This window comes from Narcine bancroftii, chromosome 1, assembly GCF_036971445.1.
Source record: "Narcine bancroftii isolate sNarBan1 chromosome 1, sNarBan1.hap1, whole genome shotgun sequence".
Classification (NCBI taxonomy): domain Eukaryota; kingdom Metazoa; phylum Chordata; class Chondrichthyes; order Torpediniformes; family Narcinidae; genus Narcine; species Narcine bancroftii.
The window spans coordinates 11,706,649-11,850,827 of NC_091469.1; the positions used below are offsets into that span (position 1 = coordinate 11,706,649).

The following is a 144,179-nucleotide window of genomic DNA, read 5'->3' on the forward strand; positions in this document are numbered from 1 at the left end:
TTGTTGGGGTCTTTCATCTCCATCGGGCACACAAAACTCAAAACGGTCAACCAGTTTACCTATCTCGGCTGCACCATTTCATCAGATGCAAGGATCGACAATGAGATAGACAACAGACTCGCCAAGGCAAATAGCGCCTTTGGAAGACTACACAAAAGAGTCTGGAAAAACAACCAACTGAAAAACCTCACAAAGATAAGCGTATACAGAGCCGTTGTCATACCCACACTCCTGTTCGGCTCCGAATCATGGGTCCTCTACCGGCACCACCTACGGCTCCTAGAACGCTTCCACCAGCGTTGTCTCCGCTCCATCCTCAACATCCATTGGAGCACTCACACCCCTAACGTCGAGGTACTCGAGATGGCAGAGGTCGACAGCATCGAGTCCACGCTGCTGAAGATCCAGCTGCGCTGGATGGGTCACGTCTCCAGAATGGAGGACCATCGCCTTCCCAAGATCGTATTATATGGCGAGCTCTCCACTGGCCACCGTGACAGAGGTGCACCAAAGAAAAGGTACAAGGACTGCCTAAAGAAATCTCTTGGTGCCTGCCACATTGACCACCGCCAGTGGGCTGATAACGCCTCAAACCGTGCATCTTGGCGCCACACAGTTTGGCGGGCAGCAGCCTCCTTTGAAGAAGACCGCAGAGCCCACCTCACTGACAAAAGGCAAAGGAGGAAAAACCCAACACCCAACCCCAACCAACCAATTTTCCCTTGCAACCGCTGCAATCGTGTCTGCCTGTCCCGCATCGGACTGGTCAGCCACAAACGAGCCTGCAGCTGACGTGGACTTTTTACCCCCTCCATAAATCTTCGTCCGCGAAGCCAAGCCAAAGAAAGAAGAAGACAGGTGCATGGATAGGGAAGGTTAGAGGAATAGGGACTAAATGCAGCATCTCGGGTAGAGAACTTGGTCAATATAAGGTTGAGACGAAGGACCTGTTTCTGTGCTAAAAACTCTGTGACATGATCTGTGAAGACATGGTGGGCTGGGGTCTTGTGTTGTTCTATTTCCAATATTTTGGGTTTTTTTTACTGACAGCTCTGAGTCTTAAGTCTGGGGTTAAGCCTATCAAGCTAATTCTGAGTGGAGTTATGTGTTGCTCGTTGTGCAGCATCCCTCAAACGGGGAAGGTGAGACGGAACGACGAGCTGCCACAGTGGCAGAATGGGTCAGTCCTACCGGTCACATGATTCATCGGGTGTCACGTGACGCGGGACCGCCGTCACGAGTCACGTGCTGAGGCCGCTTTGTTGCGCTGTGCGGCCGGGCGGGCGGAACAGCGGTCGAGGGTGATGGAGAATCGGATCTGTTTTCCTGCTGCTTCTCACCCCCAGCGGCAGAATGGGTCAGTCCTACCGGTCACATGATTCATCGGGTGTCACGTGACGCGGGACCGCCGTCACGAGTCACGTGCTGAGGCCGCTTTGTTGCGCTGTGCGGCCGGGCGGGCGGAACAGCGGTCGAGGGTGATGGAGAATCGGATCTGTTTTCCTGCTGCTTCTCACCCCCAGCGGCAGAATGGGTCAGTCCTACCGGTCACATGATTCATCGGGTGTCACGTGACGCGGGACCGCCGTCACGAGTCACGTGCTGAGGCCGCTTTGTTGCGCTGTGCGGCCGGGCGGGCGGAACAGCGGTCGAGGGTGATGGAGAATCGGATCTGTTTTCCTGCTGCTTCTCACCCCCAGCGGGCTGAGGCGGGTGGAGGAAAACACAGGCTCGCCGGCGGGGTTTTCCAGAGTCAGGTCAGATCCGGTCCGGTTGTTAGAAGCAGCCCATTTCCTCCTAGCAACGCAGGGGCAGGGAAGAGGGGACGGGAAAGGGGAGGGGAGTAAAGGAAAGAGGGAGACCAAGGGGGGACGGGTGAGGATGAAACTAGAGAGTGGGGGGGGGGGTGAGAAGAGGGGATGGGGAGAGGGCAGGAGAGAGGTGAAAGGACAAGAAAGGTGGGGAAATAATTGAGGGCAGGGGACGTGTTATGTGAGGAAGATGCAACATTCCTTTTTCTCTTGAGTATTGCAATCAACTTGTGTTTCTGGCCTGGGTCACTATTCCATAGTGATCATAACAAAGTTTCATTTGGTTGCACAAACAATTGGATACCATCTCATAGTGGCAGGATTTGGAGTGCATTGCTGCACTAGAATCATCAGTTGGCCAGGGATATTATTAATGACCAATAACAAGCCTTGGGAGATATTTTGCTATTGAGCAATGTCTATTGTTAGTGCACTTTGATTGAAAGGGGTGGGGGGGGGGACATAAATATCAGATTCAGAACAGAATGAAAACCTGGTAAAATGCAAGAGGCCAAGGAAATTCAGAAAGGATGAGGGAGTAGCTGGGGAAAAAAATTGTGAAACAATATATTATTAGATCTGAGTAATAATTGTTCATTATTTTTGCTAAAGGAACTGTTGAGTTTAATCTGATGTCATAGAGTTAAAGTTTTCTTGCATGAAGAGCTTGTTTGGGTCAACTCACCAATACTGACCAACTTGTCGTATCTGAGCTACTCCGATTTGCTTATGCTTTTTTTTCCCCTCTGAACTCTCCTTGTCCATCAGTGTCCTCTGGCCATTCCATATTCCCACCATCCTTGGGTACATCTCAAATCTTTCCCCCCTCACCTTGGATCCATGCCTGGTAATTTTAAATTCCTCTACCCTGGGGGGAAAAAAGATGACAATTTACTTTCTATATTCATGAACCTGTCTAAATGCCTTCTAAATATTGCATTATATCTGTCTCTACTCCTTCATCTGGCACCACCTTCCATATGTTACAACTTGAGTCTTTTTAAAATCTTTTTTCTTGCACCATCAATCAATTTTAAATTCCCCAGCCTTGTGGGGAAAAAAACCAGTCCATTTACCTTAGATTTTATAGATCTCTAAGATCTCCCCCCAACCTATCAAACCTCTCCTTGTAACTTAAGTGAGCTGTCAAGTTGAGGATTTGCGATTTGCAGCATCAGTTTGATTGGTTGGGTAGCACGCAAAATGTTTTGGTTGGGGTAACAAGTGCTCAGTTTTGGGGTGTGGATCCATAGTTCCCTGAAAGTGACAACACAAGCAGATAGTGGTAAAGAGGTGGATGGCTTTCGTCAATTGGATCGCTGATTATAAACGTTAGCAAGTCATGCTGCAGCTGTATAAAACTTTGGTGAGATCACATTTGGCTTATTGTGTGCAGTTCTGGTTGCTGTATTTAGAGGAAGGTTGTGGAGGCTTTGGTGAGAATATAGAAGAGGTTCACTAGGATGTGGCCTGATTTGGAGAGTATCAGCTACCAGGAGAGGTTGAACAAACTTGAATTAATGTCCCTGGAGTGCCGGAGGTTGAGGCAAGGCCTGATACAAGATTGTAACATTATGAGAGGTGCTGATAGGGGAGATGGTCATAATCTTTATCCCAGGGTGGAAATGTTAAATGCAAGTGGGCATAGGTTTAAGGTGATGGGAAAAGTTTAAAGAAGACTCATGAGGTTTTTTGTATGCACCTGATTACTGGAATATGGAAAGAGGAGAAGTTATGTTTCAAAAGCATTTAGCTGACATGTGGACAGGGGATAGGAGGGTGTGAAGCATGTAGGCAGATGGGACTAGTTTAAATTGTCATCATGGTCAGTGCAGACGTGGTGGGCTGAAGGACATGACCCCCTCACTGCTATTCTCTGAGCCTGTGATGATGGTGCTCCCCTGTGCCTGGTGCCCTTGTGCTGAAGGTCATGGGTTTGTAATGATATTGGAGCAGTCCAGGTAAATCTCGTGCACTGCAGCTTCTGTACCAAATGGCTGAAGGAATTAACACATTGGATGCTTGGCAGATGTTGATCAAGCATTTTCCTGGATGCTGTCTAGGTTCTCAAGAGGAGACGCACAGTGTTGTGGCTGCAAATGATAAAAAGACTTTTGTGTGTCAGGAGAGCCATTCACTGCAGGGTATTCAGCTTCTGACTTGGTTTTGCAGCCTCTGTCTTTGTGTGGCTGGTCCACTGACTATCACATGCAAATGTTCAATTAACCTTCCTACTAAGTCAGAGGTTAGGTACTGAAGATGGTCATTAACTGCTGCTTTTCTGGCTGGCGCATGATTTTGAGTATCTCTTGCTTCCTCATTTGTTGAGGTGTTGTGATCATTTCCAGTCATCTGGGGATATTTCCACTTTTGGGATGAAGGTTCCTGATGTAGCTCAGAAAGAGGGTCAAAGCCTCAGGGAACTCTGAAGATGTCTTGGGGCTGCCATGGTTGATTTATGACCACAACTGCCTTCCTTTGTGTGGTGTGTGACTCCCAGTGACTTGGGGTTTTCCCTTTCATCCCATTTTTTTCCACAGGCAGAGGCTATGGAATGTGCTTCCAGGGGAAGTCGGAGAATATCTAATAACATTTAGACGACATTTACCTCAGCTATTTGACATCGCGTGTGGTCAAAGAAGCTTTGATGTTGGGGACGCTCATTCTCACCTTGCCTGAAATTCAGTGGGTTGAACCAAGCCTGTGGTGAGGTCTTGAGTGGAATGGGCTTGCTTCAATTCCAACTCGACCTTGAGCAGATTGAGTAAATACTGCTTGTTTGTAATAACTCCCATCAGTTCACAGCTGACAAAGAATAGACTAGTTGGTTTGTTAATGACTAGATTAGGTTTGTGAACAACATGTTTACATTTATACTTTAATACTTTTATACATTTATACTTTACATATATGCTTTAAGCCTTTATAGAACAATTGTGCATCTGAAAACTGCAAGCCTGTGATTCATAAGGGTCCAGCAGCTCAGGCTTTGGGGAAAAGTTTAAAGGAGACTCATGAGGTTTTTTATATGCACTTGATTACTGGAATATAACTTTGCATGTCACCAGTATCTGTTTTTTTTAAAAGAAACTTCTGCAAATGCACCTTTGTACGCATCCTGTTAACGTGTATCAATATGTGGGATGGGAACTGCTCCTCTCAAAATCACAAGAAGCTGCAGAGAATTGTGAATAAGGCCCACTCCCCCCTCATCTATTCTAACTTTCACATATTAAAATACTCATTCCACTCCATCCACACTCTTACTCTCTTCACACGCACGCACCCCCCCACCCCCCCATAAGGAAGATTCAAGGACTGTTTCTTTCCCACTGATATCAGACTCCTAAATGAAGCCTGTAATAGAAAAATTATGTTGCCTTTGCTCTCTATCTGTAACTTTGCACTTCTGTACTAAGGATGAGATGTATAACTAGTCTGCTAACAAAACTATCTTTATCACTGCATCTTGGTGCATGTAACAACTTGATTTGAACAGCTGGAGCGTGGGTCATCTGGTGCATTTGGGGTATTGCATGTTTTCATAGCATTTTGCAGTTATCAGTGCTCTTACCAATGTCTTATCATCACCAAGAGTGAAGTGAATCTACTGTGAATCAATCGATGTGATGTTGGGAATTTGTGAAGGAATAGAGATGATCTATTTGGCACATGTCCAAATGTGGTTCTGAGTTCGTTGGAGGGTTTTTTTTTTCAATCGTAGAGCGTGGAAACAGGCCCTTTGGCCCAAAAGGTCCCTCCCACACTAGTGTCACCTGACTTGTGTTTGGCTCATATCCCTCTAAAACAGCCATTCTTAACTTTTTTTGGCTGTGGCCCCCTTGAGTCTCTGCTCAAAGTTCATGTGCCCGATTTCTTCCTTGCTTCTTTCCTACCATTGTGTTTATAAAAAAAAAATCACATGAGAAGAAAAGAAAACCAGGCTTTTACTGAAATATTCAGTGGGGCTGTAGGATCCCTGTTGAGAATGACTGCCCTAAACCCATCCTATCCATGTATCCAACCAATGTTTTTTAAAAATTGCAATGGTACCACCTCAAATATCTCCTCTAACAGCCTGTTCTACACATTCACCACCTTCTGTGCAAATTTAAAGAAAAAAAAAAGACCCTCAGGTTCCTGTTAAATCTCTTCTTCCCCCCACCCCCCTCCTCTCACATTGTACTTCTGTCCACTGGTTATCAATTCCCCTACTCTGGGGGGGGGGGAGGGGGAAGACTCGATATATTTACTATTCCTTATGATTTTGTACTCCTCAGTGAGATCACCCCTCAACCTCCTGTGCTACAAGGAATAAAGCCCTCGCCTCCTCAACCTGTCCCTATAGCTCAGGCCTCTGATTCTTGGCAACATCCTCATAAATTTTCTTCGCACCTTCTACAGTTGATAAAATCTTTAATGTGGCACAGTGACCAAAACTGAACACAATATTCCAAATGGTGTCTCACCAACCTCTTGTACAACTGCAGCATGACCTCCCAACTTCTATACTCAATACTCTGACTGATGAAGGCCAATGTGCCGATAGCCTTTTTGGCCATCATACCACTTACAAGGTACTAAGTACCTATACTCTGAAATCTCTGCTCTACAACACTCCCCAGATCCCTATCATTCACTGTGTTGGTCCTACCCATGTTAGAACTCCCAAAATGCCACATCCCACTTTTCTCTGTATTAAATTCAATCAACCATTCCTCTCCCCATCTGTTCAACAGATCAAGATTCTGCTACAATAATCTTTAGTAATTGTTTTCATTTTTGACAATAGCAGAGACTTCTATATTTTTTGCAAATTTACTAATTGTTTTCATCTAAATAATTGATGTGGATGACAAACAGCAATGGGCCCAACACTGAACCCAATGGCACACCACTAGCCCCAGTCCAAAAACCTTTCACCATCACCCTCTGCTTTCTTCCATGAAGCCAGTGTTCTATCCATTCTGCTCTCATCTTGGATCCAATGTGACCTAACTGTCCAGAGCAGCCTACCCTGCAGAACCTTATTGGATGTCTTACTGAAATCCATACATACAATATCTATGACTCTGCTCTCATCAGTGTTCTTGGTCATGTCTTTTAAAAAAAACCCAACTAGATTTATGAGACATGACCTCATAGTTATAAAACCATGCTGACGATCCCAAATTAGCCCTTGTCCAACCAAATGTGTGTGCATCTTCTCCCTCACAATGTTGGGCTCGCTGGCCTGTAGTTCCCGAGATTTTCCCTGCAGCCCTCCTTTGTCAATCTCCAGTCTTTCGGCAATTCCCCTGTATTTAATGGTGACTTATAAATCTCAGCCAAGGCACCTGCAATTTCCTCTCTCTCCTTGTAGTGTCCTCCAATATATCAGATCAGGCCCAGGAGATTTGTCTAACTTCATTCACATGAGAATCTTCAGCATCTTCTCAATTGTTATCAGCTGTTTGTGAGCAGATGTGGGTCAACATTTGGTTTGATTGAGGCATTTCCTATGTTGTCTCTGGGACAACACTGCAAAGGTTCTTCGTTGGTACCTTTACCTTGGAGAATTGACTTCAGTGCAGTAGGCTGAGTAGCAGACTATTGCAGTGCAACACTGTTTGATTCTGGCTTATGTGATAGCCTGCTTCATGAATGGGTTTAACTGTCCTTTGATACTGATTTATAATGCCCACCACATCCTAGATCTATGATGGCGGTGTAGAGAGTGTGTGTCACAAGCAACAGGAGTTAATGAAGAAGACAGTGGAATGCGGCTGGAGGCTGGCTGAGGCCCAGCAGAGACTTTGCAACTTGGAGCTGCACAACTCTGAGTCTCTGGAGCAAGAACGAGCTAAAGCACAGACTGAATACTGGGAGCTGAAAAAGAAAGAAGATGAATGGAGGCAGAAGGAAGAAGAGCTGATCTGGAATGAGAGGATGAACTCATGGAACATTGATGCAGTCAGTAAAGAAGGATTTAATAAGGTACAGTATCATGTGACAGAGTTGTCAATGGGCAAATGCAGGCAGCAAGAGTTCAAACCCAGAGCATCCCACAACTGAACAAAGGTTATAAATAATATAGCTGGTAACAACGTCATCCCAATGGGACAGCAGAGTGAGTGTAGCGGTTAGTGTGATGTTATTACATCACCAGTGACCCGTGTTCGAATCCAGTGCTGTCTGTAATGAGTTTTTACATTCTCCCTGTGACGTTCATGGGCTTTTCCTGGGTGCTCCAGTTTTTTTCCCCCCTACCCTCCAAAGCATATGGTGTTGCAGGTTAATGGTGGCATGAGTCTCAATGGCCAGAATCAACTTCTAATGTGTCGTCAATAAAAGTTTTAAAAATGTAATGAAATTTTTGTGAAAGTCCAACTGGTTCTTTCTGGTGAGGGAAGCCTAATATTCTTGTCCTTTTGGTATTGTCTGCTGACCATATCATAAGGCATGAAAAGGTGTTTTCAACAGAGCAGCCCACATGCTTGCTATAATCGAGCAAAGACGAAGGGTGTATTGTTTGAGCTCATTCCAACCCTGACTTTTCATCAGAATGTTAACAGTCTTGGCAGGGAGCGTTGGGACAGAGCTGGAAATTACTCAACCTCATGCTGGTTTACTGGTTAGTTGGTTTTATTTGTCCCCACAGTTAACTTGCGTTCAACCAATTTACTTCCAACATTGTAAAGTTAGACCATGTTACCGTTTTGGTATTGGAAACATTGGACACGTACGCCTGCTTTAGTTATTCAAATTAATCTCTGTCTGAATCCTGAATAATAATTTGTATTTCCAGTGAAACCAAAGACAGAACCAGAAGACTTTGCCTGAAAATTCAGGGGAACAGATATGAGACTAATGAGAAGCAGTGAAAGCTGTTTCATTGGATGTATTTGAAGCACCGATTTCTGAAGAATAGGGCATTTTAGGGTTACGGAGAAAGGTATACCAGTACAGCTGAGTCCATGGCCAGACCAGCCACCATGATCTTCTTGTATGGTGGATCGGGCTTGATAGGCCAGATGACTATCTCCTTGTTTCTTGTAAAAACACAAAATGCTGGAGAAACTCAGCAGGTCAAACAGTGCCCTTAATGTAGCAAAGATAAAGATACATAGCCGATGTTTCGGGCTCAAGCCCTTCATCAAAGTATGAGAAAATGCTGGCAGGCATCCAAACAAAAGGGGGTGGTAAAAGCAGGCGATGATGGATGGAGAAAGGAGGGAGGAGACAGCAGCAGTAAGGGGGAGGAGTGATGGGTGGGTGGAAGCACTGGAAAGACGGGAAGGGGAAAGAAAAGGCAAGTAAGTTTAATGGAAAAGCAGGGAAATAAATGTTCATACCATCTGGCTAGAGAATGCCCAGACAGAAAATAAAGTGTTGTTCCTCCAATTTGCAGGTAGTCTGAGTGGGATAGTACACAAAGTCATGGACAGGTATGTGAGCTTGACTCGAAATTGAAATGGTTGGTCATTGGAAGGTCGCTGTGGTTGCAAAAGGAGAGAAGGTGCAGTGACCTCCTAGTAGCCAACCATTTCAATTGCCTTTTCCTGTCTTTCCAGTTCTTCCACCCACCCATCCATAGCTCTTCCCCCTCATTACTGCTGTCCCTCCTTCTCTCCCTCCTTTCTCCACCTATCATCTGCCTTTGCCTCCCTCCTTACCCCTGCCCCACTCTTTTGTTCAGACGCCTGCTGGCATTTTCTCATATTTTGATGGGCTCAAGTCCAAAACATCAGTTATGTATCGTCACCTTTGCTACATAAAGGACACTGTTTGACCTGCTGAGCTTTTCCAGCATTTTGTGCTTTTACTTCAACCACTGTGTCTACAGATTTTTGTGATTTGCATCTCCTGTTTCTTCTGTTATTATCTATCACTTTTGTTTTGGGCTGTTGTTTGGTTCTCAACCAAGAAGCTATGTCTTTTGCCATCACTACAGTGAAATTCCACCTGCAAATGATTAAAATACAAAGGAAAAACATTTTTTTCCCCATATCTGAGCTGTCAGTTGTGCACTCTTGAATGGGAAAGCAAAAACGGGGAAATGAAACTTTCAGCTGCTCTACTTCTTTAATGCTTTTTTAAAACAGAGTGTGATCAACAAAAGCATAACGTGTAAAGAACTGGAGGAAGATGAGTATGAAAAAAATGCGACATTTGCACAGAAATATGAACAACGGATCAGGCACTTTGGTACGTGGCAGATCTTTTAAAATTTAAAAAAAATTTTCACACTGTGAACCATATCAATCAAAATACATACAAACATTTCCCTCTTAAATATACACAGTGGCATTTTCTCCCCTTTTTTCCCCCTACCTTCCCTCCCCCCTTCCCACCTACCTCCAAACCCATTAAACGTTCTACATATACAATAAAACCATTAAACAATGTCATCACACAATGAAAATAAAGAAAATTGTGTCATCTACTTTTACACACAGGATCAAGTCATTTTGTCTTCTTATCATTTTAGAGGGTGGAAGTCCGAGGTATGTACGGTTCCCAAATTTGTTCAAATAATGTGACATCATTTTTTAAATTATATGTTATTTTTTTCCAATGGAATACATTTATTCATTTCTATGTACCATTGCTGTATTCTCAGACTCTTCCATTTTCCAAATTGACATTATACATTTTTTTTGCTGCAGCTAAGACTATCATAATAAATCTTTTCTGCGCTTCATGCAGTTTGAGGCCTAATTCTTTACTACTTATATTACTGAGAAGAAAGATCTCTGGATTTTTTGGTATGTTGCTTTTTGTGATTTTATTTAATACCTGATTTAGATCTTCCCAAAACTTTTTCACTTTCTCACATGCCCAAATTGCATGTACTGTTGTTCCCATTTCCTTCTTACAGTGAAAATATCTATCTGATAATGTTGGATCCCATTTTTTAACTTTTGGGGCATGATATATAACCTGTGTAACTTTTCCCATGTTTCATTTTTTATCTTTATGTTTAAATCTTTTTCCCACTTTTGTTTGGGTTTATAGCTTATTTCATCATTTTCCTTCTCTTGCAGCTTGATGTACATGTTATAAATTTTTTTATTATCATTGTTTCTGTAATCACATATTCAAAGCTGCTTCCTTCTGGTAATCTCAGTCTGTTTCCCAATTTATCCTTTAAGTAGGTTTTCAGTTGGTGGTATGCAAACATTGTTTCATGAGTTATTCCATATTTGTATTTCATTTGTTCAAATGTTAATAAATTATTTCCCAAAAAGCAATTTTCTATTCTTTTAATTCCTTTTCTCTCCCATTCTCTGAAGGAAAGGTTATCTATTGTAAAAGGGATTAGCTTATTTTGCGTCAATAATAATTTTGGTAGTTGGTAATTTGTTTTTTTCCTTTTTAAGTGAATCTTCTTTCATATATTGAGTAAATGACGCAGTACTGGTGAGCTTTTATATTGCACCAGCTTTTCATCCCACTTATAAAGTATATGTTCCGGTACCTTCTTCCCTATTTTATCTAGCTCTATCTTAGTCCAATCTGGTTTATCCCTTGTCTAATTAAAAATCTAATAAATACCTTTATAATAATTTTTAAAGTTTGGTAACTGCAAACCACCTTGGTTGTACCTCTCTGTTAATTTATCTAATGGTATCTTCGGTTTTCCTCCTTTCCATAAAAATTTCCTTATTACTCTCTTTAGTTCATTAAAGAATTTCTCTGTTAATGATTGAAATAAATATTGTTTCCTTGGGAGGACATTCATTTTAATGCAATTTACCTTCCCTATCAATGTTAGTGGCAATTCTTTCCAATGTTCTAAGTCTTCCTGCAATTTCTTTATTAATGGCTGATAATTTAATTTGTACAGGTGGTTTAAATTATTATCTAATCTAATACCTAGGTATCGGATTGCTTGTGTTTGCCATTTAAATGATGATTCTTTTTTAAATTCTGTATAATCCGCATTACTCATTGGCATCGCTTCACTTTTATTTGCATTGACCCCGATATTTCTCCATATTCCTTCAATTTCTTACGTAGTTCTTTTATTGATATTTCTGGTTCTGTTAAGTATACAATGTCATCTGCAAATAAATTGATTTTATACTCCTTTATTTTAATCCCTTTTATTGTCTGTTCTTATCAGTTCTGCCAGTGGTTCTATTGCTAAAGCAAACAGTGAGGGAGATGGTGGACATCTCTGCCTAGTTGACCTACTTAATTTAAATTGGTTCAATACATATCCATTTACTGTCACCTTCGCCAATGGTCCATTATATAATGCTTTAATCCAATTAATATATTTTTCTGGTAGATTGAACTTCTGTAATATTTTGAATAAATAATTCCATTCTACCCTGTCAGAGGCTTTTTCTGCATCTAAAGCAACAGCCAGTGGTGGCATCTTATTTCCTTGAACTGCATGAATTAAATTAATAAATTTACAGACATTATCCGCTGTTCGTCTTTTCTTAATAAATCCAGTTTGATCTTGTTTTACTATTTTTGGTACACAGTCGGCCAATCTGTTTGCTAATAATTTTGCTATTTTATAATCTGAATTAAGTAGAGATATTGGTCTATATGATGCTGGTGTTAATGGATCCTTCCCTGTCTTTGGTATTACTGTAATTATTGCTGTCTTACATGAATCTGGCAAGTTTTGTATTTCTTCTATCTGCTTCATTACTTCCAGGAGAGGAGGGATTAATAACTCTTTAAATGTTTTATAGAATTCTATTGGGAATCCATTCTCTCCAGGTGTTTTATTGTTCGGCAGCTTTTTTTAATATATCCTGTACTTCCTCTATTTCAAATGGTTTTATCAGCTTGTTTTGCTGCTCTTCTTGCAATTTCGGCAGTTCAATTTTTGCTAAAACTCTTCTATTTTATCATCTTTCCCCTCGTTCTCAGTTTGGTATAATTGTTCATAAAATTCCTTAAAGTTCTCATTAATCTCCATTGGATTATATGTAATTTGTTTGTCCATTTTCCTTGATGCCAATACAATTCTTTTAGCTTGTTCTATTTTAAGTTGCCAGGCTAATATTGTGTGTTTTTTCTCCTAGCTCATAATACTTTAGCTTTATTTTCATTATGTTCTTCTCCACCTTGTACGTTTGTAATGTTTCTTATTTTATTTTTTTGTCCGCCAATTTTCTTTTTGTTATATCGTCCTTTGTTGCTCGTTCTTTTTCTGTACTTACTATCTCCCTTTCCAACTGTTCTATTTCCTGATTGTAGTCCTTTTTCATCTTAGTTACATAACTTATTATCTGCCCTCTAATGAAGGCTTTCATTACATCCCATAATATAAATTTGTCTTTCACTGATTCCATGTTTATTTCAAAATCCGTTTTAATTTGGCATTCAATAAATTCTCAAAATTCCTGTCTTAAGTAGCATGGAGTTTAATCTCCATCTATATGTTCTTGGTGGGATGTCCTCCAGTTTTATTGCTAATAACAGGGGTGAGTGATCAGAGTGCAATCTAGCTTTATATTCAGTTTTCCCAACTCTTCCTTGAATATGGGCTGACAACAAAAATGCATCAATCCTTGAGTATGTTTTATGCCTACTCGAATAATATGAGTATTCCTTCTCCCTTGGGTGCTGCCTCCTCCATATATCCATAAGTTTCATTTCTTGCATTGATTTAACTATAAATTTGGCACCTTTTTTCTTTTTGCTAGTCTTTTGTCCAGTTTTATCCAACATTGGATCCAAATTAAGGTTAAAATCCCTCCTATCAATATATTTCCCATCTTCAAACAAAATATCTTGGATAAACTTTTGATCCTCTTCGTTAGGTGCATATAGATCAAATTCGAGAATTCTGAATATATCTGAAACTTTATCATTACATAACTCCCTGCTGGATCTATTATTTCCTCCTCTGTTTTGATTGGTACATTTTTATTTTAATTAATATAGCTACACCTCTGGCTTTTGAATTATATGATGCTGCTGCTACGTGCTCTACCCAGTCTCTCCTTAACTTATTATGTTCCCCTTCAGTTAGATGTGTTTCCTGCACAAATGTTATGTCTATTTTTTCTTTTTTCAGGAAATTTAATAGCCTTTTTCGTTTAATTTGGTTATGTATTCCATTAATATTTATAGTCATATAGTTCAACATGGCCATCTCATATTCTGTTTACACCTCATTTCCGCTTCCTCATTTTCCCCATTTTCATCTGTTTTCTCCTTTTGAACTCAATGTATGACAACACTTTTAAAACATAAAATACTTCAACTCTCACATCTAAAATTCCCTTAACCCCAAATGTACCCCCCCCCACCCCTCTTTCTGGGTTGCCCCTTATCCCTTGCCGGGCAACCACAACTTCCCTCTCCATTTGGATTGCGAACCCACTCGCAAGTGTCAACTGATTTCATAGTGACGGTTATTCTCTCCCACCCAAGCACCTTCAGAAAAGACCTTTATCTTCACATATAACAAAGTTCACCCCCTTTTTTTCCCCCTTACTTCCTTTCATCCCTTTTATTTCCCTTTTTCAGTTCTTACTTATATTATTTTTACATCTTTATATGTATTTTGCTGTCGTTCTTTGTTCTTGTTGCATCTCTTCATCTCTCCTTCTGTCCGGCAGGCGTTCTGCAAATTCTCCTGCTTTCTCTGGATCCGAGAACAGTCTGTTTTGCTCCCCCGGGATAAATATTTTAAGCACAGCTGGATATCTTAACATAAATTTATAACCTTTTTTTCCATAGGATCGATTTTGCTATATTAAACTCTTTCCTCTTTAAGAGTTCAAAACTTATGTCTGGGTAAAAAAAAATATTTTTTGACCCTTGTATTCCAATGGTCCAATGGTCTTCTCTAATTTTATTCCTTGCCCTCTCCAGTAAATTTTCTCTTGTCGTGTATCTCAGAAATTTTACTAAAACGGATCTTGGTTTTTGCTGTGTCTGTGGTTTCGGAGCCTGCCTGTCCCGCATCGGACTTGTCAGTCACCAACGAGCCTGCAGCAGACGTGGACATACCCCTCCGTAAATCTTCATCCGCGAAGCCAAGCCAAAGAAAAAGAAAAGAAAGGTTTTGGAGCTAGTGTTCTGTGTTCCCTTTCTATTTCCATTATTTCTGGCATTCCCAGGACCTTTGGGATCCATTCTTTTATAAATTCTTTCATATTTGTGCCTTCTTCATCTTCCACTATCTTTGTTGTTTCGCTTACTATAGTTTTCCATTATTTCCATCTTCTGAGCTAACAACTCTTGTGACTCTTTAACTTTTTTGTCACTATCTTCCAATTTTCTTCTTTAAGTCATTCACTTCCATTTCTACAGCCGTTTCTCGTTCTTCCACATTTTCTAATCTTTTCCCTATTTCTGTCATGACCAGCTCTAATCTATTCACTTTTTCTTCTGTACTTTTCATTTTTCTTTTCACTAAATTCTAATGTCAACCATTCTTTTAATGCTCTCATTTGTTCTTGAAAATGTTTTTATCTATATTCTGTCCATCTATTTTACCCTCTATTTCTCTGTGCGGAGCTTGGTCGTCGTCTTCTTTCTCTTCTCTTCTCTGTGTCTGCACCTGTGTTTGTGTCTTCTACTTCTCTTCCTTGTATCTGTGTCTCTTCTGACTTTCCTGTTGAGCTGTTTGCCTCACTTTGCTGGGCTTCTTCTTGCTTGGCTTCTTGCTCTTGGTCCTCTTCTTCTGGGCTAGTCATCTGTTGGGCCTCCTGTTGCTGTTCTTCTTTCCTATCACTCCCTTTCCTGTCCCTTTCCTCTTCCAGCTGAGAGCCCTGGTGTTGGGCATCCCTCAGCTGGTCGCGCTGTGTTTGCTCGCTCCTCAGCTGAGCTCCCCTCCCGTCGGAGTTCTCTTTTTCCTTAGTAAGCGCAGTTGCGTGCTTTTGTTTGGCTTAGAGAGCCATTTTTGCAGTCCAGCGGTCGGGAGTACACGACTCTGTGGGGTCGTCACCAACTTTGGGGAAAGGGCTCTCTTCTCCACGGTGGCTCCCTGTTTCTTCATGCAGGTAAGGCCTTCTCCGTTCTCTTCCAACGTCTTTTCTTTTTTTTCCCATTGATTTTACTTTTTCCTTCTTGGGTGCCATTTTCTTTCTTTTCTCCACAACTTTATCTTTTATTTGTTATGTTTTGTGTTTCTTTAACTTTTTTATTTTCTTCACTTTATTTCTTCTTTTCTGGAAAGGGCTGGTATTCTCCTACTGGCCACTACTCCATCAAGTGACTCCTCTGGTAAGTGACAGTTCTTTAGGACAAAACAAGGTGCCCTGTCGTATAATTGGGAAAACAGAAATGTTTCCTCGTCTGCAAATGCTGCGTAATCAGCTGAATGTTTCCTGCATATTCTCCTTTTATTTCTGGTTTCCAACATTTCTGGTGTTTAGATCTGACGAATGGAAATAACTTGTTTCTATATAAACTGACTGGTGTTGGGATGGAGCCTCTCCTGATCTGGGTGACATCGTATTCATCACACTGGAGAAACACTTGTAAAACAAACAGACTCCATGGCAATGAAAGCTTGTATAAACAGGGCAGCGAATGCACTGATGTCCAATTTGGGAACTGTTCCAGCCTCTCTTTAGATCTAGAGTTGAATTTGATGGACAGTGGTGTATGCAGATGCTACTCGCAGCAAATTCCTCAAGCCAATTCCCACTTGGAACTGGAAATATGCTGCCATTCTTTCACTGTTGGGTCTAAATCCTAGTAACCTCACTGAGTTGGTCCTTTCACTGAACCAGATCAAGGTGTAGCTGAGCAATGCCACCTTAAAGGAATTTCATCGTCAATGGAAAATATAACAGCTATCTTCAAACTTCAAAGTGAATCTGCTTCTGATTGTGTCACAATGTTGGAATGATGTTCTTTCTTCTATCCAGGCATGTTGAAGCGGTGGGTTGACAGTCAGCGGTACTTGTCTGACCACCCCTACCTTGTTTGTCAAGAGACTGCTAATTACTTGATAAAGTGGTGCTTTCGTTTAAAAGAGGAGGAGGTAAGTGGAAAGGGATTGATAATTTGGAACACAGTGTTTTGTTCTGGGCGATCTTTCCTTTCTTTCTCTGGGCTGCGTATTTTTGCCCAGATTCAGTTGTTCCTGGAAATAATCCTTACTGGATTTTTTAAAAAGCATAAAATACTGACAGCATTGAATGAAATCTGGGAATGGGGCAAATGTGACGGCATTGATGAAGAAACATAATAAGGATTTGGGGCTGATTGTTCCTGAAGAGTTGTCAACTGATGCTAGTTTTATTTGCATGTTGAACAATGGGTTTCAAAGGAGACATGCTTCCTGTTAATGAAAGGGAATTTAAAATGATGAATTGTGGAATAGTATCATTGTGTGAATTGGAAATCAGTCCAAAAACACTCTTACAGGAGGTTTTCTTGTCTGGTGAAGCACAACTTTTAATTGGCAGAGCTTGATGTGCAATTCTACCCATTTCTGCACCAAAACTACTTGGCATGTTCTCTGTTGCTATCAATTCTTATTTAATTTGCAGAAACAAGCACTGATGGAGCAGGTGGCGCACCAGGCTGTCGTTATGCAGTTCATTATAGAAATGGGTAGAAGCCTTGATCAAGATCCACGGGGCTGCTTCCGACAGTTTTTTGAAAAAGCAAAAGTAAGTTCATGACGTTACGCGAAGAAATAGAATTAGTTTTTGAGTTCCCATAAGGAATCAAGGTCCTTGTCATAAAGCTCAATCAAAGTATTGTGTATGTTTTTTCCAAAATTCAAGTTGTTGTCATATACCTAGATGTAGTGGTGGAAGTTCAAATTCCAGTTTGTTGTCTGATTGCATCATTACAACCCGGCGAAACTGTTCTTTGGTCAATGCTGCAGAACGATGCAAATGTACATACAGATGTTGCATGCATGCAGAAAATCGATACACAGTAATAAAATAAATATTGTTAATAAATTGTAGAGTCAGAGTTGTTTTAGCAGTCAATCACCAGTCTTGTTGTCCATGGGAAGAACCTGTTCCTCAGCCTGGTAGCTGTAGCTCTAATACTTCTGAGTCCTTTTTCCCAATGGGAGTAGCTGGAAGATACTGCATGCAGGGTAGTCAGGGTCGTCGCTGATTTTTGTGCCCTTTTTTTAAAAAAAAAGCGCAATCTTATCTATGGAGTGGGAGACCTCAGTGATCCTCTCTGCTGCTTCCTGTGGATTGACCTCCAATCTGATGGTCTACAGCAATTGACACTGATGCAGCTAGCCAAGAATCTCACGATAGAGCTCCTGTAGAAAGTTGACAGAGGTTGGCCCAAAGCCTTTACTGTCTCAGCCTTTTAAGAAAATGCTATGCACATTCCTGACAAGTGAGAAGATGTGTGTCCAAGATAGGTCACTTATTTAGTAGACTCTGAGGAACTTGGTGCTCTCAACTACTCAGCTTTTAATGTGCAGCAGAGAGTGGTTGTCCCTGAAGTCCACAATTCTTTCTCTCGTCTTGTTCAAGTAGAGACTCTGGTTGATATTCTCACACTATTTCATGAGATTTTCCACCTCTTCTCTGAAGTGACTCATTGATGTTGCTGCTGAGGAAAATTACTGTCTTGTCATCTGCAAACTTGATGACTTTGTTGGAGCTTGAGCTGGTGTTGCATTTGTGGGTCAGTAGTGGGTACAGGAGCAGGCTGAGCTTACAGCCCTGAGGTGTGCCAGTGCTCAGTGTTACGATGTTCAATGTTCTACCAACCTGGACAGACTGGTCTTTCTGTTAGGGAGTCCAGAATCCAGTTACAGAAAGGGGTGTTGAGTCCACTGAGGACCGCTTCTCCACCAACCTCTGGGGTATGATTCATTAGTTGTTGACCTAAAGTCAATGAACAGCAGCCCGGCATATGAGGAGTCGTTCACCCTGTGAGTCAGGAAGGAGAGGAGTCTAGGTTGTTTTGTGAACAGACTAGTCAACATCTCATAGTGCAACAAAGGGGACACTACAAAAGTGATCTGTTGGTTACACACGAGGCACAAGAACGTAACCAGGAATAGAAGTAGGCTCTTTGACCCATCTAGCCTGCTTCACCACAGGGCTGATCTGGCCTTCGACTCACCTCCATCTACCTACCTTTCTCCAGTTGTTTTTAATTCCCCCATTTTGCAAAAATCTGTTTTTTTCAAATACATTTCATGAGGGAGCCTTTGCTGCTTGAAGGTAAACAAGAAGATCTGCAGATGCTGGAGTCTATTGCAGTATGCAAAAACACCAGAGAAACTCAACAGGTCTCACAACATCCACAGGAAGTAAATGGCAGTCCACATTTTGGGCCTGACCTGTTCTCCTGAAGGGCTCAGTTGAGCCTGAAATGTTGATTGCCTTTTGCAACATGTGTCTGCTGCGTGATCTGCTGAGTATCTCCGGCACTTCTGTGTACTGCAACTTCTCCAGCATCCCTGGGCAGAGAATTCCACAGATTTACTACTCTGGGAGAAGCAATTCCTCCTCATCTCTGTCCTAATTGACTCTCCTGAATCTTGAGGCGATGTCCCCTTGTTGTAGAACTCATTCAACCCATCTAATCCCAGCACATCAGAGGCAAACCCCCCCCCATCATTAAGAAAATTGACATAAACACTGCCATTGGAGAGCAGCAGCAATCATCAAGGATCCACACCACCCAGGACATGCTTTGATCTCGCTGCTACCATCAGGAAAGGGGTCAGGGCAGTTGCTACACGTCCACGAAGTGACTCCTAAACAACAGACGCCATCACAGATTAATTTAAGGACTTTTACTTTGCACATTATTTATTACTGAATATCTTTTTCTGTATTGCACAGTTGGTTAACATTTGATTTATTTGCATTTCTCTCTTTTGTTTATTTCTTATTTTTGAGTACCATTTACAGTTCCCAATAAGTAGAAATTCTGCCTGGCCTGCAGGAAAAAATCTCTGGGTTTTGTGATGTTATGTGTGTATTCTGGCAATAAATTTGAGCTTCAATCATTACCAGTTTTGACATGCCTGTCAGACCTGTTCCATCTATAGCTGTTCTCTCGATTTAATTTATTTCCCCCCCACCCAACCCAATGCACTCCTACTACCCACCTAACTAGGGAAATTTATTGGAGCCAGTTAACTTAGCAGCATGTCATTGGGGTGTGAGGAGAAACTGGAACACTGAGGAAGCGCGCACAGTCACAAGGCGCTCGTGCATCTCTCACAGACGGCACTGGAGGTCAGGATTGATTCTACAACAGTTTGCTTTCATTGTATTTGGAACCTTTGACATTGAAACCCACAACCTTTCTATTTCATCCATGCTTGTTTACCACTAGAGCAAAACAGATGAAAACTAATCTACTGCTTAAAATGTTTGCTTACTCCATCACAAAAGATGCAATGTCTCGACAAACCATTCTGTTCCTTAATGAGAGCTGTACAAACCCTTTACAGTCCGAAGATTAGTTTTTAATTTTATATATTTAGCATGGTAACAGCCCTTCCAGGCCACATGTTCATGCTGCCCAAATAAACCAATTAATTTACAAACCCTGGATGAATGTTTTTTAATAATTTTTAATTTTTCACACTGTGAACCATATCAACCAAAATATATACAAACGTTTCTTATTAAAGTGGCATTTTCTCCCTTTTTTCCCCCTACCCTCCAAAACCAATAAATATTCAACATATTGAATACAATAAAACCATAAAACAGTCTTCACACAATGAAAAATAAACAAGAAAGATGTGTCATCTATTTTTACACACTGAATCAAGTAGTTTTGTCTTCTTATCATTTTAGGGGGTGGAGGTCCGAAGCAAGCCCTCTCTGTTATGTTGCATGTACGGTTCCCAAATTTGTTCAAATAATGACTTTATTTTTTAAATTATGTTTTTTTTTCCCAATGGAATACATTTATTCATTTCCATGTACCATTGCTGTATTCTCAGATTCTCTTCCATTTTCCAAGTTGACATTATACATTTTTTTGCTACTGCTAAGGCTATTCATAATAAATCTTTTTTGCACTTTATCCAATTTGAGGCCTAAGTCCTTACTACTTATGTTACTTAGAAGAAAGATCTCTGGATTTTTTGGTATGTTATTTTTAGTGATTTTATTTAATATCTGATTTACATCTTCCCAAAACATTTTCACTTTCGTACATGCCCAAATTGCATGTACTGTTGTTCCATTACCTTCTTACAGCAAAAACCTCTATCTGATAATGTTGGATCCCATTCCTTTAATTTTTATGGAGTGATATATAATCTGTGTAACCAATTATACTGTATCATGCGTAACCTTGTGTTTATTGCATTCTTCATAGTTCCAGAACACAACTTTTCCCATGCTCCATTTTTTAATCTTTGTGTTTAAATCCTTTTCCCACTTTTGTTAAGGTTTATAGATTATTTCATTATTTTCATTATCTTACAGCTCGTACATGATCGTTATAAATCTTTTAATTATCATTGTATCTGTAATCACATATTCAAAGCTGCTTCCTTCTGGTAATCTCAGTCTGTTTCTCAATTTATCCTGTAAATAAGCTTTCGGTTGATGATATGCAAACATTGTACCATGAGTTATTCCATATTTGTACTTCAACTGTTCAAATGTTAATAAATTATTTCCCAAAAAACAATTTTCTATTTTTTTAATTCCTTTTCTCTCCCATTTTCTAAAGGAAAGGTTATCTATTGTAAAAGGGGTTAATGGGTTTTGTGTCAATAACAATTTTGGTATTTGGTAATTCGTTTTTTTTCCTTTCTAAGTGGATCTTCTTCCATATATTAAGTAAATGATGCAATACTGGTGAGCTTTTATATTGTACCAGCTTTTCATCCCACTTATAAAGTATATGTTCCATTACCTTCTCCCCTATTTTATCTAGCTCTATCTTAGACCAGTCTGGTTTTTCCCTTGTCTGGAAAAAGTTTGATAAATACCTTAATTGTGCGGCTCTATAATAATTTTTCAAGTTTGGTAACTGCAAACCACCTTGGTTATAACTCTCTGTTAATTTATCTAACGCTACCCTCGGTTTACCCCCTTTCCACAAGAATTTCCTTATTATTCTCTTTAGTTCATTAAAGAATTTCTCTGTTAAGGGAATTGGCAATAATTGAAGTAAGTATTGTATCCTTGGGAAAACATTCATTTTAATGCAATTTACCCTCCTTATCAACGTTAGCAGTAATTCTTTCCAATGTTTTAAGTCTTTCTGCAATTTCTTTATTAGTGGCTAATAATTTAGTTTGAACAAATGGCTTAAGTTATACCTAGGTATCGGATTGTTTGTGTTTGCCATTTAAATGGTGATTCTTTTTAAAATTCTGTATAATCCGCGTTACTCATTGGCATGACTTCACTTTTATTTGCGTTGATCTTGTACCCCGATATTTCTCCATACTCCAATTTCTTATGTAATTCTTTTATTGACATTTCTGGTTCTGTTAGGTATACTATGATGTAATCTGCAAATAAGCTGATTTTATACTCCTTTATTTTCATCCCTTTATTTTCTGTTCTTATCAGTTCTGCCAATGCTAAGGTGAATAATGAGGGGGATAATGGACATCCCTGTCTATTTGACCTACTTAATTTAAATTGGCTCGATGCAAATCAATTTACTATTACCTTTGCCAACGGTCCATTGTACAATGCTATAATCCAATTATTATTGCTATATATCCAATTATGTTCAATATATTTTTCTGGTAGATGAACCTCTGTAATACTTTAAATAAATAGTTCCACTCTACTCCATCAAAGGCTTTCTGCATCTAAAGCAACAGCTACTCCTGGTTTCTTATTTCCTTGAACTGCATGATCATTGCAGTTTGATCTTGTTTTACTATTTTTGGTACACAATCGGCCAATCTGTTTGCTAATAATTTTGCTATTATAATCTGAATTAAGTAGCGATATTGGTCAATATGATCCTGGTGTTAATGGATCCTTCCCTGTCTTTAGTATTACTATAATTATTGCTGTCTTACATGAATCTGGCAAGTTTTGTGTTTCTTCTATATGGTTCATTACTTCCAGGAGAGGAGGAATTAATAACTCTTTAAATGTTTTATAGAATTCTATTGGGAATCCATCTTCTCCAGGTATTTTAATATATCCTGTACCTTTATTTCAAATGGTCTTATCAGTTCCTCTTCTTGCAATTTTGGGAGTTCAATTTTTGCTAAAACTTCTATTTTATCATCTTTTCCCCTCGTTCTCAGTTTGGTATAATTGTTCATAAAATTCCTTAAAGTTCTCATTAATCTCCATTGGATTATATGTAATTTGTTTGTCCATTTTCCTTGATGCCAATACAGTTCTTTTAGCTTGTTCTGTGTTAAGTTGCCAGGCTAATATTTTGTTTTTTCTCCCAGTTCGTAATACTTTAGCTTTATTTTCATTATGTTCTTCTCCACCTTGTACGTTTGTAATGTTTCGTATTTTATTTTTTGTCCGTCAATTCTCTTTTTTGTTATATCATCCCTTTTTCTATTTCTTTTTCTGTACTTACTATCTCCCTTTCCAACTGCTCTGTTTCCTAATTGTAGTCCTTTTTCATCTTAGTTACATAACTTATTATCTGCCCTCTAATGAAGGCTTTCATTGTGTCCCATAATATAAATTTGTCTTTCATTGATTGCGTTTATTTCAAAATCTGTTTTAGTTTGTTCAATAAACTCTAAATTCCTGCCTTTTAAGTAGCATGGAGTTTAAACTCCATCTATATGTTCTTGGTGGGATGTCTTCCAGTTCTATTGCTAATAACAGGGGTGAATGATCAGATAGTAGTCTAGCTTTATACTCAGTATTCCTAACTCTCCTCTGAATATGGGCTGACAACAAAAACATATCAATCCTTGAGTATGTTTAATACCTACTCGAATAATATGAATATTCCTTCTCTCTTGGGTGCTAACTCCTCCATATATCCATAAGTTTAATTTCCTGCATTGATTTAACCATAAATTTGGCTACTTTATTCTTTTTGCTTGTCTTTTGTTCAGTTTTATCCAACATTGGAGCCAAATTAAGGTTAAAGTCCCCTCCTATCAACATATTTCCTTGTGTATCTACAATCTTTTAAAAAAAATCCTGCATAAACTTTTGAACCTCATCATTTGGTGCATATATATTGAGCAAATTCCAAAATTTTGAGTATATTTGACACTTTATCATTACATACCTCCCTGCTGGATCTATTATTTCCTTCTCTATTTTGATTGGTACATTTTTATTAATTAATATGGCGACACCTCTAGCTTTTGAATTATATGATGCTGCCGCTACGTGTCCTACCCAGTCCCTCTTTAATTTGTTTTGTCCCACTTCAGTTAGATGCATTTCCTGCACAAATGCTATATCTATTTTTCTTTTTTTCAGTAAATTTAATAGGCTCTTCCTTTTAATTTGGTTTTGTATTCCATTAATGTTTATAGTCATATAGTTCAACATGGTAATCTTGTATCTTGTTTACACCTCATTTCTGCTTCCTCACCACCTTCATTCCCCTTTTTCCCATTATCATCTGTTTTCCCTTTTTAAACTCAATGTATGGCAAACACATTTAAAACCATACAATACTCCATCAATTTCCACATCCAATATTACCTTAACCCCAAATGCCTCCCCCCCCCCCCCACCCTCTAAGTTGCCCCTTATCCCTTGGTGGGCAACCACAACTGCCCTTTCCATTTGGATTGAGATCTTGTTCGCAAGCATCAACTGATTTCGCAGTGACAGTTATTCTCTTTCCCAACCCCCCCCAGGAAACACTTTTTTATACATATAACAAAGCTCTCCCTTTTCTCCCCTTCCTTCCTTCCCTCCTCTTTTCCCTCTGTCGTGCCCAGGACCTTCGGGATCCATTCTTTTATAAATTCCTTCATGTCTGTGCCTTCTTCACCCTCCTTCAGGCCCACTATTTTTATGTTGTTTCACCTACTATAATTTTCCAACATATCAATTTTCTGAGATAACAACTCTTGTGTCTCTTTAATTTTTTTGTCACTTTCTTCCAATTTTCCTCTTAAATCGTTGACTTCCATTTCTACAGCCGTTTCTCGTTCTTCCACATTTTCTACTCTTTTCCCAATTTCTGTCTTGACTAGTTCCAATCTTTGCATTTTATCTTCTGTTTTTTTTCATTTTTCTTTTAATTGCACTAAATTCTAATGACAACCATTTGTTCTCATTTGTTCTTCAAAAAAAGCTTTATCTATATTCTGTCCATCTGTTTACGAATGGTTTTTCATTGAGGAAACCAGAGCAAATCCATACAGTTACGGGGAGAGTGTACACATTCCTTACAAACAGTGCCAGATTTGAATCTGGGTAATTGGTCCTGCAATAGTATTAAACTATTAAAGCTAACTTTTTTTTTGTTTCTTGTCCTGTACAAAGATAGCTGATGAGGGATACATGGAAGCTTTTAATACTGAACTAGAAGCATTTATCCAGCGGGTCCGAGAATTTGCAGATGGAGAAACTCCAGAGGTTGTGACACAGAAAGCATCTCTGCACCAGTCTCACTCATCTGCTTGTGGTCAATATCCTGTGGAGGTGTTTGAATCTTTGCCGCAGGCAAGTACTCTACTGTGAGGAGAATTGTCTTGGAGTTGCTTCATTTTATCAATCTGTGTGTGTATTAATGTGCTATTAAACAGACTGTGTATCTGGGGTGGCAGCCATGTGCAGACTTGTGATCCACCTTTAACTTTATTCCTACTTTTCTTCCTAGCTGCCTCATTTCCTGTATTCCTGCAGCATTGGATAAATACCTGGCCCAAAGAAAAACTACCAGGCCTTCAGCTTCTGCAGCTGTGTCCACAGCTTCAAATGCACACCCAGCTGCATTTTAAATCCATTGAAGTGCATCCATCTCTCCTACCCTTTTCAGTCTGAGACCCTGGCCAACCAAATTTGAGGTTAAGTAAAATAAAACATTCCCTTAGTAAAAGAAGTCCGCAGATGCTAGAAAACTGGAGCAACGCAAAGTGCTGAAGGATCTCAGCAGGTCAAGGCAGCATCTTTGGAAAGCGGTGGATGAAATGTTGACTGACTGTTGATTTCTGTGAATGTTGTCTCACCTGCTGAATTCCTCCGGCACTTTGTGCCTCTAAAACATCTCTATATTCATTCTTTCTCCTGTTGATTAAAGCCTCTAGCTTCTTGGATATTAACCTTGGGCTTGAGCAAACTTGACTTTCCTAGCCCTCATTCGTGTTTCAGATCTCCTTCAAGCTGCATTAGAATTTCCCAACCACTGCACCTCTGAAGCCTCTGCTTCTCGATCTAATTTTTGTGAAATTCCAGATCCCATGAAGTGTGGCCTAACCAAAATTTAACAGTTCTTTGTAGACTTGTACCCTCAGGTTTATCTTTGTTTCCATACCATTTATTCTCCCAGTTTATTTGCTTTGTAATTAATTAACCACATTTCTACATTGAACTTGATTTGTCACATTTGTATGTCTTGAAGGTTTTGATTCACTTGTTGCCCATCCCTAATTCTCTCTGGTAGTAGTGAGACATTAATGGTGCATCGGACTGTTTCACATGATGAAAAGTCAGTCATATTGCTGATGATCTTTTGCATCCAAATAGGCATACCAGGAAAGGTGGGAGCTCTCCTTCCCTGAAGGATACGTGTGTTCACAAGGATTATGCTCACTGTGACCCATGCCAGTTTATATATACCCTAGTTGCCTTTATGGAATTGAAACTTGGAAACTACCTTCCAGTCACCCAAGTACCCAAAATCCTTTGTCTTCCCCTCCTGAATTCTAATTGCTACCCTTTTATGGCTTTTACTAGCCTGTCAAGTCGGCCAAAATTGGTCTTCATCACCACCACCACTGTAGTCACTTCACCTTATTCAGTGCTCAGATGCTTCCTGCAACATTCTTGCTGGTGCAGCAGTTTTGTCTAATGACAGTTCCATGTCCAGTAGAAAAGAATGCTTCTCCCCAGCCTTTGGCAAAGGGAATTGTAGAATGAGCTCTTGGTCTCCTTTATAATGAGTTCTGTCTGCCTTCCAGGAGCTCAAATGGTATTTCCAGTTGCAAGATGCCCACATTCTCCAGAATGTGCTTAGCAACATGGACCCACAGGTATGTTTTGTTATGTCTCTCCCTTTATAACTTCTGACCAAGTTTTAAAAGGTCCTCTTCATTTTTTTTTACTCTGTCTCATCCCACCCCACGCCCCCCACACCGAGCTACTCTCGGTTCTTTGTCTGGAAACCTGTGGGGCAGAGGCAGCAACAGGCCTTCCACGTGGACCTCTGGGTAGATCTATTGCTTCCCAGGGTGGAAAGCTCTGCCCTTTTCCATTTGTGAACAATAGGGCAAACAGAGTTGTAAAAAAATGAAGAGTTTTCAACAGTCTTCAGTCAGCGGTGTCAGGTGGGTGATCTTGGTCTTCCCCTGTGGTTCTTTCTGTTACAGAAATTTTCTGTAAACAGCTTAGACTATATTTATTCCAGGGAATAAATTCCACAAAATGACAGATCCCTGGGTGAAAGAATAATGGGATCTGGTCACATCCTGCACTCATGCTAAGGACCAATTCTCTAGAACTACCTGTACCTCTTGTGATCCCAGTATGGATGTTCACACATCTAGGACAGAAAATATTTAATATTTTATATACTATTCACAAAAAAGTGATTTACCAATTCTGGCCTGCTGTCAGTAAAAATAATGGGAAGTGTGGCTGAGGTACTGTCGAACACCAGAATAAACACTCTCAACAATGCTGAACTGGATTCTGCCAGGATGTTGTCTGATCTTTAACAAAATAGTTGAATTCCAGTTGTAAGGTGAAAGTATCTGCATTTGAAAATGCCAAGAGTTGTCTGATAACAAAGAGCCTTTGATGTCAGTAGAAATGAAGGGGGTGGGTGAGGGGAGAGACGTGCCAGCACAAGGAATATGCTTATGGAGGTTTTGGCTCCAAAGCATTTTGCAGATATTCTCCAGGACATTGTCCACCTTGAGGTGCTGCGTCAGTGATCTCTTGTCATAAGGACAGAAGCAAGAATATTTGCAGATTATAATGCTCAGTCTCATTTAATATTCAAGCTTGGATCACTGACTGTCAAGCATGTCTCGCAGAAGATGATTTGACAATCAACATATTGCTGTGTGTTACCAGTTCTGCATGGTAAATACCATGGTTGAGCAGAAACTAGACAACTTTATATTATTGCCTACAAGGCTATGTCAGAGGCTGAGTATTCTGTGGAAAGTAGCATCTGTCCCAACTCCCTAAATTCTCCCTCCAACCAAGCTGTACACTTTTGATTGACTTGTTCTGCTTGCCTGGCTGAGTGCAGCTTCAGTGACACCTGAAACTTTACCCAGGCCAGAACAAGGTTACACACTAAAATTGTATCCTGCATATCCTAAACATTTCAACCCTCCAGCACAAGAACAAATCTACAGATTGCTCACCAATTTGCCAGAGTTGATTCAGCAGCATTTCCCAAGTCTTGGACTCTTATCCTTGGATAACAAGCATGTGATGGAGATCACTGAGATGAGAGATAACATCTACAAATTTCCTTCCAATTTGTACACACATCCTGACTTGAAAATAACACCCCTGTTGTTGCATTAAAGTATTTCCTAACATAAATTTGGGGTACGTTTTTCAATGGCCCTTGTAGACAGTAGCCTTGCATGCAATTCCCATATCCCATGGATCAATCAAAATAAAATTCCATTTGCTAATCATGGTGTAAAATGGAACTGCATTGTAAAAGTAAGAATATGCCTAATTTAATTCACTCCCAGCACTGGCACCTAGTTAATCAAAGTACAGCCATTTTATCTGCATTTTGTTTGGGGAAGGGGGAAGGAATTGTGTATTCCAGGTATTCACTAAACTTTAATAGATGGCAATGGGTAATTTTGTGTGCATCCCAAGGTTGATGTGAAATGTCTGCAACAAGTTAAAAGGCACAAGGCTTTGAATAACAGGCTGGAGAACCAATATTTTAAATCAAGCTGATGTCACTGCATGCCTTGTCCATAAGTTTTAATGGCATTCTGGTTGAGGACCTTTTCAAATCAAGCCAATCCTGGCTGCGGGCCCCAGATGCTTTGTAACTTGATTCTGTTGTATAGAATGTGTGACTGAATTTGTTTCAAGTGGTCTGTATTTTGTAATTATTTTCCTTGCATTTATGTAATATCTTTCACATCTTGGCAATGTTTTAAAGTGATTCAATACATTGCGCAATCTAGCCTCTAATTTATGCATGGCAAAATCCTCCAGACTACCGTAACTTTTCTATTTCTTGCCTATAGTTGAAAAAGAATTGGTGTCCTGGAAATTGAGACTGGTATGCTCTATGGATAATTCATACTAGCTCTTTTTATGTCACAGTGAACAGGCAAAACCTCTATTTGATTCTGTATCCCAAAGTTATTTACGTAACAAAGTCGACATAGGCCAGTATGGCAAAATGTTTTAATTCAGTACTTTTTTTTTAAAAGACAAGCAAACCATTTTGTTTGTTCATTTCCCATTTAAAGCTGTTGGGATTTTGGGACCTGGTTGGTCAAAAAATAATTTTCATGGTGAGAAAACTGCCTCTTTGAAAGTTTGATTGCATAAACAATCATTTCCACTTGTTATTCTTGCAGTTTACATTATCTCCCACTAGGCTAATGTCAACAATGCTTTTGTATCATCATTAAACTTTTGCGTCTATTTCTTCTTCAGGTTGCTGAACAATACTTGCAGCACTGCATAGATGCAGGCCTAAGGAACTACAGTACTCAAGAAGCCAAAGAGGAAAGAATCGAAGAACCTAGAATGGACATATCATAAATGTTTAGCAATAATATGATCTATTAGAAATCTTCATAAAACATTTTCATGGCAGTGAAAGAAAATTCGACTATTTTTGTATGTAACTGTAACTTGCCTGTTCGAATGCTGCACTTTATATTCGTCAGGAGTGTTCAGAAGGGGTGGGGAGGGGGCAAAAAGAAAAAAGAATTAACGTTTTATTGAAACTCAATCTGCTAGTGGTATTAATTGAGTGCTTGAGTGTCTTGATGCTGGCTGTTCCAAATACAGTGCAAGATTTCAAGATTTGTGGAATGATCATCTCTCCTCCCCACCCCCCCCCCCCCCCCCCCCCAAAAGTTCCGATGATGATGTTGACTGGGATTGTCTGCTGGATAATCAGTTGGATTCCACGGTAAATGTTTTTTTTCTTCCATTACAGTGATTAGGTTTTTTGTGGGTGTCAAGTTCCTGACAACTAAGTCGGGAGCAGCCCTAGAGGAAATGTGTACTTCATATGTGTTTTAAGATCCAAGGGAATGGTGCCTTGACTTTTGCTGCAAGCTGCACCTTGAGCATTATCTGATTTTTTTTTTCTTATTCTCTGCCTGTACTAACCCTTCAATAATGATGGTGGAAAATTTACCTGTAATTTGAACCTTGAACTGGAAATGTACAAAATGAAAATTCTGTAAGAAACAAGATGGCACTTTCCAAGCAAATCCAGAAATAAGGACTCCCCTCCAGTCCCTGCATTTGTTTTTGAGTTTATAAAAGGATTTTTATTCGGGGAATGATGTTCCAGCTTTTGAAGTTCTAAAGTGATGTTCTGCTGTTATGTAAAAGGTGCAACAGAATTTTGTCTATTCACTGCTCTGTGGAAATAAGAGGGGATAGAGAACAAACTACAGTTGAGGAAGTCCAGGAGGCAGATTGTTCTGTGACAAATGGAAGATGATGCAGACTGATTCTGTTAAGTAGTGAGAGTCAACCTAATTACACATTTAAAATTAGCTGCACTGTTTTTAAAAATAAAAAAAAACAGCTGTCTGCCTCTGGCCAAAGACATCTGGATCACAGAAACAGAAATGAGTCTCTTGCAGTTTTGGGAAGGCATAGTGTACTCTGACTGGTTTCCAGTGCAATGAATCTATCTCATTCTTTGAACTTAATGCAAAGGAGGCTTGTATGACTCTGGCTGCTGAAGCTGGGGTGATGCATGAGAAACACTTTTTGTATTCTTGTGAATGTCCTAGTATTTGTGAAGAAAGAGAGAGTGAATGAATAGATGGTGGTTAACTATACAAGTTATAACTGATACAGTGAGACTCGCACATGGCATAATGCTAATAGGCTGTGTATACTCCCACTGTGAGCGCGAATCAGTAGAAGAGGTGCCATGATGTGGTTCTAGAGTAAACTTCATTGTAAATTGCCCACGGACTTCATAGTTTCAAACAATCTATACTTTCCTGAGGCTTCATTCAATTCTCACTTTAATCACCTTTATCATAGAACTGTTGGTGGATTTTATTTTTGCAAGTATGTTTACAAATCTGTATGCGAGCTGCAAAATGAAAATGTGGACCTTTGAGTCAGAATACTGAACAGTCCATTCTTGCACTGATTTATTTACTATGCTTTTTAAAGAGAAAATTAGTTGCTTGCTATGAATAAACTTGAAAATAAGGAATAGTTGTAGTAGGGCCCTTCATTCTAACTGGATCTGACACCGAATTTTGATAGAGATCTAAAAAACCAGGGAAAAGATTTTGGTATTTAAATTAGATTGATGTGCAGTTTATTTTCTACCTTGTCGTTGGCACAAAGGTACAAGTAATCCAGAATTGTTTAGAATAATTGATACACCATCTGCCATTTTGTATTTTTTGCCACCATTTTGTAACTGTTCGCCCAACACCTTTACAGTGCCAATAACCCAGCTTCGAACCTGGCACTGTCTCTGAGGAGTTTTCCTGTGAGTTTCCTCCCATATTTCAGGGTTAGTAGGTTTATGGTCATATGGGTGTATTTGGGCAATGCTGGCTCATGGCCTTACCCCTGCTGTATCTCAAAATGAAAGCACTAAAAATGAAAGCAATTCAGTGAATCAAATTGGGAAAAGTTCACTTCATTTCATAGCCCTATATACTTGAAATTGACGCCTCATCCCTTTTCAGGTAGCTTTGTCGACTTTATTTACCCATGCTTGCCTTTTGATCTAATTATCTCCAAATAGTCTTCCAGAAATTCCCAAGATGCTCCCTTTTCCTCTGACTTGCATTGACAGTGGTCTTCTGTCAGTGAGTCACAATGCATTTGAACTCCAATCACATGTTTTAGCAGGGAGGGACATTTGCTCCAATCCACAAAGGCAGCATCCAAATGTGTGCATCTTGTCTCACTCCACCATTTGCCCCACAGCCCTAGAATATTTAAAGCCTTACCATGTTGTTGCTATACAGATGATGTGTCACTTTTGCTTCGATTTACAGCCCGTCAACTTTTTCTTTACTGGGCACTTTCTCAACCTGCACAGCCAAACTCAATGATTTAAATGTGTATCTGAAGATCTGTTCCTATTCCATTTTTAGGAATGATCTCCGGTCATTGTTACCTCTTTATTCTTCCTGCACTTTTGTGCAATTTTTTTTGTTGAATTCCAACAAACTATTGTAGAGGCATTAGGAATTATCTTCCAAGAATCAATAAAATCTGTCGTGGCTCTGGAGGACCAGAAAATTGCAAAGGTCACTCTGCTATTTAAAAAGGGAGGGAGGGAACAAATAGAAAATTATAGACCTGTTGGCCTAACTTTGGTGGTTGGGAAGTTGTTGGTTGATTGTTATGGAGTACCTGGAAATGCATGACAAGATAGGCCAAAGTCTGCATGGTTTCCTTGAGGGGGGAAAAACTTGCCTGACAAAACTACTGAAATGTTATATATTGGGGCTTTCATTTTAAGCAGCCTCGTGCAACACCTTTTCAAAGGCCATTTGAAACCCCATGGATTTATAGGAAAGATGCTAGCATTGGTAGAGCATTGGCTAATTGGCAAGGGAAAAAAGGTATCCTATTCTAATTGGCTACTGATGACCAGTGGTGTACTGCAGGGGTCAGCATTACCAGTGGTGTACTGCAGGGGTCAGCATTACCAGTGGTGTACTGCAGGGGTCAGCATTACCAGTGGTGTACTGCAGGGGTCAGCATTACCAGTGGTGTACTGCAGGGGTCAGCATTACCAGTGGTGTACTGCAGGGGTCAGCATTACCAGTGGTGTACTGCAGGGGTCAGCATTACCAGTGGTGTACTGCAGGGGTCAGCATTACCAGTGGTGTACTGCAGGGGTCAGCATTACCAGTGGTGTACTGCAGGGGTCAGCATTACCAGTGGTGTACTGCAGGGGTCAGCATTACCAGTGGTGTACTGCAGGGGTCAGCATTACCAGTGGTGTACTGCAGGGGTCAGCATTACCAGTGGTGTACTGCAGGGGTCAGCATTACCAGTGGTGTACTGCAGGGGTCAGCATTACCAGTGGTGTACTGCAGGGGTCAGCATTACCAGTGGTGTACTGCAGGGGTCAGCATTACCAGTGGTGTACTGCAGGGGTCAGCATTACCAGTGGTGTACTGCAGGGGTCAGCATTACCAGTGGTGTACTGCAGGGGTCAGCATTACCAGTGGTGTACTGCAGGGGTCAGCATTACCAGTGGTGTACTGCAGGGGTCAGCATTACCAGTGGTGTACTGCAGGGGTCAGCATTACCAGTGGTGTACTGCAGGGGTCAGCATTACCAGTGGTGTACTGCAGGGGTCAGCATTACCAGTGGTGTACTGCAGGGGTCAGCATTGGGGCCACTTTTTCAGAATTGTTATGAAATTTGGTGTTTTGTGATTGCATCATTAGTGCAAATATTCATAACCATTTTGCAACGTTATATAAATTTTAAAAAGTAAATAGTGCACGAAAAGTAAGGCAGTGTCTTTGGTTCACTAATTACTCAGGAATCTAAGGGCAGCGGGGAAGAAGCTGTCCTTGTGCCGCTGAGTGCTCGTCTTTAGGCTCCTGTACCTTTTTCCCGATGGTAGAGTGAAGAGGGTGTGGCCTGGATGGTGGGGGTCTTTGATTTAGAGGCTGCTTTTTTTAAAGACACTACCTCATGTAGATCTCCTCAATGGAGTGAAGTCTGGTGCCTGTAAGTCAGACTGAGTTAACAACCCTCTGGAGTTTATTCTTGTCCTGAGATTTGGTGTTTCCGTACCAGGCAGTGATGCAACCAGCCAGAATGCTCTCCATGGTACACCCGTAGAAGTTTTCAGTGATGTACTGAATCTCAGACACCTCACAAATATAGCTGCTGGTGAGCCTTCTTTGTGATTGCATCAACATGGAGGGTCCAGGGCAAATCTTCGGAAATGTTGACACCCAAGAATTTGAAGTTCTTGACCCTCTCCACTACTAAGCCTTCAATGAGGACAGGGTCGTGTTCTCCTTAGTCCACACCCCATGGTTTTGCTAACATTGAGCGCAAGGTTGTTGTGACACCATTCAACGAGCTGATCTATCTCCTGTACGCTTCCTCATTGTCATTTGTAATACCGCCAACAACTGTGGTGTCATTGGCAAACTTGTAGATAGCACTGGAATTGTGCCTGGCCACAGTTATGGGTGTATAATGAGTAGAGCAGTGGGATAAGCACGCATCCTTGGGATCTGCCTGTGTTGATAATCAGTGAGGAGGAGGAATTGTTTCCAATTTGTACTGACAATGAGAAAATGAGAGGCTTAGAGTTTTTTTTAAATCTTCTTGACCTGCACTGTGGGAATAATGATATTTAAGGCTGAGATGTAGACAATGAAGAGCAGCTGTATGTACGAAAAATGCTGTTTTTGAGGTGATCCAGAGCTGAGTGAAGAGCCAGCGATACTGCATCTGCTGTGGAGTGATTGTAACAATAGGCAAATTGCAGTGGTCTAGATTTTTGCTTAGGTATATGTTAATTCTGGCCATAACCAGCCTCCCAAAGTATTTAATCACAGTAGAAGTTAGTGCTACTGGGAGGTAGTTGTTGTATGTTAATGATTTTGATTGTAGAATAAATGGCTTTGTCACTAAGTTTGTAGATGTTACAAAGATGGGTGAAGGGGCAGTTAGTGAAGAGAAAACTAAGGCTGCATAGAGAGAAATAGGTTAGCAGAGAGGTGGCAAATGAAATACAATGTTGGAAAGTGTAGTGTCATGCACTTTGATAGAAGGAATGAAAGGGAGAAATTTCAAAATTCAGAGGTGGAAAGGGGCTTGGGAGTTTTCGTGCAGGATTCTCTAAAGGTTAACCTTGAGGTTGAGTTGGTGGTGAAGGCAAATGCAATTTTTCACATTCATATTTAAAGGAATAGGATACAAGAGCAGGGATGTGATGTTGAGGCTTTATAGGGAACTGGTGAGACCTTATAGAGTATGGAGTAGTTTTGGGTTCCTTGTTGAAGAAAGGATGTTCTGGCATTGGAGAGGATCCAGAGAAGATTTACAAGAATGATTCCTGGAATGAAGAGATTAGCATATGACAACTAGTTGATGACTCTTAGACTTTATTCTTTGGAGCTCAGAAGATTGATGGAGGACCTCAGAAGCATTTTGAATATTGAAGGGCCTGGACAGAGTAGATGTGGCGAAGTTGCTTCCCATAGAAGAGGGAGATGAGTACAAGAAGGGACAACTTCAGAATCCATTTGAAATAGATGTGGAGAAATTTCTTCAGCCAGAGTTGTAAACCTCTGGAATTTGCTACCATAGGCAGCTGTGGAGGCCTGGTCATTGGGTCTATTCAAGGCAGAGAGTGATATCTTAATAGTCAGGGTATCAAAGGTTACAGAAAGAAGGCAGGGGAGTGGGGCTGAGTGGGAGTATGGAGCAGTTCATGATGGAATGGTGTCAACTCAAGGGGCCAAATAGCCTACTTCTGCTCCTATATATTGTGATATGGAAACCTCTTAATTATTAGTTTGTTGGGAGTGTCCTGTCAGTCAAGTCCAAGTACAGACACACAAGTCAAATTTGCCACAAGTTGGAAAGCACACAACTCAATTTCCATTGTGCCTTCATTATATTTAATGAATGGCTTCCTTAACCTGGGGAAAATCTGTATCCGTCTTGAACAAGTTGCTTCTCTTGTAATCCAGGGCTGATCTGTACCAGACTCGAGGAAGTGCTGTCCTTTGCAATCCAGGGCAGATCTGTACAAGCCTTGGGTAACTATGCACACCCCTCCGAGGAGTACAAAGGCAAAATCCTTCCACTGCATCCTCCTCACTTACCCAATTTAACATCCTGCAACCTTTTTTCATGGACTCTAATCAGTTTGCTAAGCAGCATTCATGGTGTACATTTTGAAAGTGCATGTACACAATTATCCCTTTTTGCTGAAGTGTTGCAGAATTAATGTAATTTATCTTTAATCAATAGACCTGGCTTTCCTTAATATTCACGTATATAAGCAACTGCTAAATCTGATTTTATTTTATGTACCTAAATTTTCTGATAAGTTACACAGTGGCCTATAGTTGAAAACAGATGCAACATTTGTAATTTTCTGATTCATATGCCACAGACATTAGAAAAGTTATAGCCAGTTATTTATTTTTCCTGATTTTTTTTTTCCCCCCCAGAGTACAGCAAGCCTTAACTTTCCACAGTGTGGACCCAATATAAATTCATCTCTATTTTCAGCCACAGCCTTTTCAAACTCTTACCAGTTTACTGCACAATTGCTTGAAGAAAATATCTAGATACCATTTTGCAATTGCTGTCAGTCTTCCTCTGCAACACTTGCCTATATTTTTTTTATAACTTCCACTCTAAATTTCCTTCAATCAGCTTTCTTTATCCGCTTTACATTTGTGATGAAGGTTTATGCTTAATTTTCATACTGTGTGCCCTCGGCTTGACTCTAAGGCTTCCTGATGTCAATTATATCAAGTTTTGATAGTTGATATTCTAAGCATTATTGTTACAACTGACAACCTAAATTCTCTTCCTGTAAGAGGTGCTGGGCAACACTAATGGTGACTTTCTCTGCCTGTGGCAGGCAATTTTGTCATATTACATGTTCTGTACTATTATATGACAATAAATAAATCTTTTTAAATTTTTCATTTTTCACACTGTGAACCATATCAATCAAAATAAATACAAACGTTTCTCATTTAATATACACAGTGGCATTTTCTCCTTTTTTTTCCCTTCCCTCCCACCTTCCCACCCCCTCCAAGATCAATAAATATTCAACATATACAATAAAAGCATAAAACAATGTCTTCACACAATGAAAAATAAACAAGAAAAATGTGTCATCTGCTTTTACACACTGAATCAAATTGTTACGTCGTCTTATCATTTTAGGGGGTGGAGGTCCGAGGCAAGCCCTCCCTGTTATGTTCCATGTATGGTTCTCAAATTTGTTCAAATAATGTGACAAATAATATTTTTTCAATGGAATACATTTATTCATTTCCATGTACTATTGCTGTATTCTCAGGCTCACTTCCATTTTCCAAGTTAACATTATACACTTTTTTTGCTACTGCTAAGGCTATCATAATGAATCTTTTTTGCGCTTTATCCAATTTGAGGCCCAAGTCCTTACTACTTATGTTACTTAAAAGAAAGATCTCTGGATTTTTTTGGTATGTTATTTTCTGTGATTTTATTTAATATCTGATTTACATCTTCCCAAAACGTATTCATTTTCTTACATACCCAAATTGCATGTATTGTTCCCATTTCCTTTCTTGCAGCGAAAACATCTATCTGATAATGTTGGATCCCATTCTTTTAATTTTTGAGGCGTGATATATAACCTGTGTAATCAATTATACTGTACCTTGCGTAACCTTGTGTTTATTCTTCATAGTTGCAGAACATAACTTTTCCCATACTTTTTTTTTTGTCTTTGTTTAAATCCTTTTCCTACTTTTGTTTAGGTTTATAGTTTATTTCATTATTTTCCTTATCTTGCAGCTTAATGTACATGTTCATTATAAATCACTTAATTATCATTGTGTCTGCAATCACATATTCAAAGCTACTTCCTTCTGGTAATCTCAAGCTTTTTCCCAATTTATCCTTTAAATAAGCTTTCAGTTGGTGATATGCAAACATTGTACCATGAGTTATTCCATATTTGTACTTCAACTGTTCAAATGTAAATAAATTATTTCCCAAAAAAACATTTTTCTATTCTTTTGATTCCTTTTCTCTCCCATTCTCTAAAGGAAAGGTTATCTATTGTAAAAGGGATTAATGGGTTTTGTGTCAATAACAATTTTGGTATTTGGTAATTTGTTTTTATTTTCCTTTCTAAGTGGATCTTCTTCCATATATTAAGTAAATGATGCAGTACTGGTGATCTTTTATATTGCACCAGCTTTTCATCCCACTTATAAAGTATATGTTCTGGTATCTTCTCCCCTATTTTATCTAGTTCTATCTTAGTCGTCTGATTTTTTTCCCTTGTCTGGTAAAAGTTTGATAAATACCTTAATTGTGCGGCTCTATAATAATTTTTCAAGTTCGGTAACTGCAAACCACCTTTGTTATACCTCTCTGTTAATTTGTCTAACGCTATCCTCGGTTTACCCCTTTCCACAAGAATGTCCTTATTATTCTCTTTAGTTCATTAAAGAATTTCTCTTAAGGGAATATCCTTGGGAACACATTAATTTTAATGCAATTTACCCTATCAATGTTAGCGGTATTTCTTTCCAATGTTCTAAGTCTTCCTGCAATTTCTTTATTAGTGGCTGATAATTTAGTTTGTACAAGTGGCTTAAGTTATTATCTAACCTGATCTCTAGTATTGGATTGCTTGTGCTTGCCATTTAAATGGTGATTCTTTAGCAAAAATAATAAATAGCCAAGTCTTTTGTCCAGTTTTATCCAACATTGGATGCAAATTAAGGTTAAAATCCCCTCCTATCAATATATTTCCTTGTGTATCTGCAATCTTCAAAAAAATATCCTGCATTAACTTTTGAACCTCCTCATTAGGTGCATATATAGTGAGTAAATTCCAAGATTCTGAGTATATCTGACACTTTATCATTACATACCTCCCTGCTGGATCTATTATTTCATCTATTTTGATTGGTACATTTTTGTTAACTAATATGGCTACACCTCGAGCTTTTGAATTATATGGTACTGCCGCTACTCATCCTACCCAGTCTCTCTTTAATTTAATTTCCACTTCAGTTAGATGCATTTCCTGCACAAATGCTATATCTATTTTTTATTTTTTTTCAGTAAATTTAATAGCCTCTTCCTTTTAACTTGCTTATGTATTCCATTAATGTTTATAGTCATATAGTTCGCCATGGCCATCTTATATCTTGTTTACACCTTTCTGCTTCCTCACCACCTCCATCCCCCCCTTTTTAAACTCAATGTATGACAACACATTTAAAACATAAAATACTCCAACAAATCCCATACCCAATATTACCTTAACCCCAAATGCCCCCCCCTCTCTGAGTTGACCCTTATCCCTTGCTGGGCAACCACACTCCCCTTTACATTTGGATTGCTTTCTTGTTTGCAAGCGTCAAATGAATTCGCAGTGATGGTTATTCTCTACCCCCCCCAGAAAACTTTTTTAACACATAACAAAGCTCTCCCCTTTTCCCCCTTCCTTCCTTCCCCTCTCTTTTCCCTCTTTAGTTCTTTACATATACATTGTTTTTACATCTTTATATATACTTTATCACTGTTCTTCATTCTTATTACATCTCTTCATCTCTCCTATCCTGCAAACGCTCTGCAAATTCTTGTGCTACCTCCGGATCCGAGAATAGTTTGTTTTGCTCCACGGGTATAAATATTTTAAGCGTGGCTGGATGTCTTATCGTGAATTAATAACCTTTTTTCCATATAATCAATTTTGCTGTATTGAACTCTTTCCTCTTCTTTAAGAGTTTAAAAAATATATATTTTTGACCCTTGTATTCCAATGGTTTATTATCTTCTCTAACTTTATTCCCAGTATATTTTCTCATGTTGTATATCTTAAAAATTTTACTAAGTTGGATCTTGGTTTTTGATGTGTCTGCGGTTTCTGAGCTATTGCTCTGTGAGCCCTTTCTATTTCCATTTCTTCCTTCATTTCTGTCATTCCCAGGACCTTCGGGTTCCATCCTTTTATAAATTACTTCATGTCTGCGCCTTCTTCACCCTCCTTCAGGCCCACTATTTTTATGTTGTTTCACCTACTATAATTTTCCAAAATATCAATTTTCTAAGATAACAACTCTTATGTCTCTTTAATTTTTTTGTCACTTCAAATTTTCCTCTTAAGTCGTTTACTTCCATTTCTACAGCCCTTTCTCATTCTTCCACATTTTCTACTCTCTTCCCTATTTCTGTCATGATCTGTTCTAAACTTTGCATTTTATCTTCTGTTCTTTTCATTTTTTTAAAAAATTGCACTAAATTCTAATGACAACCATTCTTTTAATGCTCTCATTTGTTCTTCAGAAAAGGCTTTATCTATATTCTGTCCTTCTGTTTTACCTTCTATTTCTCTGAAGATCTTGGTCTTCTTCCTCTTCTGTGTCTGTACCTGTGTTTGTCTTCTTTTTTTTGTATCTGTGTCTCTTCTGATTCTCCTGATGAGTTGCTTGTATCACTTTGTCGGGCCTCTTCTTGCTGGGCCTCTTGTTGATCCACCCCTCTTGGGCTGCTCATCTATCGGGCCTCCTCCTACTGCTGCTCCTCTTGCCGTTCACCCTGTCTACTTTCTTTCTCGCCTGGTTCCTCACTCCCTCTCCTGCCGCCTTTCCTCATCTTCCAGCTGAGAGCCCTGGTGTCGGGCGTCCCTCAGCTGGTCGATTCGTTGTTGCCCACTCCTCGGCTGAGCCCCCCTCCCGTTGGTGTTTCCTTTTACCTTTGATTGCGCACTTTTGTTTGGCTCGGAGAGCCATTTTTGCAGTCCACTGGTGGGGGGTCGCGACTCCACGGGGCTGGCTCCAACCTCTGAGATCGGGCGCTCTTCACCACCACGGCTCCCTGTTCCTTCGTGCAGGTAAGGCCTTCTTTCTTTTCCATTGACTTCTTTTCTCCCCATTTTTACTTTTTCCTTCTTGGGTGCCATCTTCTTTCTCTTCTCTGCAACTTTATCTTTTCTTGGCTTTTTTTCTGGAGAGAGCTGGTTTTACACTACCAGCCACTACTCCATCACATGACTCCCACAATAAATAAATCTTGAATCTAAAGCTCAACACAATCCTTAGGTCAGCTTAATGTACTTTCTGTACTTTAGTTTGACTTCCAAGTTTGAAGTAGTGTCACAATCACATGCTGCAGCATTGTAATGTAGGAATAATAGCCTTTAATCAGTTTAAAAGCTATTGACCTTGGATGCTGTTGTCACCAGTAAAAATTGAAGAATGGTTGATGTGCATTAATAAATGAAAATACATCTGAAATATGTAAACAAAGATAAATTCCTTACATTTGCACAAAATAGACCAAAATAACTTTATTTTACATTTTATTCATTTTCTTATTGCACAATACATTTAATCTCAGCTTGATCATGGACCAAAAATAGTTACTTTAATTTTATTTCAGATCTTGAAATGATTTGCATGAAAAATTGAAATGTTAATCTAACAAACTAAGTTTCCTCCAGTAATAACGTAAAAATACCAGTTTCTCTTTGAAGTGTACTTGAGATTTTAACTTGTTTTGCTTTCTTGCACAAAATACAACTAACCTCTCATGAAGGGAAATTTATCTGATTTTTTTTTAGATCCTCAGGGTTCCCTACAAGGGAAATAGCAAGACTATTTCTTTGCAGTATATGGAAACTTCAGATCAAAAGGTAAGATTTTGGTGGATTCTCTATATTTGCCAAACTATTTGTTAATTGAATCCAGAATTGATGAGATTAAAGAGAAGATTAACCCATTTATATTTACTGTGAAAATCATTGAATTAATGTTGTACCTATACCAACCTGTCACCTGTCACACAGGGAACTGGGTGAATTTGCTCACAATGTACTCCCATAAACTGTAACTGAGATAGTAGTCAGTGACATGTGATCTTTAACAGCCACCAGAAAAGGCCAAGGAGGACGTGGTTCACTGTCTCTTCCGAAAGACAGTGCAGAACCTCCTGGCAGCTGGCACCACAACCCTGATATTTGCATTTACCTCTATAGGGGGTGAAAGATAACCTTTTGACTCGAGGCAAATATGTGTCCACACAGCCAGGTCTGAAACAGCAGCCAGTGTGCCTTAATGAATTCTTCCCAGGAATAATGTAACTGGATTTTTCTTAATATGTTCCCTCCACTCCTTTTAGCTTAGAAGAGTGTTTATCCAATTGATTAAAATATTATTCAATCCAGAGAAACACAAAGCAGCCAGGGTTCTGGATTTTTTTTTCCTCTCACGAACTATGCACAGCACAGACCGAACACAAAACTGGAAAAAAATATTTGTAAATATTTGACTGTTTAAAAACAGTCCTCAACCAGATAAGAGCCAAGCAGAGATGCTCAAATGAGGAACACTCAATAAGAAAACTTTGAACATCAAATGCACTACTGTATTTGTAAAATGTGCAAAATAAAATGAATCTGTATCCAACATTTGGAGAATTGAAGTTGATAAATGGAAATTTTTAACCCAATGTTGATTTAGAAAGGGCAGATCAAGTCTAGAATTACTGATTTTGGAAGAGACTAAAATAGGAAGTGGTTATGTTAAAAGTTCACTTCTAAAAGCATTTATGAAAATTAAACAGGTTGAGCTGCAAGAATGAGACAACAATTTACTATATTCATAAATAAAAGATTACAAAGCTTCAGCCTGAAGATTTGAGATGAAAGAAATGACACTTAAACAGTATAAATTACAAAGAACAGATTAAGATATTGGGTAAATCACAGCAGTGAGGCCAAAGGCAAATCCATTATCCAGGGTGACTAGAAAAATACTGAACAAGGTAGATTCTCAATTGTGAGAAAGTAGAAACAGTGATGGTTCAAGAAATCATAGAGCTCAGGAACAGACCCTTCGGCCAACTAACTGAACTGCCAGTGAAATGCTCATTTACACTTGCTACAATTATACCAATTCACTTTCCCACAGATTCTACCAGGACTTGGAATTCCATGTACACTTCATAACATCAACAGCTTGTATAAATATAAATCAAAACAGCTAATGGAATGCCTGACTTCTAATCTTGAGAAATAATGTAAACATGATACCAGATTTTTTTTTTAAAGTACTAGTGGGAACACACTAAGTTTTATACATAGTTCTGACCACCAAAACTGAAATGTATCAAACATTAGAGAGTACAGATCAGTTGCCAGAATGTTATCCAGATACAATTATGCCAAATTGCATATATTCCAGAAAGCAGGGATGTCCTCACTAGAACTCAGTTGCCTGAGCCGTGAGCTTGGTGGGAGGTAATCTAAAAATCAGAATCAATCTTTCTGGAGAGAAGACTGGAAAGACTTCAACGAGGAAGAATGGTGGAAGTGTGAAACTGCCTTTCCACTCACATGATCACTTGAGCCTTTTATTCATTTTTAAAAATATTCATTGCCTTTTGGCATTTTAAAAACCTTTTCTAACTTATTTTTCCCCCCAGATTGAATCCAAGGCCAGCAACTCTTGTGCTTCCCTCTCATGGCTGGTTGAAGTATTGCTAGAATTCTGAATTCCATGCAATGCTCTGTTTCCAGCCAAGGGTGTAAATGCCATTTATTGCATTTGAACCAGATAGGGGTTGTCCTTGCTTAAAAACAGTCCTCAACCAGACACTTGAATTATAGAAAAACAAAAGCTGCAGCGTCAGTGAACATTTCAGGTCAGAACTTTTTAAATCAAGACTGGTCTTTGAATCAGTCTCTCATCTCAGTTGACCACTTTGGGAAGGTCAGTGATAGAAAATGCTTAATTTTAGCTCTTCAAATACTCCACAAATGTGCCCCAATTGGGAGCTGCAAATGAGTCGAGCAACAGATGACTCATCGATTACTGAAGGCCTCCACTTAGGTTGCAATTTATCAAATGACATGCAATTGCTGAGAAGTACCACTTTGTACAACTCAGTACTACCAGTGCTTCCCTCCAGTTCACCAATGGCGGCATACTTCTCAAAGTGTATCTTTATAACATAAATTATTGGTCAGTGTGAAATAATTAACACTAGTATTATCAAATTTGTAAACAAAACCACTTTTAGCTTTAAATATTACTTTTTGTTGGTTTACTAATCAATGGTGAATGATATCTCAAACAATTTCCTAAAAATATTCCAGTAATAGTACTTAGAAAAATCTATATCAATTTTTTATCATTTTCACAATTTTTTTTTCTCCTTTCATTAATGTCACCATCAGCTCTGAGGTCATTTCATTGAAAGTTTGCCTTCCATCTTGCAGTCACCATCCTTGATTTAACAGAGGACTGGCAGCTTCTTGTTGAGGAAATTGTGCACGTGAGGCCAGATCTTGTTGGTTTCAGTGCCCGAGAAGACTAGCAGAATGCCTTGCTTTCTGTAAAAACAAAATCCTTTATTGCAGAACAGTTAATGGATCCTCCATGTATTATGTTTACAAAATACCTAAATATATAATTACTAAAGTCCATTTTTGTATTTAGACAGAAGAACAAACAATGGAGTTGCTCCTATATCTACAATGGGTCATTTGATGGAAAATTTTGTAGTTCACAGGAACAAAGTCATCTGTTTCTCATGTGGTTTTTCACTCAGTCACAGTCATGAACAATGGTGTTCAAGCCAGAATGTTCTGTCCAGTCAGGGCTGACACCAAGTGCCCTCCTGGACAATGATAAGGGTGGTTTATAATCCATGGCATTTGAAAGCCTGGAATCGCATGCTGCTTGGACAGATGAAAATTAGCTGGCAGGGTACCAAAAATTTGTGCCAACCAACTAACCAGGGTGTTCACAGACATTTTTCAATTTCTCATTGTTGCAATAGAGATCTCATACCAGTGCCTAAGAAGAGTAGGGTAAGCTGCTTCAAAGACTATCACCCAGTGGTACTTGCATCTTCTGTGTTGAGATTGGTCATGCCTAGAATTATCTTGCATCTATATAAAGATCTGGACCCATTGCTATTTGCCTCCTGTCACACTTGCTCCACAGCAGATGCAATATCACTAGCTCTTCACTCAGCACTGGATCACCTAGACAACAGCAACACATACAACAGGCTACTCTTCATCAACCACAGCTTAGCTTTCAACATGATTATACCCTCAGTGCTGGTCAACAAGTTCCAAAACCTGGGTCTCTGCAACTGGATCTTTGACATCCTTATGGGAAGACCACAATCAGTATGAATTGGAAACGTCTCCTCCTCGCTGATAATCAATACAGGTCCACTTCAAGGATGTGTGCTTAGCCCCTACTCTACTCACTATATGCTCATGATTATGGGGCATTAAAATGCCATCTACAAATTTACCAAAGACACCACTGTGGTCGGCAGAATTACAAGCAGCAATGAGGAAACTTATTGGAGGGAGAGAGATCAGTGAGTTGAGAAGTGCCACGACAACCTTGCACTCAGTTGGCAAAACCAAAGAGCTGATTGTGAACTTAAGAAAGGGGAAATGAGGAGTGAGCAGTGGAAAGGTTTAAGAACTCTTGATGTCATCACCTCTGAGGATCTGTCCTGGGGCCTCCATGTCAATGCAATCATGAAGGCAGCTAGTCAGCAGCTTAGGAGTTTGAAGAGATTTGGTATTCACCAAAGACTTGCAAATTTCTACAGTTGTACCATGGAGAGCATTCTAACTGGTTGCATCACTGTCTGGTATGGAGGTACCAATGCACAGGACAAGAAAAAACTAGAGTTGTGAACTCAGCCAGTGCCATCACAGGCATCAGTCTCCACTCCATCAAGGGCATCTACAAGAGGCAGTATTTAAGAAACCAGCCTCTATCCTAAAGGACCCTCACCACCCAGGCCATGCCCTCCTCACTCTGCTACCATCAGGGAGGTGGTACAGAAGCCTGAGATAAATACACAGCGGCACAAGGACAGCTTGTGCCCCTCTGCTATCAGATTTATGAATGGACAATGAACCACTACCACAGTTTTTCTTATTTTTGCACTAAATTATTTATTTTTAAATGTCATTTATAGCAATATTAGCACTAAAATACTGCTGCAAAACAAATATTTTGCCTTGTTCATCAATAAACCAGATGGATTCAAAAATAATAATTTGGTCATTTTTTTTATTCCAAGTTTAATTGTGTGAAATTAAACTGCCCAGCCATCATGATGCCTGGATCAGGCCTTTTGATGCTAGTACTGGAAACCCTCACCATTCAACATTGATAAATAAATTAACTAAATTAATTCTCCGGATGTATTAATCTTCTGATTGTACAGGTACAACCTGACAAAACAGTGTTCACCAGTCCTCAACGCAACATAGCAAACACATATACAAACGATGCATACACATAGTAGTTATATATAAATATTGAAATAAGATGCTACCGCACAGAAAACAGATTATTTGGCCGCTCTCGTCTGTGCCAACCATCATCTCGCTAGTTCCACTGACATGCTCCCATTCAATAACCCTCCAGACCTCTTCTATCCATGGATCTATCCAATTTATTCTTAAAAACACAAGATTGAATCTGCATTCACCACATCACATGGCAGCTCATTCCACACTCCCGTCACTCTCTGCGTGAAGTTACCCCTAGTGTTTCCCCCAAACATTTTCCCCTTTCAGCTTAAAAGTATGACCTCTCGTATTTATCTCCCCCAAACTAAGTGGAAAAAGCCTACTCGCATCCACTCTGTTTATTCCTCTCAGAATCTTGTAAACCTCTCAAATCTCCCCTCCTTCCTCTTCGCTCCAAGGAATAACGTCTTAACCTGTTTACTTTTATATTTTATAACTCAACTCCTGATTACCTGGCAATATCCTAGTAAACCTTCTCTGCACTCTTTCAATCTTATTATATCCTTCCTATAATTAGGGGCTGAACTGCACACAATATTTCCAAATTTGGCTTCACCAATGTCTTAAATAACTTCAACATCACATCCCAACTCAAAAGCTTTCTTTTCAACCCTGTCCACATGTGACATCTTCAGGGAACAATGTATCTGTATTCTCTGATCTCTTTGCTCCTCTACACTCCTCAGTGCCTTAACATTTATTGTATATCTCCTACCTTGGTTTGCCCTTCCAAAATGTATCACGTCACTTGTCTGCATTAATCTCCATCTGCCATTTTTTTTTGGTCCATTCTCAACAGTTGGTCCAGATCTCTCTGCAACTTTGAAAATCTTCATCACTGTCTACAACACCTCCTTTGTGTCATCAGCAAATTTGGTGATCCAATTTACTACATGATCATTGATACAGACAACAAAGGTCCCAGCACCAATCCTTGAGGCACACCACTAATCAGAGGCTTCCAGTCTGAGAAGCAATCATCCACTACCACTCTGTCTTCTCCCATTCAGCCAATTAGGAATCCATTTTACAATTTCTCCATGGATACCTAGTGTCGTAACCTTCTGAACTAACCTCCCACGTGGGACCTCATCATAGGCTTTACTAAAGTGCATGCAGACAACATCTACAGCCTTTCCTTCATCTACCTTCTTGTTTACCCTTGAAAAATTCTACAAGGATTTGTTAAACACGACCTACCACGCACAAAGCCATGCTGAGTGTCCTTAATTAGCCCATGACAGTCCAAATACCTTTATATCCCATCTCTCAGAACTCTTAATAATTTACCTACTACTGACTAATATAGGAATTTCAGGGGCTCAGACTGATGTATTCAAAATGTCCTTAGCCACATCAGGCTCACCGGCCTATAATTACCTGGTTTATTTTTGGTGCTCACGGGACAATGTGAGCTACCCTCCAATCCTCTGGCACCTCACCCGTGGCTAAGGACATTTTGAATACATCAGCCTGGGCCACTGAAATTTCTACTCTAGTCTCCCTCAAGGTCAGAGGAAATATCATATCTGGCCTGGGTGATTTATCTACCTTTATTCGCTGTAAGGCAGCAAGCACCTCTACCACCTTAATTTCCATCTGTTCCATGATTCTTCTATTTGTTTCCTTTCCTTCCTTATACACTATGCCAGTTTCCTGAGTAAATACTGATGCAAAAAAAATTGATCTCCCCCATTCTGTGAGGCCCACAAATAGTTGACCACTCTGATCATCTAGGGGACCAATTTTTTCCTTACTATCCTTTTTCTCTTATTTATAGAAACCCTTTAGGTTTAACCTTCACATTATCTTCCAGAACAACCTCGTCTTCGTTTTACCTTCCTGATTATTTTCTTGAGTATTTTCTTGCTTTTCCTGTATTCTTCAAGTACCTCATTAGCTCCTTGTTGCCTACACATCTCCCTCATTTTCTTAACCACATCACCAATATCCCTTGAAAACCAGGGTTCACTATGCCTGTAACTTTGTCTTTAATCCTAACAGGAACATGCGAACTCTGCACTGTCCTTGAAGGCCGGTCACTTAACACATCCTTTCTCATTTACACAAAATTTGCCTTCCTCCAATTTAGAATCCCAACACAAGGACCAGACTTATCCTTTTCCATAACTAACTTGAAGCTAATATTATGGTCACTAGACCCAAAATGTTCACTTACATATACATCTGTCACCTGACCTGTCCTGTTCCCTAATAGGAGATCAAGTACTGTGTCCTCTCTTGTTGGTATGATTTAGAAAACTTTCCTGAACATATTTGACAAACTCCAAGCCATCCAGTATGGGAGTCCCAGTCAATATTTGGGAAGTTGAAATCTCCCACTATCACAACATTCTGCTTCTTACATTGGTCTGCTATCTCTCTACAGATTTGCTCCTCAATTCTCTCTGAGTTCACACCTTTCCCAATCCTCAACTCCACCCTTATGGCTTCTGCAGACCTCCTCGGCGTCCTGACTGCACAGCCAAGATATTTTCCCTGACTAGCAATGCCACTCCTCCCCCTCTATCACATCTGAAGCAACGGAACCCCGAAACATTAAGATGCCAGTCCTGCCCCTCCTGCAACAAAGTCTCACTAATGGCAACAATATCATAATCCCAAATGTCAATCCATGTCTTAAGATTGTCAGCCTTTTTAATAATACTCCTTGCATAAAATAAATACACCTGAGAAAATTACTATCATGAACTAACCTTCTGATCTCTGTCATTAAATGCAGTCCTCGCATGACCTTTATCCTCCTTACTTGCTCTTGCATACTGGTTCCCCTCCCCCTGCAAATCTAATTTAAATTAATTGGGACAAGTCTAACAAACCTACCACAAGGATATTAATCCCCTTCCAGTTCAGATGAAATCTGTCCTGTCAGTATAGATTCCACCCTCCCTGGAACAGAGCCCAATGATCTAGAAACTTAAAGCCCTCCCTACTACACCATGTCTCCACCACATGTTAAGCTGTCTTATCTTCCTATTTCTGATCTCACCAGCACGTGGTATTGACATCACTATCTTGGAGGTCTTCTTCAACTTAGTGCCCCTAAACTCTCCTTGCAGGACCTCCTCACCCTCCCTACCCATTTCATTGGTCCCTATATGGGCCATGACATCTGGCTGATCACCCTCCCATCTAAGAAAATAAATAAATATTATTGTTAAAATTAATAATTGAGTCACAGCAGGTTTGTATGAACAGTTCAACAGTCATTCACCAATCTCAAGTGGTAGAAAGAAGCTGTTTTTCAGTCGAGTGGTGTTGGCTTTGATTCTCTTGTATTTCTTTCCTGTTGGGAGTAGCTGAAAGATGATGTGTGTGGGGTGGAAGGGGTTCTCACTAATTTTGGAAGACCTCTTTAGACAACTATTCTGAAAATCTCATCGATATGCTGGGGGGGGGAGGAGACCCCAGTGATCCTCTCTGCCACTCTTATGATCTTGCAGATTCATCTCCGATTTGATACTCTCCAGCAACTATAACCACACTGTGATGTAGCCAGCCAGGATGCCCTCAATAGAGCTCCTGCAGAAAGTTGACAGGAGGGTGGGTAATAGCCTTTGCCAGCATCAGTCTTCTCAGGAAGTGCAGTCGCTGTTGCACCTGCCCAACAAGTGAGATATTTTGATGTCCAGGACAGGTCACTTCTTAAGTGGACTCCAAGGAACTTGCTGCTCTCTAGTCAATCATCACCTTCATCTTGCCACATTGCGACTCAGGTTGTAATTCTCGCACCATTTCATGATATTTTCCACCCCTGTAGTGTGACTCCTTGCTGTGGCTGTTGAGGCCAATTACAGTCATGTCATCTACAAACATGATGACTATTGGAGATGGATCTGGCATTGCAGTCATGAGTCAGGAGCATGAACAAGAGTGGCTGAGCACAAAGTCCCAAGGTGTGCCAGTGATCAGTGTGATGGTGCTCGTCGCTCTGCTGCCAAATTTGGACAGACTGTGGTTTTTCCTTTAGCGAAGTCCAGAATCCAATTACAGAGAAAGGTATTGGGTCCCAGCAAGGACAGCTTCTCCACAAGCCTCTGGGATACGATCATATTAAATGCCAACCTGAAGTCGATGAACAGCAGCCTGGTGTATGAGGCATCATTCTCTAGGTGGGAACAGGACAGAGTGGAGGGGCATCAGTGGTACAGTTTCTCTGTAGGTGAATTGAAATGGATGCACCATCTCTGGGATGTTTACTTTGATGTGTTACATCACCAGTAGCTCAAAGCATTTCATAATGGTGGAGCTCAGTCCCACAGGACTGTCGTCATTGAGCCCTGTTGCTACTGCCCTCTTGGATACTGAGATAAATGGTGGCTGTCTTGAAATCTGTGGGGATAATGGACTGCTGCAATGATGTGTTGAAGACATCCATAAAGCCCTCAGTCAGTTGGTCTGCATAGTTCTTCAGTATCCAATTTGGAATTTGTCTAGTCCCCCTGCCTTGAGTGGGTTTACCTAAATAGAGTTCTCCTCACTTCGGCCACAGCTATGCAAGGGTCCCATTCATCGGGGGTGAGGGGTGAGGAGACAGACCTTTTTTTGGCATCAGCTTGTTCTTCTCGCTGAATATCTTCCATGCACGGTTCAGAGTGTTGGAAGGGAGGTATCGCTGTATAACTCACAAGGTTGTCTTGTGGTCTGTTATGGTCTTGATCCCTTACCACATGTGCCTCGTGCCACACAGCTGACTATGGATCTTCTATGCACACCCACACTTTGCCTTCCAGATTGCATGGGAGAATTCAGCCCTGGCTGATCTTAGTATTACAAGTTCTGAGAAAGTGCACAGACCTCAGTGACCAACCATGGTTTCTGGTTAGCCCTGGTGTGGAGCATTTGATCTCTGTGAGATCCTTGATTCACTTGCTGATGTAGTTGTCACTGAGCTAGAGTACTCCTTGATGTTTACATGACTGTTATAGGTGGCTGCCTACCTGAAAAAGCTGCAGTCTGTGGTCTCAAAACAGTCCTGTCATGCTGCTGTGGCCCCCTCCAGCCCCTCCCAACCACATCCTGTTCTCCCTCTGAACTGGCTTTGTTCATTTTGTCAGTGTTCTATGTGCCAGCATTAGCAGGACAAATATGTGATCTCAGTAACCAAGGTGGAGGTGAGAGGCGGCCTTGTTTTTCTCTGGGACGTGGTGTATACCCAATCTAGAGTGTTCTTTCCGGTGGCCAAGTGGACATCCTGTTGAATCAGCAGCAGGTTTCAGGTTAATTACTTGTATGGATTTAATTTACATTTAAATAATTTCCTAATTCCACACTCCACTCTATGCCAATTTCATTAATTGACCATTTGTCCCTTAATCACGGAATAGCTCGATCTTTAGCAACACCACCCCCACCCCCCCACCCCCATTCAGCCACAGCAGGCCATACAAGAAGTAATAGTTTTGGCACTGTCAGAATTATTTGTTCCCTTCACTGCTCCACCTTCTGCTTCCCAATGTGCACAACCTCTGAATAACCCCATTCTTTATCTTGTGAAAGATTGCTACCTTAAAACCATGACCTGAGCTTTTTTTTGTCAAATTTGCTGTTCGGTTATAAAACAGAATTTAAGGAATACAATTTGCTGTTAAAAATACTGTGTCTTGACTACCGGTAGTATTCCAAAACTGGCTGGGTTAGATCTTCATATGCCTGGAGTCTCGAGATCACCGTTTCTGGCTTGTCATCTTCGCGCTGAATCAGATGTTCTCCAGTGAGGTCGTCGATTCCCTTTGTTCAGATCAATTCAAAAAACAAAATCAGGGAATAGTTTGTGTTTCATCACCTCTCCCTCTAATGTCTCTGTTCATACAATAACTGCCACACTACCAGTGAGCCTTTCAAAGACTAGGAAACAATGTTTGTATCATGTTACAGGTACACAATCCTTTATCTGGAACCCTTGGGAGATAGCATGTTTCGAATTTCGGAAAGCCAGATTTAAGCCCATCCGAATTGTGCTGCCATATCCACCACCACCCCCTTCCGGTCGTGCTGTCGGTCTCTCCCCCCCCCACCTTGCCCGCCCAACTTGCGCTGCCGGTCTCTCGCCCACCCGACTTGCGCTGCCGGTCTCTCGCCCACCCGACTTGCGCTGCCGGTCTCTCGCCCACCCGACTTGCGCTGCCGGTCTCTCGCCCACCCGACTTGCGCTGCCGGTCTCTCGCCCACCCGACTTGCGCTACCGGTCTCTCCTCCTCACCCGTCCTACTCGTGCTGCCATCTCTCTCCCCACTTGCCAGTTTTTGGACCTTTCCAGATTTTCGATGTCTGGATAAAGGATTGTGTACCTGTATTACAAATCTACACATTGCAGTGGGTCCTAACATCAGCTGAGTATCACAATTCTATGGATCACTGCTACAATGAAAGAGTCCGGTCACTCCATTGTTCCTGTGCTGGCTTCTGATCGAGTAACAGATTTCTCTTTCTTCACATTTTTCTGATATTTTCCCCCATTGTAATTTTTGTGTAATTCTTTAATCTGCTTCCACTGTCCTTTCAGTCCATTCCACACAAGATGGACAGCCACCATCTCTTTCCCAGGGCAACAACAGCCAATACCAGAGGACATCTGTTTAAGGTGAATGGAGGAAAGTTCAGGGGAGATGTCGCAGGCAAGTCTTTTGTTTTTATATACACAGAGTGATGGATGCTTGAAATGCATTGCTGGGTGGTTGAGGCTGGTACAATGGTGACATTTAAAAGACCCTTACATAGGCACATAAATGTAAGAAAAATAGAGGACTATGAGTGTGAGATAGGGAGGGATTAGATTCTTCGATTACAAAAACCTCATAGAAACATCAATGCAAAACAGTCATTAACTCCATGCAATCTGGTTACTGTCCTTCATGTTGTCAGAAACACTTTTGCCTCAGTTACCTCAACAAGATTGTGGTTGGTCTTATTGCTCTATCCCAGTCCCTTTGTACACAAACGTTGGTCAATCAAAGCCTTCAAAAGCTCATTGACAACAGAGAAGCTTTACTCTTCATCTGAATTCTAAATAATTCATCATAAATTCACATTAAAAACTAAAGCTTGACATTTACCCCACAAGCTCAGATTGTACTTTGACCAGCATATTACAAAGGAGAAAAAAATTGACACAGAAAATTAAGTGGCATAGAAGAGTCACCAATAAAAAAATAAAAAGGCCCCAAGATGTTGAAAGTTCACGAGATTCCAACAAATTATTTTTAAAATATCTTGTGGGTCAGCAAAATAAGTAATGGGAATGATCATCTTGTAAATGAAAGCAAAAGGCATTAGTTTTGATTCAAGACCTAGATGTAACTCTTGCTCTTTTGGGATCAAGGTCAACATTTGAAAACCTCTTTTAATGTTGAAAAAAATACTTTGACCTTTCCTCTTCTGAAAGTGGACCAAAGGTTTTATTTGCCAGCTAAATATTCTCTGAGGAGAGTACTCTTGGACTGTAAATTAGCGGGAGTCAAAGAAAACACCAATGGATAATGATTCTCTAATTAAATAAGGTTGAGGAAATATTTTACAAACATGAAGACAGGCTTCATGGCAACCCCAAGATTGTGGATGGAAAACAAGTTTCCATGATACATTTGCGATATGTAAACGTGCGGAAGAAATCTCAACAGGTCACGCAGCATCCACAGCAAGTAAGGGTAATCAACATTTCGGGCCCGAGCACTTTGTCAAGATAGGAGCAAAAAACAGGTGCATGAATAAAATGGTGGGAGGAAGAAGCACAGGCCAGAGGTCATCGGTGAATATAGTGGGAAGGTGGAAGAGAAAAAAGGTGAGAAATGATGGGGGAGGGAGCTCTCTGATAGAAGAGGGAAGGGAAGGGAAGGAGGTGTGGAGCTGAAGGAAAGGAGACAGAGGAATTGGGAAATAACCTCTTACCTATTAGCCTCTGGTCCTCCCACTGACCCTCCCTCCCTCCCTCCCCCCAACCTTTTTTTTTTTATTTAGGTGCTTACCTGTTTTTGGCTCATGCCTTGACAAAGCGCTCAGGCCTGAAACATTGGTTACTCTGTTTCCGATAGATACTTATGACCTACTAAATTTCTCCAGCCCTTTTGTGCATTGCAATACAATCACAGCATCCGCAGACTTTCCTGGTTAACTCCATGATACATTTGTAATTCTTAAAATCAGATTTTGAATCCCATTCCCAGTTTTATTGGATACTTAACTGCTACTTTCGGAGGATTGAAGATCGTGTTGTACACTCTCCCACTGCCTGGGTGTATCCATCGAGATGTCAGACGTTCTTTGATTGTGTCAAAGGGGACATTCAACTTCATGACAGTGTCCAGCTGGTAAACTTTGTGCAATTCTTCTGCTTGCGGTCCCGTTCTGGGAAACCCTTAGAAATAACACAAGAGACAGACAATGCAGGAAATCTTGGTAAAACTTTCATAAGTCACAAAGATCCTCAGGTTTTCCTACATAATCTTTAAAAGGAGTTTAATTTTCTAAAACACGATAACCTGAACATGTATGGTATTTGGACAGAAAGCAAAAAAAGAAATTATACATTTTTTTTAAAGTGAGGTAACACTAGGGCAGTGGTTCTCAACCTTTTTTTTCCCCACTCACATACCATGTTAAGTAATCCCTTTCAAACCTCAGTGGTTAGTAAAGGATTACTTAAGGAGGTAGACGAGTGGGAGAAAAAAGGTTGAGAACCACTACACTAGGGGTTAGCTTCAAGTTCTTAACACTAAAGAACTATTACTAACAATCCTTCACACCCATTCCCTTGCAAGGATTCGATTCCTTTTTCCCCAGTTTCTCCATCTCTGCCACATTTGCTCCTAAGACAAGGTCTTCCAGTCCAGATCTTCTGAAATGTCCTCCTTCCACAAATGTGACTTCCCCCAACCACTATCTACACAGCCCTCACCTGCATCTCCTCCATTTCCTGCTCATCTGCCCTGGCCCTCTCTGCCCTCAGATGCAACAAACATAGGATACCCCTCCACAGCCAACATATAACTCCATAATTTCCACCACCTATAACATGATCCCACCAATCCTCCCCTTTCTGCCTTTCGTAGAGACTACCCTCTCCACAAGTCCCTCTTCCACTCATCCATTCCCAACAATTTCCCCCTTGCCACCTTCCCCTGCGGCCACATCAGTGACAGGGATCTCCCAGTGGCCAACCACTTTAGTTCCATTCACGCCTCATTCCCATGCTGACATGTCTGTCCATGCCCTTCCACTGTCCCACCAAGACTACCCATAAAGTGTAGGATTAACACTTGATTTTCCAACTGGGCACTCTCCAACTGGATGGCATTAGCATTGACTTCTCCAGTTTTATGCTAACCTATTCTCCGTTCTCCATCCCTTCCCTTTGTCTTTCCTCCAGCTCTCCATCCCTTCCCTTTCCATTTACCGCCACCCCCTCCCCCTGCTTGATGGTGTGCCCTCCCTCCATCAGCAGCTATTACCTCCTGCCTGTGGGACTGTGCTCCTTCCCATCCCTCCCCACCATTTTGTTCTGGCACCTGTCTACATTTTTTTTCCATACTTTGATGAATGGTTCAACCCTGAAACGTTGATGACGAAGCAAAGAGGAAGCTACATAAAGTACACTATTTGACCTGGTGAGTTTCTCCAGGTGTTGTTTTTATTACTAACACTTGTTATTTGAAATAATTGTACTCTTATTTAAAAGATGAACCAAACTAAAGGAAAGGTTTGTTTGCTATAACTCTAAGAATCAAGTCCAGAATCAAAATAATGTGTATTCAAGCTGAACAAAAATAAATATTCTTATTAAATTTACTTTCAGAAATGACATGGTTGCTAACAATTATTTTCTTGCCATGTTCAAGTGGAGTCCATTCAGATGCCCTCAAGTAGCATGAGGAAGCATCAGACAGTAGTCATTATTAAATGAGATGTAACTGCTTCCTCATGATGTCAAACTCGACCTCCTGGGTTAACTATCAATCAGAAACAACTCAACCAACCAAGAGCCCATCACAGACTGATGTTCCAAAACCCCTGTACCATCCATAAGACACATCAGGAGATAACAGAATGCTCTCCATTTCCTGCTCCAACAACACTCAGGAAAATTGCCGCATTCTATCAGAGGACCGTCCTTAAGTGGACTTAGATCAGTCTCTCAATGGCACAGCATGTCTGCAGCACTAATTAACCAAGGTCTTTTCAATGATCTGTTCCAAATTGTTAACTTCCAATGCCACCAAGTCACAACCTTTCTGTAGATACAAAGAAAATCTATTGTCCTGTTACTACATCAGAATCCTGGCTTGCAGCACTCAACCCTTGGGAGAGAGCCAGTTTAATGTATACATTTTTTTTCCAATTAATACACTTGTTAGTCATCAAATATACAATTTTACACTTGTGTCACACTGATAAAAACCAGTGCCTCAGCAAATAGCCGCATCTTACAGATTTCCAAGTACTAGACTTTTGCCCAGCATGCATTTTACGTGCACAGTAAGAACACTTTCTTGATGGACCTGTGCTTACCATCCAGCAGCCAATTGTATTGATCGATATTTTTCAATTCATGCAGTATTAACCGAGTGATCACATCATCTGGAACTAGGTTCCCTTCATCAATAAACGACTTGGCTAGTAATCCAACCTCTGGAACACAGCAAACGCTGAATTAATAGTTACAATTATTCAAGGCTAGCATGCATGCAAGCCTACATTAGAAGTGTGTGAATTTACAATATTTTGACATGATAGAGTCATTGTCAACTCTCTAGGCTAGCCATTCTCAACCATTTTTTTGGTGATGGCTCCCCCAGGTCTCTGCTCAAAGTTTATAGGGCCCCTGTGAAGCAGTCAAGACTTAGTTTCTTCTGTACTTCTCTCCTATTGACTATATAAAAAAATCCCACAAAAAGTACTGTATTTACATGAGAAGTGAAAAAAAAACAAGGCTTTTACTTAAATGTGCTGTGGGGGGGGGGGGGGGAGGTGGGGGAGTAGGTGGGGAGGCACAAGGGCCCAGTTGAGAATGGCTGCCCTAGGAGCCAACCTTCATATGTTAGTGCATGGTATTTAACATCTTCCAGCTAATCGTAAACCTTCAACTATTCTCTGACTGGTTTCAATTGTCCTGCTCCTCAGCTCGAGCCTACAGGCCCTGACCTTGATTCCACAAAGGTAGCTCACTGAAAGCCCTTTGGACCCATGTATGCTAAGAGGTGACTTCCAGTAAAGTTGTCTTTTTTTTAAATAAAAGAACGATTCCAATTACTTGGACCCAAGTTTACCGTCAGAGATTCCCAAGTGATGCCATCACTACCCTTTCTTCCTGACTCCTCCCCCCCCCCCCCCCCCCCCCCCCAACCTTTGGGAAAATGGATGGCAATGGCAATAAAGGGAACATTGAACTCTGTTGGTGATCCTAAAGGATTTGCTGTGTTGCAAGATTGTCAAACAGAATTGTTGTGGTGTACTGGTGGGGAAGAGAAAACAAACAGGACTGTCAAAATATCACCCCTATCACTCACACAGGACAAAGGCGCATTACAGCACAGGAGGTACATCTTGCCAAAGTCAATTAGACATATATTGTTGATTTTGTAATCAAATCTCTCTTCACAAACTAAATGCATTTTAAGTAGATCTTATCAAAGGTCCTCTGTTCCTAAGCCACACATTAAAAATAATCTATGGAGCTGCAGTGTAGCTCATAATGAGTCAGTGTTGCTGAACTTTGGTCCATGTTTTACTAAGGATTGTAAAAGTTATATGTCGGTTATCAGACTAGTAAAAGTAGACAAAGTAAAAACTCCTGTCCCAAATGCACAACTTCACCTGCACGTTAGTGTGACATCTATAATTCTTTCCATCACAGAAAACCATTCTATCCATGCCTTCCATCACTTAAGGCCATTCGGCCTAGCGTCTGTGTTGGCTCACAGAGGAATCCCATTCTCCCATTAATTGTTCCTTTAACCTATTCTTCTCACCCCCACCCCGAAGATTTGAACATCCACCTACACATGAAGAACGATTTACAGCAGCCAATTGAGCTACCAAAGCACACATCTTTGGGAGAACATGCAAACTCCACACTGACAGTGAATAAACTCAGTCCATTGGAACTGTGATGCTGTGGCTTTGCTAACAGTGCCCCTGTCCTGTGCTACATTCATTCCTACCTTTCTGCACATTTGAAAACGATAACGTTACACGATGGGTTCATGCCTGACTCCACTCAAAAAGAAACAAAAGTACCACTTCAGGGCAGCACTGTGAACATCCAACCCTCAGTGGGAGAGCTCTGGATCATACCTTTCACTGATGCAAATATCTCAGCTTGTTTCAGGTATAGCAGACAGTAATCCCGCCAACTAGATCCTGAGTAAGTTATCCTGTTCATTTACTTCTTTGATCTTCATGGACTTTGCATGCAAACTTACAGCCACTTTTGTTTTATTTTGCACCACCTGTTCTTGAGGATAGTTTGACCAAGATTCTTTTTATTGTTACATAATAACACAAAAGCTGTAATATACATGATACATTTCAATTTTTGCCTGCCACTATATAATAAGAGGAACAGATCCAAAAGATAGTCCCTTCAGAGAGACAGAGTGTCCATGGGTTCACCTCCAGCTACAGACTCTTGCTCAATCCATTGACAGCCTGAGCTCCAGATCCAAACCTCCTGTACGATCTGGAAGCCTTCAGTGACCAAGGCCCTTCAGAACCTCTTGTCGATGACGATACCACACAAAGTTCTCTTCTGTATGTGATAATTCAATGACACTGAACCCTGCTTTGCATTTGGGCCCTCACCAGCCTGATTTCCCACACTCCCATCTGAGGTGAAGAAACAGCATTGAAAGGCAATTGAGTCTCAATGTACCTTTTGATGTAATAATACATTAAAAATATAACATACATGATACAAGGGAGATGGGATTCATCAGCCTCATTCACACTGGCCCTATAAGATTCTGTACACTTGGAAAGAGATTTGATCTTTGGTATGGGATGAAAAGATTGATATTGGTGAAAAATTTTGAATTTGAAATCCTTAAAATTTTGGAGAATGAGAGGCGATTTTATTGAAGCACAGGATCCTGGTGAGATACAATGTTTCCACAAGTGGGAGCATCTCAAATGATTAAGGGATGGTCATTTCAAAGCAGGAACTTGTCACTGAGTGTGGTGAACCTCTGCAATTCTCTACCCCAGAGGGTTCTGGATCATTGCAATATTATTTATTTACACACAGAAGATGATGATTTCATCCATTAAAACCCGTGCTGCCTAATTACACCATTAACCTACAGATACGCATGTTTTGGCAGGTGGGAGGAAACAGGAACACCCAGAGGAAACTCACACAGGTCATGAAGAGAATGTACACACTCCTTACAGACAGCACCAGATTCGAACCCAGGTTCCTGGAGCTGTAATAGTGTTAAGCTAACCACTTCTCTAAGCATGCCACCCTACATTTTTAAAGAGGAAGTGGATAAATTCTTGAAAGTCTGGGGAATTGTGGTCTCTGGGGAACTGGCACCAGGCCTGGATTAACCATTAAGCAAAATAAGCACCAAGGGAAGGGGCAACCAAAGAGATTTTTCTAGCGCTGGATTTACCATGGTGCAGCTGAATTAGGGCCCCACATATTTTAACATTTATAAAATATATACAGTGACAGATTATGTTGTGTTTTTGGGACATAAATTACGGCAGATTTTTTTGTGTAGGTCACATACAAACACTTTAAAACAAATACTGGAGCTCTGCTAATGCTCGACATGTCGGCGCCAAGAGCCTTTGCAAAAGCTTTGGAGAGTGCCCAAGAGACTTCACTAATGGATTGTTGTTTACAAAAAGACAACAGATGAAAGAACTCGTCGGAGCCGCAGGCTGTTTGGAGTGGAACTTGCTTTCTCTCTGAGAGAGTGAGAGAGAATTTAGTTCTGCAGTTTTACAGTCAGCAGCAGCAGCTGGGACTGGAACAGGACAAGCTGGCAAGCTTGTGGAAAACCCCATTTGGAAGACAGGTTGTAAGTGCTTGTTCAGCCTGATCAATGCCCTTGTGGTTCATGCAAGAGGAGAGGACTGGCTGCTTAATGTTTCACTTGAAATAACAGAAACATAAAGAAACTCTATGGTGACCTGAAAGAAAGAGGTTATCATATGGAAAGCCCTGAGGGGGACAAGTTTCTTTGACAAGACGCTGAAGTGGCTGGTTTCAAGGAATCAGTTGTGGGTGTCCTGTGAACAACAAATCTCTCTCTGAAAACTAACAAGAACCTTCCTGAGTGGTAATCATTTATCTTTCAAGCACCAAAGCCTGATGAACACACATTACATACACGTGCACTTAGAATTAAAAGGGGGATAGGTTAGTTATGTTAATAGTAATAAGATAAAGTTTGATTCGGTTTTCATGTTTAAAGATAATTAAAAGCAACTTTTGTTTAAGTAACCATTTGCCTTGGCTGAAAGAAAACTGAATGTTTAATCTATTATTTAACATTCAGCCAGGGGGTGGCCATTCCAAAGGAGGACATGGTCATAGGTTACTATATATACACATATGCATTGGTTGTTTTTGCAACATGTCGTCCATTGGAATGGTCACTCTACATTCAGCACTTATTGAGTCTTCAGCCCCTTTCACACTTGCCAGTGATCCCAAGAATCAAATGCGAATCGGCCCTTAAAGTGGCAAGTGTGAAAGCAAAATCTGCTCAACGCCAGCGTCAGATGACATCATCTCACTCCGGGGATTGCCGGCCTTGACCCCCTAGTACGTTGAGATCAGGCAAGTGTGAAACTGGGAGCAACTTTGCAGGCACTACACTTGCAGGTAGAACAGACCAAACGCCGGGGATAAACCCTCGCAGCTGTGAAAGCGTTCAGTGTCCCATTTAGGAGGGTTCTAGTATGAGAGGCCAAACCCCCATTCCTATCCTGGGACAGTGAACAGCCGACTTACTGGGTTGTAAGTGTGAAAGGATTTTTAATGTCTTGTCAGTTAGACAATGGAAGGGGCAAGGGGGAGCCATTGTTGGGCTGTGCTTAGAGCATCAGTTGACCTTAATCTGGCCCTGACTTGCACAAAAGAGGTGATGAGGCCTGAAGCAGGTTTAATGGGCCAGGTGCCTGCTCTTGCTCCTTTTCCTGTCTCTTGACATGAGCGATCACGTTTGGGAAGAACAGATAACTTTGAAACTGTGCATTTCAAACTTGACTCACATTTTCTTTTTGTATGACACTATTCATCAGACGACGAGAGAATGATTTTTTAATCCTTATTCAACACTAAACAAATCAACTGACATTATCTAACAATTCTGATGCAGAAATTAATATTTTAAACAATTCTTAACATGACAGCAGTGAAATTTCACGCAAGAGGGGCCTGTTCCATGCTGTAGTACTTGCCATCACTGGCATTCAACATCGGAGATTTCAAAGGAATGTTCTGCATCATAGAGATGTGGAGGCATAAATATGACACAAAACAGAGTGGTCAATGCTTGTTCTGCTCAAAGTCATAAACAACCTGAGAGTAGATTAAATCACGTCGCTACCACCAACTGTAACTGCATAGTATACAGTTACACTGAGCAAGTACTCAGCTAAATTTCAAAATATTAAAAATAAACCTAAATTACAGTACATTGAGATGTACTGTAATGGTTGGGACTGGGCATATTTCAGATAAACGTTTTTTTTTTTTCGGAGAACTGGTCAATTTTTAAAAACAGCCCAGTAGCAACAGCAAATCACTTGTAACAGTGTTTAAACAACATCAAAGAAATGGTTTTTAAGCATTAAAATAATGTTTAATTCTTATCAAAAAAATGCTGGCCTCCACCGATAACTGACACCGCCCCACAGAGGCCCCACGCCTGCCAGAAGCCCAACATCCCCGGTCAGTTCGGCTCCTAAAAATTTTGGATAAATAAGGATTTCTGATTTGTCTCAGACATCCTCATTTATCAAAAAAAAAACATTTTTTTTTAAATTTTGGATAATCAGAGTTGTACTGTAGTTCAGTGAAATGATTGCAATGATTTGGAAATACCTAGTCTTTTTAAATTAGAACTTTTAAAAAAGAACAGATTGTTACCTGGTACTCAAGCAGCCATTCTCTTGTATGGTTCTCAGAGTTACCACTCCTCACACCTTCTCAGACAGTGCAGAATCTTTGGATGATTTCCCTTTGGAGACTAGGCAATTATCCCAGGTTGTTCCCCCTCATGGAACTCTGGAGAGTTAAATGCTGATCACAGCATATAGGAGTGAGTACAGAACAAACTATGGACATCCAATTCTACACACATGCAGAGAAATCCTGAAGTTGATACTTCCATTGTTACTGCAAAGTCTGGGCCAATTAAAAGGCTGTGTAGTTTTAAACATGGTGAATGTTTGGTTTACAAATCATTGGTTAATTACATCACTCCTCCAAAACAGAGACGATTTCATGAGCCAACCTATATTATCTTTCCATCCTCTAAAATAATCATGAGGGATCATACTAATTTTGGACACTTTAATCCTTTCTGAGATTAGCCTTCATGCTCACACACATCTCTATATTTGCATCTAATCCAAAATTGAAAGGAGAATTCACACATGACAAATATGTAAACAATTATTGCCTCGGTGCCTCACAAGCCCCTTTAATGGTCTGCTGAGACATGAAATTAAAACCCGACCAAAATACATAATTTTTCTCTGCCAGTGTGACAAACTCACCCATGCTGATTGTGAAGGAAGCACCAAAAATGCATCAAGAGGACACGGAAACACTGCAGTAATCATCTGATCCAGATGAAGTACCAAGGCAGGTTGGTAATGCACTGCTCAGCCAAACCATTCATGATCCAAACCCAACTCAGATAACCAGCTCCCTCCAGGCACCTTCCGCCCACATTCTCTGCTGCTTGTTGCTGCCCAACAACTGTGATGTGGCAAATCCAAAGTGCAATCAACAAGTAAGATAGTATCTTAATCTCTGTTCAACAACAGGCTTTAAATTGTGAATTAATAAACCAACTTTAGATGTGAAAACACAACAGCCTAGTCTGCCAGGGAGAACCAAATGGCCTGGAATTTTGCTCAGTAAACTTTGTAGTTGCTTTTAATGTAGAGATACAGCATGGCAAAAGACCCTCCCAGCCCACGAACTTGTGATAACAAAATACACCCATTAACCTACTAACCCCGGGGCACGTGAGGAAACTGGAACACCTGGAAGAAACCCAAATGGATCCAGGGAGATCCTAATGGGGTATAAAGAAATGGCCAATATTGGTGACTTAATTTTTTTAAAATTTAGAGATACAGCATGGATACAGGCCCTTCCAGCCCATGAGCCCACGCTGTGCAATTAAACCCATGTGACCAATTAATCTACTAACCCCGTATGTCTTTGGAAGGTGAGAGGAAACTCATGCAGGTCACAGGGAGAACGTACAAACTCCTTACAATTCTTAACCTTCCAGGTCACTGGTGCTGTAATAGCATTATGCTAACCACCACACCAAGTGTGTCGAGATATTAAATCACCATTTATAGATCGACTATCCCCTCTACCCACAGATACTGCTTTACCTGTTTAGTTCATCCAGCAGTTTGTTTTTGTTGCTCCACATTTCATCATTTGAAAAGTCTTGCCTCTCCTTTTAATTCTATCGTCAACATACAATACACCCTCCACCCAATTGGGGGGGGTGGAATTCAAAGTTCAATATGACTAAGTAACACAAACAATTTATACTAGGAAAGGAAACATACTGGATAATTAAGCTGTTTAACATCTGTCAAATTATTTGACCCTGATAGCCTGTACTACAGATGGAAAAGTGGACATCTTCCAAAATTTCCAAGGATCTCAAACAATCCAGGAAAATTGTCCCCCAAAAAAATGAGACCAATCCAATTTAAATGATGGTCAATTCTCAAACATCAGCAAAGTAATCTCAATGAACATTGTTGCCTATAGTGTTATCAAACTTAACTCATTCACCAACACCCAGTGGTGTTTGTGGTATTGTTTACTGATGATACAGGATCAGGTGGGAAAGTGAGCTGCAAAGATGACGGTGTGCGAAAAGACAGTGAGCAATAAATAGGCAGATGGAGTGCAATGTTGGAAAAGAAGCATTTTAAACATTAGGAAACTAGGTAAATTAGTCTTGTATTGTCAAAGTGACCACATATTTCAAATATATCATTCTTGTGACATGTCTCAGAATGTCCCTAGATCACTAAATACATAAAAATTAATTTCTTTACTTAACATTTCAGTTAACTATCTGTGTTATCAGCAAAGTAAAGGCAGTCTTAATAGCTTTATCAGTCCTGAAATACCTAAAAAAGTGACAGGTGCCACAGAAATAAAACTGGATCCTGCTGCTATAATCAAGATTTAAACGTACAGTATTTAAACACCACAATTCACATCAAATGAATATGCAAAAAGTTAAGTTGATTTTTTTCAATACTGCTTCGAACGACAGGATTATTGTTCCCATTACGTGAAGTACCTCGAGTTCAGCTGGCTTATTCCTTTCAGAATTGCTATGCAGGCAAAACAAGCAACAATGGAAATTGCAAAAACATATTCACTGTGCGTATTTCTCAACCCTATGCTTTAAGTGGCCTATTAAAAATGCTATAATAGATACACATCACCCCTTTCTGAAAGGTTCCAGAGCAGCCATTTATCACTATGACCCCGCCCCCCACTTCCTCCCCAAGACTCTGCTCAAAGTCTCCCTGTGAAGCAGTCAAGTCTTAGTTTCCTCCACACTTCTCTCCTACTAACAAAAGCATTTTTTAAAATGCTCACGAAGTGAAAAGAAAACAAGGCTTTTACTCGAATGTGCAGTGGCTTCCCAGGCGGGGTGGTGTAAAGCCTCTGATAAAAATGGCTGTTCTAGATTAGTTATTCTTTATTTTTAAAATATCACATTCTTAATTGAATTGGAGTGCAAGGTTCACTGAAAAATTTTATTTTATAGAGTTTACTGGTAAGCTGAGCGTCACTGACCGTCTGCATCTCTGCTGCTTGCTTTTCATCAGCCAAACCGAGGACATGAATTAAATCTTTCTTTGGCTTGGCTTCGCGGACGAAGATTTATGGAGGGGTAATGTCCTCGTCTGCTGCAGGCACGTTGGAGACTGACAAGTCCGATGCGGGACAGGCGGACACGGTTGCAGCGGTTCCAAGGGAAAATTGGTGGGTTGGAGTTGGGTGTTGGGTTTTTGTCAGTTAGGTGGGCCTCACTCAGATGAATTAAATGGCAACATAAAAATAAACAGATGGCTCAATGGACAACCAAGTGCAGACACACAATCACTATTTTTTTCTTTTTCTTTGGCTTGGCTTCGCGGACGAAGATTTATGGAGGGGGTAAAAAGTCCACGTCAGCTGCAGGCTCGTTTGTGGCTGACCAGTCCGATGCGGGACAGGCAGACACGATTGCAGCGGTTGCAAGGGAAAATTGGTGGGTTGGGGTTGGGTGTTGGGTTTTTCCTCCTTTGCCTTTTGTCAGTGAGGTGGGCTCTGCGGTCTTCTTCAAAGGAGGCTGCTGCCCGCCAAACTGTGAGGCGCCAAGATGCACGGTTTGAGGCGTTATCAGCCCACTGGCGGTGGTCAATGTGGCAGGCACCAAGAGATTTCTTTAGGCAGTCCTTGTACTGCACTTTCAACTGCTTATCTTATTTCCAAATGCAGAATTAGTTATTACTGTTTCCATAACTTGCATTTATAAATCCATAAGACACAGGAGTAGAAATAAGCTATTCAGCCCATCGTGTCTGCCCCATCATTTAATCATTATCCCACTCAGCCCCACAATTTATGTGGCAGTTTTCATAAGTTCAGTGATGTACTCTGAACTATAAATAAACACCAGGTTTTGTTGCTGATGAAGGATATTATTTTATACGAGGGAATTTCAGACTTAAATGAACACTCTGGTCCCCTGAGAGAATGATGACATATACAGAGGCCACAATTTTCCACCAGATCTGACAAGATTAGATAATGAGTCTCAATAATCTTTTTTCATGCATCTAATCTTCCAACTTGAAAACTTTGTGCACAATTCTTGTCTCGTTAACCACTTTTACAGAAGGGGATAGCGCGGGAGGGGGGCTATGTCCATCCACCCAGTCCCAAACTCCCCTCCAACCCCACCTGTCTCCTGACGGATGTTGGTCCGCAGCAGTTCCCCGCTCGCCAAGTGTTTCAGCCCGAACGTCTTGACGATTCGCTCCGATATGGTTCCCTTCCCCGAACCGGGAGGCCCCATAATGAGGGCGCGGAAGAGTGGCCGGGCCGCCATCGATCCGGCTCGGGATTGAACGACAATCCCCGTCTCTGGTCTTGTCCTCGCAGGCACTCTCCGGTTCTCCGTGATGCCTGGACTATGGATTAACCCGCAGGAAGTGACTGCTAATGGGAGGAGGGAGGGGTCACGGGAGGAGGGATCCAAAGCAGCGCAGAAGGAACCAATGCAGGAGTTCTGAAGCGCAGGGAAAACAATGCAGGATCGTGCAATGCGGAGGAAACTAATGCAGAAGTTATGCAGCTCCAGGGTAATCAATGCGGGAACCATCTAGCAGAAAGGAGCAACCAAAGCAGGAATCGTATATCACCGGGGGATATGGGGTGAGTGGGGGAGTTGGGGGGGCGGCGGGGGGAGGAGAATCAATGCAGGGTCATGTAGTACAGGGGTTTACCAACGAGGGAGTCATGTCGTACTGGAGGGAACCAATGTAGGAGATGTGCAGGGGGAAACAATGCAGTAATCGTGCAATCTCAGGGTACCAATCCAGTATATTCTGTTCAAGGGGAACCAATGCGGGGATGTGCAAGGGGACCCCATGCAGCAGCATGCAGTGCTGGGGGAACTGATGCAGGAATTGTACAGCACAGAGGGAACCAGCACAGAGGATATGTAGTGCAGGGGGCACCAATGAGGGGGCCATGAGTGCAGGAGGGAACCATGGCAGGAATTGTGCAGTGAAGGGGGAACCAAAAGAGGGGCCGTGTCGCGCAAGGGAACCCGTGCAGGGCTTTTGTCGTGCTAGGGAACCAATGCAGAAATCATGTAGTGCAGGTGTTGTGCAGGACGGAGGTAATCAAAGCAGGAATTGTGTAGCACAGGGACAATCAATACAGAATTTGCAGTGTAGTGCAGGGGAAACCAATGCAGGAATCATGTCGTATAGGAGGGAACCAATGATGGAGTTGTGCTGGGGAAACCAATGCAGTTGTGTCGTGTGAGGGGATCCAAAACAGAATTGTGTAATGCATGGGGAGCAATGCAGGAATCATGCCATGCAAGAGGGAACCAATGCATGGTTTGTGCAGCATTGGAGGAACCAATGCAGGAATCATGTAGTGCAATGGTACCAATGTAGGAGGCGTGTAGTGCAGTGGTCTTGCAGATCTCTTGCAGCATAGCAGCGTCACAGGACAGCACAGGAATTATGCAACACTGGGGGGCGGGGAGGAACCCAATCCAGGAATTGTGCAGCACAGAAGGGAACCAATGCAGTAATCATGCCACATGGGAAACCAATGCAGGAATCTTGAAGCACACGAGTGAACCAATGCAGGAATCGTGTAGCACAAGAGGGAACCAATGCAGGGATTTTGGAGTGCAGAAGAGAACCATTGCAGGAATCATGAAACACTAGATGGAACTAATGCAGGCATCCTGCACAGCAGGAGGGAACCAGTGCAGGAATTGTAAAGTGCTGGATGGGACAACACAGTGGAGAAAATGCAGGAATCATCCCCTGCATGAAAGGGGAATTACTGCAGGAGGGGACCAATGCAGCAAATAAATACAGAAATCAAGCAGTGCAGAGGGAATCAATGCAGGAGGGAACACATGTAGGGAAACCAAAGCAGGAATCGTGTGGTGCGGGTGGGAAGCAGTGCAGGAAGGGATCTATGCAATGAAGCAATGCAAAAATCATGCAGGGAAAAGTAATGCAAGAGGGAACCAATTGAGCCAAATCAAAGCAGGAATTGTTTAGTGCACGAGAGCACCCATGCCGGGAAGCAATGGAGGTTGTTCACTCAGCCTGCAACATCACAGGCATGACTTCAATCCATCGAGGACAAGAGCGGTGTCTTAAAAAAGAAGCCTCTATCCTCAAAGACCCTCACAACCCAAGCCATGCCCTCTTCCCTCTGCTTCCATCTGGAAAAGGGTTCAATCATTCAGGTGCCTTCGGCATGGGCAATCATGTCACTCCATCGGAAAAAGGTACAGGAACCTAAAGATGAGCACTCAGCGGCACAAGGACAGTTTCTTCTCTGTTGCCATCATATTCCTGAATAATCAATGACCCAAAGATACTGCCTTTTTAAAAAAATGTATTTTTGTAGGTGGTTTATATGAATGTTTGCCGTGTGATGCTGCCACAAAACACTGAATTTCATCACTTGTTCATGACAATAAATTCTGATACTGAATCGTACCATACTGGAGAAGCAATGCAGGAAGGATACCATGCAGGGGAAGCAATCTGGAGAAATGTGAAATTCAATGGGATGTACAGGTATGTGAAGCGCTCAGGAAGGCAGTTAACATCATAAAGAACTTCCATGACTCTGATCACAACCTCTTCTCACTGGTGCCTTTGGGCAGAAGGTACAGAAGCCTGAAGAACAGCACTTCTGGGTTCAAGAATAGTTTCTTCCAGCAGCTCTCAGGTTCTTGAACCTCCCCTTGTTACACTAATGTTACAGAGATTAAATTCAAAGATTTGAGATTCACTTTAAGAGTTTGTTAGCATGACATTGTGAAGGGTCTGCAGCACCCTTCACCACCATCACAACTCTAAATTTCAGCTGTTAGAAATTTTATATTTATTCTGGAAGATGATTCTTACATACCTTCATTCAGTGTATAAGAAATCTTTCAATAGATGTATAATCTAGTCTTGAGCATAGCTTAATAATTCTCTGTATTCTGTACTATCAGGACCAGAAGTTACTCCAGACATCTCCCCCAGTTCCCAGAAGACTAAAGTCTTTTATTTTATTTTTAACTCTTGGCACTGTGCTTATCACGCTCATCTAGCATCAGCAGTTTTAAATTCAGCTTGCTTCTAAATGGTCAAGTATCACATCACACACTAGTTTTAACTGTTCATACCACAACTAATGGACTGCTACGACACCACAAACATCTGTACAATTTCAAAGTCACATTTTTGCAATAAGATAGCTGAATATTTATTATCTACCTTTTGTATTGTCTTTTTAAATTCAATTATGTATATCATTATAGCTTTCTGTTACAAAACACCATTTTGGCTGCAGCAAGAATTTTGGAACAGATGTACATTGTAGAGCATTGTTGTTGTGGAGGAGGTATGGCCTCCCTGCTTGTATTGCAGGTGGTTACATGTCCTCCCCGTCTGAATCTTATTCGGATGTCACATCAGCTGTCAGTCAAAGTTGGGCTCCGGTCACTAATTAGTGCACGCCTTACCATTGGCTAATTCAAATCATCTAACATACTTATTGGCTAGACACACTGATTAGCCCTGTATTTAATAGGAGTGCACAACACATTTGTTCTCTCTGCCTCATGGTCCAAGTTCCGGACACCACTTCATGCTAAGTGGCTACTGTGGACATCGCTTGGAAGGGTCACGAGTCAGGTGTGCACTGCACTGAAGCTGAGCCATGGTATTGCTATAGATCCAATTGTTATAGATCAGCACTTGCAGTAGAGCTGCCGCTCCAAACGATCAGGGGTCCAAGAGCTTGCGTACATCCTGTGTACAGTGTACTAGAGCCGCCTCCCAATGATCAGGGGTCCGAGAGGGTGTGTAGAACCCCTGTTTATAGGTGCAGATGTCTGCATCACCTATGTGAATTAGTAATAGTGTAGTTTAACAATCATGGTTTGTTTCCCATTACAATTTTCCCATGCTCTTCTCTAAGTTGTTCACAGGTGTTTTATTCCCATTATAATTTTCCCACACTCTTATAAAATGTGAGCATGTGTATTTTATTCCCGTTATGATTTTCCCACACTCTTCTATAAATTGTTGTGTGTGATTACAAACCCTTGTGTCCAGACTTATCTCTCTGAACCCACCGAACCTGATACTCTTCTCAACACAAAAATTGGTGCTGCGAGCAGGGTTCAAAGAGTTATGATGACACAAGTGGAGTTTTAACCATGTGGGAGTGGGAGACTGTTTTAACTGTGCGGGAGATTGTATTGCTAACTGTGGATGTTCTGTTGGGTGCATGGCTTATTGTGTACATGCTCACTTACGGGGGCAACAGGAGATGACTCACAAGTAGGAAAAGGACCCAGGGGTGGAGTTTAAAATCCCTAGATGGACCAATGACTGTCAGGGATTCAGCCGTTTGGCGGTGTGGCTGGTAAGCCATGCCTGGCCAGTCATTTCAGACAACAAGACCCACATGAGCAGAAGATAGGGCACCATGTGGTCTCCCACCTGGAGTTACTGGGGTTTCCTGAGCCCGGGGGAGTCGTGGGGCAGCCCTATGGTTTATTGATATCCCTACCCAAGCGCCAGTGGGATATCATGTCCGAGCGAAGTAGGGCTTTGCGTTCAGGCATATTAGTGTCTCCATTACCAGACTGTGATACAGCCAGTCAGTACATTTTCCACCACACATCTGAGGAAATTTTCCAGGTATCTGGTGTCATACCAAACCTCCACAAACTCCTGGTGTGCTTTCTTCACGGTGTCTTTAGTGTGTTTGGTCCATCCTCTGAGATACTAACTCCCAAGAACTTAAATTTGCTCAGCCTCTTTATGTCTGATCCCCACAATGATCACTGCAACAATTTTTACATAATTAAAATCACAACTGAACTTTGTATTTTTCTCTTCAAGCAAATATTTCACAAAAAAACAAAATAACAATAAGCAGTGTAAAAGGGCATCACTTATTTTGGTGGCTGATGTTTATGGTCAATGACTGGTGTTTGACTCATGAGATGGGATTAAAAGCTGTTTGAACTATTCATCATGAAATGGTGATTGTGGTTCTAGTATGTATTGGTTCTAAATCATTCCTCGAATTACTAGGGATCTGTGCTCATGAACAGTCCTCAATGTCAGGTGATAATAGCAGGATAGTTAGTTGCAAAGCATCAGAACGGAAATCAAATGGCCAAGAAAATCACTGAGGTCTCCCTTTCCTCTATTCAAGGCAATTACTGAGACTGTTGCTTAACTAAGGCTTAAAGAATTATAGAAGACCCTTTCCATCTAGCCCACAGTATCTTTGACCCATTACCATCAAGGAGGTAGTACAGGAATATCAAAATCAGGACTGCAAGGCTGGGAAATAACTTCTTCCTGCAGGCTGTGAGATTGATAAAACAGTATTCTGTAATGGTAAATCATAAAATATTTATATATATTTGTACTATGTCTATGTATCCTCAACATCCATTGGAGCGCTTACACCCCTAACGTCGAAGTACTCGAGATGGCAGAGGTCGACAGCATCGAGTCCACGCTGCTGAAGATCCAGCTGCGCTGGATGGGTCACGTCTCCAGAATGGAGGACCATCGCCTTCCCAAGATCGTATTATATGGCGAGCTCTCCACTGGCCACCGTGACAGAGGTGCACCAAAGAAAAGGTACAAGGACTGCCTAAAGAAATCTCTTGGTGCCTGCCACATTGACCACCGCCAGTGGGCTGATAACACCTCAAACCGTGCATCTTGGCGCCTCACAGTTTGGCGGGCAGCAACCTCCTTTGAAGAAGACCGCAGAGCCCACCTCACTGACAAAAGGCAAAGGAGGAAAAACCCAACACCCAACCCCAACCAACCAATTTTCCCTTGCAACCGCTGCAATCGTGTCTGCCTGTCCCGCATCGGACTTGTCAGCCACAAACGAGCCTGCAGCTGACGTGGACTTTTTACCCCCTCCATAAATCTTCGTCCGCGAAGCCAAGCCAAAGAGATGTATATACAGTATGTAATGTATTGCTGGAGAAACACTGTGTCATCAGGTTGTATATGAACAATCAGATTATAATAAACTTGAATATGTGGCTTGAGCAGTGGAGCAGAAAGCGAGATTCAATTTCCTATGTCATTGGAATGACTTCTGGGAGAGTTGGGACCGGTACAAAATGGGCAGTCTGTACCTCAACAGAATCAGAATCAATGTCCGAAAGAGGTTGTTAGCTAGTCCTGTTGTGGAGGGTTTATACTAATATGGCAAAGGGATGGGAATAGACACTAGAAGATAGAAGGAAGGATTAGAAAAGTGAAATGTATAATTCAAGAACAGAAAAATCAAATGAAAAAGACAGAAAAAAACGTGCTAGATTCTAAAAGGATGAATGCAAGAGCACATTATCTGAATGCCTGTAGAATTAGAAGCAAGGTCAATAAACTTTTAGTACAAAACAATGCAAAGGGATATGATTTAGTGGCCAGTGTAGAAACAGTGGAGATGATTGGGAATTAAATATCCAAGGTTATCAGGTAATTCAGGAGGATAAACAAGAAGGAAAGGGAAGTGGGGAGTGCTCTTAATTATGGATATTGGTGATAATGAGAAAAAGGTTTAAGCTCTAAGGAGCAAGATATTGAATCAATTTGGGTAGAGAATAGGAATAATAAAGGGGGAAAAAAAATCACTGGTTGGAATAGATTATGGGCCACTAAATGACATTACAGTGGCACAGGAAATAAACCAAGAAATATCTGATCCGTGTATTAATGGAACAGCAATTGTCATGAGGGGGGCTTTAACTTGGGTGAATCAAGTTGGTCAAAGTAGTTTTGAGGATGACTTTATAGAATGCATCTGTGATTCTTCATAAGCTTTCTTATGCATGCTATTGAACCTGTAAGGGAACATACTATTTTAGATCTGGTCCTGTGTAATGAGACAGGTAAACATAATCTTGTAGTAATCTTGGGAAGAGTAATCACAGTCTGATTGAATATTTCATGCAGATGAAGGGTAAAATAGTTCAATATACAACCAGCATCTTATGCCTAAACAAGGAAGACTACAACAAAATGAGGGAGGAGTTGGGTAGTGTTGACTGGGAACACAGGCTATATGGTGGGACAGTTGAGGATCAGTGGAAGAATTTCAAAATTTTTTTTTAACAATGTTCAGAAAAAGTATATTGCAGTTAAAAACAAGAACAGCAAGATTAGGGAGAGCCAGCCTTAGTTAACTAGGGAATTAAGGAAAGCATCAAATTAAAGGGACAAAGTCGACAAGAGTACTGAGAATTTGGAAGACTGGGAAAACTTTAAAAAGCAACTAAAAAACTACTCAGCAGAAATAAAGAAATGGAAGATAGATTATGAAAGTAACCTAGCACAGAATGTTAAAAAAAACACAGATATTAAAAGTTTTTATAAGTGTATAAAGCAGGAAAGGGTGGCAAAAGTAAACATATGTCCCTTGCAAGATAAGAAGGGGAATTAATATTGGGTCATGTGGAAATGGCTGAGGCCCTGAACAACTAGTTTCTGTCAGTACTTCTGATGGGAAATACAGCTAACATGCCAATAAGTTATGTTAACAATGTGATGGGAGGTGAAACCCTAAATACAAGCACCATGTCTAAAGAGGTAATGCTAGACAACTAGTAAATTAATCCCTAGGATACTAAAGGAAAAGGTGAAAGTTATAATAGATGCATTGGTGATAATTTACAAAAATTGTCTGGACTCTGGACAGGTCCCAGAGAATTGGAAGATAGCAAATGTCACTGTTTTAAAAAGGCATTAAACTTAACATTACCCATGACGAAGCGGCTCGGTATAATTCAAATGCTATCTGCAAATTTGTTAATGACACCACGGTCATTGGGAGAATCACAGATAACAAAAAGGAAGCATACAGGGGTGAGATAGATTAGCTAGTTGAGTGGTGTAACAACAAAAAGCTTAACATTAGGGTGGCCATTTCCAACTTTCCAAAACAGAGGACATGCAGGGTCAGCATCAGAAACTCACTCAGCGGGGTGTGGGCACAGGGACCAGTGTGCACCCGCTCCTGGAAGGCACAGGGACCAACAGGAACTTACCTTGGGCTCCCATCAGAAGTAGCAGCACCCTCCTCGGGCACACATTGGCAGCACTGACCACCCACTCTGGGCACCCACCCTGGGCATCCGCTGGCAGCAGCAGACACCCACCCATGGCACACAAGTTGGGTTGCGGGTTACAGCTCTGGATACCGCATAGTTAAGTGCCCTTTCTGCCCCTTAATTTGTCCTCCATTTGGGGATGTAGAACCTATGGAGGGCAGATTAACAGCCAGATCAAGGTGGTCCCGGATGGAGGACAGAGTGCTCAAAAGCTGGAGCCTAAAACTGGACATCTGGCCACCCTACTCAACATCAATAAAACTAAGGAATTAATCAGAGACTTCAGGAAGGGGAAGCCAGGGAAACACAAACCAGTCCTCATCGAGGGGTCAGCAGTGGAGAGGGTAAAAAACTTCAAATTCCTGGATGTCAACATCTCTGAAGACCTATCCTGCAGCCATCATGTCAATGTAATGAAGAAGGCACAACAGCAGCTAAACTTCATTAAGAGTTTGAGGGGATTTGTTATGTCACCAAAGTCTCTTGCAAATTTCTAAATGTGTACCATGGAGAGTACTTAGACTGGTTGCATGACTGTCTGGTATGGAGCTGCCAATGCACAAGACAGGAACAGGTTGCAGAGGGTTGTAAACTTAGCCAGCACCATCATGGGCATCAGTCTTCACTGCATTAATGACATTTTGAAGAGATGGGGCTTCAAGAAAGCATCCTCTATCATTAAGGACCCTCACCTCCCAGGCCGTGACATTTTTCTCACCGCCACCATCAAGGAGGGACAGGAGCCTGGGGACACACTCAGCATTACGAAAACAGCTTCTTCCCCTCCACCTGAACAGACAATGAACCTATGGACACTGCCTCATGTTTTCTATTTTCAGAACCATTAATTATTTAAAAATTGTATTTACAGAATTGTAATTTATCGTAATTTTGCACCTTGTTCTGCACAATCCGACTGCAAAAACCACAAATTTCATGACATGTTCCGTGACGATAAACCTGATTCTGACATCTGTACTTGAAGCCATTACAGACCACAGCTCCCTTGACTATATTTCCTCCAACCCTCTTCTGTAAGAATCACAATTAAAATGAAGTTACTGTCATAGACATTGAACATCACACTGAAATTCCACAAGGGCCCGTAAGAAAAATAGTTGTTCAACTTGGTTCCAGAACCTTCTTCTTTGGCTTGGCTTCGCGGACGAAGATCTATGGAGGGGGTAAAAAGTCCACGTCTGCCGCAGGCTCGTTGGTGGCTGACAAGTCCGATGCGGGACAGGCAGACACGATTGCAGCGGTTGCAAGGGAAAATTGGTTGGTTGGGGTTGGGGTTCTCTCCTTTTTCTTTGGCTTGGCTTCGCGGACGAAGATCTATGGAGGGGGTAAAAAGTCCACGTCAGCTGCAGGCTCGTTGGTGGCTGACAAGTCCGATGCGGGACAGGCAGACACGATTGCAGCGGTTGCAAGGGAAAATTGGTTGGTTGGGGTTGGGGTTCTCTCCTTTTTCTTTGGCTTGGCTTCGCGGACGAAGATCTATGGAGGGGGTAAAAAGTCCACGTCAGCTGCAGGCTCGTTGGTGGCTGACAAGTCCGATGCGGGACAGGCAGACACGATTGCAGCGGTTGCAAGGGAAAATTGGTTGGTTGGGGTTGGGGTTCTCTCCTTTTTCTTTGGCTTGGCTTCGCGGACGAAGATCTATGGAGGGGGTAAAAAGTCCACGTCTGCCGCAGGCTCGTTGGTGGCTGACAAGTCCGATGCGGGACAGGCAGACACGATTGCAGCGGTTGCAAGGGAAAATTGGTTGGTTGGGGTTGGGGTTCTCTCCTTTTTCTTTGGCTTGGCTTCGCGGACGAAGATCTATGGAGGGGGTAAAAAGTCCACGTCTGCCGCAGGCTCGTTGGTGGCTGACCAGTCCGACGCGGGACAGGCGGACACGGTTGCAGGGGAAAATTGGTGGGTTGGGTGTTGGGTTTTTCCTCCTTTGTCATCCAGAACCCGATAGGTGTTGGAAAGAAACTGTCCCTCCTACTCGAAGGTGGCAGTGAAAGGAGGTTGTGTCCAAGTGATGAGGTCCCTCCATGACTTTGACTGCCTTCTCACACAGATGGGAGGTCAGGGCCAATGGACGTCGTTTCTCCGCCTCCCATTTGTTCTGCTGCCAATTCAAACGTTTCCCTTTTTTTATTCCTCTATGATGATCATTGAAACACCAGCAATTTTCTGACGCTTTCTTTACCCGTGTCTGGACCTCAGGGTCCAGATGGGGTCCATTCCGTGGGCCAGCTGACTGACAGAGGGCGGGCCTCGGCCCGGAGAGCGGCGGTTGGCGGTTGGCGGTTGGCGGTTGGCGGGCGGGGCGGGGCTTGGGCCGGATGTACCACGTGCTCGGCCTGCAAGATGGCGAGCGGTGTCCAGGTCCTGCGCTGGGAGGGAGCGCGTTTCCTGCGGATGCGGCTGGTTCTGTCTACCCTGAGTGGCCGTTCGCTGCGCATCACTGGCATCAGAGGCCAGGAGCTGGAGCCGGGCCTGCGGGGTGAGTGCGGAGACAGGACGGAGTCCAGTGACCCCGCCGGCTCCCCCTCCTCCTCCACACCCCCGCCGGCTGCCCCGTCCCCCCGTGTCGCCGCCGCCCCCCCTCCCTCACACGGATTTGACAACATCTCCCGACCCGACCGTTTTTACCCATGGATCTGCCTGACCCACAGGCCTTGACTACTCAGTGTTTGCTTTGGGTACCAGCAGCTGCAATTCTTGTGCTCTGTCTGTTTATGCTTTTTCTGAGATCCTAGATTGTTTGTGAATTGGGGAAAACGGAATGATTTCAATTATTTTTATGGATGTTAATTATTTGGTGTCAATGTTAGAGCTTTGATGGGTTATACGTAATTGTGCTTGTGAAACTCAGCAGGTCATGCATGCTGCATTGAACACACGTTTGCAAATTGCATGAGATTTGGTGGTGTTGAATGAGAAGATAGTCCTGGGCTCCAGAATGATTTTGATCACCAGGTAAACTGGTGATCAAGGCAAACTGCCTCAGGATCTTCATCACCCTGTACAAAAACAAAGGCGAGAAATCAGACTGCTCAAACTACAGGGGAATCACGCTGCTCTCCATTGCAGGCAAAATCTTCGCTAGGATTCTCCTAAATAGAATAATACCTAGTGTCGCCGAGAATATTCTCCCAGAATCACAGTGCGGCTTTCGCGCAAACAGAGGAACCACTGACATGGTCTTTGCCCTCAGACAGCTCCAAGAAAAGTGCAGAGAACAAAACAAAGGACTCTACATCACCTTTGTTGACCTCACCAAAGCCTTCGACACCGTGAGCAGGAAAGGGCTTTGGCAAATACTAGAGCGCATCGGATGCCCCCCAAAGTTCCTCAACATGGTTATCCAACTGCACGAAAACCAACAAGGTCGGGTCAGATACAGCAATGAGCTCTCTGAACCCTTCTCCATTAACAATGGCGTGAAGCAAGGCTGTGTTCTCGCACCAACCCTCTTTTCAATCTTCTTCAGCATGATGCTGAACCAAGCCATCAAAGACCCCAACAATGAAGACGCTGTTTACATCCGGTACCGCACGGATGGCAGTCTCTTCAATCTGAGGCGCCTGCAAGCTCACACCAAGACACAAGAGAAACTTGTCCGTGAACTACTCTTTGCAGATGATGCCGCTTTAGTTGCCCATTCAGAGCCAGCTCTTCAGCGCTTGACGTCCTGCTTTGCGGAAACTGCCAAAATGTTTGGCCTGGAAGTCAGCCTGAAGAAAACTGAGGTCCTCCATCAGCCAGCTCCCCACCATGACTACCAGCCCCCCCACATCTCCATCGGGCACACAAAACTCAAAACGGTCAACCAGTTTACCTATCTCGGCTGCACCATTTCATCAGATGCAAGGATCGACAATGAGATAGACAACAGACTCGCCAAGGTAAATAGCGCTTTTGGAAGACTACACAAAAGAGTCTGGAAAAACAACCAACTGAAAAACCTCACAAAGATAAGCGTATACAGAGCCGTTGTCATACCCACACTCCTGTTCGGCTCCGAATCATGGGTCCTCTACCGGCACCACCTACGGCTCCTAGAACGCTTCCACCAGCGTTGTCTCCGCTCCATCCTCAACATCCATTGGAGCGCTCACACCCCTAACGTCGAGGTACTCGAGATGGCAGAGGTCGACAGCATCGAGTCCACGCTGCTGAAGATCCAGCTGCGCTGGATGGGTCACGTCTCCAGAATGGAGGACCATCGCCTTCCCAAGATCGTATTATATGGCGAGCTCTCCACTGGCCACCGTGACAGAGGTGCACCAAAGAAAAGGTACAAGGACTGCCTAAAGAAATCTCTTGGTGCCTGCCACATTGACCACCGCCAGTGGGCTGATAACGCCTCAAACCGTGCATCTTGGCGCCTCACAGTTTGGCGGGCAGCAGCCTCCTTTGAAGAAGACCGCAGAGCCCACCTCACTGACAAAAGGCAAAGGAGGAAAAACCCAACACCCAACCCCAACCAACCAATTTTCCCTTGCAACCGCTGCAATCGTGTCTGCCTGTCCCGCATCGGACTGGTCAGCCACAAACGAGCCTGCAGCTGACATGGACTTTTTACCCCCTCCATAAATCTTCGTCCACGAAGCCAAGCCAAAGAAAGAAGATATTGTGCAGTTCATTGACAGAAGGAATTTAGTTCTGATAAGTATGAAGTAATGTGTTACCTGAGCACTTGTAGACATAATGTTGGTGTCCCAGCTACACCTGCCTGTTTGTGTGCTTTGTGGAGCAATCCATGCTGCAAGCTGATACAGACAAGATTCCTCAATCTTGATAACTACATTGGGGCTACCTTGTGCACCTGTGATGAGCTTGTCAGCTTCAATTTCCACTCCAATCTCAAACTCACTTGGTCCATCTCTGACAACATTCTCTCCTTCCTGTATTTCTTTGTCTCCATCTTGGAGACATATATTACAAACCCACTAACTCCCACAACTACCTTTTTTTTGGGTAATTTAGTTATCGCACTATGAACCATATCAACCAATATATTTACAGATGTATCTCTTTAAATATTAACAGTGATATTTTCTCTTTTTTTTCCCCTTCCCCCTTCCCACCCCCCCTCCAAAAACAGTAGATATTAGACATATGAAATGTAATAAAACAATATCTTTATACAAAAGGAATACAAACAAAAAAAATGTATCATCTTCTTATTCACATTAAATCTGATCGTGTTTATCTTCTTATCATTTTAGGTGGTGGAGGTCCTAGCCCTGCTCTTTCTGATATGTTCCATATATGGTTCCCAGGTTTTTTCAATCATTGTAACTTTGTCTTTTAAATTATATGTGATTTTTTTTTTCCCCAATGGGATACATTTGAACTTGGTTATATATTCCATTAATGTTTATAGTCATATGGTCCAATGTAGCCATCTTGTATCTTCATTTTCACTTTTCTGCCTCTTCACCACCTCTATCCCTTTTTTTTCCATTTCTGTTTTTTAAGTTTTCCTTTTTAATCTCAATATATGACAACGCATTTAAGACATGAAATACCCCAACAATCCCCATAAGCAATAACCCTTTAACACAAAATGAACCTCCCCTACTTGGATTGCCTCCTGTCCCTTGACGGCAACCAAAACTCCCCTTTCCATTCGGTTTACGAACTTACTCGCAAGCGTCAACCGATTTCGCAGTGACCATTATTCTCCCTCCCCCAGCCCCCCCCCCCCAGAGAACACTATTTTCCTATATTTATAACAAAGTTCTTTTTTTTCTTCTTCCATTTCTCTTATCCATCTTTAAATCTTTATATATACATTATCTTTACTTTATATTTTTACATATTTCTGTATATTTTCTTGCCGGTCATCCTTTTTGTCACTCCTCCTCCTCTTCTTCTGTCCTGCAAATGTTCTGCAAATTCTTGGGCTTTCTTTGGGTCACAGAACATTCCCCAGGAATGAATACTTTGAGTATTGCTGGATGTCTTAATATAAAGTTATAACCCCTTCTTCCATAAGATTGTTTTCACCATGTTGAATTCCTTCCTCTTCTTTAAAAGTTCGAAGCTTATGTCTGAGTAAAAAATATATTTTTGTCCCTTTTTATTCCAATGGCTTATTGTCTTCTCTAACTTTCTTTTTTGCCTGCTCCTTGTCGTATATCTTAGAAATTTTACCAATATGGATCTCGGTTTTTGATGTGGTGGCGGTTTCGGTACTAGCATTCTATGCGCCCTTTCAATTTTTATTTCTTCATGTGAGTCTGTTATTCCCAGCACCTTCGGGATCCATCCTTTTATAAATTCCTTCATATGGGTCCAGGGGCCCCAAAAGTCCATTCAAGTAAAGCAACACTTCACTTGTGTATCCATAGGACTGATTTACTGTATCCAATGTCTCTACGTCGGAAAGATTGAGTGCAAATTGGGAGATCATTTCGCTGAGCACCTTCACTCCGTCTGCTACAGTTACAGAGACCTCCCAGTAGCTAACAATTTCAGATCTGTGTCACACTCACATGTCTGTCCATGGCCTTGTGCGCTGTCCACCAGAACGACCTGCAAATTTTCTGTCTGGGCACTCTCCAGCCAGATGGCATTAACATCGACTTTTCAGATTTCTGCTAACCTGCTCTCTACCTCCCTGTCTCCCTTCCCCTTTCCAGTTCTCATCCCTCCCTTTCCCCTACCTTCACCTAGCCATCCCTCCTCCCCTTGATCTCTGCTGTCCCCTCCTTCCCTTCTCCATCTATCACCTCCTGCCTTGGAACCACCCCTTCCCTACTCTTTTGCTTGGATGCCGACTGACATTTTCCCATACCTTGAAGGGCTCAAGCTGGTTATGTATTTTTACCTTGGCTATATAAAGGACACTGCTGAGTTTCTCCAGCTTTGTGGGTTTTGACCTCTGAAGTCTGTCTGACCATTCAGTGTGAATATAGCTGACTTCTTCAGGCCTCCTTTCTTCTGCACTAGTTCATCATAGTCTTCAGTTTGCTGCTTTTTCAAATATACGCAATGCATGCTAGAGTGTATTGTGGAACTACAGATCTTGGTGTACAAGTCTATAAAGCAAAGGTCAATAGGTGGTGAAGAAGGCACTTGGGATGTGGCCTGTATTAAAAAGGCAAAACAATAACAGTCTGGATGTCTCAGTACAACTTTGATTGAGCCATAGGTGGAGTGTTGTATGTAGTTCTGGGTGCCAATCTATAGGAAGGATGTGCATGCACTGGAGAGGTTGTGGAGATTTGCCAGGATATTGTCTGGAATGGAATGTTTCTGTTGCAAGTAGAGTCAGGATAGGCTGGTGTTGTTTTCCTTGTAATCCAGGAGTACAGAATGATGAGGGGCCAAGATAAATAAATTTACCATAGACAATCATAAATATTTCCCATAGCAGAAGCATCTTTCTGCATAGCAGGTGGGTGTTTTGGATCAGAGGGCACAAGTTTAAGATGAGGAATAAAGATGGTTATAGGAGATGCGAGGAGATGCGAAGAACAAATTTGGTGGGTCTGAGAACTAAAGAGTCTGAGCGCATCTTACTAAAGAGAGTCTTTATTAATGCATGGGGAAGTCGCAACGGGGGTTGCACTCGCTCTCCTGTACAGTACACTGCACACAGGTCACATACAGTGGACATAACTAAACAACCAAGAGATGCTACAATTCACGATACCCATAGATAGTGTAAAAAGACCATAAAACAATACCTGCCACCCATCGGTAACTGGCAAGCATGGCACCACAATCAATTGCAAATGTGTTAAAAGGTTATAATAAAGGACAGATTACAACAGGCATGCACCAAACTATAGCCCCCATCCTGTACTGGCACGCAACTTATAATTGAGTCTCCAGAGTTTCCCACTGCTAGCAATTTGGAGTGGAGCTAGGGTTCATTTTCAGGAGAAAAGAGGAAGAGTTTGTACTACAGCCAGCTGTTGGGGCTGCCTTGGGTATATACAAAATAAGCAAGGTGTTTAAGAGAACCAGTCACAAGGTGTGCCCTCACCTGTGATTGGCGAACCTTGATTGACATGGGAAATGACTTTTGACCTGCCTAGTCAAATGATCCTCCAGGAGCAGACGCATTTTCCTTTCCTCAGAGCAGTTTCACCCAGTAGGTGTTTGGAATCTAAATGCACAACCTGAGGGGATGGTAGAGGCAGAGACTTTCCTAACATTTAAGGATCATTTCAACAATCACCAAGTCATCCAAGGGTATGATCAATTGCTAGTAAATGAGATTAATGTTACTGGGTACTTGAAATGGATGTGGTGGGTCTGAACAGTCTGTTATGACTCAGACTATAACAGATTATTGTAATTATGTAAACACTCTGGTTCTTGTGCTCATCTTCTCATCTCAGCCAGGACCCTTTATTTTGAAATGGTGACTGGTGCTTTTTGACACCACAGTAAAGAAAACATAAACTATTATATTCTGTCAAGCCTTGTCAAATGCTTTCATGTTTCAATGAAAACACTTTACATTCATCTGAACCCAAGGGAGTAGAAGTCTGATTTGTTTAATCTGCCCTCCTAGTATAGCCACCACATCCCAGAAATTAGTTATTTTTTGTTGCATTTCCAGTATCACAAGCATATCCTTCCTTGAGTAGTGAGGCCATACTCATGTCCAGTATTTTGGGTATGGTCTCCCATGGTGCTATATAATATAAGCAAGAAGTTTTCTCTTGTTCTCAAGTTTTGTATTATTATAAAGGCCAAAATATAATTTACTGAAGTGCCAGTTGATGAAGTAGACAAAGATGATGTGGTCAAACAATAATCATGGCTTTTATTAGCAGAAACTCCTAGAACAATAATGAAAGACAATAGATGCATATACAGTTATATCCAAGGGGAGTGTCCTTAACAGTAGAGATAATGCACAGCCAATGTTAGTACAGCAAAGCTCGCCAGAGGGGAGACAGGCAGCTTGGCAGACATTCACCACAGTCTCCCCCTGGTAGAAGAAGGGTTAAAATCAAAAGGACACCTGCTAGGAAAGACAGAAGCAAGCAATACATGGATACCATGTTTGGCCTTGAGATACTCTAACAGCCAAAATACACCAGTATCTAGCAAGGAATCGAAATATAATGAGATGTTTTATGAATATGTCAGCCTATCAGGTTGTTTACGAATTCTGGTGCTTTGTCTCAAAACAGGTGCCTCCTTTGTGACCTTGGGAACTGGTACAGATCCTGGGTCTGTAGTGTAGGAAGGACTGGCTTCTGGACCCGCTCCAGAATCGCCAGCGTGAGGCAGTGGAGCCTCAGCTTGGCCATCTGAAAGCTTACTAGGGGTCACAGTTTGGGGGGGGATGAGTCCAACCTCTCAGGCTCACTCTGAGTAGGGGTGCGAGGAAGGGGTGAACCAGGCAAGGCCAAATCTCTTGGGGGTACAGTGTCAGTACTCCCGTCTGGGAATTTAACATGTGCGTAGTTGGGGTTAGTATGCAGTAGCTGAACTGATTGGACTAGGGGGTCTGTTTTACGCGCCCGAGCGTGGCTCTTCAGCAGCATGATTCCAGGCTCAGATAAACAGGCTGGCCAGTCCATCACATTTCCTGATTCCCTAGGAAAGGCAAACATACATTCATGAGGTGTTTGATTTGTTGCAGGACACAATAAAGACCGAATAGAATGTAGTACCTCAGGCAGCACCTCCTGCCACTGGGTAACAGGGTAACCATGTGTTTTTAAAGCAAGATTAACAATCTTCCAGACTGTAGCATTAGCGCTTTCAACCTGCCCATTGCCCTGCGAGTTGTAGCTCATGGTATGGCTGGTGGCAATCCCCTTTCATAGCAGGGCTCGCCGCATTTCAGCGCTTATGAATGCTGAGCCTCTATCGGTATGAATGTAATTGGGAAAACAAAAATGCTGAAAATTCTGTCAAGTGACTTGATGACAGACACTGACGAGACATCAGGGCAGGGTATTGCAAAGGGAAACCTGGAATATTCGTCAATTACAGTAAGAAAATATACATTTTTATTGTTGGAAGGTAACAGCCCTTTAAAATCTAAGCTAATCCTCTCAAAAGGTCAGGTTGCCTTGATGAGAGTGGCCTCTGGAGCTTTGAAGTATTGTGGTTTGCATTCTGCGCAAACAGGACAGCTTTTAGTCAGTTTCCTGACTTCTTCCAGAGAGGAAGGAAGGTTGTTAGCCCTTGTGTCGTGGAAGAATCTCGTGACTCCTGGGTGGCACAGTCTGCTATGGATCTCTTTTAGCCCCTCCAGCTGAGTACCAGCAGCAGATCGTGACAATGCGTCGGAGGGATCATGTAATCTGCCTGGTCTGTACTGGATCTCATAATTATAAGTTGAGAGTTCTATTCGCCAGCGTACCATCTTATCATTCTTGATTTTACTTTTGTGTTTACTACTGAACATGTAGGCTACAGATTTTTGATCAGTGACGAGTACATTTTCAGTCGGCTAGAAAGTGTCTCCAGTAGCGAACAGCTTCAATAATAGCCTGGGCTTCTTTTTCAATGGCAGGATGTTTAAGTTCAGGTCCGTGTAACGTGCGGGAGAAGAATGCCATAGGTCTGCCCTTTTGATTAAGGGTTCCTGCCAAGGCATCAGTTTCCACTTGGAATGGGACATACTGGTCAATGGACGAGAGTGCAGCTTTGGCAATATCAGCTTTAATTCTCTTGAAAGCCTTCAAGGCCATTGGAGAGAGAGGAAAAGATTTAGTGTCAAACAGAGGGCGTTCCTTCGTGGAGTAGTCCCGAACCCATTTGCAGTAGTAGGAAAAGAATCCCATACACCTTTTAAGGGCTTTTGCTGAATTTGGGGGTGGTAACTTCTTAAGGGGGGCCATTCTTTCCAGGTCGAGGCGGATTTCGCCCTTGCAGACAATGTAGCCCAGAATGGGTAGCTCTGTCGCGTTGAACATACATTTGCCTTCATTAAATGTAAGGTTGAGTTCTTTAGCTGTTGCTAAAAATTTCTTTAAGTTGTTGTCGTGCTCAGCCTGTCTTTTCCCCACAGATAGTCACATTATCCAGATAGGGAAACATACCCTGTAAATTATACGTCCTAACAATCTTATCCATTTCCCTCTGAAACACTGATATACCATTAGTGACTCCAAAAGGTACCCTTTTAAACTGCCATAGCCCCCCATCGGCCTCAATGGCTGTATAGGGTTGTTCCTTTTTTTTAATGGGGATTTGGTGGTAAGCTGCTTTGAGATCGATAGTGGAGTACACTTTGTATTGCGCTATCTGATTAATCATTTCATTGATGCGTGGCAGGGAGTAGGCATCCAGGTTAGTGTAACGGTTGGTTGTCTGGCTGTAGTCAATCGCCAGTCGTTTCTTAGTGTGATTTTTTTTTCACAACTACCACCTGGGCTCGCCACAGACTCTTACTGAGTTCAATTACTCCTTTAAGCAATCTCTGGGTCTCAGCTTTGATAAACTCACAATCCTCTTTGCTGTAAGAATAGCTCTTAGTGGCAATCGGCTGACACTCGGGAGATAAATCACTGAAAAGGGAGGGAGCTTTGATCTTTAATGTGTACAGACCGCAGTAATTAGCGCAGGGGATGGTAAGTGTGGGTAGTGGCCCACCGAAATTTAACGCTACACTGTTCATCTGAGATTGAATATCTAACCCCATATCACAGGGGCGCAGAGCTCCGGCATAATAAAGAGCCACACATCAGCCAGGCAATGTCCCTGCAAATTTAAAGTAACTTTACACTTGTCCCATACAGTTTTTGTAAGTTCAATACAAGCCATCGATATCTTTCGGTTCGCTGGATATCTCCGCAAATTTAAGGCTCTGGCAACTTTCTCGTGGATGTAGCTGTCAGTACTCCCCGAGTCTATTAGATAATCAAGAGTCTCACCATTCACCTCCCCCTTCATAGTTGACCGTTCCAATCCGTAACATCCCCCAAGCTTTACAGTCAATTGAGCCATCACTTGAAGTCGATTCAGCCTGCTCGTCTGAAGATTCCCCCTTTTCACAGTTGTCTTCCATTCCTGCAGCTCCAGGACGCATTTTCTTGTTGCTTTTCTTCTGCTTCTTATCAGTGGGAGTACTTTTCGACTTACACGCTTCAGCGAAGTGGCCAAGTTTCCCACAATAGCTGCAGGTAGCAAATTGAGCCAGGCACTTCTGTCTGGGGTGCCAGCTCTTATCACAGAAGTAGCATTTTTATGGAGTTCGCCTTTTTCTTTCCTTTGAGGTTCCAGCACTCCTGGATGTTTCCTTTTAGGTTTCTAGCATTTCACTGGACCGCATAGCACTTCTCAGTGTTTTGGCTAGAGTGACTGCCCGGTCGTAGGTTAAGGGCTCTGTCTCCAGCAGCCTCAGTCGGATGTAACTAGAGTCAATCCTGTTGACTAAAGCATCCAGCTTCAAGGCACTGTGGTGTTGTTGCACATTGACTGCCCTTGCATCACATTCATTTGCCAGCGAGTCGAGGGCCAGTGCACAGGCAGCATCACTTTCCCTTGGTTTCTGGCGTCTAGTCAGCAACTGGTGTCGAGCAAGAACCACATTCCGTGGCGCCGCATAGTAAGCAGCCAGACGTTCCCGGGCTATAGCCAGAGTGGTAGCTCCTTGTGTTACGGCGAAAGGGACCTCACCCAGCAGAGAGTTCAGGTGGCCCCACTGTAACACCTCATCGACCACATTGTTTCAAGCCATGTAGTAATCGAAACAAGCAATCCAGTGGTTGAAAATTTCTCTGGCCCTCGGGGCAGACTGGTTGATTATCATCCGCTCTGGCTTGAGTGCTGCATCCATTTCTGCTAATAAAATTGAAGTGCCAGTTGATGAAGTAGACAAAGACGATGTGGTCAAACAATAATCATGGCTTTTATTAGCAGAAACTCATGGTACAATAATGAAAGACAATAGATGCATATACAGATATATCCAAGGGGAGTGTCCTTAACAGTAGAGATAATGCACAGCCAATATTAGTACAGCAAGGCTTGCCAGAGGGGAGACAGGCAGCTTGGCAGATATTCACCACATTTACCTTCTCACCTGTGAATTTTCTGACTCCGAGAAGTGGAGGCAAGCTCATTGAAAATATTGAAAGTGGAAGTAGATGGGTTTTCAAAATATCAGGACTATGGGTGTTTAACACAGAGGCAAAGTTAATATCTGGCATAGATCAAACATGATCTTATTGAATGGTGGGAAAGGCCTGATGGGGAGCAGGGTAGGAAAGACAGGTAAGCAGCCTCCTGGAAACCCAGGAACCTCAAAGCACCATTTAGAAAATTATACTTTTTTAAAAAAAAAATCAAAATATTGGATGATCTTTTTCCACATTATATTCTAGCTGCCATAATCCTTTTACAATATTGCCTCATATTTTTGAGTCTCTGTAAGTAAAGCTGGATCTATGATCCAGGAAAACCATTGAAGATATTTGGTCTCTTTACCTAACTGGTCCCTATCATCATGCTTTTTAAATTCCACAGATCTTGCTCCTCCTCCGTAGGTATACTGAAAATTTTGTCATCCATTTGTTGGTGCGAATCCTTGCTATATATAGAATTGGCTAAATTATTTCTTTAAAGGAAATCCACACTATTATTGGACAAAACAATGAATCCACAAAAGAAGAAATATCACAAAATATAGGAGCAGAAGTAGGCCCATTTGGCCCATCAGGTCTGCTTTGACATTCTAATCATGAGCTGATCCACAGCTGCTTGTGGCAACAAATTCCACAGACTCACAAAGCTCTGACTAAAGACATTTTTCTGCATCTCTAGGCATTTTCACATTGCAGGAATTCAGGACCTCCCAGGCCTTTCACACTTTGGTCCAAATTCCTGGGAATTTGCCCTCCTCAGCAATTTAGGGGGTGTCCCACCCCCAACCGATGACACATTACACACTCTCAGACGTAAAAGTAAGTTCTCCTTCCTTCCCCCCCCCCCCCAAAGTCTGTCAATTGCTTGCCTACTCCCTCCCTCCCAGCCGTTAGTAGGCCGGTCACTTACCTGCTCCCTTCTCCCCACCCCACCCCCATCCTCGGCTGTCCATTGGTCACCCGCCCACTCCCTCCCTCCCAGCCTGCCTGCTCCCCCCAAGCTGTCTGTCGGTTGCTCACTCGTCTGCCCCCAGCCTGCTGTCGGTCACCTGCCTGCCCCCGGCTGTCTGTCGGTCACTCACCCGCTAGCCTGTTCCCTCCCCTCCCTCGCCCCAAGCTGACTGTTGGTCGTCTGTCCGCTCCCTCCCTCCCAGCTGTCAGTAGGTCACTCGCTTGCCTGCCTTCTCCCCCGCATTTTAGAGATGCTTTGGCACGCTGCAACGGTGGCACATGTGGGATGTATGGCCGACTTTGTTTCCCGTAATCCCTCACACAACTGGAACTGCTCTGGGAAATACAGCTGTGTGAGAGATTATGGTTAACAAGGATGGCCATTCATCCCATATTGTGCTGCCATTGCGACATGCTGAAGCAGCCCGCTGTTTTCTGGTGGCAAGTATCTTTTAATTTTAATCACCTACGTGATACAGCACCCAAGTGCTGACATCACAAGGCTTCCCTGCTTGGCCATTTGGCTTTTCACATTGCAGGGAGAGGTGGTCCTGGAAAACTTCCCGGGTCCACGACCCCACCTTGTATGAGGACCGCGGACCCGTTTAAAAAATTTTTGGCCGACCATTTCTCATCTCAGTTTCATAGGAGGGTTCTCGGGGAATCTCCATTTTACATTGTGGTGTGAAAAAGCCTTCTGTTTTAAATTTATGTCCTTTTATCCTGAAGTTGTGCCCTCTTGTCCTAGAATACCATATCATGGTACATATCCTTGCCACATCTACTCTGTCCAGGCCTTACAGTATTCAAAATGCCTCCCCCCCCCCCCAACCTTCTGTTCTCCAACAACTATAGTCCAAGATCTGACAATTGTTCTTCATTTGCCAACCATTTAATTTCTGGTATCACTGTAGTAAATCTTCACTGAACTCTCTCCAATGCCAGCACTTCTTTTCTCAAATAGGGCCTCTAAAATAATACACAGTACTCCAAGTGAGACTTCACCAGTGCCTAATAAAGTTTCAACATTACACCCCTGCTCATGTATGCTTTTCATCTAGAAATGAATGCTTACATTGTATTTGCCTTCACCACCAACTCAAACTGGAAGATAATCTTTCGGGTATCATGCATGAAGACTCCCAAGTCCATTTGCACCTTAAAATTTTGAATTTTAATAATCTGCTTATCTATTTCTTCTATCAAAGTGCATGACCATATACAGGTATATCCTATATAACATGGTTAATATGTTCCAAGCAAGTTCAGTGCCATGGAAAACCATGCTGTTCAAAGCATTATTACAATGCACTTTAATTATGTTCCAATCCTATAAAAGAGATTATATAAAACTGATCTTTATTGGCAGTAGATCTTTTTTGGCAATAAGTGAACATCATTTATTTAAGAAAATATTTGTCTAATGTAGATTTGTGTGGGGAGCCTCAAGAACTTCAAATTCCTAGGTGTCCACATCTCTGAGAATTTGTCCTGGAGCCTCCATGTTGATGTAATCACAAAGAAGAATCACCAGAGGTTATACTTTGAGGTGTCAGAGGAGTTTTTGGTAGGTCACCAAAGACTTTTGTAAACTTCTACAGGTGGACCATGGAGAGCATTCTGGCTGGTTGCATCACTGCCTGGTATGGAGGTGCCAACTCTCAGACAAGAATAAACTCCAGAGGGTTGTTAACTTGGCCTGCGACATCACAGGTACCAGGCTTCACTCCATCGAGGACATCGACATGAGGTGGTGTCTTTAAAAAAAAAAAAAAAAAAATCCTCAAAAGATCCCCACCACCCAGACCATGCCCTCTTCATTCTGCTACCATCAGGAGCCTAAAGATGAGCACTCAGCGGCATAACGATTGCTTCTTCCCCACTGCCAGAAGATTCCTGAATAATCAATGAACCATGGACACTGCCTTTCTTTTCATACACTATTATTTTTACTTTTTTTTAATGTTGTAAGATGGTTATAATATGAACATTTGCACTATGATGGCTGCCACAAGACACCAAATTTCATGACTTGTTTAGGACAATAGATTCTGATTCTGAAATCGCTCACTTGAGACTTCTACCAAACTTAGATCGGTACCACTGTGGGATTGTGCAGGGAGCCCAGTCGTAGTGGGGACAACAATAACTTTCAACACAGCCACTTAACTCTCTATTCTACAGCATATTCTAGGGGTTCCCCTCCATTCATATGGCATTATTTAGTGATTGGAAACTCGCTGATCTGATTATATCAGAGCAGAGATGGAAAAATCCAGATTCCCTTCACTGTAAGGCAGTGTGGTGCGGGATAGCTCGGGGAGCCTGATCACAGATGAGACAGCAATAACTTACACCACAGCCACTTAACTCTATTTCACAGCTCAGCGTCTATATTTCAAATATTTTAAACTAGAGTCTTGTAAAGTATAATGAGGTGATTTAAATAACAACAGCAATAAAACTTTTAATGTTGCAAATTTAAAACTGCAGGTCAGAAATTTCAAACCATGTTATGTCAAAACACGCACTTTTCAAAACCATGTTATCCAGGGTATGCCTGTACATTCTAACATTGTAGTTTATTTGCCACTTTGCTCATTCTCCTAATCTATCCAAATCTCTGGGCAGCCTTTCTGTATCCTCAGCCTGCCTGACTGCCTATTTTGTTATCATTCGAAAATTTAGCCATAAAGCCATTTATTTTATAATCCAAATCATTTATATACAACGTAAAAAGAAGCAGCCCAAACACTGACTCCTGCAGAATACCACAGGTAACTGGTAGCCAACCAGAATAGTATCCCTTTATACTTACTCTGTTTCCTGCTGATCAGCCAATGCTCTACCCATACTAGTATCCTTCCTATAATTACATGGGCTCTCATCTGTTTTAGTGGGCTTGTGTGGGGCACCTTGTCAAAGGGCTTTTGAAAGTCCAAATACACAACATCCACTGCATCTCCCCTGTCCATCCTAATTGTGATCTCTTTAAAAGATTTCAATAGATTTGTCAGGCATGATTTTCTGTTAAGGGAACCATGCTGATTTGGGTCTTATCTTCACATGCACCTCCAGGTATTCCGTCACCTCATCTTAACAATCAACTTCAATAGCTCCCCACCCAGTGACGTCCGGCTAATAGGTCTATAATTTCCTTTCTGCTGCCTTGCTGCATTCCGGAATGGCAGTGACAGCCACGATCCTCCAGTCCACTGGAACCATGCCAGAATCCATTGATTCCTGGAAGATCATTACCAATTCCTCCCCAATCTCCACAGCTTCCTCCTTCAGAACCTGAGGGTGTATTCCATCCAGTCTGGAAGACTTATCTACCCTTGGATCATTTAGCTTCCCAACTACTTTCTCTCATGTGATCTTAACTACACTCATTTCTCTTCTGAGAGCCATTAGAGTATGCTACTAATATTTTCCACAGTGAAGACATATGCCCAGAACATAATTGATGATATATATTAACCTTGACCATTATGTAAGGAATCCATAGCATTACACAAGCCATAAAAGCTCATTTGAAATCCATTATAGTTTGTTCAAATTTCAGCCAACAGCAAGCCTATACCAAAAAAAAATAGCTGGAGTTTAAGGTAGTAATTTTAGAAATTACTCTTTGCAACCCTTTGTTGTTCTTTGTGAGAATCTTCTACATTTGCTGTATAACTAATACCCAATACTGAGTCTACTTAGGGCCATTCTCAATGTATAGCTAAAATTCTAATGATAGTTATTATTGGTGTTGGCAAATTGCTATGTTCTTTTTTTTAAAATTTTTTTATTTTTCACACCATAAATCACATTAACCATGATACACACTTTTTTCTTTTCACACATATATCCCCCCTCCCTCCTCCCATCCCACCCTCCCTACCTCTCCCCTCCCGTCCATTTAAGGTATAAAATCTAGGATACATTAAACCAGTCAGACAATGTTGTCATTCAATAAAAATACACCAGAAATTCCACTGAGTCCATTCTTTTCATTTCCTTTTCCTTCCGTTAACTTAGGTAGTGATTGTCCCCGGTAGGTTTCCGCTATTGTGTTTAATGTAAGGCTCCCATATTTGTTCGAATATTTCAATATTATTTCTTAAACTATATGTTATTTTTTCCAATTGAATACATTTATTCATTTCCATATACCATTGTTGTATTTTCAAATTATCTTCCAATTTCCAGGTTGACATAATACATTTTTTTTCTACGGCTAGAGCTATCTTAACAAATCTTTTTTGTGCATCCTCCAAATCAATTCCAAATTCTTTGTTTTTTATGTTACTTAGGAGGAAGATCTCTGGATTCTTTGGTATATTGTTTTCTGTAATTTTATTTAATATCTGATTTAGATCTTCCCAAAATTTTTCTACTTTCTCACATGTCCAGATTGCATGAATTGTTGTTCCCATTTCTTTTTTACATCGAAAACATCTATCAGATACTGTTGGGTCCCATTTATTTAACTTTTGAGGTGTAATGTATAGCCTGTGTATCCAGTTATATTGTATCATACGTAACCTCGTATTTATTGTATTTCTCATCGTTCCAGAGCATAACTTCACCCATGTTTCCTTTTTTATCTTTATATTTAAATCTTGTTCCCATTTTTGTTTAGTTTTACCATTTGTTTCCTCATTCTCCTTTTCTTGCAGTTTAATATACATATTTGTTATAAATCTTTTGATTATCATTGTATCTATAATCACATATTCAAAGTTACTTCCCTCTGGCAAACTCAAACTGCTTCCTAATTTATCCTTCAAGTAGGATCTCAATTGGTAATATGCCAGCGCTGTATCTTGAGTTATATTGTATTTATCTTTCATTTGTTCAAAGGATAAGAATCTATTTCCTGAAAAACAATTTTCTATTCTTTTAATCCCTTTTTTCTCCCATTCTCTAAAGGAAAGGTTATCTATTGTAAAAGGGAGTAACTTGTTTTGCGTCAATATTATTTTTGGTAATTGATAATTTGTTTTATTTCTTTCTACATGAATCTTCTTCCAAATATTGAGTAGATGATGTAATACTGGAGAACTTCTATGTTGTACCAATTTTTCATCCCATTTATATATGTGTTCAGGTATCTTTTCCCCTATTTTATCTAATTCTAATCTAGTCCAATCTGGCTTTTCCCTTGTTTGATAAAAATCTGATAGGTATCTTAATTGTGCGGCTCTATAATAATTTTTAAAGTTTGGCAGTTGTTAGCCTCCTTGTTTATACCATTCTGTTAATTTATCTAGTGCTATCCTCGGTTTCCCCCCTTTCCATAAAAATTTCCTTATTATTTTCTTTAACTCCTTGAAGAATTTCTCTGTCAGTTGTATTGGCAATGCCTGAAATAGGTATAATATCCTTGGAAAAATGTTCATTTTAATACAGTTTATCCTTCCTATTAGTGTTAGTGGTAAATCTTTCCAATGCTCTAAATCGTCCTGTAATTTTTTCATTAATGGATAATAATTGAGTTTATATAGTTGGCCGAGATTTTTATTTATTTGTACACCTAGGTATCTTATTGCTTGCATTTGCCATCTAAATGGTGATTCCTTCTTAAATTTTGAGAAATCCGCATTATTCATGGGCATTGCTTCACTTTTATTTGCGTTAATCTTGTAACCCGACACTTCTCCATATTCCTTCAATTTCTTATATAATTCTTTTATTGATAGTTCTGGTTCTGTTAAGTATACTATAACATCATCTGCAAATAAACTGATTTTATATTCCTTGTCTTTTATTTTTATCCCTTTTATATTATTTTCTGTTCTTATCAATTCTGCTAGTGGTTCTATAGCTAACGCAAACAATAAAGGTGATAGTGGGCATCCCTGCCGTGTTGACCTGCTTAAGTTAAATTGCTTTGATACATGTCCATTTACTGTCACTTTCGCTAATGGTCCCTTATATAATGCTTTAATCCAATTAATATACTTCTCCGGTAAACTGAATTTTTGCAATACTTTGAACAAATAATTCCATTCTACTCTGTCAAAAGCCTTCTCTGAGTCTAAAGCAACTGCTACTGTTGGTGCTTTATTCCCTTCTACTGCATGAATTAAGTTAATAAATTTACAAGTATTGTCTGTTGTGCGTCTTTTTTTGATAAATCCAGTTTGGTCTAGATTTACCATTTTCGGTACATAATCTGTTTGCTAATAGTTTAGCTATTATCTTATAATCTGTGTTAAGTAAAGATATTGGTCTATATGATGCTGGTGTGAGTGGATCTTTCCCTTACTTTAGTATTACTGAAATTATTGCTGTTTTACATGAATCTGGTAAGCTTTGTGTTTTATCAATCTGGTTGATTACTTCCAGGAGGGGCGGAATTAATAAGTCTTTAAATGTTTTATAGAATTCTATTGGGAATCCATCCTCTCCTGGTGTCTTATTATTTGGTAATTTTTTTATTATCTCTTGTATTTCTACTATTCCAAATGGCTCTGTTAATTTATTTTGTTCCTCTATTTGTAGTTTTGGTAGTTCAATTTTAGTTAGAAATTCATCTATTTTCCCTTCTTTCCTGTCATTTTCAGTTCAGTATAATTGTTCATAGAATTCTCTAAAGTTTTCCTTAATTTCTTTTGGATTATATGTAATTTGTGTGTCTTTTTTCCTTGATGCCAATACCATTTTCTTAGCTTGTTCTGTCTTAAGCTGCCATGCTAGGATTTTGTGCGTTTTTTCACCTAGTTCATAATATTTCTGTTTTGTCTTCATTATATTCTTCTCCACCTCATATGTTTGTAGTGTTTCATATTTTATTTTTTTATCCGCCAATTCTCTTCTTTTAGTTGTATCTTCCTTCATTGCTAATTCTTTTTCTATATTGACTATTTCCCTTTCCAACTGCTCTGTTTCCTGATTATAGTCCTTCTTCATCTTGGTTACATAACTTATTATTTGCCCTCTAATGAATGCTTTCATTGCATCCCATAGTATAAACTTATCTTTCACTGATTTCGTATTTATTTCAAAACACATTTTAATTTGTTTTTCAATAAATTCTCTAAAATCCTGCCTTTTAAGTAACATGGGGTTTAATCTCCATCTATACATTCTTGGAGGGATGTCCTGTAACTTTACTGTCAATATTAAGGGTGAATGGTCCAATAGTATTCTAGCTTTATATTCTGTTTTTCTTACTCTATCTTGCATACGAGCTGTTAACAAAAATAGGTCTATTCTTGAGTATGTTTTATGTCTAGCCGAGTAATATGAATATTCCTTTTCCTTTGGGTGTTGTTACCTCCATATATCCAAAAGTTGCATTTCTTGCATTGATTTAATTATAAATTTGGTTACTTTGTTCTTTCTGTTAATTTTTTTCCCAGTTTTGTCCATATTTGCATCCAAATTCAGGTTGAAATCCCCTCCTATTAATATGTTCCCTTGCGTATCTGCTATCTTCAAAAAGATATCTTGCATAAACTTTTGATCTTCTTCGTTAGGTGAATATACATTGAGTAGATTCCAAAACTCCGAATATATCTGACATTTTATCATTACATATCTCCCTGCTGGATCTATTATTTCCTCTTCTATTTTAAATGGCACATTTTTACTAATTAATATAGCTACTCCTCTTGCTTTTGAATTATACGATGCTGCTGTTACGTGTCCTACCCAATCTCTCTTTAATTTCTTGTGCTCCAATTCAGTTAAATGTGTTTCTTGCACAAATGCTATATCAATTTTTTCTTTTTTCAGTAAATTTAGCAGTTTCTTCCTTTTAATTTGGTTATGTATTCCATTAATATTTAATGTCATATAGTTCAACGTAGCCATTTTATATTTTGTTTATCTTCCCTTTCCGTTTCTCCATCATTACCTTTCCTTCTTATCCATTTCTGTTTTCTTGTTTTGAACCCTTTATAAGACAACATTCCTAAAACATCAAACATTTTCCTTATTCTCCTATTTAAAACTTCTTTAGCCCCAATCTCCCCTTCCCCTCCTGAGTTGTCCTTTATCCCTTGTCGGACAACCTCATCTCCCCTTTCCATTTGGATTTGCGAATTCACTCGCAAGCGTCAGCTGATTTTGCAGTGACCGTAACTCCTCCCCACCCAGCCCCCCCAGAAAATATTTCACTTTTCATATGTAACAAAGGTCACTCTTTTAATTCCCTCCTTATTCCCTCTATTCCATTTCCTTCCCTTATTAATTCTTGTCTATACTATCTATATTTTCCTCTAAATACGGATACATTCATGTATGCACATTATACATATACACACATATACCTCTTTACCCACATACATATAAATTGTGGTCATTTTTACTCTTAGTACATGTCTTCATCTCTCTGTTTGTTTTGTAGTTGTTCTGCAAATTTCCTTGCTTCCTCTGGATCCAAGAATAGTTTTTTTCCCATAAGATCGTTTTCAATGTATTGAACTCCTTCCTCTTCTTCAGGAGTTCAAAACTTATATCTGGATAAATGAAGATTTTTTGCCCTTTGTACTCCAGTGGCTTGTTGCCCTCTCTTACTTTTTCCATTGTTTTCTCCAGTACCTTTTCTCTTGTAGTATATCTTAGGAATTTTACTAAAATAGATCTTGGCTTTTGTTGTGGTTGTGGTTTAAAGGCCACTGCTCTATGTGCCCTTTCTATTTCCATTTCTTGCTGTAGTTCTGGACATCCTAGGATCCTAGGGATCCAATCTTTTATAAACTCTCTCATATTCTTGCCTTCTTCATCTTCCTTAAGGCCCACTATCTTTATGTTATTTCTTCTGTTATAATTTTCCATTATATCTATTTTCTGAGCTAACAGTTCTTGTGTCTCTTTAACTTTTTTATTAGATTCCTCTAATTTCTTTTTTAAGTCCTCTACCTCCATTTCTACTGCTGCTTCTCGTTCTTCCACCTTGTCCATTCTTTTTCCCATTTCTGATAAGGTCATATCTATTTTATTCATTTTCTGTATTGTTTATTCTTCTTCTTAAATCATTAAATTCTTGCGCTTGCCATTCTTTAAATGACTCCATGTATTCTTTAATAAGAGAAAGTATATCCTTTATCTTGCCTTTCCCTTCTTCTATTTCACTGTACTCTTCCTCTTCTTCTTCCTCTGGGTTGGCCATCTGTTGTTTCTTTGTTGTCCTTTTCTTCTCTTCTTTCTTGTTTTCGTTGTCTTCTATATTCTCCTCTTGCTGCAGCTGTTCTGCAGCTGTCATTGCCGGCTGTGGAGATCGACTCCCCAGCTGGTCACCCCTCCCGTCGGTGTGTTTTTTTGCATGCGCGGTTGCGCACTTTTACTCGGCTCAGCGAGCCATTTTTGTAGTCCACTTTCTACCGACCCGAGGGAGCGGGTTTCTCTTTCCACCGCGGGCCTCTTCGAACAGTTAAGGCCTTCTCCTTCTTCTTCCGTTGTCTTCTCTTCCTCTCTTCTTACCGTTGGTTTCGATTTTTCTTTTTTCGTCGCCATCTTCTTTCCACCTTTATACTCACTTTACTTTATTTTTATTTTTGTGCTTTTGTGTTTTCCTTTGTTTTTTCCGACTTTTCTGGAGAGGGCTGGAGTTCACCGTCCGGCCACTACTCCATCACGTGACTCCTCCCAAATTGCTATGTTCTGATGTAAATCATGGACTTGAAATATTACAGTAAAAACCTTGGTAGTCAGCACTTTATGGGGATTGATAGATGTCAGCTAAATTAGTTTTCAAATTGCTTGAGATTGTGTGTTGCGTGATTGGCAAATTAACAGCAAGGTGTGCCATTTTTAAATCTGTATTTTTTTACCTATTCATTTTCCGCATTTTTTTTTGCTGGTTGCTTGAAAAATTCTGGATAACAGGGATTTTACTGTAATTCTCTCTTGCACCAAGCTACTGCTTGACTTGCTTTGCATTTCCAGAATTCTATTTTATTTCCGATTTCCATCATCTCCAATAATTTACATTTGTTTTTTTACGAGATTTGTGAAATGCCAATACAAATAGTAGTGCAAGGTTCTGTCTTTAAATGAGAAGAATTTGAATTTTTTTATTGGTCAGAGGAGCTGGTTTCCCTGACCTGTTGAAATCTATGTGGCAGCCAGAAGGCTTGTTTTTTTTTTTTTTTTTTTTTTTTTTTAATTTTTTATTTTTCACACCATAAATCACAATAGCCATGATATACACTTTTTCTTTTCCACACATTTACAGTGACTTTTTCTCCCTCCCCCCTCCCTCCTCCCAAGCCACCCCCCCATCCCTCCCCCCTCTCATCCATTTTAGTTATACAATCTAGGTTGCATTAATTCAGTTAGACAATGTTGTCATTCAACAAAAATACACCAGAAATTCTACTGAGTCCATTTTTTTCTTCTCTTCTCCTTCCATCAACTTAGGTAATGTTTGTTCCCGGTAGGTTTTCGCTATTGTATTTAATGTAAGGCTCCCATACTTGTTCGAATATTTCAATATTATTTCTTAAACTATATGTTATTTTTTCTAATGGAATACATTTATTCATTTCTATATACCATTGTTGTATTTTCAAATTATCTTCCAATTTCCAGGTTGACATAATACATTTTTTTGCTACAGCTAGGGCTATCTTAACAAATCTTTTTTGTGCATCCTCCAAGTCAATTCCAAATTCTTTATTTTTTATGTTACTTAGGAGAAAGATCTCTGGATTCTTTGGTATATTGTTTTCTGTTATTTTATTTAATATCTGATTGAGATCATCCCAAAATTTTTCTACTCTCTCACATGTCCAGATTGCATGAATTGTTGTTCCCCTTTCTTTTTTACATCGAAAACATCTATCAGATACTGTTGGGTCCCATTTATTTAACTTTTGCGGTGTAATGTATAGTCTGTGTAACCAATTATATTGTATCATACGCAGCCTCGTATTTATTGTATTTCTCATCGTTCCAGAGCATAACTTCTCCCATGTTTCCTTTTTTATCTTTATATTTAAATCTTGTTCCCATTTTTGTTTAGTTTTACCATTTGTTTCCTCATTTTCCTTTTCTTGCAGTTTAATATACATATTTTTTATAAATCTTTTGATTAACATTGTATCTGTAATCACATATTCAAGGTTACTTCCCTCTGGTAAACTCAAGTTGCTTCCTAATTTATCTTTCAAGTAGGATCTCAGTTGGTAATATGCCAGCGCTGTATCTCCCGTTATATTGTACTTATCTCTCATTTGTTCAAAGGATAAGAATCTACTTCCTGAAAAACAATTTTCTATTCTTTTAATCCCTTTTTTTTCCCATTTTCTAAAGGCAAGGTTGTCTATTGTAAAAGGGAGTAGCTTATTTTGCGTCAATATTAGTTTTGGTATTTGGTAATTTATTTTATTTCTTTCTACATGTATCTTCTTCCATATATTGAGGAGATGGTGTAATACTGGAGAAGTTCTATGTTGTACCAATTTTTCGTCCCATTTATATAATATGTGTTCAGGTATCTTTTCCCCTATTTTATCTAATTCTAGTCTCGTCCAGTCTGGTTTTTCCCTTGTTTGATAAAAATCTGATAGGTACCTTAATTGTGCGGCTCTATAATAATTTTTGAAGTTTGGCAATTGTAAGCCTCCTTGTTTATACCATTCTGTTAATTTGTCTAGTGCTATCCTCGGTTTCCCCCCTCTCCATAAAAATCTCCTTATTATTTTCTTTAACTCTTTGAAGAATTTTTCTGTCAGTTGTATTGGCAATGCCTGAAATAAGTATAGTATCCTTGGAAAAATGTTCATTTTAATACAGTTTATCCTTCCTATCAGTGTTAGTGGTAGCTCTTTCCAATGCTCTAAATCGTCCTGTAGTTTTTTCATTAGTGGATTGTAATTGAGTTTATATAATTGGCCTAGATTTTTGTTTATTTGCACACCTAGGTATCTTATTGCCTGCGTTTGCCATCTGAATGGGGATTCCTCCTTAAATTTTGAGAAATCCGCGTTATTCATAGGCATTGCTTCACTTTTATTTACGTTTATCTTGTATCCCGACACTTCTCCATATTCCTTCAATTTCTTATATAGTTCTTTTATTGATAGTTCTGGTTCTGTTAAGTACACTATCACATCATCCGCAAACAGACTGATTTTATATTCCCTGTCTTTTATTTTTATTCCTTTTATATTATTATCTCTTCTTATCGATTCTGCTAGTGGTTCTATAGCTAGCGCAAACAATAATGGTGATAGTGGGCATCCCTGCCGCGTTGACCTGCTTAAGTTAAATTGCTTTGATACATGTCCATTTACTGTCACTTTCGCTAACGGTCCCTTATATAATGCTTTAATCCAATTAATATACTTCTCCGGTAAACTGAATTTTTGCAATACTTTGAACAAGTAATTCCATTCTACTCTGTCGAAGGCCTTCTCTGCGTCTAAAGCAACTGCTACTGCCGGTGCTTTATTTCCTTCTACTGCATGAATTAAGTTAATAAATTTACAAATATTGTCTGTTGTGCGTCTTTTTTTGATAAATCCAGTTTGGTCTAAATTTACCATTTTCGGTACCTGTTCTGCTAATCTGTTCGCTAATAGTTTAGCTATTATCTTATAATCTGTGTTTAGCAAAGATATTGGTCTATATGACGCTGGTGAGAGTGGATCTTTCCCTTGTTTTAGTATCACTGTAATTATTGCTGTTTTACATGAATCTGGTAAGTTTTGTGTCTCATCAATCTGGTTGATTACATCCAGGAGGGGCGGTATTATTAGGTCTTTAAATGTTTTGTAGAATTCTATTGGGAGTCCATCCTCTCCTGGTGTCTTATTGTTTGGTAAATTTTTTATTATCTCTTGTATTTCTACTGTTCCAAATGGTTCTGTTAATTTATTTTGTTCCTCTATTTGTAGTTTTGGTAGTTCAATTTTAGTCAAAAATTCATCTATTTTCCCTTCTTTCCCTTCGTTTTCGGTTCGGTATAATTGTTCATAGAATTCTCTGAAGTTTTCCTTAATTTCTTTTGGATTATATGTAATTTGTTTGTCTTTTTTCCTTGTTGCCAATACCGTTTTCTTAGTTTGCTCTGTCTTAAGCTGCCATGCTAGGATTTTGTGTGTTTTTTCCCCTAGTTCATAATATTTCTGTTTTGTCTTCATTATATTCTTCTCCACCTTATATGTTTGTAATGTTTCATATTTTATTTTTTTATCCGCCAATTCTCTTCTTTTGGTTGTATCTTCCTTTATTGCTAATTTTTTTTCTATGTTTATTATTTCCCTTTCCAACTGCTCTGTTTCCTGATTATAGTCCTTCTTCATCTTGGTTGCATAACTTATTATTTGCCCTCTAATGAATGCTTTCATTGCGTCCCATAGTATAAACTTATCTTCCACTGATTCCGTATTTACTTCAAAGTACATTTTTAATTGTTTTTCAATAAATTCTCTAAAATCCTGTCTTTTAAGTAGCATGGGGTTTAATCTCCATCTATACATTCTTGGAGGGATGTCTTCTAGCTCTATTGCCAATAACAGGGGTGAGTGGTCCGATAATAGTCTAGCTTTATATTCCGTTTTCCTAACTCTCCCTTGTATGTGGGCTGATAACAGGAATAGGTCTATCCTTGAGTATGTTTTATGTCTAGTCGAGTAGTATGAGTATTCCTTTTCTTTTGGGTTTTGTTTCCTCCATATGTCCACAAGTTTCATTTCTTGCATTGATTTAATTATAAATTTGGTTACTTTGTTCTTCCTGTTAATTTTTTTCCCCGTTTTATCCATATTTGATCCAAATTCAGATTGAAATCCCCTCCTATTAGTATGTTCCCTTGCGTATTAGCTACCTTCAAAAAGATATCTTGCATAAACTTTTGATCTTCTTCGTTAGGTGAATATATATTAAGTAGATTCCAAAGCTCTGAATATATCTGACATTTTATCATAACATATCTCCCTGCTGGATCTATTATTTCCTCTTCTATTTTAAATGGCACATTTTTGCTAATTAATATAGCCACTCCTCTTGCTTTTGAATTATACGATGCTGCTGTTACATGTCCTACCCAATCTCTCTTTAATTTCTTGTGCTCCAATTCAGTTAAATGTGTTTCTTGGACAAATGCTATATCTATTTTTTCCTTTTTCAGTAAATTTAGTAGTTTCTTCCTTTTAATTTGGTTATGTATTCCATTAATATTTAGAGTCATATAGTTCAGCGTAGCCATTTTATATTTTGTTTATCTTCTCTTTCCGTTTTTCCATCATTACCTTTCCTCCTTTTCCATTTCTGTTTTCTTATTTTCAACTCTTTACCAGACAACATTCCTACAACATCCAACATTTTCCTTATTCTCCTATTTCTATCTTCTTTATCCCCAATCTCCCCTTCCCCTCCTGAGTTGCCCTTTATCCCTTGTCGGACAACCACATCTCCCCTCTCCATTTGGATTTGCGAATCCACTCGCAAGCGTCAACTGATTTTGCAGTGACCGCTCTTTTCCCCCCACCCAGCCCCCCCCAGAAAAGATTTCGTTTTTTATATGTCACAAAGGTCACTCTTTTAGTTCCCTCCTTATTCTCTCTATTCCATTACCTTCCCTTATTAATTCTTGTCTATACTTTCTATGTTTTCCTCTAATTACAGATACTTTCACATATGCCCGTTGTCTCTATTCACTCTTATACCTCTTTACCCGCATACATATCAATCGTGGTCATTTTTACCCTCCTTACCCGTCTTCATCCCTCAGTCTATTTTTGTCTTTACCCACATACATATCAATCGTGATAATTTTTGCTCTCATTACCCGTCTTCATCCCTCAGTCTATTTTTGTAATTGTTCTGCAAATTTTCGTGCTTCTTCTGGATCCGAGAATAGTCTGTTTTGTTGTCCTGGAATAAATATTTTCAATACCGCAGGATGCTTCAGTGTAAATTTATATCCTTTCTTCCATAAAATCGCTTTTGCTGCATTGAACTCTTTTCTCTTCTTTAGGAGTTCAAAGCTTATATCTGGATAAATGAAGATTTTTTGCCCTTTATACTCCAGTGGTTTGTTGCCCTCTCTTACTTTTTCCATTGTCTTCTCCAGCACCTTTTCTCTTGTAGTATATCTTAGGAATTTTACTACAATAGATCTTGGTTTTTGTTGTGGTTGTGGTTTAGGGGCCAATGCTCTATGTGCCCTTTCTATTTCCATTTCTTGCTGTAGTTCTGGACATCCTAGGGCCTTAGGGATCCATTCTTTTATAAACTCCCTCATATTCTTGCCTTCTACATCTTCCTTAAGGCCCACTATCTTTATGTTATTTCTTCTGTTATAATTTTCCATTATATCTATTTTTTGGGCTAGTAATTCTTGTGTCTCTTTAGTTTTTTTATTAGATTCCTCCAATTTCTTTTTTAAGTCTTCTACCTCCATTTCTGCTGCTATTGCCCGTTCTTCCATCTTGTCCATTTTTTTCCCCATTTCTGTTAAGGTCATATCCATTTTATTTATTTTCTTTTCTGTGTTGTTTATTCTTCTTCTTAAATCATTGAATTCCTGTGTTTGCCATTCTTTAAATGACTCCATGTATCCTCTAACAAGAGCAAGTACCTCCTTTACCTTGCCTATCTTTTCTTCTTCTATTTCCCTGTACTCTTCCTCTTCCTCTTCTTCTTCCTCTAGGTTGACCATCTGTTGTTTCTTTGCTGCCCTTTCCTCCTCTTCTTTCTTGTTTCCATTGTCTTCTGTGGTGTCTTCTTGCTGCAGGTGTTCTGCAGCTGTCGTTGCCGGCTGTGGAGATCGACTCCCCAGCTGGTCCCCCCTCCCGTCGGTGTGTTTTTTTGTATGCGCATCGCGCATGCGCGACTCCTCGCGCATGCGCGGTTGCGCACTTTTACTCGGCTCTGTGAGCCATTGTTGTAGTTCTCTTTCTACCGACCTGAGGTAGTGGGGTCTTCTCTCCACAGCGGGCCTCTTCGGACAGGTAAGGCCTTCACCTTTTTCCTCCGTTGTCTTCTCTTCCTCTCTTCTTTCCGTTGATTTTGATTTTTCTCCTTTTGTCTCCATCTTCTTTCCACCTTTATATTCACTTTTCTTTAACTTGTATTTCTGTGCCTTTGTACTTTCTCTCGTTTTTCCCGACTTTTCTGGAGAGGGCTGGAGTTCACCGTCCGGCCACTACTCCATCACGTGACTCCTCAGCCAGAAGGCTTGTTCACGTCTAAACCAGCATGATGTCTTGTACTGTGAGCAGTGAGAACATCCCAATAAACCTAGCCACAGGAGCACCAGGAAGTTTTGTGTTGGGCATTGAAGCAATTCTGGCAACAAGGCCTTTAAATTTTTAAAAGTGGACTCTTAAAAGTGTTTGATCACATCCAGGTGTCTTTGTGATTTATATTTCCAGATTTCGAAGCAAGCTTCATTCGGCTGATGGACAAACTAACAAATGGTTCCCGAATTGAAATCAATGAAACGGGTAAGTGATGTTTCAGTAGAAATGGCCTTCAGTTTCAGATGTGCTCTGAAAAATGTGAGGTTTTTTCCCCCATACATATTTTATGAAAGTCGTAGTTTACCAGAAGCAACAGACTTTCAATGTATGAAATAATATAAAATGTTTCTGGTAGTAGAGGTGTTTCATTTATTTTAAGGTTCTGTACTCTCGAGTCATAATAGTGTGATTCTTGTAAATGTACTCTTTAGGCACTTTCAGGTGGCCAAAATACCCTGATGTAAAGCTGCATATTCTACCCCTATGCGGCTGACAGGAGGCCACCTGAAAGAGGAGAACCCGGCCAGGAGGAGCACTTACCCAACCCTCCTCCTATAGGTATAATCTCCGACTCCGAGAATCCCCCGTTGCACCTGAAAGCAGCAGTGGGACTATGGCCACAGTCCACAGGAACCAGGGTTCACTTAGACACAGATCTCCTTCAGCCAGCACGTTCAGGTGACAGAAAGGCGTATTCTCTGCGGCCACCTGAACGTCCCAGCTGCACTCCCCCAGCTGTGTCTGCCGGCGCATTATCTGTGTCCAAGCCCCTGAAAGCGGCTTTTGAGTGTGAACCATAAATAAGTTTGGACTCTGGCTATTCATTCACTGATCATTGTTACCAGAAGTCTGGGCTTATGGATGAATCTCCTCCATCTGAACAAAGGTGTCAGACAGAAGCTTTCAATCAGTCTTGCTGACATATCTGTACTGTGAGAAGTTTGACCTTTGGAAAAGAAATCAAATAAGTGTCACACATGATTTTTCAGCACATGGAATATCCATTTTCTTATTTGATTGCCCATCTCAAATTGTCCTTGTGTAGGTAATGGTGAGCTTCCTTGTATTGCTGCAGTCTTTCTGATGAAAGCATTTCTATTGTGTTGCTTGCTATGCAATTCCAGGATTTTGAGTTCCAAGAAAATGAAGGATTTCCAAGCTGGGATGGTGTGTCATTTTGGAGGAGAGCGTGGTGTTCCCATATGCCAACAGCCCTTCTCTTTGGACAGACAAGTTGTAGGCTTGGGAAGTGCTGGTGGAATAGTGTAGCTGAGCAACTACAGAGCACTTTGTGGATGGTGCACATTGCACCCATGGTAGGTTTGGAGCAGCCATCATGATTACTTTGGTAGGAGGTGTGACTCATTGGAAGGGAAGCTAATTAGTTGCTTTTCTATCCAATATTTAAGTTCAGTCTGTGGTCTATTGTGTAATAAATTCACTACATCATGGTATTTACCAGTATTTCCAATTTACTCATTATTCTTAATAACAAATTGTTATGTGTGTCACCTGCCTCCTCGGCCAGCCATTCTCAATGGGGGCCAGACAGCCCCCACCCACCCCACTGGGCCACAGCTCATTTAAGGTTGGGGGGGGGGGTGGTGGAAAAACAGACTGAAATCATAAAATATTTGTTTTTTATGTAAGTCAGTAGGAGAGAAGTATGGAAGAAACCAACTGAACTACTACTTCATAGGGAAGAGAGCCCATAAGCTTTGAGCAGAGTCTTAAGGGGCCATAGCCAAAAAAGAGTTGATAATGGTTGTCCTAGGCCATTGGATCAATTATAGCTGTGAGCTCTGTTATCACTCTGGAAGATTGTTTGATGGCCTTCCTTGATAATATGGCTAAATTTTGGAAGGGAGGCACAAGTCTGTCTACTTCGATGAAGGTGCTCACATTGACCATGCTGGGAGAAAACTTGATAGGAAAGTGGATGGTGAGGAAGGATAGCTAAGTTTACAACAGCATCCAGATTAGTTGGAAATGTGGGCCAAGGAGAGGCAAATAGAATTTAACTGATATGTGTGAGGTGTTACACTTTAATAAGTCAAATCAGGGTAAATCTTATGCAGTAAATGTCAGTGCTCTGAGAAGTGTTTTAGAACTGAGATCTAGGGGTTCAGATGCATAAGGGTATAGGAAGGGTGAAGAGATTTACCAGGATATTGTTCAAACTGGAGTCGTTGAGTTATAGGGAGAGAAGTTGGATAAGCTGGTCTTTTATTTGCCAAAACATAGGAGGCTGTGGGGGTGACCTTACAGAGAGCAAAACAACCTTAAGAGGTATGGACAAAGTGAATGTTCACCTTTCATTTCCCAAGGTAGATGATTCCAGAAGAGATTCAAGAGAGACTTGAGGAACAACTTTTTCACTTAGGTAGTCAGTGTTTAGAACCAGCTACCAGAAGAAGTGTAGAAATGGATGTAATTACAGTTCAAAAGGCATTTGGCAGATGTATGAATTGGAAAGGTTTAAAGGAGATGGACTAAATCTAGGCAAGTGGAACAAGCCCAGCATTTTCCATTTAATCTCACATTGAAAATGCTTGATTAATTATTTTTTCTGATTTATTTTAAGAGGTTTCTTTGCTTCTTTCAGGTACTACACTCTATTACCAACCAGGCCTTCTACGCGGAGGAGCAGTTGAACATGATTGTCATCCTCACCGTTCCATTGGTTATTACCTAGAAGCCTTGCTCTGTCTGGCTCCATTTTGTAAGAGTCCATTAAAGGCCATCTTGAAAGGTGTCACCAATGATCAAAAGGATCCTTCAGTAAGGCAAAAATTTAAGAGACATTTCATTTGCGCATTGATATGGCGACAATGATGGTAGTTTAAACTGGTTAGTGTAGAAAAAAAAAGTCCTAAATTTTGCTTGCTACTTATCTCCAGGTGCACTGAGATGGTTGGTGTTGGCTGTTCTTGATGAACTGTTAGTGGTGGTTTGAATAGCTTGTTAGGCTCAAATGGGATCATACAATGGCCAGACTGGGAAGGTAGATTTAATTGAGGAAAATAGCTGAAACAAGTTTTTCCAACATGGTTAGCTTTGTGGACATCATTATTACCAACGCAATCACATTCTCAAAGTGTCACATCATGATTTGACTTGCTCTGTGACTTCTGAGTTCAGGTGATTGACTTGTCTGCCCAGTAAGATCATGGTACACTACACTTCTGTACCTGTGCTTGACCCATGGAATGTGGTCTTTGTGCTGAGGAGCCTACTTATTCCTTAATTTTGAAGAACAATTCTCATTCCATTCCCTCTCGGGATATTCCTGAAGCCTGTTGCTCTGAATCCTACCTTAAAATGGGACTTTCCTTTTTTAAATTCAGATATGCTTGAGTACAATCCTTTTGCCTGAGTCTTTTTGTCATAAAGCATCAAGTTTTCCCCTTTAACTTGTGTTGTTCTTGCTTTTGTGGTGCCTTTACTTTGCAAAGTATCTCCTGCTCTTGCACTATCATTACCAAAGTCAAAAATAACCCCTGTATTGACTGACCTACACTTTTTATATTAAAAAAAAATGATAAATGTACAATCACAACCCCTAATCTCAAGGCCTGGCACATCCCTCTTCATTCTGCCACTGCTGACAATTTAAGGGATCAATCCTGGTCGAACAAGTAGTAAAAGACATGTTGGAGTGGCACCAAGTATGCCAAAAATAAGCTGCCAGCCTCGACCTGCTGCAAACACACTAACCAGCATATGAAAGACAGCTAAATGATCTTACAACCAACGGATTGCAGCCTTACCAATTGAGTAATGAATTGCAGTGAACGATTGTTTGGGGGGGGGGGTGGGTGGGGTGGAACTTGGGACTGCTGCCTTGCACTCCAGCAACTCAAGTTCAATCTTGACCTCTGGTGCTGAATCTTGTGGTGTTTACACCTTCTCCATGAAACCATGCGAGTTTCCTTCAAGTACTTCAGTTTCTCCCTGCATCCCAAAGGTAGGGTTAAATTGCCCCTAGTATAGGTGAGAGGTAGGAGAATGAGGGAGAGTTAATGGGCGTGAGAGAGAGAGAGAGACTAGGTTGTAAGGAGTTTCCACATCTCTCTGTGTCTCCGTGGGTTTCTTCCTGTGCTCCGGTTTTCTCCCGTCATTTGAAACGAACTGGAGGTTGAGGGTTAATTGGGCAACATGGACAAAGTGACACAAGAAAATAAGGATGGATGTGATTGCTCTAGGTTCAGCCAGAAATATGGATACAGTAAAAATACAATAATCCAGCATCCTTGGGACTTTTTTGGATTTTGGGCTTTTTGACCATTTAATCATCCTTGCATTCCGCCCAACATTTATTTAACTTTTTTAATAGAAATGCGATACCAACTTAAGGAAGTTAAATGGATTATAGAAAACTCAGCCCTATTGAGCAGACAGAAATGTGGGAAATGGGCCTCTTGTGTTTCAGTAATGTTGGCTCAGTATCTGTAGATCTGCCATACTGGCCAATGGTCTAAGGATGAGGACAGCTTGGTATATCAAGTGTGACACAAATGCCAAACCACCCGACATACCAGATTATCAAACTTTATTTCAGATGATTCAGCGTGGCTTCTTGGATCCCATGTTGCAGAAACAAACCTCCAGTCAACATTTCAATCGACATGATATCAAAATTTACCAATATAACCAAGGCTGAGAGATCAGACAACATCCCAGCTCTCGGATTGAAGGCCTGTAATGCAGAACTAGCTGTGTTTCTAGCCAAGCACTTCCAGTGCAACACTGGACAATGCGGACAATTGCTTTCATGTGTCATGCTCACACAACACAGGACAAACCCAGACTCGCTAATGATTGCCCATCTATCCACTCTCCGTCATCAAGCAAGTGATGGAAGATGTTAATAATAATGCCAAAAAAAGGTGCTCTCTCACCCTTAGGCTGCTCACTGATGCCTAGTGAGCTTTTCCCAGATTCATTTTGCTTTTGACCTGATCATCCAAACATGGACTAAATGCCGAAGGAAAGATGTGTGTTTCTGCCCTCAACGTTGTGGGACCATTTGATAAAATGAGGCATTGGTGTCTAGGTAAAACTGAAGTCAATAGGGATCAAATAGAAAACAACTTAGCATTTGTCACACCTTGCAGAAAAGAAGACAACTGTGGTCGTTGAGGTTAATTTATCCCAGCCCAGGATATCACTGCAGAAATCCTGGGCCAATGCTTCAAGCTTGTGTCTTCACTTGGTTCACTGACCATCCTTCCATCTTAAGCAGTGAGGATGCCACAACACTCTGCAGATGAAGCAGCCTGTGCAGCAAAGCCTGAACAACATTCAGGTGATGATTGGCAAATAACTTTCATGATTCAAGCATGCCAGGTAACAATCATTTCAACCAGAAAATCAAGCGAACAATCCTTGACATTCATAATGTCTCCATCTTCAATACCATCAGGATCCCCATTGACTAGAAACCAGACTGGCTCAGTCACAAACACCACAATTATAGGAGCAGGCCAAACTAGAGTATCTTCCAATGAGGGGTTAAGTTCCTGATCTTGTAAGGTCTTTCCACCATTCACAAGATACAGGTCAGGAACATGAATAATCTCCACTTGGAAGAGGGCAGTGCCAGAAACTCGAGTTGCTCATAGCAGCCTGATTCGTGGGCATCCCTTGAAACACCTGAAGCATTCACAGTTACCACCTCGAGTGCACAATAAATGGTGTGTGCCATCAATAATTTATGCTGGAGCCACTTCTCCAGACTATTCTAATAGCACCTCCCAAACCCACAATTTTTACCAGTGGGAATGGCACAGGAAGAGTACACCACCACCTCTGTGGCATGCTATCCTGACTTGGGAATACAATGTTGGGGCTTCGTCATTGTTGGAACATTTTTGATCCAAAAGCAGGACTAAGAAAGGTAGCAGTTCATTACAACCTTATTAAGGAAATTGGGGATGATCACTGGCCCTGCCAGTCATGCAGATATGAAAAATTAGTCTTTTTGTTTTAAATGTGTCACCTCTCCATAGCCTGTCTTTCTCTACAACTCCTGCCATCACTCGAGCACTCTGCATTCCCCAACTGTGACCATCTGTAAATTTCTGTCATTGCTCCTTAGTTCGCCGTGCTTTTAGCCATCTGGTCTTGAAACTCGAATTCCCTTTTGAGGCATCTTTTTTCACCTCTCTTTAAGATAGTTTTTAAAATCAGCCTCTTTTGACCAAACATTTCTCACCTATCCTAAATGTGGTTTTGCTCATTACAAACTGTCATCAATCACAAACTAGCAAAGTGCCTGTGAAGGATTACTGTGACAGGCGCCATATAATTATAATCTATTGCCTGTGTGTGGAATAGATGTATACTCTATATCACACATGTCAAACTCAGGCCCGCGGGCCAAATTTGGCCCGTGATATAATTATATTTGGCCTGCAAGATCATATCAAATATATATTAGAGCTGGCCCGCTGGCCGCCGTGCCAGTATAGCGCATGCACAGCTAATACTACAAATCCCAGAATGCTTTGCAAATGCATTGGGGCCGCGCTAATCGCCCCCACCTCCTCTCTTTACTTTCATTAGCATCTGTGACCTGTCACCCAACTCACAGGTAATAAACCCCTTACGAAAAATGGCCAAACGAAAGACAGAAAACAGGACCTTTCAAGACAGGTGGGAGGCAGACTATATGTTCATCATTTTAAAAGACAAACCTGTTTGTCATTGAAGCAAGTTGTTATTTTTTTGACTTGTTGGCCTTTAAAAAAAAATACATTTAAAAGGAGCTTAAAGGCTATAGAGAAATATTATTTATTGAATATTTTATTTCTCATTTGTTAATGCTTCTTCTGGAAAGAGTTTAACCAAAACTATTATTAAGCATTTATTTTAATAAGAAAAAGTTTAACATTACATATGTTGAAAGAAGAGAAAACATGCAGATGTTGAAAATTTTCAATAAATATTTAGTTTGGCCCACGACTTAGTCCAAGTTTTTAATTTTGGCCCTCTGTGAATTTGAGTTTGATACCCCTGGTCTATATAAATCTTTTCATTAATTACCTAGCATTGTTGTTGAATGACGAGAAATGAGGCAAAAATGCATTTGTTGGTTACACAGATGATCAAAAAATGATAACCAAATTTTAGTATAAATGAAGGAATGTGTATACATGATCTTCTTAAATTTGGAAATGTACTAGTACTTTGGTCCTTGATGCAGTATTATGAATGCCAAAGGATATCTCCGGATCATTTAAAATTAGATTTGGCTTTTTAAAAAAAAAAAAAAATTTTGTTTTTTTTTTAAATTCAGCAATCAGTGGCAAAAGAGGAGATTTTTTTCAATGTACCATTTGAATTTCTGATGTGTATGGAACATGCTACCTGGGGCATTACTATGTGTAGGTATAGATTGCTTTTATAATTTTAATTTCACTGCAATTATTCCTCGACTCTCAGGTGGACACCCTTAAAGTGACAGCTCTGCCACTAATGAAGAGATTTGGCATAGATGGTGAAGATCTTGACCTGAAGGTAAGAAATGCTTCCCAATCCAACACATTAAAGTGGTGGAGAAACTTAAAAGCATCCATCAGAAGCAAAGGTATATTAACCAATGTTTTGGACCTGAGCCCTTCTTCAGGGTATGAGCAGAAATCAGGCAGGCACATGAATAAAATGGTGTGGGGAGGAGCAAAGAAGGGGTACGGGGAGAAGCACAGACCTTGGAAATGGGGGGTAAAACACAAGATTGTGTTGACACCATGGTTATTTGAAAAAAAACACAAATGCTGGAGAAATTCAGCAGGTTCAACAGTGCCTTTATGTAGCAAAGGTAAAGATACAGCACCAACGTTTCAGGTTTGAGCCCTTCATCAAGGTGTGGGGGGATGTTAGAGAAGTCTGAACAAAAGGGTGGGGGATGATAGATGGAGGTGGAGGGAGTCTAGGCTAGGTAGAGAGAGAAAGGAAGTAGGAACTGGAATGACTAGTAAAAGTGGGTGGGAGGGGGGAAGCAAGCTGAATAGTGGAATGCAGTGAACTCATTGTTCATGCCCTGGGTTGGAGGGTGCACAGATGACAAATGAGATGTTGATCTGTGGGTGGTTAGGGTTGGGTAGTGTGAAAGGCCATGGACATGCATGTGAGCTTGAGAGTGATTCAGAATTGAGATGGTTGGCTATGGGGAGGTCACTTTTGTTGCGGACAGAGAGGAGGTGCTAGGTGAAGCGATCTCCTAATCTGCGACCAGTCTCTCTGACGTAGAGAAGGCCACAGAGGGTGCACTGGATGCAGTAAACTAGTTTTTTGGGGGTACAAGTGAAGTGTTGCTTCACCTGAAAGGTCTGCTTTGGACATCAGACCGTGGTGAGGGAGGAAATGTGGATGCAGGTATTAAATCTCCTACCACCACAGTAGAAGGTGCCAGGTGAGGAGGGAAGAGTGCCAAGGGAGTCACTGAGGGAGCGATCGCTACAGAAGGCTAAAAGGGGAGGAGAAGGAAAAATGTGTCTGGTGGTGGGGTCCTGTAGTAAGTTCTGGAAATTTCAGCGGATAATGTGTTGGATGTAGAGGTTGGTGGGGTGATAGGTGAGGAAGAGGGGGATTCTGTGTTTATTGTTTCTAGGGGCAGGGAGGGCTAGGGCTGATCAGCGGGGAAATGGAGGAGATGCAGGTGAGGGCCAAGTTAATAGTGGTGGAGGGGAAGCCACATGTGTGGAAGAAGGCAGACATTTCAGAGGCTCTGGACTGAAAGATCTCATCTTGGGAGCAGATGGGGCGGAGATGGAGAAATTGAGAGAAAGGGATGGAGTCCTTGCAGGGGACAGGGTGTAAGGACGTGTAGTCCAGGTAGTTATCGGCCTTGGCAATGGGTGAATGTGGATGGGACAGCAGAAGAGGGGGTAAAAACTGAGGTGATGGTGTAGGGAGGGAGGTAGCCCAATGACTAGAGAGGGATGGAGTTGGAGAGCTGAAGGAAATGAGACAGAAGAGAGAGAGAGAGAGAGAGAGAGAGACAGGGAGGGGCCTAACAGAAACTGGAGAAATAAATGTTAATTCCATCTGGTTAGAGAATGCTCAGATGGAATATTAGGTGTCGTTATAAATTATTTTTATACATTTATTTTGGGTTGTTTTCTATATGTGCTGTTTGTGTGTTGGTATACTTTGTGTGTATCTATGCACTATGGTCTAGTGATACACTAAGTCATCAGATTGCGTGTATGTACAATTGGATGACAAGAACCTGTTCCTCCAATTTGCAGTGGCCTCGGTTTGGCAGTACATGAGGCGAGGACAGGCATGTCGTTAGAATGGGATGTGGAATTTAATTTGTTTGTCACTGGGTGGTCCCATTATTGCAGAGGACAGAGTGAAAGTGCTCAACAAAACAATCTCCCAGTTTGTGTCCAGTCTCATCGATGTAGAGAAGACCATAATGGGAGCACTGGATGCAGTTGATGACCCCTGCTGACTCACAATACTGTTTCACTTGGAAGGACTGTTTGGGGCCCTGAATGGTGGTGATGAAAGAGCTGTGGGCACAAGTGTGACAATTCTTGTAGATACTGAGGGGGCGATTAGTGGAAAGGGGTGAGTGGACGAGGGAGTCCCAGAAGGAGCAGTCCCCACGGAAGGTGAAGAGGGGAAGATGTGTCTTGTGGTGGAAATTGCAGAGATGTGTTGGTGACTTCCTGGTGGTGTTCTTTTTGTATCTGTTGTACAATTTAATGTACATTGATCTACGACAGATTGAAACAGCAATTGGAAATTATTGAAGGGTTAATTTTCTACCACAACAGATGATGAATAGTGTTAATTATGAGCACTGATCTTGTGCAGCATTTACCTATAAAAAATGTAGAGTGCCTTTGGTTATTTTCACATATAAAGGATGTTTTTAACCAAAGTTGTTAAAAAAAAATCCATTGGATTAGGTGTGCTGTGAGAGTTTGTGGGACATTCTGCTTGATATTTTAAATTAATACTGTTCTGGATATCGCCTCGTCAGTGGAGTTAAACCAGAAAACATGGAGATGCTGGGGTCAAGTGTAATACTCAAATGTGTTAGCAAAACTCAGCAGGTCACCTAGCATCAATGGGTAGTAAAAGAAGTCAACATTTTGGGCCTGAGCCAGGAATCTAGAAAAACATTTAGATTCCCAAATAAAAATGTTTGGCGGGGTAGTGGGTGGGGGTTAAAGGAAGTATAAGGAGCACAGATAAAAGATAATAAAGGTGAGAAGTGATAGGGGGAGAGACCAAAAAAGGGTCTTTTATCTATTAGTCTGTGCTCTTCCCTCTTCTTCCCTCCTTGCTTCCTCCTCCCCCACTACCCTTTCTCTCACCTTTTTATTCAGTTATCTCCCTGTTTTTCCTGACAAAGGCTGAAATATTGTAAAAAAAAAACCCACAAAAATGCTGGAAGAACTCAACAGGTCACACAGGAAGCATAGGAGGTAAAAATATATAACCAATGTTTCAAGCCTAAGCCAAAATTTGGTTATATATCTTTATCTCTTGTGGAGGCTGAATGACCTGCTGAGTTTCTCCAGCAGTATTGTGTTTTTACTACCTTCACAGTGTCTGCAGACTTTTGTGTTTCAGGCTCAAAGCATGGACTGCCTTTTGCTTCATTTGGATGCTGCGTTAGCAGAGGATTCTCCAGCACTTTTGTGTTAAGCCACATCAATAGATCTTGGAGACTGTTGTATATTAAGTACAAGAGGCTGCTTTTTACAATGCTAAACTTAAAAGGGAGTATACTATGTTGATAGGATATGAACCATCTCCTGATATAACGATGCTAAAATACAAACTGTTGATGCTCTAATCGAGAGCAACAAAAAAAATCTGCTGGAGGAAGTCAGCAGGTCAAGCAGCGTCAGCAATAGAAAAAGAATGGTCATTGTTTTGGGATGGAGCCCTCGTCAAGTCTGAGTCTTAATGGAGGATTCTGGCTCAGAACAATTCTTTTTCTTCCACTGAAGCTGCTCAACCCACTGAGTTGTCAAATTTCAAATGAACCTGTTTGAATCCAACAGGCCCCTTGGGTCCCTTGACGTAATCTTCTCGAGAATCTAGACTAATCTACCATGTAGGACCTTGTCATAGGCCATAAATACAATGACTTTTCCCTCTTAATAACTTGCCCAAATGGATAATCAGAGTGTTATTACACTAGTGTAAAATAGTATATTAAACATTATTTCTTTAATATCACTGTTATAATCCTTGAACAGTAAAACCCCTGGTATGTGGAATTCAAGCAACCAGCAGCCTCAAGTAACTGCCAAAAAAAATCAAGGAAAATAAATTGTAAAAATTAAAATAGTTGAGCATAAATAATAGGGAAAATATGCAAGTTTAAAATTGTAAAAGTAAATGTTCTCTGAAGTAACATAAGCTTTTGGTGAAGATGGGACCAAATATTCAACTAGCGGAGTGCCTTGCTCGTAGCAACTGTTTGAATAAAGTAGTGTGAAACAGCACTGGCGTTGCCCAGGATGAAGAGCTGGTTGATGCCGTTTGCCATTGGGGCGACTCAAAGTGCCTCCTTATCCCTGCTTAGTATGAGTTGCTCTGGTCAGAAGCTTTATCTGTAAATGTGGTTGGGGGGTGGGGGAGTTTAATTATCTATAATGTTATTGTTCATCTTTTTGGCAGATGCAGCGATGGTTAAATGTTTTCAAAGAATGTGACTGAAAATAAAGTTGAAATTAATGTTAGTGAAGTTTGTTCAGTGTAGGTATGGTATTTTGTCTTTTAAACTGTTTATTCTTAATGCAGGTGTATTAGTTAGGGATTGTAAGAGTAAGTCTCAAGCGAATGGAAAATACACTTAACTGGTATCTACCAATCCCCATAGGTGCCGGATGCCAGGGTGTTACAGTATTACTATTCAGAGTTAAGTGAGAGAAAATGTTTTTTAAACATGGTGTTACCCAAGATGCTTGTAATTTATTAAATCTGTTCTATTGCTTGCTTGAACAGATAGTCCGGAGAGGCATGCCTCCGGCTGGAGGAGGAGAAATCATCTTCTCGTGCCCAGTGCGAAGATTTTTAAAGCCCATTCAGTTAATAGACTCCGGCAAAATAAAGCGGATTAGAGGTGTTGCGTATCCTTTCACAAAGCATTTGGTTTATTCAGAACCTGTTTTTTTCTCTTTATTTGGGGTTGATGCTTTTGAGGGAAAGGAAGTGAAAGGTCCCACAAGGTAAGCTGGTCTGGAAGGTTCAACTGGACAATTGGATACAGAATTGGTTTGATGGTAGGAGACGGAGGGTGGTAGTCGGGATGTTATTCAAATTGGAGGTCTGTGACCAGTGCCTCCGGGATCAGTGTTGGATCTGCTGTTTGTCTTCCACTGACAATTTAGTCAACATGCTTAGAAAATTTGTGGATGACCTCAAAATTGGCAGTACAGTGAACTATGAAGAATGTTTTCTGAGATTGCATCAGGATCTTGATGGAACTTTTACATACCTGTGCAGCTGTTGCAAGCGAGAAGAGTCTCAGTGCATTTGTACATTGTATCTATGTAAATGACAAATTCTCAGCCTTACTGGAAAAGATGCCAAAGAATTGCTGATAGAATTTAACTGCGACAAGTGGGAGATGTTTCAATTAAGCAAGTTAAACGAGGGCAGGACTTGAACAGTAAATAACAGGCCCTGGAGAATCTTGTAGAACAGAGGAACCCCATCGTATATATACATAGTTCCTTGAAAGTGCTGACAGAAGGTAGACAGGGTAGTGAAGGAGGAGTTTTGTATATTAGTCAGAACATGTCATATTACAACTGTACAATATGTTGGTGAGAACACACTAGGTGTTTTATTGGCAGTTCTGGTCACCCAGATAAAAAAGATGCTATTAAGCTGGAAAGAGTGTTGAGAAGATTCACGAAGATGTTCCTGGGACTGGCAGTCTGTAAGGAGACGATGCACTGGCTGGGATTTGTTATCCTAGAGTGTTGTAGGCTGATGAAAGACCTTATAGAGGTTTATAAAATTATCAGGGGCATAGATAAAGTCACAGTCTTTTTACCCAGAGATTGAAGTCTCAAACACAGGTTTAAGGTGACGGGAAAGATTTGAAAGGGACCTGAGTGGCACATTTTTCACACAGGATGGTGGGTATATTGGAACAAGCTTCCATTGGAAGTAAAAGAGGTGGTACAATTGCCATATTTATATTTAAAAAAATTGACAGGTACATGATTGAGAAAGGTGTAGAGGGATACAGGCTCAATGCAGGCAAGTGGGACTAGCTTAGGTAGACAATAGATAGCCATGGTGGTTCAAGCTGAAGAAGCTTTTTCCATGCTGTAAAACTTTGACCAGAAAAATTTATTTTCAGGCCTATTTATCTTTTTAACAGAAAAACACAGAAGTCTGCAGGCACTGTGATTACTTGGAGCCATTCTGATTCTCAGAAATGGAAAATTGGTGGTGATTGGGAAAATAGTCTCATGTTACAGAAAGGTATTGATCAGTTGGTAAATTGGCAGAGCGATGGCAGATAAAATTTAATTCTGATAAGTGTGAAGTGATGTATTTTAGAAGGTCAAATAAGGATTGGAAGTATTCAATGAACTGTAGAGTGTAGAGATAATTAGGAACCAAGCATTTGGTGTACGTCCAAAGATCCATGAAGGTGGCAGTGAAGGTAGATGGGGGTAAAGAATGCATATAGGATACTAACCTTCATTTGCTGGGGTGTGAAACATGGTACAACTTTAGAAAACATTGGTGAGGTCAGTTTTGGTTATCTTCTTGAATTGTTCTGAAGATGTGGAAGCAATTCACCAGGATGGAGCAAGGGGAGGGGGTGGGGGGGAGTAGGGGCCTGAAAAAAAATGGTGTACAAAATGAAGGGAGGCATTGCTGTTGTGGATAGCAGAGATGTCTATAATCAGGTTTATGGAAAGGAGTAAGAAGTTCAGAGATAATCCAAGGAAGAAAATTTTAACCCACAATATGCAAGCTTATTACGTTTGTATTCTTTGTGGAAGCAGTCTATTGGGTGCACACAAGGCAGAAAATGTAAAATGGAGAGTGAGCAAAGTTTTATTTCACAAGTACTTTTTTAAAATAGTGTTTGAACAATGAATTACTCTACTTGTGTGGGTGAAGTTTTATCATCCAAAATGAATTGAAGTTATAACCACTTGTGAGCTGGTTTGAATGTGCTGCCATATAAATTTCCTTCATTGAGAACTGCAGGTACTCTGCCAGGGTGTCTCCACAGATGGTCAACAGAATTGTTGATTCAGCCAGAAGCATTTTAAATAAGTTCCTACCAGATATCTACATCTATACTGACCATATGAAGGGGGCAAATTCAGGAAAGTGAGTCAATCTCTTTGTTTTGAAAATGTGCATCAAAATACTTCCATCACTTTTGTTGAAATGTGGTGCATGGCAGAACTAAAATGCTTGGATTATTGGCAGTGCATTTGAAGCTTCAAACTAAATTTAACATTGTGTTTTTAAAAAATATAAATGCTGGAACTCTGAAATATAAACTGAAAATTCTGCAATGCATAGCAGGCCAAGTAACATTTGTGGAGAGAGAAATTAACTTAACACTTTAGATCAATGATCTTTATTTTTAAATTAATGTTTAAAAAAATTTAAATTTAGACATACAGCACGGTAACAAGCCATTTCGACCCCGTGAGTCTGTGCTGTCCAATTTACACCCAATTAACCTACACCCTTGGTACATTTCGAATGGTGGGAGGAAACTGGAGCCCTCGGGGGAAACCCACACAGAAACTCCTTACAGTGCAGGATTCGAATCCCGATTGCTTGGCCCTGTAAAAGCCAACCGTGCCGCCCTATGCAGGCGCGTATTATAGGCCATTAACCTGAAGCAGTGAATATTTTTTGAATATTTTAATTCTCCATACATGCAGTAACTACAATTATTATAGTATACAGATATCAAAAAAGGGACAAATTGATTACCTAGATAATGGTTTTCAAGCCAACCCAAAACCCCTCCTTCCCACCCAAAAAGAGAGTAAAAAATACAAATTGAAAAATAAAAATATAGAAAAAGAAAAAGTAATAAAGAATCATGAATTGCAGAGAGAGATGTCATGTAGTGCAGGATCAGAGGGGTAAAAAGGATATCACTATAAATTTAATCCCATTACCTGAGTATACGGGCACCAAATTTGTTAAAACATAGAATATTTATGTTATAAATAATTTTTTCCAAAGAGATACAACTTTGAATTTCAGCATGCCACCTTATTTCCAAGTAATTGGAGTTCATTTTCTCGCACCTGCTAGTGCTAATTAAAAAAAATTAGATTAATAATTTCAGTTTAGGAGTTGTACCATCAATATTTCCTAATAAAAACAGATCAGGATTTAACATAAAAACAGATCAGGATTTAACGTAAATTTTAGAACTTTTAGAAAATTACTTACAAGATACCCAAGAGTCTCACATTTGGACAAGATCATGTTGAATGTATGGAAGATCCACATCCTCACCACATCTAAAACATCTCATAGCAGTCTTCCACATTAACAATTCCTTTACAATACCATGTACTTAAGAACTGATTATTTCTTAAAAAGACCAAAAGAGGATTAATCAAGAGCATTTTGGGTAATAAAGGCCCTGCACCAATATCTTGATTCATTTTATTCCAAACCTTGAGTAAATGCTTCAATAACAGTGTATCTTTCTCAGCGACCAACAATTTTGATTCCCACTGTATATAAATTCTTCTGATTTCTCCAATTTTATTTAGTTCTATGTTAACCCATGCTGGTTTTACATTTTTAAGTAAAGAAGCAAGGAATCTCATCTGTGCTGCTCGATAATAATGTTTTGTTCCTGCTTCACATGCTGTCTAATTTGCTGAATACCTGTACCTCTTCCATTTATCCGTTACAATCAATTCTTCTCTCATGTTGTGTGATAGATGTTTAATAATGTGGTTGTAACTTTTTTTTCCATTATTTATACTTTGGCAGCATGTTACCCAAAATGGGTAGATTTTTTTGCCTCAGAATATTGGTCCTTTCACTGAGTTCATTGGCTTAAATTCAATCAGACCAGAACTCCATTTACAATTCAAGCCAGATTTTGTAATCTCTGTCAACCACCAACACTGTTGGTCCATAACTCTTTCATTAGCCAACTTGCTAAGATTTTTAGAATAGAGATGATGAAATTGAAAGTAGTCCAATGTAGGAGGAAATCCCTGCTATCTTGTCTTACCTGTTTTATTTATAATAATAAAGAGGCACTCTAACTTGTGATCCTTATCTGAGCAAGTGAACATGTCCTGAGGTGACCTGGTACCATATAAAAGAAAAGTGGGTCATGTAGAATTGGGTTTTTGATTCTGTAGCTAATATTGTATTAAACCATTCTAAGTCTTTAAAATAAGAATGCCATCAAAGCATAAATTTATGCATGTGTTCTTGAGGCATCATGACTGAATATGCCACATGAAGATGAAATTGTGGCGGCGCACTTTGAGATGCAGGCGAACAGATTCCGCACTGTTTCGGCCACGGCAGCAGAGCAGCCGCGTCAAGATCATGCAGTCAAGCTCATCTTCTCTCGTGCTCAAACAAGTCACGCATGTGCACTCAGCTGTGTTGTGATGTCACCGCCCACACGTGGGCAGGACTTGCAGACCGCTTTATAAGGCACAGTGTGGGCTTTTCAAAAATAAACCATTGGAAGTGCAAGCGACTTACAGTGTGTAGTCTCCTTACTTCACTTCCCTTAGTAGCTACCACTACAATTGGTGATGCTAACGAGCCCAGATGATTCTGGACTCTACATCATGGACGCTGCAGCAGTCAATGCAGTGGCTATGAAATTGCCAACCTTCTGGATGCTTCGCCCATACACTTGGTTCAGGCAAGCAGAAGTGCAATTTCACCTCAGGTAGATTTTCTCCGACTCGACAATTTTTTACCATGTCGTCAGCTCCCTAGACCAAGAGACTACAGCCAAGGTGGATGACCTTGTACACGACCATCCGGAGGAAGGTAAAAACCCAGCCCTCAAGAAACTCCTGAATCTTTCGGCCTGTCCAGGCGACACCATGCTGCTAGGCTCATGCGCATAGGTGGCTTAGGTGACAGAGCACCATCTGCCCTTATGGATGAGATGCTTGCACTAGCAGAGGGCCACAAGCAGTGTCTCATGTTTGAGGAGGCTTTCCTGGAACCAATGCCAATCAACATACAACTGCTGTTGGCAGACGAAGATTTTGCAGACTGACGCAAGGTCGTGGCCAGAGCAGACGTTCTGTGGTGCACGAAACGTGAAAACGAGTCTGCCATGAACCAGTTGACTCATCCCCACCTGGCTCAACAGACCTGACCCCATCCAAACTGAGCACAACCATTCCCCCACAAACCAGCAGAGGCACCAAACACTAACTGGTGTTTTTATCATGAACGTTGGGGGGCACAAGCGTGAAGATGCAGGCAGCCCTGCTTGTTTTTGGAAAACACCCAGGCCAGGTGCTGCTAATGGCTACAGCGACTGGCCACACCAATAACCTATTGCACGTCACCAACAAGGCTAGTGACCGGCGGTTCCTGGTCGAAACAGTTGCTGAACTCCGTGTCATCCCGCCAACCGCCCTGGAGACATGAACGTGCTCATGAGGTCCCACCCTCCAGGCAGAAAATAACACCACCATCAAGACCTTAGGCATGCAATGTCCAAATACAACTTGGCAGAGAAAACTTCTGGTGAAATTTCACACTAGCTGCTGTGGACACATCACTCCTCGGCACAGATTTTCTATGACTGTACAGCCTGCTGGTGGACGTGAAGGCCAAACACCTGGTCCATGCTCAGACATTCCAAACCCGTCAAACTTAAAGCAACCAATGCTCGCAACGCAAGTGTGGCCACGGTGAGTGCCCCAAAAGACGAGTCAGTCACTGTCCTGGGTAAACTTGTACCTCTCACTTTGTTCGTTTTAGATTGGTCACAGTGTTTGAGCTACCGAAAGAAAATAGACACACATGCTGAGAGCACTTCAGTTTATACAAATCTTTATTACAAATTCTAAAGCTGATATCGAACTACAATATGCAAGCCCTTCACAATTATATTTATCAACGCCTGGAGTGGTCCCAACTGCCAAAGCGAGGCAACGACCACACACTTGTAGTAGGCTGTCGGGGTGCTGGTAGCAGCTTCTCCACCTCCCCTGACTGGGATGTTGGCTGGACTCTAGAAGTTCTTCTTGCTGAGAGAAGTTGCCACCTCTCGGAGAGTCTCAAACTTCAGCAGCGTGACCATGGCTTATATTACCCAAAAACTGCTTACCCAAGCACCTATTCCCAGCACAGTAAGAAAGATAAGTGAGCAAGCTAGCATGCCTAGGCTTCTATCGAATAACGTAATTTTCAGCTTATCACTTTGAATACAATGGTTTATTTTGCATCAAGGCTAGGCCTCTGACAGTCTGTGACCAAAACAAGCATGAAGATTAAATGTTCTTGGTAAACAGATGTCCTTTCGTCAGATAACTGCATCTCTGGCCCCTCGGTGGAATTTAGCTTGTGTCTGCTGATTCTAAAAAAAAACAAGCAGGTTCTCAGCCTTGGAGAAGCAAAGGTTGCAAAAGTAAAAAACACGGTTTAAATCTTCCATTACAGTCACATCCTGGATGAATTTCCATCCATCCTCAGGCTGCAGTTTACTTTCACTATGCCACAACACTGGGGGCAACACCACATCCTGACCCAAGGCCTCTCACTCCACGCCAAAGCCAGGAGGCTTCTCCCGGATAAACTGCAATTGGCCAAAGAAGAATTTTCTTGGATGCAAGAGTTGGGTGTAGTCCGCAGGTCTGACAGTCCGTGGGTGTCTCCACTTCGCATGGTCCCGAAGTCCTCAGGTGGGTGGCGGACCTGCGGAGATTGCCACCGCCTAAATGACTCCACCATGCCCGACCGCTACCCAATCCTTCACGGCCAACCTGCATGGCGCAAAGGTTTTCTCAGGTCAATCTAGTGTGTAGCTATCACCAGATTCCTGTCCACCCGGACGACATTGGAAAGACGGCCATCATCACCCCATTCGGACTCTTTGAATTCCTCCGCATGCCATTTGGCCTCAAGAACGCAGCGCAAACCTTCCAGTGCTTGATGGACATGGTGCACAGAGACTTGGACTTTGTGTTCATCTACCTGGATGACCTACTCATTGCCAGCAAGGACCATGAAGAGCACAAAGATCATCTCCACAGGCCCTGTCCGACTTTGGCCTCATGGTCAACTTGGCAAAGTGCTAGTTTGGGAAAAACTCCATGCAATTCCTGGGCTATACTATCACCACAAACGGGGCAACACCAATGGAAAAAGTCACAGCTATACACCAGTTTGCCCACCCTAACACCCTCAAAGGCCTCCAGGAATTCACTGGGATGGTTAATTTCTACAACCACTTCATCCCAGGGGCAGCACGCATCATGTGACCTCTGTTCGCCATGATGTCTGCCAAATGCAAGATCCTAGCTTGGACAGAGGAGGCCAACGTGGCTTTCACCACAACTAAGAACAGCCTGGCTGGGCAGCACGCATCATATGACCTCTGTTCGCCATGACATCTGCCAAATGCAAGATCCTAGCTTGGACAGAGGAGGCCAACGTGGCTTTCACCGCAACTAAGAACAGCCTGGCTGGGCAGCACGCATCATATGACCTCTGTTCGCCATGACGTCTACCAAATGCAAGATCCTAGATTGGACAAGGGAGGCCAATGTGGCTTTCACCGCAACTAAGAACAGCCTGGCTAATGCCACCTTGCTGGTGCACCCCAGATTAGATGTGCCCACGGCTCTCACCGTTGACGTATCAGTCATTGGGGGAGTCCTCGAACAGTCCGTCAAAGGTCAGTGGAGGCAGTTAGCCTTTTTCAGCTGCCATCCATGCCCCCCCGAAGCTTGAATACAGTGCGTTTGACAGGGAGCTCCTAGCACTCTTCCTTGCCATTAGACATTTCCACTATTTTCTGGAGGGCAGGCCGTTCACTGTTTTTACCGACCACAAGCCCCTCACTCATGTCTTCTCTATGGTCAAGGATCCCTGGTCACTGCACCAGCAATGCCACCTATTGTACATGTCGGAGTTCACCACCACCATTTGGCACCTCTCTGGTAAGGACGATGTTGTGGCCGACACCCTCTCTTGATCCACCATCCAAACCTTGTCCCCTGGGAAGGACTACTCCTAGCTGGCGCAAGCCCATAAAGAGGACGTGGAATTGCAGGTTTTCTGCACAGCTATCACTGGCTCCACTTCGAAGACATCGGCCTGTCGGGCAGCTCCAACACACTGCTGTGCGATGTTTCCACTGGCTCACCATGCCCAGATGCAATGGAGGCACCAGGTTTTCCAGGCTGTCCACGACCTCGCCCACCCGTCCATAAAGACCACAACCCGCATGGTGGTGGACAGGTTCGTATGACAAGGCCTGAGAAAGCAAGTTGTCCAACTGGCTCACAATTGCACCCAGGGCCAGACCTCTCGGTCCAAAAACATTTCAAGACCCCCATCCATCAGTTTGACCCTCCGAAAAGGCGGTTTGAGCATATACATGTTGACATCATGGGCCCGCTACCTGTCTCCTGGGACGCCTGGTACCTGCTAATGGTGGTATACCGCACCACAAGATGGCCAGAAGTCGTCCCATTAAGATACTTCCACTGATTTCTGCGCCAGGGCACTGGTCACGCATTGGATTGTGAGGTTTGGATACCAGCTCATATTGCCACCAACAGGGGGGCACAGATTATATCGGCACTGTGGTCACAGCAAGCAACTCTTCTGGGCATTAAGCTGCACCACACTTCCGCCCACAATCCAACAGCCTTGTCTAACATGTCAGCTCTCATGGCCCATTTAACCGGCCTCAGCTGGGTGGATAAGTTCCCCTGGGTCCTCCTGGACATCCAAACTGCACCCAAAGAAGAACTTCAGGCCTCCTCTGTGGAATTGGTGTACGGCGCCCCATTAATCCTACCAGGTGAATTCTTCCCACCATTCCAAGTCTCAGAAGCCAAGGAGAGAGCAGTGTTACAGAAACTACGGGAGAGGTTAGCCTCCTTCGCACCCTCTCACACCATAGGCACCGGCCCGCGTCCATTTTTTAGGACATTAAACACAGACTTTGTTTTCGCCCGCCATGGACCCCCGCCCCCCGCCCCCATGACCCTATGAGGCCTGTACAAAGTCCTACGCAGCACAGGCAAAACCTTCATGCTGGACATTGGGGGCAGAGAGGAACTATTCCGACTGGCTGAAGCCTGCACATCTCTACCTCAGCCAGCTGGTTATGCCAGCACAACCCAAGCACTGGGGACGACCTCCCAAAGGTCCATCCCCACTGCGCTCAGGGATAACGGAACGCTATAGCTGGTTGTGGGGGGGGGGGGGGGTTGTGTGGTGACGCACAGATGCAGGCAAACCAGCTCCACACTGTTACAGCCGCGGCAACAGAGCAGCCGCATTAAGATGGTGCCGTCGAGAGCATCTCTCGTGCTCAAATGAACCGCGCGCACGCACTTGGCTGCTTTGTGATGTCACCGCCTGTGCATAGGCAGGACCTGCGGGCCACCTTAAGGCTTTTCAAAAATAACCCGTTGGAAGTGCAAGCGACTTACAGTGTGTAGTCTCCTCATTTCACTTCCCTTAGTAGCTACCGCTATAAAGGATTTTTTTTCCTTGAAGTTTGTCTCTCTTGTCTTGATGTTCTGGTAGAGTTTATGTGCTGAAGTGTGGAATGTCGTCTGATATTTCTAAACTGATGCGAATGTGATTCTATTTTAGGTCTCCTGGATTTGGCTTGTCTTTGGTGGCAGAAACAACAAATGGAACGTTTCTAAGTGCAGAGCTGGTTTCCAATCCTTCTGGCCAAGGATTGCCTGTCTTGCCTGAGGACCTTGGGATGAACTGTGCAAAACTACTCTTAGAAGAAATTTATAGAGTAAGTTTCTTCTCAAAATGCTTTGAGCCCTTATTTCAGAATTGACATTCAGGAAGGAAGTGAGTGCTAAATATTTGAAAGGAAAATAGTGATTTGCCATTCTTTTTCTCCCATTGCTGCAACTTGATCTTCTGAGTTCAGCAGGTCATGTTCAGCAATGGAAAATAAGTATATGATATCAGATCAAGCTTTTAGCTCACAATCAGCCAATAAAGTTTGGTCTCTGAAGTTAAACAGGAAAGTTTGCAGATGCTGTGATTGAAGTGCAATATATAAAGTAGATTGCACTACAATTGTGGACTGTTGGTGATTTGCAGTTGAAGGATGCACACTAGCCTGTGCACTGATGGAGAACAGCTCATGGGAACCGGGTATCGGAACTAGGATTCAAGAGACTGCTGAGGGCAAGAAGGGCTTGCAAAGGACTTCAGATAGTGGAGGCTTCCTGCATATAAGAGGTTTGTATCAGGAGCTCTGGTTGCCGATGGATTGAATAGAAATCTTTGCGGCTGTCGAGTCTACGAGAGTGCTTGAGGTGTATCCACTCATAGTCTCTGAAGGGACTCTCTTTTACTTCTCTTTCTCGTAGTGTAAGGAGTGCTGGGCATTGCTCATGATGACTCTGTCTTACAGCAGACAAAAGTTGAAGCATATCATGTATCTTACATTTTTAATATGTTATTGCGTATCAATCAAAGGAAAAGTGAAAAGTGCTGGAGAAACTTGTCAAGTAATGCAGCATTTATAGGAGATAAAAGGTAAGCAACATTTCAGGCCTGAGCCCTTTGCCAAGGTATGAGCAAAAGCAAAAAGATGGGCAGAGGAGAGGAGGGAGGAAGGGGTCTCTTTTCCCCCTCCCCATCCCCCACCCCCCCTTTCAGTTTATATCCTACTCTTGCTGGTTGGTTGAAAACCAGTTTCAGTACTGGTATTACAACCTAAGGTAATAGCGAACTTCTTCATGTGACATCCAAAGACTGTTTCAATTTAGAAGATGGCAATTTTTTGAGCTGAATTCGTAACTTCAACCATTTATGTTTCCATTTGCCTCACCTGGGTGATGAATGGATGAGAGGTTGTAGCCTCATGGTCCTGAAACTAAATTCTGACAAAGGAATTGGATATCTCTGCTTTCAGCTGATTTTTTTTCCCCCCCCCTAAAATTCAAGAGGGCTTTGACAGACTTCCCACTGTTGAGATGAGTTATCCATGCACAGAACACTTGTAGTAACCCTTTCACAATAATTTTTTCTATTAATTCACTTTTTGGGAAGACAAGGTGTGTACTGCTTGCCTATCCCTGATGGTGGTAGTTAGGGAATTTCTTGAACCACTGCATGGGCGGGAAGGACAATGTAAGAACAGTGATAAACATCCAAGTCCGGATGTCTGCAACTTGAAGACGAACCAAGACAGAGGCTCTAATATTCAACAGCATTTGGCAATTGTAGAGGATATTAGTAGTGTTTATATTAGCAATATTAGTAGGTAAATTAGTAACTAATCGGTTACTACCTAAACAACGAGGGGAAACCAAGTACATTGGTGTGGCCACAGCTGTAGATTTTCAGTAGGCGTTCAACTTCATCTGAGGTGCTGTGTATGAAATGTGATTTAGCAACCAGTTGGGCAGGTAAACTTGGAATTGGGAGCAACTTGAAAATGTGTATTGGTGTCTATAACCTCTGCCTGGATTTAAGGTTTCCCCTAAGTGTAGATACTTTAATAAAGCAATGCTGCCTCAATGATAGGTGACATGTTGACTTCTATTATTGCACTGTATGATGGTTAATATCTATGGAATAGATGCCACCAGCAAACAATTCTGAAAGCAAAAGTTTGTTTCAACCAACCTTTTTAAGTTTGACTTCAGTTTTAATGTGGTGTCTTTTCTGTAGAAAGCACTGCATTCTGTGTATCACTTTGATTTTACATTTCTTTCTAGGATAACGTTGGTTGTTTGTGACTAGTTATTATTTTTTCCACTGTATATAGGGTGGATGTGTGGATTCAGTAAATCAGAGCCTGGCTCTACTGTTTATGGCCCTTGGGCAACAGGATGTTTCAAAAGTTCAGATGGGTCCACTCTCCCCTTACACGTAAGTGAATGCCTAATGATGCCTGTGTATGATACAGTAGTGTTCTTTGTGCAGAGCACTGGTTTGCCTCTGCTGTTTCCTCGTTGTTTAGGCTTTCAAAATATCCGCCTGGCTGGAGACCTGAACATCCAGAGATGTGAACTGTTCTTTTTCAGTTATCATGGTACCGGTGCTGTTTCTTCAAGAGGTACAGTACTGTGATAACTGAAAAGTGACAGTGCCATCAACAGAGTGCTGATCCTGGAGAGTGATTTCCCCTCTCACCTCAGAATGTAATGTGGTAGGCTTCTATTAATGTCTGCTGTCTCTCGTCTGAGTTTGTGGGTTTCTGAATCTCTGAGCTCTTCTGAGGTTGTGACAAAACAACAGAATTGCCAAATGCTCTAGGTTTGTGATAATGGTCAATGGTCTGGGCAATTCCACCCACTGGAAATATCAAATTTCTGGATCACAAAGTGATGTGCAGAAATTTTTACAAAGCGGCGAAATGTGGTGCCACATTTTCTTAAGGAACCTAGTTCACTGAAATAAATACTGATGTGCAGTGAACCCAACAAAGGCCAGAAGGGAAATGAACTGTCTTTCCAGTGACATATTATGAATGAGAATGCACTACTTGAGAGGGAGGTTTAAATAGGATCAATAGTAACTTGTGAGAGGGAAGTGGATAAATCTTTGCAAGAGTTGCAGAAGAACATTGCACAGAACGATGGACAGTGTTGATAATCAGGTTGCTTTACAAAGAACTCGGGGTTAAACAGGAAAGTGCAGACTCAAATGTGCTGTAGAAATTCAGCACATCGTGGGACATCTCTTGGAAGTAAAGGGTAACCAACCCTTCAGGCTTGAGCAAGAAACATGACTTTTCCATTATCTGTTAAACTCCTCCCCTGAGTCTCCCTCTCTCCTTTCCTCCAGCTCCCCACGCCCTTCCCTTCCTTCTCCTCTTTGAGCTACCCTCTCCTCATATCACTTCAGCTTTTTTCTCTTCTATTCTCTCATCTGTATCTAACTGTTAGCCTGTACTTCTCCCCCTGCCCCTTCCTCCCTCTCCCCTCGCCCCCCCCACCCCTTTATTCAAGTTTCTTGTATTTTAAAGGGCTCAGTCCTGAAACGGTGGTTATCCATTACATCCTATGGATGTTGTATGAACTGTTAAGTTTCTCTAGCACATTTGTGAATTGGTTTCGAAGAATCAGTTGAACCATATGTCTGCTGTCTGTGCTATAGATTCCTTTGATCTTGTTTTTCCATTATATCATTGAAAACATGCCAGTGCAAAACAGAATTCATGCTTTGAAATGCAACTTTGCCTGACACCTTTACCAACATTGCAGACAGGCACTTTCATTAATAAAGCCTCTTCAGCTCATGGCTTGTAGGTAGTGATTCTTTGGAAAAGCCATTCAGCATTACTGCTCACCACTCTGCCACCTTTCCTTCCCTTTCTCAGTAGTAAGTTGCAAAAGGAAATTGGCCAGTTGCCTGGGGAGGTGGGGAGAAATGTCACAGAATAAAGTTCTCATTCAATTTTGTTTCCTGCCTTTACTGAGTTTCAGATTTGAGGAAGAATATTTTTATTTTATTCTCTAATCTTTCTATTTATAACTTTAAATCACTGCCCTTAATTATGAACCTTTGCTAAGAGGAATTGAAATTTCTTATTGCCCTATTCAGCCCCCGTAAATTTTAGACACTAGTGTTAAATCTCCCTTCATCTTTGCATCTGTGGTAAGTTGCAACCAAAACAGAGACAGGATTTCTGTATAACTGAACTCTTCCAGCCCACAGTATTTTTAAACCTTTCGTCTGCCTGGTCCTTTCCTAACCTGCCTATGATGTGGCCAGGACTGCATACATACCTCCAGTTAGCTCACTGATGATGAATTCTAACCCTCTGTCAATAAAGGAAAACAGTAATGTCTGTGGTCCATTCTTGCTGAGTTTTTGCAACTTCCCCATTGGCTTGGATTTTCTTTGCTAGGCCCCACAAGGAGGTAATCTTGCTCTTTATTCCAGGTTCTAATGAAGTATATCCATCTAAAGTCGGTCTTCTGATTCCGAATTCCACTATCACTTTCCATGTTTGGCTGCAAAGACTTTATTTCCCCACAAGTGGTTTGGTTCCTACTTCAGGTTCACCAGTTAGAAGTGAGAAATTCATTGCTTATCATGTGAGAAGTACAACTTTGATAATTTAATCCTCATCACTGTACTGGAACATCTGTTTTATTTAAAAAAAACTTATGATGCTTGTCTGGGATGAGGCATCTGTTTATTTAAAAAAAACATTTAAAAATTTTTATGGTGCTTGTCAGACATGAGGCTTCTGTTTATTTTTACAGACTTCTGACCTTTTGTCTCAAAAATGTGGGGTAAAGCATGTTTGGTTTATGTGGTTTGCTCTGAGAAGTGGTTATTTTCCGCTGCTGTGGAAATACAGGAAAATTCAGGTTTCTATTGCTGGCACTGGCCTGAACTTGTTGAGGTTCCTGTGGCCCCATGGCTGATCCAGTGCTGCCTCATTGAAGTAGAGTAACTATCTGCAGGCTGTCCCACATCGAGGGTGAGAAGCCTGCCCACTCATTTTGAACATGTGTAGCAGCCTCATTCAAATGTGTGGGTGAATCTGGCTGCAGATGTAGATATTTGTTTTATGAAGTTAGTTTCCATACATTAAGTTGTTTTGTATTAATGTGTAGGTTTTTTTTCTTAGTGCTTTCAAAGTAATACATTATTAATTTTTCTCTAACAATTAAAATCTTTCAAGTCTCACTGAAAATGTTGGTGAGGCACTTTCAAACATTGTGTCCATGATAATGAGGCTGGGGTTTGCAGGGATACTGAAGTGCTTCAGGGTTCTAACAAGACTACACCCATGGTCACACCAGAACCAGCAGCAGGTACTGGGATAAGGAACCATTGACTTCTGGGCAAAGGAAGCCCTGCTTCATTAATATTGTTTTACTTAATAGATACTTCCAGTAAAAGAAACATTGATGAACCACTTTGGGGGTGGGGGGTGGAAATGGTGAGTTGATCTTTCGGGTCAAAATTCTGTGTGAAATCTTGATGAAGAGTCTGGACTTAACATCAACTCCATTTCCCTCTACATTTGCAGCCTGACTCAGAGTCCTTCCATCAACTCATTTTAAATTTTAAACATTTACTTAGAATGACGACCTAAAGTTAAGGAGAGGTTGCTAAATGAATTTTTTTTCCCCTTAATGTTGACTTATTAAACTCATTTCACTTGAATTGCTTATTTGGGATGTTCATTTTACATGGTTCTAAGTATGCTCACAAGCCATCCAATAAATCAGTTGGACGAAATGCTGAGATTATATTTATCCTGAGCTAACAAGATAAATAGAGAAATAACATTCTTGAAATTTCTAACTTATTTTTCAGGATCGAGTTTCTGCGTCATCTGAAGAGCTTCTTCCATGTAATGTTCAAGATTGAAATCCAGCCCAAGGAAGAAAGGAAAGGAGGGGAGAAAGTATTAATGACCTGTATTGGAGTTGGCTTTTCTAACATCAACAAGGTCGTCACATAGGAATGACTTCTGTCACATTTAATGTATGTTTAGTTATTTTTTTAATAAAAGATGAGAAATTCTTCTAAAATTTCATACATGATAAAAGTTGTGTTCTAACAAAATCTCCGAAAGTGACAATACTTTCCTTTTTTGTTTATACAAAACTTAAGTGCTCAATAACTTGTGACAGATTTTAAACCAAAGCTCCACGTCAAATATTTTTAAAGCAGTTGTAAGTCCTACCAGGAGAGTGTTTTGCATAATACTGTACTTGCCATTAAGGGAAAGCTCTCCAAATGTTTATTTTGAGTTCACTGCGATGACTTGCAATACATAATGCAGCTTGGTACCAGTGTTCTGCTCAAAGAGTACCACACTGTTGGAGGTGTAGTCACTTAGATAAGATAGTCAAATGAGAAATGTGTATATTCCATACAACTATCTCAAAGAGCCTGCAGCTGATGTGGACTTTTTACCCCCTCCATAAATCTTCGTCCGCGAAGCCAAGCCAAAGATCTCAAAGAGGAGACCGAACACTCGCCGGGTCTTCATTACAAAAAATGGGGTATCTGGACTTTGGGAGGAATATGCTGGATCACTTCAGGTATACTTTATTGGCTAGGATGCATTTCAAACTCTGAGGGACCTGGGAAGAAGAACAGGTCTTTCAACCATGCACCTTAATCCTCTGTACTTGACACAGCATCATGTATCCTAATACTGTTACCCACACACAGACACAAAAAAAAAATCAGGCTTATTTTTTAACAACTACTTTCTCAATTTGGGAATTTGAAGGGGAAGGCCAAGTTAGGAGGGAGGAATTGGAGATGATGATTTTTTTTAAAAAAAAAAACTATTCTGGGGAGAAATTCTTTCTGCTATGTCTCCTGTGAAAGCCATCTCCCTTCTCTGAACACGATTGGAAGAAATAGTTGTGTTTTATCAACTTTGAGCCATTTAATCCTATGATTTCACCTTTAACTTTCCAACCTCAAGGGAGGAACAACTTGGTATGTGCAACTTGAACTGTGAAAGTTTAAACTTGTATCATTTTGCTTAACCTTCCTTTTTGTACAAATCATTCTAATTTCTCCTACCCTAATCTTAAAATGAGGATAATGTTTTGACTTAACTTTACTAAATTATATTTTTATAATAAAGCTGAGTGATAAAGTACATTTTGCAATAAAATTCCTGACCTTTAGATTTTTATATATTTTTATTTATCACTTTACTGTAAATATATCAATAACAATATATATACAAATATTCATCATTAAAATATATAGTGATATTTTCATTTTCTTTTTTCCCCCTTCCTCCCTACCTCCCATAATGTAGGTTTAAAAAAAACATTAACTCCCCTTGTACTGAGTTGTCCATGCCACCTCGCAAGACAACCACAACTCCATTTTCTACCTGGGTTGCGATACTGACCGCAAGCATCAACAGATTTCGCAGTGGGTAGATCCTCCCCCTTTCCCAACCATCCTGCAAAGAAAACACTATATTATTCTTAAAAATATAGCAAAGCCCTTTTTTTTTTTTAAAAGCCTTAAACATCTATGTTCAAACTATTAATTTTCCAACTTATTTATATACATTATCTTAACAGTCCTTTTAATATTTAATATTTCTTATTGCTTATTTGGCAATCGATCTTCAAAGTGATGAGCTTCTTCTGGATCTGAAAACAGTCTGTTTTGCCCATCAAGAATGAATACCTTCAACAATGCTGGATGTCGCAACACAAAGTTATAACCTTTTTTCTACAGTGCCATTTTTTCCAAATTAACCTCCTTTCATTTCTTTAACAGTTCAAAGCTGATATCTGGATTTTTAAAAAAAAATTCCCATTGTACTCCAATGGTTCTTTATTTTCTTTCACTTTTTTCATTGCCAGTTCCAATATTTTCTCTCTCGTTGTGTATCATAATAGCTTTAGTAGTATGGAGCGTGGTTTCTGATGTAGTTGTGGCTTTGGTGCCAATGCTGTGTGGGTTCTCTCAATTTCTATTTCTTCTGGAATTCTTCCACTCCCAACATCTGTGGGATCCATCATTTTATAACTCTTTTTATGTCTACTCCTTCTTCGCCTTCTTTCACGCCCAATATTTTTATATTATTACGTCTGCTGAAATTGTCTAAAATGTCAATTTTTTTGGGCTAATAAATCTTGTCTTAATCTCCTTATCTCTATCTTCCAGTTTTTCTCTTAACTCATTCTCCTCCATTTCCACGACTATTCCTCTGTCTTCCTCATCATCAACTCGTTTTCTCATGTTTACCATAGCCTTCTCTATTCTCTGCAATTTTAAATCTGCCTCTTACATAGTTTTTTTTATAGTATTAAACTCAGTCCTCATTGTGTCCATTAATATCTTTATTTGACTGTCAAAATACTGTCAATTAACTGCTTCTGTTTTTTACCTTTTATTTTTTCTTGTAAGTCTCTATCTTCCTTTTGCTCTTCTTGCTCTAGCTCCATTTCGTGGCTCAGTGTTCCTCCTCCTTCTGCCGTTGTCTCTTCTGCAGCCTCTCCAGCTGCTGCCGCAACGTCCCACTGCCGGCATCTGCTCCCACCGGTGTCTTCCCAATAATGAGTACTGCGCATGCATGACTCCTCGCTCATGTGAACTGGCATTTCTTTCTCGGGCTCTGCGAACCAACGTTCCAGACTGTCCAGGGGGATGTCATGGAAGCCGAGCTGTCCACTCACTGGGCTTGCCGATCGGGCCATCTTGGGAAGAGCTCCCTGCTCTGGTAAGGTCTTTTTTTTCCGGTGATTTCTTCATCTCTTCTTTGCTTGTCGTAGTCTTTTCCTTCTTTGGAGCCATCCTCATTGTTCTACTTTTTACCTTGCAACTTTTTTATGTTTTACTTCTCTGCCTTGTTTTTCTACCCTTTTTTTCAACTTTCTCAGTGAAGGGCTGGTTTTCCCCGACCAGCCACTACTCCCATCATGTGTCCTCTTCCGTCTATAGTTGAGTCACTGCTGGAAAAGTCATAGCACCAGAGAAACAAATCCTTGAGCCTGCCATGCCTTCTCTGAACATGATGGCAATCTAGTTTGTTTATTTATCATCAGATGTAGCAAAGAAACCGCGGTGAAAAACACTACAAACATATACAGACATGACACACATACAGACAAATGATACATGCAGAACAGATATTAAAATAAATATTATTAATAACTCGCCAAGGCAAATAGCGCCTTTGGAAGACTACACAAAAGAGTCTGGAAAAACAACCAACTGAAAAACCTCACAAAGATTAGCGTATACAGAGCCGTTGTCATACCCACACTCCTGTTCGGCTCCGAATCATGGGTCCTCTACTGGCATCACCTACGGCTCCTAGAACACTTCCACCAGCGTTGTCTCCGCTCCATCCTCAACATTCATTGGAGCGACTTCATCCCTAACATCGAAGTACTCGAGATGGCAGAGGCCGACAGCATAGAATCCACGCTGCTGAAGATCCAACTGCGCTGGGTAGGTCACGTCTCCAGAATGGAGGACCATCGCCTTCCCAAGGTCGTGTTATATGGCGAGCTCTCCACTGGCCACCATGACAGAGGTGCACCAAAGAAGAGGTACAAGGACTGCCTAAAGAAATCTCTTGGTGCTTGCCCCATTGACCACCGCCAGTGGGCTGATATCGCCTCAAACCGTGCATCTTGGCGCCTCACAGTTCGGTGGGCAGCAACCTTCTTTGAAGAAGACCGCAGAGCCCACCTCACTGACAAAAGACAAAGGAGGAAAAACCCAACCCCCAACCCCAACCAACCAATTTTCCCTTGCAACTGCTGCAACCGTGCCTGCCTGTCCCGCATCGGACTTGTCAGTCATCAACGAGCCTGCAGCTGATGTGGACATTTACCCCTCCATAAATCTTCGTCTGCGAAGCCAAGCCAAAGAATTAATAAATAGTAGTCTCAGAGTTGTTTTTAGCAGTTCAACAGTCACTCAGCCGTCTCGCTGCCAGGAGAAAGAATCTATTTCTCATCCTGGTGATTCTGGCTCTAATATATCTTTCTCAACAGGAATAATGAATATGCTGCTTGTGGGGTGGTAGGGGTCCTTCCTCATTTTGGGATCCACTTTTTTAAACAATGATCCCACCCAGTAAATCACATAAATTGGTGGTGGGGGGGGGGGGGGGGGGAGGGAAGACCCCAGTGATCCACTCTGCAGCTTTTATGGTCCTATGGATTGACCTCTTATCTGATGCTCTACAGTAACCATACCACACTGTTATGCAGCTAGGCAGGATGCTGTCAATCAGATCTGTAGAAAGTTGGTAGACTGGTGGCTGGTAGCCTTGCCCACCTTGGCCTTTTAAGGAAATGCAGTTGCTGTTGTGTCTGCCTGATAAATAAGCAGATGCTGTATGTTCAGGATAGGTCACTTCTTAACTGGACTCCAAGGAACTTGGTGCTCTCCACTACCAAGCTATTAATTTGTTGTGGAGGGTGGTCATTCCTAGTCCTCCTGATGTCCACAATCATCTCCTTTGTCTTGTGCATACTGAGACTTGGGTTGTTATTCTTGCTCCATTTCATGAGATTATCCATTGCTTCTCTGTAGTGCAACTTATTGTTGATGAGGCCAACTGCTGTCATGTTACCTTCAAACTTGCTAACACGAGCTGGATCTGGCTTTGTATTCGTATGTCAGTAGTGTGAACAGGAGCGGACTGAGCACATAGCCCTAGTGTGATGTGCTCGACGTTCTGCTACCCAACCTGGACAAACTGGTCTTTCCATCAGGAAGTCCAGTTACAGAGAGGAACATATAGTCCCAGAAAGAACAGCTTCTCCACAAGCCTCAGGTATGATCGTATTAAACTCCAAGGGCAATGAACAGCAGCAGCCTGGCATATGAGGCATCATTCTCCAGGTGGGTCAGGACGAAGTGAAATGACAAGGCTATAGCATCATCTGGAATGCTTCAATCTCTAATTGAAATGGGTCTGGTGTCTGAGAGGTGAGCTTTGATATGTTCCATCACCAGACGCTCGAAGCATTTCATAATGGTTGAGGTCTGTGCCGCTGGATGGTAGTCATTAAGGCCTGTTACGGTTGATACTGGGATGATGGTGGCTGTCTTGAAACCCATGGGGACAGTGGACTGCTGTTCTGATCTGAAAAAGATCTCCATTAGGATCTCCATCAGTTGGTCTGCACAGTCCTTCAATACCTGATATGTTGTCTTTTTCCTCTTTGTGGTGTATTAATTCTGCTTATTTAATGTGAGTGTGTATTACATAACTGAGAAACTGCAGCAAATAAGATTTTCATTGCCTCTGCACATTGTACTTGCACATGTGACAATAAACTTTTAATCATTATTTAAATGAAATTTACCTGTCCTGCCTAAAATCTAGGAGTGTGATTCCCAAAGTGGGTGCTGCTGCACCTCCATCATCCCCTCCCCCACCATCCCCCCCCTCCCCCACCATCCCCCCCCCCCCCCACCAGGTGTGGTGGAAAGATACAAGGGGGCAGTGAGGAGGAACGGGGCGGTGAATGTTTGTTTCTTGAAGACATGCTCTGGACAGGACACATGCCACCTTCACATCTGCAAGGGCCAAGGCTCCAGGTTTGTAAAGATTTCAAATTAACTTCAGATTGTAATGTACATTTAAATTACATTTAAATACACTGGCCCTGACCACCTGCCCATCGAGCTTTCGACGGCTGATCCTCACCCCGGCCGCCTGCCCATCAAGGTCATGACAACTCAAAAGACAAAGTAGTTATAGTTAAGATGTAAATTTACTCTTTTGTACTGCTAAATAAATTATATAGTGTAAGATTAGAAGTCTGAAATTTGTGGTTGACCTAATATCAAGAATGAGGAGTGTGTTTGGAGGGGGAAGGGTACGTGGGGAGTTAGGGATGTGGCCTGGAATCCAAGGGGGCGGCAGCCCAAAAAAGTTTGGAAATCACTGATCTAGAAGGATCAGCATTTTCTGGCTCCAGGATCACTGTTCTTCTGCACTTCTCCCTATCATCTTGTTTATTGGATATTCTGATGCCTTGTTGAATTCAACAAATTTGCTGTCTGAGCCATGATCATCACCTCTCATACCTACTACAGGAACTTTGAATTATCCTACAAAGTATCAAATTGCAGAATCAAGGACTTGGTTAATACATTATTTTAAATCTGGACATGAAATCACAAGATTAAACAATTTTGTTTGCTCATAACCTTCCAAAATAATAATAAAATCACTTATTTTAATCACTTTTTTCCCAATAATTTTTAGCATATTTTTCTATAATTAAGTCATAATTTCACTGCTGGTGATCTCGATGTTGGGGGATCTGCAGAACAAGGGGGTCACAGTCTAAGGATGAGAGGGTACCCATTTACAATGAAATGAAGAGAAACTTCTTCACTTAAGAGTTGTGAACTTGCGGAATTCCCTGCCACAGAAAGTTGTTGAGGGCCACTTTGTTAAAATATACCCTGTATTCAAGTAAGAGTTGGACGGAGGGCACTAGAGAGCAGTTGATGGAGCAAATCACAATCTCCAGAGATGCTGCAAATTGTATGAATAAATTATTATGTAACAGCAATCCAGACAGTGTCCTACCATTCGATTATAGTTGGCAAAGCTTTGAAGTTTTGGGGGTGGATTTTGAAGGCTAAAAGTTGAGACAGTATGCCAGAGGGCTACCCTACAGTGCCTGGGCCTTGCCTGATCCTGTCTCCTTGGCTGCTCACTCTCAGTCCTGAAAGAACAGATAACTGACAAGTGGCTAAAGCGAAGCAATACTGACTGAACTTCATAAAGACTAGAGTCCATTAAAATTAAGGTAAGGGCAGCCAGTTCTTCAATATTCTTAAGTCGGTGCTATAAACTGGGTTTGGAAGTGCGGATTTGGAACCAAGGTCTTGGAAAAATAAGAATATAATATAATTTAAAAAAAACAAAATAATAGGAAAGTGGGGGTTCCCGATAGAACCAACAGCATGAGTAAAAGTGCAATATCAGCTTTATTAAAAGAGGTGTTCATACTGGATAAAGAACCACTGGTGGACTGAGCACACTGGACCTGACAGCTGAAACCGGGGCTAGGGGAGTCTCCATGAGCCATAGTGGCCAGACTTAAATGTTGTGATTGTGTGGATGTCCTATGCCATGTCCAAGAGCACTGCAACTGCCACCATTATGAAATACTTTGAGCGTTTGGTGATGGAACCTATCAAAGTGCCTCTCTCAGACCCTGGACCCATTTCAATTTTCCCTGAGGTGGTCTGAGCCCGGCATATTCAACGACATCAGTCAGGAACTGCGTAACTTGTAACGATACAGGTTAATCTACCCAGCTTGACTACGGATCATTTATGGCGATGAGGCAAAGGATTTCCTTGGCTGAAGAAGCGAGAGTATATGTCAAGATGTTGGAAAAACAATTGATTAAAGCGCAAGTGCAATGAGGTCCTGCCACGTTGGACATTCTTATTTTAATCTATAGTTACCAAACTTGTTAAGATGGAATTCCAAGGCGTATACAACATAATTACTGTTAAATTTATACACAAATTTATTGTGCTGAATGACATAGAGCTGACTGATGTGTCTATAAATCTTATCCACTCTTTGTTGAATGTTATTCATCACCTTTAATGCATTATCCACTTTAAATGTCAAATCTGTTTTAGCTTGCTTCAATTCTTCAGACAACAATTTAAAATTATTTTCCAAAGACAATTTAATTTTTATTTGAAGTTCATTTCTTTTTGACTCATTCTTATTTATTTCCTTCTTAAAAATCTTTTTCTTGCCTCTAGTCTGCTCCTCTTTTGAACTTGATGTTTCTTCTTTGCTTTCATATTCTTCTGAAGCTTCTTACACTTGAGTTGTATCCCCTTCATGTTCTGATGTTGAAATGCCGGACTGCCCCTTTAAGAGACCTTGAATTTTTTTCATCTGTTTCTTCTGTACTGCGCAGGCGCGATGCAGTTTTAGGTTTTCCACCTGCGCCATCTTTACGGATCGACACAAAGAAGGCTCCAGAGGAAGGTCCATCTCCCGGGTCCTCACTGGTGGATCCAGAGAGTACTTCAGCGGCCTGCTTCATCACTAAGGTAGGCCCAGTTTCTTTTTTTTATTTTTCTCTTCAGAGTTTTAGTAGGAGTTAATTTAGGTGTCTTCTCTTTCTTAGGTGACATCTTCAATCTTCAATTAGATACTTTAACTTTAAAGTAATTTTGTGTAGAAAAAACCTTTCTAAATGGATACATTTTTAACTATTCCCATGGGAGGCAAGGTTGCGTGCTGCTCCTCACTACATCATGTGATGTCCCCTTCACGTGACTCCCCCCCCCCACCCCCCACCACCAACCTCATCCCTTAGACCTAATTCAAAATGTGCGGGAAGGAGGATTCTTTCTTTTCCACTTGAGCTCACTCCGAATCCTTGACATTTAGGGGCAAGAAATTTTGGACCTTGTGGATGTAAAGTGTTGGGTCCGTGGCTTAGTCTTAAGATTGGGATGAATGTACTGAATATGTGGGCATGCATACAGATTTATTTGTATACGTTGGGGGGGAACAACCTTGGCACTGGTACTCAATTAGGGAGGTACAGCCTACAAAATCTAAATCAGGTGTCAGCAAACTTTTTAAACCATTGATCTCTTCATGGCATCCTCTCATTGACCCCCAAGCATGTAAAATAAACATGATCCAACATCAGGCACCTTCCCCTCTCCTCCCCTCTCTGCTTTCGTAAGGACTGCTCCCTTGTCCATTCATCCCTTCCCACTAATCGCCCTCTTGGTACCTTCCCCTGTGACTGTGAGAAGTGCCACACTTGTACCCAGACTTCCTCTCTCACAACCATTCAGGGCTCCAAACAGTCCTTCCAAGAGAAGAAGTACTTCGCATGAACCTGCAGAAGTCATCATACTGCAATGGGAATTGTAGCCTTCTTTATATCGGAGAGACTGGACAGAGACTGGGGGATCATTTTGCTGAGGACCTTCAATCTGTCAATGACAGGGATCTCCCAGTGACAATCATTTCAATTCTACACCTCACTCCTGCACCGGCATGTTTGTCCATGGCCTCATGCACTTCCAAACCAAGGCTACTCGTAAATTGGAGAAGCAACACCTCTTATTCCATTTGGTCCTCTCCAGCCGGATGGCATTAACATCAACTTCTTCATTTTCTGCTAGCCAACTCCCATTCTCCCTCTTTTCCCTGTCCCTTTGTCTCATTTTCTCCAGCACTTCATCCCTTTCCCTCTCTGTTCATAGAGCCATCCCTCCTCCCCTTGTTTGCTGTTGAGCCCTCCCTCCCTTATCCATCTATTACCTCTTGCCTGTGCTTTCCACTACCCCACCCCCCCCAACCACCACCACCATTTTATTTAGGTCCCTGCCTACATTTTGCTCATACCTTGTGTGATAGTATGGGATCCTATCACCTCCATATATATTTGTATATAGTGCTAATGATTGACTGAGAGCCGTAGCCTCACCTACTGGTCAGGTCTTAGTGCTACACCTAACCAGACTCGGGTCAGTCTGGACTGGTCGACCTCTATGTACTACACTGCAATCCTTTTGTCATAAAAGCCTTGGTTTGAATCTACAAGTCTTTGAGTCATTCGACGCACTACAATTTTATTACCAAAAACTTTCAACAGATGGAGCAAATGCTATGACCAGAACGTCTCAGCATCGACCCGCAGTCGGCTACTGCTCAGTGATTTCAGGCACTGGATGAAGTGTTTTGAGGCATACCTGCAGCGCTCAGATCCTGTCGTGGAGGAAGACGCCGATAAACTGTTGGTTCTGATGTCCATGGTGTCCACAAGGGTCTACGAAAACATCCAGGACATGACCTCCTACACAACAGCCTTGAATGTGCTAAAAGGACTCTATGAATGACCTGTGAATAAGGTATATGCCAGACACATGCTGGCGACCAGGAGACAGCAACCGGATGAGTCCTACAGAGCCTACCTACAGGCACTAAGGTTACTGGGCAGAGCATGTGCATGCACTGATAAAACTGTGGCCGGGATCACTGATCACCTCATTCGGGATGCTTACATGGCTGGAATTTGGTCTAATGAAGTGAGGCAACAACTGTTGGAGCATGGGGGAGACTGTCTCATGGAGACTATACAGATTGCAGAAATGATGGAGGCTGCAGCCCTAAGCATGGATGCCTACCCACAGGGCTGGGCCCACCATTACGACGTGAGTAGAATGCCTCCTTTTAATTCAGCCTCCCCATGTCCCATCGATGGCCTCGCCGCTGCCACGCTACCCAACGCAGCCTCGAAAAGTTACTTCTGTAGGATGGAGAAACACAGCCGATCTCTGTGCCCTGCGAGGAAGGCCCAGTGTCAGAAGTGCAAAAAGAAAGGCCATTTCACAAAAGTTTGCTGGTCCAAGGTGGCCACTATAAAGTAAAGTGCCTCGTGCGAGGCTCAACCACCTTCCCCAGATTCAAATTGCTCAACCTTAGAACTCTCATCCAATGAGAGCGAGGAGCCAATCACATGGCAATGCTTGACATCACAACGCAGGCACTGCACGTGCAAGGCGCTGCCCTCGCAGCGCTCCACCCTCGCTGTGACGGTGAACCCCAACGGACCATGTGTGCCACCACCACGGCAGTTCACTACTGACTTACCGGCACCACAGCTCTCCACTTCAGCCCCCTCACTTGCCGCTGACTTACTGGCACCATGGCTCTCCACGTTGGCCCCCTCCAACCAGGTCTCTGCGTCAGCAGACCCCGATGAACCGCCCACTCCGATGACGTGACTGTGCAAGTGTAGCACGCAACAGGCCGAGGTACCATGATGCTCCGCCCTTGCACTAGTGACGCGAGACTCCAATGGTCGGCCCTCCCAGCGGCACGTGACGTCATCACACCAGTGTCAGGAGACACCAACACGAGCAGCTATGCTGGAGACACCAACACAGGCTGCTCTGCTCCCTGCATCGTTCACTGCATTCGTGACACTGAATCAAAGCCAACCACATCCCTTAGCTTGGTCCATGGAAACCATCATGTTCTAATCTTCACAAACCTGCTGAAATCAATGTGTTGCCTGCTATGCATGTGAGTCCTGACAACTCAGCATGACATTGTACGCCTCCTAACGTACCCCTCCCATGGATTGAGGAAATGTCTGCATAATTTGTATCCCTCCCCTGTCCATCTCAGTCTTCTCTGAAGCATCTTCCTTTAACCTTTTGTTCCAGAGGTTGTTAGTGTCATCAGAGAACACAGATGTCAGTACATCCATGTCATTGGCATAACTTGTCAGCACCCCCTCTTTCCCTTGAGGTTAATGTTTAGCTTTTAGTTTGCTTCTTATAATTTCTTGCTGCTGTATCACATCGTGAAATTCATTGTGGCACTCTGTTATCCAGAAGAACGTGGTAGTGATCTGATGTGGTTTCCAGTCCAATATTACATGGTTAACATTACTTGTTACTCCTGGAACGTGATCCAGACGCTGCTCTTTGGTGATTTTGATTCTGGAAGCCATGACTTTGGGGAGGCTACAGGTTATGTTGGGGCTGCTGTAAACCAAAGCAATGGTTGCTGACGAGTTGGCAATCTGTTCTGCCTGCACTCGTGATTTCTGCTGAGAACAAGAGGTTCTCCCACAGGGTGCATTTTGCTGCTGTACAATTCCCTTTGAAGGTAATGAGGTGGAACTTTGAAGGACATCATGTTCAGTTCTCATAGAATTGAAAGACAGGATATAAGTGGATTGAATTATTGCAACATGTCACTCAATAGGAGTGCCTCCAAATGTCTAAACACCTTCGATTGGTTAAAAAACACCAATATCTTGAGGAAATATTTACCAATTGAAATGAGAGCCAGAACAATCATAAAGGACCAATGTCAATCTCACTGCCAGAGTTCAGGTGAGATATTAAAAAATTTTCCATCCATTCAATTTGATAATTTTAAAGGCAGAGTTAGTAAAGTTGGTAAACTGGCATTCAGGAACTTTACTAAGGCAATATTTCAGAACTAAAATTGTCAAACTTTCCTTTTCTCTAACTAGCTAGCACCTCCCGAAGCATTAA

General features: G+C 41.3%; 3 protein-coding genes across 7 annotated transcripts; 2 read left to right on the top strand and 1 right to left on the bottom strand.

Annotated features, from left to right (window-relative positions):
• Nucleotides 1-1,456: 1,456 nt before the first annotated feature.
• Nucleotides 1,457-31,241, top strand: cdc37l1 (cell division cycle 37-like 1). 3 transcript variants are annotated; one of them, XM_069920532.1, is made up of 8 exons: nucleotides 1,457-1,534; nucleotides 7,506-7,787; nucleotides 9,896-9,998; nucleotides 16,649-16,764; nucleotides 17,276-17,398; nucleotides 25,151-25,330; nucleotides 26,788-26,859; nucleotides 29,480-31,241. In XM_069920532.1, exons 2-8 carry the CDS (start codon nucleotides 7,554-7,556, stop codon nucleotides 29,585-29,587), a joined length of 936 nt encoding a protein of 311 aa, XP_069776633.1. In that variant the 5' UTR covers nucleotides 1,457-1,534; nucleotides 7,506-7,553; the 3' UTR covers nucleotides 29,588-31,241. The 3 variants fall into 3 exon arrangements, with proteins under 3 accessions (XP_069776633.1, XP_069776626.1, XP_069776630.1); XM_069920525.1 differs by lacking the exon at nucleotides 1,457-1,534 and adding an exon at nucleotides 1,589-1,757; XM_069920529.1 differs by lacking the exons at nucleotides 1,457-1,534; nucleotides 26,788-26,859 and adding an exon at nucleotides 1,589-1,757.
• Nucleotides 31,242-41,063: 9,822 nt separating this feature from the next.
• Nucleotides 41,064-66,557, bottom strand: ak3 (adenylate kinase 3). Of its 3 annotated transcripts, none has more exons than XM_069920545.1 (5): nucleotides 66,289-66,556; nucleotides 56,610-56,729; nucleotides 54,287-54,459; nucleotides 51,718-51,836; nucleotides 41,064-44,123 (listed from the first exon to the last, which is right to left on the bottom strand). In XM_069920545.1, the coding sequence occupies exons 1-5, from the start codon at nucleotides 66,434-66,436 to the stop codon at nucleotides 44,024-44,026; spliced, it is 660 nt and encodes a 219-aa protein (XP_069776646.1). In that variant the 5' UTR covers nucleotides 66,437-66,556; the 3' UTR covers nucleotides 41,064-44,023. The 3 variants fall into 3 exon arrangements, with proteins under 3 accessions (XP_069776646.1, XP_069776662.1, XP_069776653.1); XM_069920552.1 differs by lacking the exon at nucleotides 41,064-44,123 and adding an exon at nucleotides 45,824-51,300 and having other exon boundaries at nucleotides 66,289-66,557; XM_069920561.1 differs by lacking the exon at nucleotides 56,610-56,729.
• A 10,010-nt stretch (nucleotides 66,558-76,567) lies between these two features.
• On the top strand, nucleotides 76,568-133,278 carry rcl1 (RNA terminal phosphate cyclase-like 1). The gene is made up of 9 exons (XM_069920538.1): nucleotides 76,568-76,739; nucleotides 104,589-104,660; nucleotides 107,062-107,237; nucleotides 111,903-111,977; nucleotides 116,439-116,563; nucleotides 118,674-118,799; nucleotides 126,285-126,441; nucleotides 128,437-128,540; nucleotides 131,952-133,278. The coding sequence occupies exons 1-9, from the start codon at nucleotides 76,604-76,606 to the stop codon at nucleotides 132,097-132,099; spliced, it is 1,119 nt and encodes a 372-aa protein (XP_069776639.1). The 5' UTR covers nucleotides 76,568-76,603; the 3' UTR covers nucleotides 132,100-133,278.
• The last annotated feature ends 10,901 nt before the right edge of the window (nucleotides 133,279-144,179 follow it).

Coding starts and splice junctions, on each gene's coding strand:
- cdc37l1 (XM_069920525.1), top strand. CDS start 1,659: ATGGAGAATCGGATCTGTTTTCCTGCTGCTTCTCACCCCCAGCGGGCT. Junction 1,758..7,505: donor GCGGGGTTTTCCAGAGTCAG/GTCAGATCCGGT, acceptor ACCACATCCTAG/ATCTATGATGGCGGTGTAGA. Junction 7,788..9,895: donor GTAAAGAAGGATTTAATAAG/GTACAGTATCAT, acceptor TTTTTAAAACAG/AGTGTGATCAACAAAAGCAT.
- ak3 (XM_069920545.1), bottom strand. CDS start 66,436: ATGGCGGCCCGGCCACTCTTCCGCGCCCTCATTATGGGGCCTCCCGGT. Junction 56,730..66,288: donor CAACATCCGTCAGGAGACAG/GTGGGGTTGGAG, acceptor GCTGTGTTCCAG/AGGTTGGATTACTAGCCAAG. Junction 51,837..54,286: donor TCAATCCTCCGAAAGTAGCA/GTTAAGTATCCA, acceptor ATCTGAACAAAG/GGAATCGACGACCTCACTGG.
- rcl1 (XM_069920538.1), top strand. CDS start 76,604: ATGGCGAGCGGTGTCCAGGTCCTGCGCTGGGAGGGAGCGCGTTTCCTG. Junction 76,740..104,588: donor GCTGGAGCCGGGCCTGCGGG/GTGAGTGCGGAG, acceptor TTATATTTCCAG/ATTTCGAAGCAAGCTTCATT. Junction 126,442..128,436: donor TCTTAGAAGAAATTTATAGA/GTAAGTTTCTTC, acceptor CACTGTATATAG/GGTGGATGTGTGGATTCAGT.